Source organism: Gopherus evgoodei, chromosome 1 (genome assembly GCF_007399415.2).
Source record: "Gopherus evgoodei ecotype Sinaloan lineage chromosome 1, rGopEvg1_v1.p, whole genome shotgun sequence".
Taxonomy (NCBI): Eukaryota; Metazoa; Chordata; order Testudines; family Testudinidae; genus Gopherus; species Gopherus evgoodei.
In genome coordinates, this window is record NC_044322.1 from 41,191,125 (window position 1) to 41,298,123 (window position 106,999).

General features: G+C 43.3%; 1 protein-coding gene across 4 annotated transcripts; it reads right to left on the reverse strand.

Annotated features, from left to right (window-relative positions):
- Window positions 1-17,046: 17,046 nt before the first annotated feature.
- On the reverse strand, window positions 17,047-104,178 carry USP12 (ubiquitin specific peptidase 12). 4 transcript variants are annotated; one of them, XR_004000351.1, is made up of 8 exons: window positions 103,925-104,178; window positions 75,316-75,396; window positions 72,105-72,318; window positions 66,899-67,128; window positions 35,427-35,503; window positions 35,053-35,136; window positions 32,929-33,130; window positions 17,674-17,691 (listed from the first exon to the last, which is right to left on the reverse strand). XR_004000351.1 is itself a non-coding variant. In XM_030562467.1 (7 exons), exons 1-7 carry the CDS (start codon window positions 103,970-103,972, stop codon window positions 17,138-17,140), a joined length of 789 nt encoding a protein of 262 aa, XP_030418327.1. In that variant the 5' UTR covers window positions 103,973-104,178; the 3' UTR covers window positions 17,047-17,137. The 4 variants fall into 4 exon arrangements, 3 of the variants coding, with proteins under 3 accessions (XP_030418327.1, XP_030418336.1, XP_030418346.1); XM_030562467.1 differs by lacking the exons at window positions 17,674-17,691; window positions 32,929-33,130 and adding an exon at window positions 17,047-17,192; XM_030562476.1 differs by lacking the exon at window positions 32,929-33,130 and having other exon boundaries at window positions 17,616-17,691.
- Window positions 104,179-106,999: the final 2,821 nt, after the last annotated feature.

The following is a 106,999-nucleotide window of genomic DNA, read 5'->3' on the forward strand; positions in this document are numbered from 1 at the left end:
CAAAACGTCTGTTAGTCTATAAGGTGCCACAGGATTCTTTGCTGCTTTTACAGATCCAGACTAACACGGCTACCCCTCTGATACTATATTTTTGCAGTGTCCTCATTTTTAGGCAGTATATTTGGATCCAGCAGTGAAGAGAGACACAGCTATGTTTACATCAGCTCCCCCTATCATCTGTGATGCCTTTGTTCCTGTTTGTTGCCAGAATAACAAACAGAGGTGAGGCTGTGCACTGAGCACAGTGTGCCCAACAACTTAAAGGGACAGGACATTACATTAGGGCTCTAATGTTGATCCTGGGAGCCTTGCCCAAACCCTGAGAGAACTCACTGGGCAAAGCAGAGGTGTTGTCAGTATTAATATTTATATAAATACTGACTGCATAGCAGAAGGTGCTCACCACCTGTGCCTTGGCATGATATTAGCTCAGCCTCTGGGCATCCTGTCTGTGAGCTGGAACGTATGTCTGATGTTGATGCCACTCGTCTCCTTAAAGAAATTATTCCTACATGGCAATTCAAAATATCAATATCTATTAGATAGGACAAGTTGGGGGGCGGGGGAGGGGCCTGGCCCTTGCTAGTAATATTAGGGATATGCTTAATGCATTCTTTAAGACATAGACAAGCTACATCTAAAAAAAATTGAAGCTGGTGTTAATAAAGTTTATTGGGTCCTGACAGATAATTCTTAGTCGTGCCATGAATGCAGGGGACTGGACTAGATGACCTTTCGAGATCCCTTCCAGTTCTAAGATTCTGTGGTACAGGCACTAAACTCTAACTGGGGATATTTCAGTTGATGGTTGCTCTTTGTACCCATAAATTATTGCTTAATATCACCCAACTCTCACTGTGCTTCCCCCATCAGAGTACTAGGACCCCAATGCACTGGTAAAATGTATTCCAGAAGAGGAAGGATCTGAGGTAACAAGTCTTGCATGGACCCAGCAGGCTCTAAGTAACGACAGCTAAAGCCCAGCACTTAGATTTCAGAGAGGCCTTTAGCAAATGTTCCATTTGTTATCCTGTTGATCAATGCATAAGAGAACATTATAAAAAAGGAGTCCTCGTTAATGCACAAATACTGTTAGCTAAACATTTCTGGGGTCAGGGGTGATGATCCATCTGAAAAGGAGAAAAGGTTCTTGGATTTTTGCATAGAAGTGTTTGGCTCTTAAGAGGAACAGCAGTAATGTATTAACGTGTTGCAGTACAAGGGAGATTTCAACTTCTATTAGCAAAGCATACTGCACAAATATAGTTTCTTAATTACAGTAAGTATAATTAGCAACTGTGACAGCCCCAGAAGACCCGAGGAAGGGGTCTGTGTAGCTCAAAAGCTTGTCTCTTTCACCAACAGAAGTTGGTCCAATAAAATATTACCCTCACCTATCTTGCCTCTCAAAAACCCCAGAAAGTCAGATAGTTGTTGGATGAGCTGTTCATAACATTAACCAACCTTCCCCCATGCAAAATTGCTAAATGCACAAATACTATGTCACAACAAGAAACCTCAAGGATCAAAGCAGAGCAATGAATGAGTGCAATATAAAGAATGGCATATTCACTGATGGAGAATATGTATTAAATGGTGAAAGCAGCAAAGAATCCTGTGGCACATTATTGACTAACAGACGTATTGGAGCATGAGCTTTCATAGGTGAATATCCACTTCGTCAGATGCATCTTTGCTGCTTTTACAGATCCAAACTAACATGGCTACCCCTCTGATATTAAATGGTGGTATCAGTGGCACCTGCTGCACACCAATGGAATAGCAGAAAAACAGGCATAAGCTTTTATCCCATTTCTACAAAAACAATTTACAGCATAAATAATGGAATCAAAACAACTAGACAGAAATGCAACAACTTTTTGTATGTATTTGTATATATTTAGGCCAAATTCAAACAGGAGTGCAACTCATCTGACCAGTGGAGCTATTGGCATGCATACTTCAATTAGGGATGACAGACAACTATCTAAATTCATGGCAGCTTTTCTTCTGAACTGATTTAACATCTGAGATTTATAATAATCCTAGCACCATGGGATTGGGTTATTCAGAACTTTGTTCTGGAAATCATTCCCCACCTTGCTGTAGTAAAGCCCAAATTTGTCATCCTTCAGAGGGGGTCTTTGTAAGCCAATTGTTTTCTCAGAGACTTTCCCTTTGCTGGAAAGAATTTCCAAAATTGAGATTGGATAGTGCAGTGAGAATGACTTGATATCTACATCCTATCAATGATAGTTATCAAGAACATGTTTTCTCCCAAAGTCTTCAGTGAGGAAAAAAATTCCATTTCTTTTGATGCCTTTTGATGTGATTTTTTAAAAAATAAAGTGGCATTAATATTAGGATAATCCATTGCTGGGGCATCTTGGCACATGAACACAAGTTAACAGTACAGACTGCCCACACCAGAGAGCACAAAAGTTTCTTCAATTTGATAGGCTTCCCATTATTTCTGGAAGATTTGAGCAGTCCTCTCTCTCTCTAAATATAAAACTAGCTAAGATATTGAAAGCTTAGAAATGAGGATTATAAATGTTTACCACATATGGCTAAAACCAGTGTTTTGGTAGATCACATTCTCAATTTTGGAAATTCAGCCCTTATGGGAGACAGCACATTATTCATTGAAGTATAAAATTATCAAGTCACTGAATTTATATTTAGATTCTTCTAGATGATTCCTATTGTATTCCACTAAGGATTATATGCATGTGTCAGGCATCCAGAGCCAGAGCTTTTGAAGGTAGTAGCATCCGTTGGTCCGTGCATGCTCCTTTGTCATGCCTCATAGTTTCGTCCAAGGTGATAAAGGGTGGGTCGGACCAACTGTGTCCTCAGTTCCTTCTCATCACCTCACAGTCTGAGTTGGAGCCTCTTCATTTCTCTCATCTCTTGTGATGCACGTCTACAGACTGAGAAAAAAAGACTTTTATTCCTGTACATAGTTCATTTTTTGTAGTCATTTTAGTGTGAGCAGTGGTTTTTAGGATTTTGAGGACTTTGGGGTTTTGTTTTCACCAGTCAACCACCCTTCCACTACCCAGGCCTGGATATTGGATTATGCCGAAGATGCCAGGGTCCAAGATCTGTGTTTTCTGCCCTTACAATTTCTTGGTCAGTGACAACCACTAACACTGCCTTTACCGCTTGGAGGACACACGTCACATCTAGGTGCAGTATCTGTCTCTCCTTTGCTGCCTGTACAAGAGAAGACTGGGCTCTCTGCCTCAAGAAGCACATCGTGGAGGTTGCCATGGGGCTACAGTCGGATTCAGACTGGGGAACCAATCTCCCACCCCCCATATATCGGCTTCAGCAATCTACGAACATGTGTCCTACCACAGAGCTCCAGTCTAGTTCTGCTAGTACCAGCTCTATGGACCACGTATTGGGGCCTAGCTCTGAGGCAAGGAAGCATGCATGTAAGCATGGCACTAAGTCTTCCTCCAAGAAGGACACTGCACTATTCACAAGTTCCAGCCATGGAGAGGCGGTGAGTTCCAAGGCTCACAAGCATGACAAGAAACTGCACAGACCGTTGGTCTCATCCACCAAACCTCGTACTTCTTCCAGATTGGCATTGTCGAGATCCAAGGAACCTTCAGTTCCATGGCAGTCCCCCACTCTGACTCTGGTTCCAGATGAAACGTGTGCGCCACTGATGCTGAGGAGACTTGGATCAGCCCCTGAATGGCATGAACTGTTTGCTTTAGCTGAAGAGAGGTCTTCTTGCCTTCCGGCGCCATCACCTCCTCAGAGTGTGCATGCTCACGATGGACTTGCCTCCTTTGGGCCACATTCCACCCGCTCCTGAGCGCCTTCTATAGTTCCATCAGTTCCAATAGCACTGCCATTTGAATCAGCTTCTGATTTCTTGGATTCAAAGATTTGGACAGGGATCAAGGCCCATCCCTCCCATACCTCTAGTGTGAGTACCCCAATTCCCCATTGGCTCCATGGCAGTATCTGCCATTTACCCAGCTTCGGGGCCCTTGGTAGCCGGCTCCGTGAGGCCCTCCTAAACATCTGATGGAACCACTGGGATAGCTGTACTGGGGTTCATGGCTGCAGTACCCACCGTCAGAACCTTCTCACTCTGCCCATGAAGGATCTCTTTTCTCTCCTTCTCCATCATCCAGCAGGCGTTTGGTTTTGCCATTAGATGTCACACCACTGAACCCGACTCCAGTGGTACCGCTGGATCTGGAGTGATTCTCCTCTTCTTCCCTGGATTCCCCAGTGTCTTCAACTCCTCCCTCACCCCCAGATGACTTCTGACAATTTCAGGAACTGCTTCATAGGGTGGCCAGGGCCCTCAACATCCCACTAGAGGAAGTGCAAGATAAACAGCAGCAACTGCTCAACATCTTACACATTTTGGTACAAACCAGGGTGGCCTTACCAATAGATGAGGTCATCATTCAACCAGCTGGAACTGTTCAGCACACTCTGGCCACCTGCAAACCTACCCCCAAAGTGGTGGGAAAGTGGTACTATGTGCCTCTGAAGGGATCCGAGTTTCTTTTCTCCAACCCTCCACCCAACTCTCTTGTTATTCAAGCAGCAATTGAAAGGGCCTCACCAACAGCACCCACACTCCACCCTGGCAGATAAGGAGGGCAAAGCGCCTGGATATTTTGGACTGCAAGGTCTTTTCCTCTGCCAGCCTGCAATATTGTATTTCGAACTACATGGCTCTATTCATGAAATATAATTTCTTTATTTACACTAACAAGCTCTCCCCCAGCAGGATCAGGCCCAATTCCAGGCTATCCTAGAGAAAAGGAAATTGGTGTCAAGGACAAAGCTTCAGGCTGTGGGTGACACAGAGGACACCTCTTCGCATACAATGGCTACAGGGTCATCATGTGCAGAGAGTCCTGTTTACATTCCTCTGGCTTCCTGAAGGAAGTCCAGACCACCATAGAAGATCTTTCCTTCGATGGGTAAATCAGAAGACTGATGACTCCCTTCACCCCCTCTGGTGGCTGGGCATCTACACACTGGGGCCCAAGCACAAACTCTACTGTCCACCTTAGACCCAGCGGATGAAAACTTCCCAATTATTCCAACCACAGTCCTATGAGCTCCCTCGCAAACAGCAAAGGACCCAGTGACCCTGTCCCTCCAGTTCATTGTCAACACAATCTTCTGCATCTCACACTCAATCATCTCAGAAGTGCTATTTCTGAATACACTCAGAGCTTCCAACCACCATTACTCATGTTGTGCTCCTGGCCCACCCCCTTCAGCGGTTACCTAGCAGTCTTCTTGCCAGCTTGGAGTGCGATAATGTACATGTGTGTCCTTGATGTCATTGGACATGGTTATGTGATTGAGTTCAAAATGCTACCTGGTCCACATCCCCCGCTGACCCCCCTTCAAGGGATCACTCTCATAACAGTATCCTCATGCTAGAAGTGGACTCCCTACTGCTCAGGGCAGAGAGAGAACCTGTTCCCAGGAAGCAGGGTTCTATTCCACTTATTTCCTAGTCCCCAAGAAGAAACACGGGTGGCAACTGATCTAGACCTCTGTCGTCTCGACCGTTTCTTCTGCATGGTCACTTTGGCAGTTGTCATTCCTTTCCTAGAAAGAGGCATGTAGTTTATGGCTCTCAGTATGCAGGACGCTTACTTTCATGTGAACATCTATCCTGCTCCTCATGTATTCACCAAAGTTTTTTCGGTTGTGGCAGCCCACCTCTGCCATTGAGGGATCCTTATATTCCCTTATCTCGACAATTGACTGCTGGTGACACAATCAAGAAGGGAAGCTCAAGCCTTAAACTTCCATGCTGCTCATTCTCCTCTCAGCCCTGGGAGTGAGTGTAAACATCAAAAAATTGACTTTGGACCCCATGAAATCCGTAGAGTTCATTGGGGCACATATAAATGTGGTCTTGGCTTGTGCATACCTGCTGGGGAACAGGTTCCAGACCCTTGAGGACCTAATTTCCAGGGTGGCGTCCAATCCTTCTATCCTGGCCAGAACCTATCTTTGTCTTCTTGGGCACATGGCAGCTTGCACTTACGTGACTGTATTTGCTTATCTAAAGTTTCACAGCCTACAGCTATGGCTCCAGAGGGTCTATTCCCTTATGTACCATACTATGGCCCTTCTCCTCACTCTTCCCCATGAGGTTCTCTCCTCCCTTGAGTGATGCACGGATCCAGCTTGGGTGTGCACCAGGATACCGTGCCTCCTGTCTTCACCTTCCATGACAATTATCACGGACGCATTGCTTATCGGATGGGGGGTCCATATGGGTGAGCACACAATTCACACGTTCCTGCCACAAGTCCCGCACAAGTTCAGGCAGGGTTGCGCGATGGTTATTCTGATTGCCCCCTTCTGACCTTGACAGTTTTGGTTTCCCATGCTCTCCTGGAACTGTTCACACAACACGGCAGACAGATCCGGCATCCCAATCCGACTCTTCACCTCAGAGCTTGGTTTTTGGATGGGCATCTTTGTTAAAGTTCTTCAACAGTGCAGGATGTTCTCTTGAGCAGCCAGGAGTCCATGAGATGCTCCTATGGTTCCAAGTGGAAGCGTTTCACTTCTTGGTCCCAGCACAGGAGTCTTGCCCCTGAGGATGTGAACATCCCTCTTATTCTGGACTATCTCCTCTCTCTGAAGATGCCTGGCCTCACTCTCAGCTCCATCAAAGTGCACATGGCTGCTATCAGTGCCTTCCACCCTCCAGAGGAGGGGTACTTTTGTCTTTACCCATCCACTGACTTCTAGGTTTTTGTATAACTCTCAGTGTAATACAGATAGGGACCACACATTTCAAGGAACTTCCAGTTACAGGTAAGTAACCTCCCCTTCCCAGGCTCTGCTTAATTTTTCTATAACTATTTTTCAGTCAAATGTATATTACTTTCCACATAGGACCCTACAATGAAGAAAGGGAGGAGGATAGAAGTTTGGAAGCTACCATTTTTCATCTAATTTTTCTTCTGTTTGGTGAATTTATGGGAAGCTTAAGTGATGTGTACATATACACCAGTGGTCCCCAACCTTTTTCGTCTGGTGGGCGCCAATGAGCCACCGTGGCTGGCAGAAGAACATCCGCCAAAATGCCGCCAAGAAGTGGCAACATCAATAGGCGTCGCTGCCAAAATGCCACCGAGAAGCAGTGTCAGCCAGAAGCATCACTGCTGAAATGCCGCTAGTAGTCATGTTGTCCGACATTACATGGACATTTTGGGATTGTATTAATGTGGGAAGAATGCATTGCAAGTCAGTTGGAGTGCCCATAATTTTGAGATTAATGTGCATCCTGGCCTCCCAAAGAGATCACATGCTTTGTGCCATATGACTGCCCAGTAGGCTCCACAGTCTAAGAAAGATGTGTCTGGGATTATGGTTGCATCAAGTGTCAGTGAAATGAAAGGGATTCCATCACACACCTGTTCCAGGTTTGTCTCCCCTGCAAGGGAAGCCATGAAATTGGTAGGAATTGTCACCTTATCACATAGGTGAACATAATTTGTTGGGGAAGGGTCAACATGGTTTTTATAAAGGGAAATCATGCCTCACCAATCTACTAGAATTCTTTGAGGGAGTCAACATGCAAATGGACAAGGGGGATCCAGTGGATATAGTGTACTTAGATTTTCAGAAAGCTTTGACAATGTCCCTCACCAAAGACTCTTAAGCAAAGTAACCTGTTATGGGATAAAAGGGAAGGTCCTCTCATGGATTGGTAAAATCAGAAACAAAGGGTGCATCCACACTACCCACCGGATCGGCAGGTAGCGATCGATCAGGACAGATTTATTGCATCTCATCTAGACATGATAAATTGATCCCTGAACGTGCTCCCATCGACTCCGGAACAATACCAGGGCGAGAGGCGGAAGCAGAGTCGACAGGGGAGCTGCGGCCGCTGATCCCACGCCATGTGGACAGGAGGCAAGTAAAAATAAAATACGCCGACTTCAGCTACACATTTCCCGTAGCTGAAGTTGTGTATCTTACATCAATTCCCGTCTCCCCCCAGTGTAGACCAGCCTAAAGGGTAGGAATAAATGGTCAGTTTTCAGAATGGAGAGCAGTAGTGGTGTCCCCCAGGGTTCCGTACTAGAGTTGCCAACTGTCTGGTCACACAAACCCAAACACCCTTGTCCCTCCCTTCCCTGCCCCTTCTCAGAGGCCCCGCCCCACTCACTACATTCCTCCATCGCTCTCTCCCCCACCCCCACTCACTTTCACCAGGCAGGGGGTTGGGACACGGGAAGGGGTGTAGGCTCTGGGATAGGGCCAAGGGGTTCGGTGTGGGAAGGGGCTCCAGGCTGAGCCTGGAGCAGAGGGTTGGTGTGCAGGGTGGGATGCAAGCTCTGGGAGGGGGTTTGGGTGCTGGAAGGGGCTCAGGTTAGAGGGAAGAGCTTTTACCCAAGATGGCATCAGGGGAGGAGATCTAGGTCTATGATGTCAAGGGAGGCACTAGAGAGCTAGAAGCTGATTGGCTGAGAGGAGCTGACCTTGAGAGAGCAACCAGTACATAAGGCTGACAGCTGGCAGGCTGAGACTGTAGTGAGTTTTGGGAGTTTCTAAAAGAACAGGAGTAGCGAGACCCCTCAGCTATCTGGGCAGCAGCAACGGACACTACATCTACAGCTTGAAGAGACTGCAGCTGTGGAAGTAACACTCCAGAGATTAGACAGATCAGAAGGACCAGATTAGATGGTACAGAGGGAATTTGAACAGAAGTGTAAGTCTGATTGTTTCTACCTATTATTTAAAAGTGTATGGGTCTGTATGTAAATAAAGCTGGATGCCTGCATCTTGAGTGAGATCTCCCCTACCTGTTTTGCAACTGCTTGGCCAGCCCTTACAGGATGTTAAATGTTTAGTTTTAAGTGTTAATGTTAGTGTTAAAGTAAATGTTTTATTTTAGTCCGTGAAAGTGATGGTTTCTCATATGTGTATATAGCGTATGTATGCCACATTGTATTAAGTAAGGGGTTAGATTGTAACATAGACTAAAAGACTTTGTGTATAGGGATTCTTTATCTGCATGTTACGTTGAAATTACTGCATTTTCTGTTTGTATTAGCTAACTTATGCAGTCTGTCTCTTACTCTGTTGCACTACTTTAACTATACAATTCTTTAATGTAATTCTATTGCATTTTATTGTATTCTGTATTCTTTCTTGCTTTATTAAATACGTAACCACCTTTTAAAAAATTATTATTTTGTTTTTGAAGAATTACTGCTTGTGCATCTAACCCTTGAGTCAAAGGCTGTATCTGTGTCCTTTCAGGAGTTAGCAAGGCTAACATGCTCTGGGGAGCCCTCTGTGGGTCAGAGACAAGTTCCCTGGTAACATCCTGGCAATTCCTTTAGGGTGGACCACAACCTTGTTACCCCTTTGGTTAAAGTAGACAAATTTGTAGGTAACATAATTGGCATCTAAGGTAACATATTTGGCATCCCTGTATTTGTGGGCTTGAGGTGCTATTTTAAACCCTGAAGCTTGAAAGCTTTTTATTTCAAGGTCAAATAGGGTATAGCACCCCTTATGGGAGAAGAGGATGACTGACACCAAGCAGTAAGATTTTTTCTCTCTTCTTCCCCCCCTTTTTCTTTTTTCTGACAAATACACACATACACTCTCAATACACACAACTTCATTAAATACATATACCCGCTCGCATATCTGGCAGCTGTGTGCAGGTTCAAAAGGCAAGCAGGACCTGTCACTCAAGTGTGACCGGTGTTGTAATTCTACCCAGAATATTTTCATTACCTTGGTGGATTTGACATACACGCATGTGCATCTGGCAGCCTTTAGGCATGGCTGGATTCAATGTTTGTACACATACACACACCACATGTACACACATCTAGAAACCAGTTTTGTTTAAAGAGCTCTGAAGGTAAGTAACATCAAAGATAATTGTAATACGTGCCTTGTTAAAGGAATTACTGCTTAAACTGATAGTCTGAGTCTTGATCTTAAAAGAATTAGGAAGCCTGGACAAAACATTTAAGGGCTGATTGAAGGGTCAGTATAATCAGTAAATAATTCTGCAATGATAAGGTAAAGGGAGAGTGTTCAAGTGATCACAGCTATGGAAGGAGAGGATGATCATTAGAACAGTTTTGTTTTTTATTTATTTATTTTCTGCTCCTGGAGCAATCATTGGCAGATCCCAAGGGGAGGGGAACCTGACTGACAGGGAGGCAGGTTTTGAGGTTGGGCCCCCAGGAGGAAGCTGAAGGCCTCGGAAGTCAGGCTTTATCCCATAAACTAAGTATAGGACCTCCTTGCTAAGACCACTACAGTGTAAATACCTTACACTCTCCTCTATGGCCATGTCTATACTACTCGCCGGATCGGTGGGTAGTAATCAATCCCTAAATAGACACCTGTACTCCACCTCGGCAGGAGGAGTAAGCGGAGTCAACAGGGGAGCGCAGCGGTTGACTTGCCACCGTGAGGATGGTCAGGTAAGTCGAACTAAAATACTTTACCTTCAGTTGAGTATCTTAGAACGATCTCCCCAACTAGTGTAGACCAGCCGTATGGCGCATGGCTGCTTCCTTAAAGCAGGAAATTCTAGACATTTTTACAAGTTTCGAGAACGTTACAAAAGCACCAGAGACCATGTGACTCAACAGTAGGGATATACAAAGAATACAGTACTTACGTTCAGAGAACATATTTTATTATTTAATAGAAGTTTTTGCTCCAATATACAAAATAGAGGACTTGTTATCCCAATTAACATTTACATAGTTGCACAGAAATCATTTCCACCATTTACAAGTGAAGAGTCTTCTCACACTCACCACTGAAATTACAATCAAGAGAGAATCCTACAATACTTTTTATATTGTTCAGTTACATTTTGTATTTCCTCTGCCTATAGTTTCTGGTATTAATTTTATCAAGAATTTACTTACATTTTTCAGCTGCACTAGAAGTGAAATTAAATGCATCATTTGGAACCACTATCTCAAAAAACCTTATCCAAAATAAATAACCATTTTATAAAAATATGTCGCAGGAGTGAAGCAAAATATCCTGTGGCTACCAGTAAAACAAAAATGCTTTAAATTTTGTTACTGTATTAAAATGTGTTTAGCAACTAAGCTTGGCTTTTAACTACAAACATTTTTAAAAACTGTGAAATGACTGAGCAAACGTTTATCAGTTAACAAAAACTAATGTGACAATGGTTTTACAAAGCTGTACATTTAATGCAAGGGACTTCATCTTTCTGATATGTACTATGGTCCAACTGATTCACCCCTCACTCTTTTCCCACTGAAACCTGGAAAAACAGATTTAGGTTCTATATTAATTTGGTATAAACCCTTAAAAATATCCAATCCATTATATTTTTATGCCTCTCCCAAAATATGTTATGCTTTTCTTTGAAATGCTAGTAGTTTAGCCAAGCTACATAATTTATACAAAAGAATTTCAGCCAAGCCAAGGCTTCAGAAAATTTGCATTTATAAAAGCAACCTGTTATAATATGACAAGAATTTTCTTTCATATTTGTTAAATAGCCCAATTTACTTAGTGACCCTGTTCAAAATTTATTCAACTGAATGAATAGGTGAAGTCTTTTCCTGAGCTAAAAATACAAGTAAGTAAATATATTAGTTATAGCAGCAGACAGGAGACATTCTTTTTAAAGGTTTCAACAGTATCAATAAAATCACAAAAAATAAAAATCACAATCTGAAATGGGATGACAAGGACATCCAAGACTTGACAGCCATAATCTGAAATATGTATTCCATCATTTTCCAGAAATTACATTCAGCCACTGTCAGACAACAAAATGATGCATGGAAAAGTATCAGATCACAACATTTCACATATTTCTTATTACATCTATTACTTGGTGGTGCTATTATTTAAATCTTAATGCTGTTTCATAAACCCAAAGCAAAGTAAACTTTAATTTCAGAAAATTTCACCTCATAGGACTTGAAAAAAATCTCAATACACTGAATTCCCTTTACATTCCTAGATTATTTCATTTATTATCAACTTCATTTCATAGTTGGAAAGTTTTTTGAAAGTCACCCAGGCTGTTGGGAGTCTGAATGGAACAATTTTCTAGGAGGGAATATTTTGAAAACTGTTTATTTTGATCCAGGTTTTTCTAACAAATTATTTAGCGTATGGACCCTTAATGAATTAAAAACAGTAAGAACTGGGGTACACCACCACCATTTCATTATGATAAGCATTCTTACAATCATCATTCAGACAGCTACAGGAAACATTTTACAGCTTGGCTTTTTCAGCAGAGCAAAAACAGATTCATATTTTAATTTAATAATTAAACAATGTAAAACATTGAGTCAGATACCAGTTCCTCCTGAAAGAGAAAATTCCCTTCTGTTTTACCAATTTTTTAAAAAGACATTTTATGCATTTTATTTAGAATTTGTCTTTCCTAAAAAAAAGCCACTTAATGGAATAAGTAAATTAATTCAAATATATAAAATTATGTTCAAGATTTGTTATACTCAAAGACAATACATAGGACCCTAGTAGTTAGAGTAATTCATAAATAAAAATAAACTATTATTAAGAACCCCATCTTTCTCCATAGGGAGATTAAAAACCATAATTTTTACTGATTGTTCCCGACAGGATAGGTATATATTACTATAATGTAAGCTTCTTCAGAGAAGCAAAACATTCTTGGCCTCCCTGACACTAGTTTATCTTTTCAGTTAATCTGTTACAGTCAAGAAGGCAACTGTGTTGTCCCAAGTATATTTCTTGTTTATATATGAAAGAACTCAGGAAAAAAAAACAAACAAACCCTGCCCACCATATTCTTTCAGAATTGAATACAGGCAAATTACTGCACAAATAATTCTCTGTCTTTTCAAATAAGAAATCAGTATAAAATACCAGATTTATATTACTTCTGTTGCACTGCCAGATCGTTACAATTAGCCCTGAACCAAACCCCAATGAAATCAATGGAAGTCTTTCCATTGATTTTAAGGGGCTCTCATTCAGGACTTTAAAAAGAGAAAATGTGTTAACTGTTGGAAAGTTGCTCCTGCAAGAGTGGCTGGTATCTCTCCTTTCTCCTAGCAGTTGTAATAGAATTGTGTTGTCAGCATGATACCTGAGCAAATAAAATGAACTTGATATGAAGGGTTTAAAAAAAAATCCAAACTTTGCTTTGAGGTGTGCAAACTGCGCTACTGTCCCTGGAGCTCCCTGCATTCTTTTTTTTAAATCAGTGCTTGCTCCATTCCAACATAGCCAGAGAAGAAACGAGGCATAAAATCTCTCTTCACCACAGTTCCCATTCAATCCCGAGACTGATAGAAGAGAATGTAACCAGACTCAGAGTTCTTTGAAATGTCTGATGTCAACCCATAGAATTCTTCAATAGCTTGTGCATCTATTTTCTACAGAAAACAAAATACAAACACTAATTTTTAAAGGAAAAAATCTACTGTGATAAACGTATATTCTATTAAATTACACTTCGTGAAACAGTGACAAAATATTTTGGTCTCATCTGTTAATTACCTTTCTCCAGACAACCTAGGTTATAGAAGGGTTATAAGGCTTTTAGGGTTTTGTTGGTTTTTTTTTCAAATTCCAAATCTTCTTTCCTCCACAGCAGCCCATCTTGTGTTTAATTTAAGTAACTTGAACATCTAATACTAATAAATGGACTAACCATGAATACAAACATCTGATAAGTTTCCCACACAGAAAGGTGATTTACAATGGTAATACCAAGATTTTTTCTGATAAGGGACCAAAACTCAGCATAGGCTATGCACATATAAGAACTCAGAATCAGCACTGAACTTATAAGTAGGACTAATCAGAATGTAATAAAGTAGACCAACTTAGACAGTGATGGGGGATGAGCATTAAGAGGAGAAAAGGTCAACTCTCCTCTTTAAAAAATTATGAGCTACCAGGACCATAAAGGCTCTTTAAAAAATTATAAGATACCAGGACCATAAACACTTAAATTGGACGAGGAGCCTCTAGTTTGTGATACAGAGCAGGATGCCAAGAGCTGCCAGATGCTACCACCATCATGATGATTTTGGGGAAAACAACAGAAAATGCAGCCAAATTAAAGGCAATATGCCAAAAAGAATTCTTGATCCAGAACAAGCCACAGATATATTTCATACAGCAGGAATGTGGAAATAGGCACTCTTTTCCTCAGATCAATTAAATATAATCTAATCTTTTGTCTCCACTACTGTGATGACTAATTGGATCATTTCCATCTTGAAGCACCAAATAGAGCTACTTAAGATCAAGTACCAGCCAAACTTCTTTGGGAGTGCAAAGTCCAGTAAATTTCTGAAAAGCACTCTCGCTCAGGTTCTAGTGAGATAGATACCTTGATGTTTGAGAGGCCGCAAGACCGTCCTACCACCATCCACTTACTATTGGGGGAGTGAACCTTTAACTCTGTGGCGATATCTTAAAGTCCACTGAGTATCCTGTCAGGACAACTGAGACCACCCATCAATCATCATTGACACCCACGATCCCAAACAAAGAAGTCTTCAGTACCTGATTGGTTCCGGAAACTGAAAGGGAAGACCTGGCCTAGTCAAAAGTTTAGTTAAGCAGACTCACTATAGAGATATATATGACCATACTTTCCAATGTTTTGTGACCTCCACTTTGGCCCTGGCATCTCTCATATGAGAAGAGTGGTTTTGTTTTAGAGAGAGTTTTCCCTCCCTGCCAGGAAAAGGTGATGGTCAAAGGTGGCAAAAGCAGAAAAAGAGATCTGCCATTAATCATCATGCTTGATTCAGAGTTGCAGAGCCTCAGGTACTTCTCTGAAAGACTCTAATCTACCTGTGAGGTTGAGAGATATTATATTGAGAAGACTGTCATGGAGGATAGGCACGAAAACTTGGCTACTCTTTCAGGCAGAGTTACCTCTATCTAAGCTATCACTATTAGCTGTCTCCCCAGCACAGATTTTTCTTCTTTTGGTAAAAAAGCAATTCCTCTGGAAATTGATCCAAAAATATATACATTTTGAACAAACAGCTCTACTTTCTCCTCCTCCAATAAATATCTAAACATGACTGTACTCAAAGAACAAGGATTGCATCTCTCTAGTTTAGGAGAGAAAAGAAATATCTTCAGCTACATTTCCTATCTTCACAGTACAGCACATCATTCCTTTTAATCTTTAAGTGATCACAAATGGGGTGTGTTGGGATGGGGGGAGACTTTTGTTTAGAAGAAGTAAAAACACCAGGGTTACAGCAACACTTACCTCTACAATATCATCATCAAAGAGCAACCAAAAATCATGACTCTTCACTATTGCAATATAATGTCCTCGATTAGGGCCACTGTATTTAAAAACAAAAATAAAAAAAACCATTATGCATGTCTATTTTATTAAAAAGCTGCTTTTTTCCACAAAAAACAAAAACAAAACCAACAACATTTAGTAAAAATTAAGCTGATTATTTGTATTCCTATTTGTATATTCATTCCCCTTTATGTTACCAAGGACATTCACATGAAACAAGACATTAGTCATCGTGATGCCAAATACTATACTAAACAGAGGATTAAATGAGGAATAAGTAGGACAAGCAGTAACAACATACATGAGAGGTTGTTTCATGCTAAAGCTATTTACGGAACTAGGGACAAAAAATATATATAGAACATTTTTTATTTAAAAAAAAGGGGGAGGGGGATTGAATAGAAAAAAAAAATCAAACTTTCCACACCAAATTGGATTCTGGGTGAGACCAATACCAAGAAATTTCATGCCAAAAATGTAACTTTGAAGAATATTCTAAACCCATAACAATAGGGGAACTTGGAAGAGTCATTCCATCAGAATTATTGATCTGTCTCATGTATAATGCTGCCCCAAATTTTATGTGAGGCAACAGAAGGTCATGGATTTGACCAGCCAGGATCGATAGAGGTTCAACTCAAAATCTGTAACCTGAAGCACCCTAGCACAGCCAGGACTCAATTGTGTGCCTGTTCTCATAAGAAATTGCTTTCAAAGCAGATAGAGTTGGTTAAGATGAGTAATTTTATCCACAATGCAATATGAAAACACTTCATAGCAACAACTTGACTATACAATAAAATGCAGGTCACTTACAACAGTTCCACTGTGCAATACTTTGTAGATTAAGGCAGAGACCAAAAAAATCTTTTATCTCCTGAACACATACAGCAGAAGATTTTAAAAAAGGTCTTGCATCTCAGTCGGTCAGGCTTGGAACTGAATTTGAACTATGAATACTCTAACAGTCTCCTTTCTCATTTGTCTATTGCAAATCATCTGTAAGTCACACTGACTCATGAGATGAAAGCTCTGGGAAAGGGGACATCTAGAGGTCAATGAGTTGATGTTTGTAGACAAAAAGGTCCACCCAGGATTTTGTTACATTATTCTATCAGCAAAACAGCACACTCCCTCAGAGTCAGCTGGAAACTGGCAGGTCCCATTAACCACTTAAGCAGATTAATAAAGCAGGTGCAGCATTGCCTTGATTGAATAATGGCACCCCAACCTCCAACCACAGGAGGCAATATTATGGTAGATGTGTGATCAGTGTTCCATCTGGGGCTTCGATGCTTGAAAATTAAAATTAGAACACAAGTGCACAAACTTTAAGAATATACTTCTTAAACGTCCATCAACTCACATAATACTATGATCTTGAAAGCTTTAGAAGCGGAGAGAAGAGACAAAATCAGCCTATTTGAAAAAACGTACAAAACTGTTCCAGGAAAAATTCTGTTAAAATCTGAACGTACCTTTTGTTGAAGAACTTACTTAACAAATGTAAATACATTCTGCAATGTTACTTTCGGTGCTACATAATTTCTTAAAACACTTTAGAGATTACTTAAATTAAGTGATATTGGATTTGTGTCACAATGTTAATAATTTCATACGAGAACCCCAATGTGACAAACTTCATATTACCTCCCACAATGAACTACTACAGCAACAAGGTCGTACATTCTGTCAGGATTGGTGGCATCTCCCGAAGTATTAAAAAGTCTAAGCTCTAAGGGAAACACTACTCTATAAGAGAGTTTTGTATATCGATGTAGCTGATCCATGTATTTAAATCTCTTCAGATGGAGAGCTAGAATCATAGGCAGTTTTTTTTACTTTCATCCTGAAACAACAAAATGAAATATATCATCTCAGATTCCAAGATTTCAAAATTGTCAGAAATAAAAAAACAGTATTTTGAATACTATTAAAATATATTCAAGTATTAAAGATGCTCTGCTTGTCAGTTTCCTGACTTTTCTCTATTAAAACCATATGATCAGTGTGGTCTTTTCTTCAGCATGTCTTAATCCTGCAATACCTAACCAAAAAAACAAGTTATGGACAACTGCAGTAAATTAAACCTGGAGATTAACCCTAAAAGAGAACCGCAAATGTGTGTTTGAAAAACAAGTTAAATAAAAGGTTATGTGTCCTATGCCCCAAATAACGTAAGTAAAAGGGACATGCAGCACAGAAGTGAATCTAAATACACTTCCCCATATCCTTCCTATTTAGGTCCCTAAAAGCAAAACCCAACTCTCACCTTTTTGTGATACTTCTAGGCACAGACCAATTTGTTTTAGAACTACTGTGGAATCCAACTGGAACACAGAGTTATCCTTAAGGTAGAGGGAGTCAAGTCAAATGTTTTCATTTTAAAATATGTGGCTTAAACTTATTTTTATATCTGCAAAGGACACAAATATCAATATACCACTATTTAACTGATGTAACCCCACTCAAACAAGCCAACACTGACTCCAGAGAGTGCCATGATAGCATGATCTGGCTGTTTGGAGGACAAAAAACAAGGAAGCAGTAGATGGAAAATACAATCCTAGATTCACCGTGTTCAATACCCCCTTACCCTATTTGAGCCATTCAGGCCAGAATCTCACAAATAATCTGCAGTGACTACAAAACTTTATCAGCTGACCACAGAAAGAGCTAATACTTCTGCTTAATGTACAGTAAATGTATTCACTTAAATTACCTCATCCTCTCCCTCCCCACAAACATCCACTTGTGTGTATCATCCACCAACTGCATCTTGTCATAACCCAGGGGTCGGAAACCTTTCAGCAGTGGAGTGCTGAGTCTTTATGTACACTCTCATTTAAGGCTTTGCATGCCGGTAATACATTTGAATGTTTTTTAGAAGGTCTCTCTATAAGTCTATATAATATATAACCAAACTACTGTTATATGTAAAGTAAATAAGGTTTTCAAAATGTTTCAGAAGCTTTATTTAAAATTAAATTAAAAAATGCAGATCTTATTGGTTTAGTGTGATCTTTTGCTTGCTGAGTTTTCCAATGACTGGTGGCACATATTTGGATACTTTAAGCTGCACACAGGCTTCTGAGTGATCAGTTGTTAACTGGCTGGAACCCCAGATCGGCAGCTGAGGTGAGTGGAGCTGGCGGCTGGTAGGGCTGAGCAGGGCCGGAAGCCTGGACCCTGTCTGGCAGGGGGCCTAAGCTGAAACTCCAATCAGAAGCAAGGTGAGCGGGGCTGAGGCGGGGACCCCGGCTGGTAAGGGGCCAGCAGCCGGAACCCCAGAGCCCGCCCAGGGTCAGCCTGCCCCACTCTGGGGTTTCAGCTGCCAGCTCCTGCAAGCCAGGGTCTCAGCCCACTGCCAGCCTAGGGTTCTTTCACCCAGGCCAGCAGTGGGCGCTGAGTGGGACCAGCAGCAGGACCCCAGCGTGCCAAGGGGCCAGCAGCAGGAACCCCAGCGTGCCGAGTGGCTCAGCCTGCTCTGCGTGCCATCAAAAATCGGCACGCATGCCATAGGTTGCCAACTCCTGTCATAATCTATGCTATAAACTTGTTAAGGCAGAAATTGTCTTTTTATTGCTTATTAGTAGGGCTCCATGTCTGTCACGGAGATCACAGAAGTCACCGATTTCATAACTTTCTGCGACCTCCGTAACTCCTGCAGCGGCCAGTGTGGCTGACCCCAGGGCCCCCCAAGCAGCTTGCCCCAAGGCCAGCTGCTCAGGAGACCCCAGGGACAGCCAGACCCGCCACTGCTGGAGCAGCTCGGCAGCCAGTCGCAATGGCTGCTACTGGAGTGGCCCTAGAGCCAGCCACATTGCCCGCTGTTCAGGCAGCTGGTCTCGGGGCCCGCCCGAACAATGGCTGGTGCAGCTGGCCCCAGGGACTACCTGAGCAGAAGCAGCTGGGCAGCCCTGGGGGCGGCTAGAGCAGCCACTGATCGGCAGCCCCCAAGCAGTGGCTCCCTGCCCCGCAGCCCCGCACCCCACCCCCGAGCACTGGCTCCCTGCCCCATGGGCCCCAGCTAAGATTTAGTCAGGGGTACTTACAGTACATGTCAAGGACAGGTCATAGGCCATTAATTTTTGTTTATTGCCAGTGACCTGGCCACAACTTTTACTAAAAATACCTATGATTAAATCATAGCCTTACTTATTAGTACCGCGCCAGCCCAATGAGTCACGACTTTCGATTGGTGCCTCTTGGCATTACTGCAGTACAGATAAATCAATGCTGTGAACAGAAATAAAAAACAAAAGCCACCCAGGACTACAAAAAGAAAATTTTAGGAAGACAGCCCTTGTGTACCACAACAGTGGCTTTCAGCCTTTCCAGACTACTGTACCCCTTTCAGCAGTCTGATTTGTCTTGTGTACCCCCAGGTTTCACCTCAATTAAAAACTACTTGCTTACAAACTCAGACATAAAAATACAGAAGTGACACAGCACACTATTACTGAATAATTGCTTACTTTCTCCTTTTTACCATCACATTATAAAATAAATGAATTGGAATATAAATATTGTACTTAAATATAAGTGTATAGTCTGTAGAGCAGTATAAACAAGTCATTGCCTGTATGAACTTTAAGTTTGTACTGACTTTGCTAGTGCTTTTTATGTAGCCTGTTGTAAAACTAGGCATGTGTGTACCCCTGGTTGAGAACCACTTCACCACAATACTTAACTCCTGTTGTGCTAGAACTTCAAAAAAAAAAAAAAAAATTTAAAAGTACCAGAGAAACACCTAATGCTTTCTGCAAACCTATTCAGTGAACATTTTGAATCTGGCAAAAATAAAAGGAAAAGATCTGAATCACCTCTAAATCTCTGATGGTAAATCAGAACATTAACAGAACAAAGCTAAATTTAAAAAAAATGCATAAATAGTTTAGGAAAACACTCCAAAAGATGTAAATCAGAGTAAGTAGCGTCTTCAAACTTCCATCATCAAATGGTATCCTCCCCGAAGTAGAACATTCTACAGCAGCTCCACGGCAACTAACATACCACTATGTAAAAGTGCAATTAATACACCACTACATAAAAGTACAACACAAGCTCAGTACAACAAAAATATCCTGCCTCCTCCTCTTGTGAAAAGACATGAAGGGTCTCAACTCTCCCTAAAATTCAGCTGATCACAGAATTCAAAAGCAGCACATGGATCAAAAATGAACTGTGTAATTTCAAACAACCTCAAAAATTAATCTAGGGCAAAGATATGGAGAATGTTGACTGTTGATGCTGACTTGATCTTGGAGGGTTCATAGTCTTTGGGCTTTGATTCCTTTGGTAAGCATGTTTAATAGAAGTTATGAAAGCTGTAACAGCAACTAGGAGAGCACACATAATTGGGTTATTAGGCTGAAATCTAGTAGGCCCAAGAAATAATCCCAGGTGATAATTCTGCACTCTCATTCTGAAAAGACACACAAATATCCACAAGTGGATAGCACACAGCAGTTGTGCAAGAATGGAGTTTGTGGGGAGGCTTTAGTGGTCTAGCTGCTATGCAATAATTAGGTGGTTAAAATGTACATCTCTACCCCAATATAATGCTTTTGTGGGGAGCCAAAAATTCCTACCGTGTTATAGGTGAAACGCCGTTATATCAGGGTAGTGGTGGAAGGGCTGCAGGCATGATTTAAAATGCCCGGTGCTCCCTGCAGCAGCCCTGGGCCCTTTATATCGCTTGCCAAGCCCCACTCCACAGCCCCAGGGTAGCTGCAGCAGGGCTCTGGTGGTGATTTAAAGGGCCCGGTGCTCCCCACAGCAGCCGGAGCCCCACTGCTACCCCGCTATATGCGAACTTGTGTTCTATTAGGTCGCGTTATAGCGGGGTAGAGGTGTATTTATGTATAGGAATGATTAGGTGTGATGCAGTTAAGTAGTAGTAATAATTAGGGGCTTGGCTAGGGACACCCAAAAGGCCACATATGGATAATAGACTGGTATCAATCTTCTTATGGTCACAGAAGGTGGCCAATGTGGTTAGAATACCCAACAGGTTACAAAAAGTAAAGTATAAAGGGCTCTGGTTCTGTGTTCCCTGTGCGCTTGCATGGCTGTCCAGGAGCTGTTATACTTAAACAAAGCACATGAGATTTTTTATAGGGGAGAAGGCAACACGCCACATTTATTGAGAATACAGCAGTTAGCATATGCTTTTTAGTTACACACACATACCATGCACATAGTTTTGTCAGTTGATGTTTATAGTTACCAGTTTAGAGAGTTTGGATCAATCTAGTGGCCAGCCAGATTGTTCACAGAGGGGAGCCGGGCTTTGTTGGTTGTGATTTGATGCTTTTGGAATAGTGGCAATATGAACCCAAAGTTCCATGGCAAAGCACTTTGCTTATATAGGTTTTGTTGTTGAAGTTTATGGATTTTGCCATGTTAGTTTATGACCAGTTATTTTTTAATTGTGCTATTTTTTGATGTAAACATTTTAAAACATCTTTGAGAGGGTTATTTTGTTTTGGATTTGATTTAATTAATTGTTTTTAGGGGTGATAGCCTTTACCTTAGGGTTGTTAATTTGCCCTTTCTAAATTCTGGTTCGCGTTGATGGTTTTTGGGAATTAATAAGTTTTGATAAGTGGTTTTATTTTTTTTGTTTTGTTTTGTTTGGACCATTTGGTTACTAACGGCCTCTACATTTTAATTTTTGATGCATGCCTTTTTTATTTACACAAACAGTTTTTTATAGTGACCTTTGAGAATATAAACTGCAGTATTTTATATTGAGCGAAAGGACATTGTAAATTAAACCTTGCAAAGTTTTATAACCAAAACAATTTACATTGAGGTCCAGACCTTTAATGTTTTTTAATTTACTGAACATAGACACAATACAGGATTCTGTCTTTTACTAACTAAACCTTAAAACAAAGAACTAAAAGGGCCCAATTTGTAATGCATATGGGAGACAGAATCCCATAGTCCCAGAGGGTTTTTTTTTTGGCTATTTAAAAAGGGTAGCTGGCAGGATGAAATCAAATTATACATTAATTTTATAGTATAATTATAAAATTGTGCTCCTACAGAGCGACTCAAGTGCTGTGCATGTGATTAGCAGAGCTGGAATGGTGGCATGTGTTCAGGTGCCGCTCCCTCTGCTGCTCCGCAGTCATGTTGCTCCTGCTCTCTACCTTGGAGGCTCTGGCTAGCTGCTCCAGGGATCTTCCTGTGCAAAGCGGTGGGGGAGGGGAGTGCTGATGTCATGGTGTCTCCCTATCCACGCTTCCCCTCTGCCATGTACCCCATGTCTGCAAAGCAGGGGAGAGGGGACAGGGCTCAGGAGCAGGAGAGCTCAGCTGCTACAGTCTGAGCTTTCTGGTGTGCATGTATTAAAGAGACAGCACACGGTCTCTCAGACTGCCCCAGCAGCCAGCACATTCTGTGTGTGTGTGTGTCTCTCTCTCTCTCACTCACACAGTCTCTGTGTCTCTCTCATACACACAGAGTCTATTTCACACTCTCCTCCCAACACATACTCATGTTGTTGTTACTTCTTGGTAGTGCAATGCACATATATTATCTTTAATTTTATTCTTTCAAAGTTGTTTGGCTGGTCGATGCATTTCATAATTTTATTTCTCTCTTATGTTTAAATTTAATTCTTTGAGTAGTGAGCTCTAAAATGCCTGACCTGTCCTGGCTGGTGTAATTATCCCTATGGTAACTTAAAAATATATATATCTAGGTTTTTTGTTTCCACTGATGGAGCACATCTGCACATTACCTTGATATTGGTCCACATAACAAAATTCATTCTACACAGATGGAAAAAAATTAGAGGAAACATTGCTTTGGTTTCCTATTTTTAGTTTCACTGGGTCCTCAAGATGCTTAAATCAGATTCTCTTCTGATGGGCTCCACTTACTATTCCTTCTATCTTTGTTTCCAATGGTCTCTATAAAGCTGTAAGTATGCACAATGCACATTGTACTGGTCTTATACTTACGTATAATGGTTTTTCTATTATTTCAATTATAGCTGTCTGTATTAACTAAAGCTAAAGTTTATTTTTAGTAGCTGCCTGAAAAAGAATCTGAGACACATGCATGTTGCACCCAAGAAAAGACGGTTACTCACCTTTGTAACTGTTGTTCTTCGAGATGTGTTGCTCATATCCATTCCAGTTAGGTGTACGCGCCGCGCGTGCACATTCGTCGGAAAACTTTTACCCTAGCAACTCAGTGGGCCGGCAGGTCGCCCCCTAGAGTGGCGCCACCATGGCGCTCCATATATACTCCTGCCGGCCCACCCGCTCCTCAGTTCCTTCTTGCCGGCTACTCCGACAGTGGGGAAGGAGGGCGGGTGTGGAATGGATATGAGCAACACATCTCGAAGAACAACAGTTACAAAGGTGAGTAACCGTCTTTTCTTCTTCGAGTGATTGCTCATATCCATTCCAGTTAGGTGAATCCCAAGCCTTACAAAGGCGGTGGGGTCGGAGTGAAATGTGGCAGAATAAAACTGCTGAGCCAGAGGCTACAGCCTCTCTTGACTGCTGAACCAGGGCATACTGCGAAGCAAAGGTATGGACCGAGGACTAATGGAGCTTCGCGACAGATCTCGTGGGTAGAAACACGAGCCAGCAAGGTGGCAGATGAAGCCTGAGCCCTGGTAGAATGCACGTTGATGTGGCTTGGGGAAATATGAGCCAAATCATAACAAGTGGGGATGTCCGCCATCACCCCAGATGAGATCCTCTGAGAGGAGAACAAGCAAGCCCTCCCTTTGGCCCGCTACCGGGATAGAGCTGGGGCACCTTAGGAAATGGTTCTGTCAGCACAATATAATGCGAGCACTCCACAGATGTCCAAGGAGTGCAACGGTTGTGCCCATTGCGTTGAACTGTGGGTAACATGAAAAGCCAAAACCACCTTAGGGAGGAAAGCCGGGTTCGGTCATGACTGCACCTTGTCATTGTGAAACCTAGTGTACGGCGGAACCCCCGTAAGAGCTCTGATCTCAGAGACCCGTCTGGCCAAGACTAGGTTGAGGTCCCAGGTCGGGGCTGGGCGGCGCACCCGAGGGTGCAAGCGCTCCAAGCCCTTGAGGGACCTCGAACCCATAGAGCGTGAGAACACTGAACGTCCATCTCAGCCTGCTGGAAGGTAGAGATGGCTGCTGAGTGTATCCTCAGCGCTGATACCGCCAGGTCCTGCCGCTGAAGGCCAGAGGCAGGCCAAATAGAGGGGATCGAGACCTCAGCAGGAGCAAGATCGAGCGAATTGCAGCTGTAAAAGAAACGCTTCCACCTGGCCCGGTACGTCGACCAGGTGGAAGGCTGCCTGTCACCCCGACTCAGGAACGCAGCAGCCACCGTGAGGTGAAGAGGCTGCAGGTCCGAGTGACGAAGCCTGTCGTTGCCCTGAGTGATGAGGTCTGGGCTGACAGGCCGAGTAACGTGGTATGTCAGTGCTGCCTGGACCATTCTGGAGTGATCATGATGATGCACGCTCTGCCCCTGCGGAGTTTGAGCAGGACCTAATGAACCAGTGGGAACAGTGGGAAGGCATAATGCAGTTGGCCTTTCCATGGCATCAGGAATGCGTCCAAGATCGATTCCGAGGAGAGATCTTGGAAGGAGCAGAACACCTGGCATTTCCTGCTCTCGCGGTGAGCGAACAGGTCTGTGTGAGGAAACATCTCCACTTCCGGAAAGCGGGACGCCTCACATGGGGCAGAGTGATCACTCGTAAGGCAGGAAAGACCTGCTGAGGCAAAGAGTTAGGACGTTCCAAACGCCTGGGAGAAAGGACGTCGCCAGCTCCATCGAGTGGGCCATGCAAAAGACCCGGAAATGGATGGCCTCCTGACAAAAAGGGGGGGGAGGACTATGTCCCCCCTGAATACTTATGAAGCACCTGGTCGTTGTGTTGGCTGTAAACACCGAGATACAACGGCCTCGCAGCTGCCGCTGGAACCCCTGGCATGCCAGGCGGACTACTCTCATTTTTTGGGGCATTGATGAGGAATGCCAGCTCCCTAGAAGACCAAAGGCCTTAAGCTCAGAGGTGACCATGAGCACTCGAGCAGAGAGATGAGGCGTCCGCCGTCAGGGGCAGTGAGCTGGACTTGGAGAGGACGGAGGCGGAGCTTGGCGTGTTTGGTTACAAACTTGCGGGCAACCATGGACCCAGGAGACTGAGACAAGAACGAGCTGAGGTCGTTGGGAAAGCCTTCAGACCTCAGATGATTGTTGCCATCGCCTAAAATCTCAGTTGCGATAAGCAGGCTCCGGCTAGGTAGGAGACCAGGATAGCCCCTAGGGAGCCCAACCTCTGCGTGGGGACCAGAGTGGATTGCTCTATAATAAACAGCAGGCCTTGACCTGTGAATAAGACCGTGGCGATGCCCACGCGCTGAGTGGTTTGTGTCTCAGAGTCTCCGCGGATAAGCGAATCGTCCAGATACGGAAAAAACGCATATCCGACATCAGCGACGGTAGGCGGCGACTATGGCCGTAAACCGGGAGTATTGACTGTCGGCTATAGAGCGGAGGCATCTCCCGTGCGGAGGGAAGATGGCTTTGCGAAAGTACGCGTCCTTCATATCCAGGGCGGCACAGTAGCCCCCAGGAGGCAAGGATGGAATGATGGTTCCCAGGGATACCATGCAGAACTCCAACCTTATCCTAACCCGGTTGAGTCCGTGCAGGACCAAGAAGGTCTGAGACCTGTGTTCGAGTGGGGGACTAGGGCATAACGGGGGTAAAACCCCTTACCCCTTTTGTCCGCTGAAGTGGGACAGGGCTGGAGCAAATTAAAGGTGGTACCTATGCTCCATCGTGCGCAGGACCCAGCGATCTGAAAGTAACTGGGGCCATGCCAGGAGAAAGCGGGATCGGGATCCCGTCCTGCGACTGGTACACTGCCCTCAGGTGAACCTTGGAAGGTCCGTCTTTGGTCCCAGTGGTAATTGCGAGGGACCTTGACTTTGGCTCTTTAGGGGTCCTGACGTTCGTCTGCGACCACCTTGGCCCTGCCGTTTGCCAGAGTTCTGCCTCTGGCTAGGCACAGAGTATGGCGACTGGGGCCAGAAAGGCCTGCATTTGGTGGCTGGCGTATACATGCTGAGACGCATTAGGACCCTATTGCCCACCAGACTTCGCAGTCTGGGGCTGTCTCTGCCGCGAAGATGCCTTTACCAACAAAGGGTAAATCCTGAATGGCATACCGCAGCTCCGGCCGGAGGTTTAAAACCTGAAGCCATGAAATGCACCTCACGGCGACACTCAAGGCCAGAGTCCTGGCCGCAGAGTCTGCTGCGTCCAACGAGGCCTGGAGGGACGCTCTGGGAACCTTCTTTCCCCCGTCCTCCAAGACGGCAGCGAACTCCAGGTGGAAGTTTTGAGGGAGAAACTCCTTCACTCAGGTGCTATAATTATCGCAGCTAAGCAAGGCTTGTTGCTTTGCTACCCCGAGCTGCAGGGCCCCTGCAGAGTACACCTGGCGGCCAAGCCTGTTCATTCGCCAAGCCTCTTTCTGCTTCGGGGCTGGCGCCCGCTGGCCATCATATCAGGATCGTGGTCCTGAGCATAAAATCTGCGCATATGGGATGACACGGATGCGTGTCCGGACGGCCATGGAGGTATTAAAAGAAGGCACAGGCAGAGTCTCTGACTCACTCGGACCTTGCCCAACTCGGCACCGGGGACTGGCATCGGGAGGCGTATCGGTACCTGGAACGAGATCCAGACCCGCAACCAGAACGGCGTCGGGAGGTCGACCGAGATCTCGAGGCTCGGAGAAGGGCTACAGGAGTCAAGGTACCTGCCCCGGTGCCAGGGGTCGGAACGGTGCCGATAGCGGGTCGGCGAACGGGATACCGACCGGTGCAGCGAGTGTGACCAGTACCGAGGAAAACAGCACCGGGACTGCCAGTGGTGTCCGGCGTGCCGACAGGACTTGGAGTGTCTGCCGGACCGTGATCATGAACGGTGCCGCTCTGCTGTGCTGACAGGGGACAGTCCCCTGAAGAGACTGTATTACCCGTACCGGCGGTGCCCGGGTCAGGCAGCACTGACTCTGTCATGGCACTGAGAGCCCTCGCCGTTGGTAACATCTCCGGCGTGAAGGGAACAGCAGGCTCAACCACAGTGCGTACTGGGGAGCTGTCAGGCACCGGATTCGACGGCCCTCGTGGGACCGGGATCCACGGTACCGAGGTCATCAGAGCTTCGGTAGGTGTCGGTGCCGGCGATCCGAGTTAGATAAGCTGTCTGGCTGCGGTGCCGTCAGCACTGAAGCAGCGGGAGTAATACGCTCAACCACGGCGCGTGCCGGGGAGCCGTCGGGCACCGGATTCGATAGCCCTTGTGGGACTGGAATCGACGGTGCCAATGTTGTCGGTGCCTCAGAGGCGTCGGTGCCGGGCAATCCGACTTAGACTAGCCCTCTGGCTGCGGTGCCGTTGGCATGGAAGCAGCCGGAGCAGGAGCTCAACCACGGCGCGTGCCGGGGAGCCGTCAGGCACCAGATTCTACGGCCCTTGCGGGACCGGGATCGACGGTGCCGACGTCATCGGTGCCGCAGCAGGTGTCGGTGCCGGGCGATCCGACGTAGACGAGCTCTCTGGCTGCGGTGCCGTTGGCACGGAAGCAGCAGGAGCAGTAGCTCAACCACGGCGCGTGCCGGGGAGCCGTCAGGCACCGGATTCTACGGCCCTTGTGGGACCGGGATCGACGGTGCCGACGTCATCGGTGCCGCAGCAGGTGCCGGTGCCGGGCGATCCGACTTAGACGAGCCCTCTGGCTGCGGTGCCGCTGGCACGGAAGCAGCAGGAGCAATACGCTCAACCACGGCGCGTGCCTGGGAGCCGTCAGGCACCGGATTCTACGGCCCTTGTGGGACCGGGATCGACGGTGCCGACGTCATCGGTGCCGCAGCAGGTGTCGGCGCCGGGCGATCCGACTTAGACGAGCTCTCTGGCTGCGGTGCCGCTGGCACGGAAGCAGCAGGAGCAGTAGCTCAACCACGGCGCGCGCCGGGGTGCCGTCAGGCACCGGATTCTGTGGCCCTCGTGGGACTGGGATCGACGGTGCCGACGTCGTCGGTGCCGGGCGAACCATCTTAGACGAGCTCTCTAGCTGTGGTGCAGTTGGCACAGAAGCAGCAGGAGCAGTAAGCTCTACCACGGCGCGAGCCGGGGAGCTGCCAGGCACCGGATTCAGTGGTCCTGGGGGACTGGAATCGACGGTGCCGAAGTCATCGGTGCCTCTGCAGGTGTCGGTGCCGGGTAACGCAACTTAGGCGAGCTCTCTGGCTGCGATGCAGGTGGCACGGAAGCAGCGGGAGCAGGGGGCTCAACCACGGCGCGTGCCGGGGAGCTGCCAGGCACCAGCAGGAATCGTAGGCTCTCTCGACCTCGGAAGAAGGGAGCGGTGCCGAGTCGACATCGGTGCCGGCGACGGTCGGTGCCGAAAGGCCTTGGTAGTACCGGCGGGGTCCGGTGCCGAGGAGGCGCTTCTGCCCACCGCTTGAACATCGCTCGGCGCCCAAGGTGGAGGGGTAAGTGAAAGTCCCGCACCTTTTTGTTCTCGGCTTAAAAGCCTTGCAAATGGGGCACTTATCTGTCAAGTGTGATTCCCTGAGGCACTTCAAACAGGAGTCATGTAGATCTCTCTTCGGCCGCGGCTTCCGGCAGGCCGGGCCCCTTTTAAAACCCGGTGAGCCATGCATGGCTCCGGCACTGGCTCATGGAAGGGGCTACTTCCTGAACCCCGCTAACTAAACTAACCATGTTAGCAAAGAAAACACGTATAACCATACAAATATATATATATATAAAAGGGTTATAACTGCATAATTATATACGAGAAAACGAGTAGCTAGGGAAGTGGAGGTCAGCTAAGCCGCGCTCCACTGTTCCAACGACCGACACGGGCGGTAAGAAGGAACTGAGGAGCGGGTGGGCCGGCAGGAGTATATATGGAGCGCCATGGTGGCGCCACTCTAGAGGGCGACCTGCCGGCCCACTGAGTTGCTAGGGTAAAAGTTTTCCGACGAATGTGCACGCGCGGCGCGTACACCTAACTGGAATGGATATGAGCAATCACTCGAAGAAGAAATAATCTTATAATTGTTAAGGCTCAAAAAGTTTTTAGAAGTACGGATCAGGGTGGATGTTTAGCACTTTTACCAGGTACATATCAAATTCAGGAAATAAAATTAAAAATTCAGTCTTAACTTTGTTAGCTTTGTCTTCTTCAAATTTAGAACCATTCAGCATCCTCTCATACTTCTGCCTTCCTAATCTACATAAAATTATCAAGTGTCCTGCATCAAAAGACAAGAAACCAACTAGTTATTTGGCCTCCATAATCTCCTCTTAACTTGGCCAGATATTGGACCACTTCAGGAATATCCAAACTCTCATTTGTCTTAACTTAAACAAGTGCCCTTTTCTTATCTTAACCTTGTTCAGACACAGTTAAGATAGATCGCCACACATAGTATCTTGAACACAAACTTCTCCAAAGATCTTGCTGTCTTAAGTATTCTATTCCTTACTGAAACATGCACAAGTAATTAGGGTAGTTCTTGAGACTGCATCCACAGAAACTATCCTTAAAAGCAATCTTCTGACAAACATAATATATACAGGACACACAAAACCAGATAGACAAGGTATCCACAAACTTTCTTTGCAAGGAAAAATATCAGTTCACCCAAATCAAGCTTCTTTGAGAAAATAAATACTATGAACGCTCATAATTTTAGCTTTCATTTTTTACTGTGTCCATCTCTTCAAGTAGTATACAGGGCTAACTCAATAAACCACACTTTAAAACAAACAAAATGTAATTTTTGTGATAAACTGACGTGCCCACTTTTCAGAAACCCCTCACCAATTTTGTCAGCAGTCTCAATAGCACTCTCTCATATCTTTATCAGTAGTTATGCTTGATGGTGAAACTCATCCCAGGTAAATGGGAAGTGATACTGGTTGGTTGGGGGTGGGAGATATGGAAGATATGCCAAGAATATCACCGGTCCCCACAACTGAGGTATGTATCTGCATTTGTTGACTGGGTTCATTAGGACTCCCAGCTACTAGAGAAACAGATACCGGTTATACCTAGCTCAACTCTTTTATTCATCTAAACAGCCAGGAGGTTGCAAGAGTTACTTTCAGATGTGGGCCTTGCAGTGGACTGTCACTTTGAGATTAGATTATGGGGCTACCTCTTAAATTGCAGCAGGTTAGGAATCTGGTGGGCTTTTTATTAAGCAGTATTTCTTTTAGGAAGCGCATTAAACTAGTACTTGATTATCTGCACTGGCCATTAGTTTTCATGCTGATTTTAAGGTGTTGGCTTTGACCTATAAAGCCCCAAGTGACCTGGGTGCTTACCTATCTAAGGGATCACCTCTGTATATGTGACATAATGCTATACGTGTGATCATGGAAGGTGCCAGCTACAGCCTGTTTGTCATAAGAGATGGTGGCAGGGGCTGCCGTCAGCATCATAGGTCTTTGAAACTTGTCTCCACCTTTGGTCCATGACAGTCTGAGCTTATTAACCTTTCAGGCATTGTGCAAGGCTGACATTTTCACCTTGACCTGTAAGGAGATGGAAAATGGGCAAAGCTGGGAAAACAGAGAGGACTCTGGTGATGATTTTTTCAGTGGGACTTACTAGATTTTTGTTATATTTACATTATTGCTTGATGATGGTGTGATTACTGGAGTCCATTTTAAAATTCATAATAAACTGTAAAAGGTACTTAGAGCTTGGAATCAGTGCTCTTTTATTCAGTGTACCTATTGTGAACATTATAGTGAAACCCCTTTTCACAAGTGTTTTATTTTTTGGATGACTAAACTTATGTAAAGTTTTGAAAAATAATCAATTTTATCATAATTGTTTATACTGCATCCACTTCTGCATCTCTCCACTTTTTCTAACCCCCACTACTACTAGAAAGAGTATTGAGCGTCTTTGTGCATTATTCTCATTCTACTTATTCTTCATTTGAAGTCGCTGTGAAATTAATTGATTTCTGTGATAATTTTAATATCACAAAGATGATATCTTTTTAAAAACCTTTCACCCTAGAATCTCGGCACCCTCTAAACAAACATAAATTAGTATTAGTGGACTTCAGGAATGAGTTGAAGAGACTTGCCCAAAATGACATGTTAGACCTATGGTATAATCAGAAACAGCACCTTAGGCCATGTCTGCACTACAAACTTCTGTCGATTTAAGTTATGTTGGCATAAAGCTGCTGTAGTTAGTATATCGCCTGTGCGCAAGCATACTTGTCCTCTGTGTAGGCAGTGTGCATACTCATCAGGAGAACTTGTATCAATGCATAGTGCAGTGCACTATGGGCAGATACCCCAGCGCACAACCCATCACCATCTGGCACGCTGCCTTTTGGAAAGTTTTGCTAATGCACGGTGGGGCAGAAACAAGTTGTGCAGGGCTGACTGGGAGCAAGGGGTCAACACTCCCAGTGCAACTATTTCTATCCCATAAGGTCATCAGTCTGTCATCATTTTTGCACCTTTTTTTTCCACTATCCCACATAAATACGTTGCCTTCCTTGCTGTCCACCATCTCTGACAGAAGTATGGAGTTTGCACAGTTCTGCACTATTTTCATAAGCATTGCAAGCACAGGGCACAGAATCCTTCAGTAATTGCAGAGAAGCAAGAAGAACCAAAACAGTGGGAAACATGATTTCTTGGAGGACAGACTGCTTTGGGACGAAACGAGAACCAGTTCAAGGTTGTTGGTGGCATTCACGGAGCAGCTGCTGGTGGGGGAACACTGCTTCCTGTGCCTAAGAAATGGGCGCTGACTGGAGGAATCGCATCCTAATGCAGGCTTGGGATGATGAGCAGTGGCTGCAGAACTTTCAGATGCACAAAGCCACATTCCTGGATCTGTGTGTTAAGCTCACCCAAGCCCTCCAGCACACAGACACCAAAATGAGAGCTGCACTGACAGTGGCAAAGCAAGTGTTGATTGCATTGTGGAAACTTGCGATGCCAAATTGCTACCAGTCAGTTGGAAATCAATATGGCGTTGAAAAAAATCCACTGCAGATGCCATCATCATGCAAGTATACCGGGCCATTAATGGCCTCCTGCTATGCAGGACGGTTACTCTTGGCAATGTGGATGGACACAGTGGATGGATTTGCAGCAATGGAGTTCCCCAATGTGGAACCAACTGCAGTAGAGTGATAGACAGCATATATATCCCTATTTTGGCACCAGACCATCATGCTACAGAGTACATCAACAGAAAGGGCTCTTTTTCTGTGGTTATGCAAGCACTGATGAATCTCCAGGGACACTTCACTGACATCAGTGTTGTGGTGCATGACATCCATGTCTTTAAGTAGGAACGTCTTTCCCAACAGGAAGATTATCATTGGGAATCTTAAAATGTCAATATCGATCCCACATGCAGCTTAGTTGTAGCCGTGATGGTCCCAGGATATTAGAGAGACAAGATGAGTGAGGTAATATCTTTACTGGGCCAACTTCTATTGGTGAGAGAGAGACAAGCTTTCGATAGTGATCTGGACAACCCGCATACCTGTTGCTCTCCTGGCTCATGAAGCTGTACACTGGCCACATCGACAGCACCAATTCAACTACTGGCTCAGCAGGTGCAGACTGACAGTTGAATGTGCTTTTAGTAGACTGAAGGGACGTTGCCATTGTTTACTCACAAAATTAGACTTCAGTGAGAAAAATATCCCAATGGTTATAGTTTCCTGCTGCATCCTGCATAATATCTGTGAGGCAAAGGGAGAAAAGTTTCCACTAGGGTGGAGGGAAGAGGTGGGCAGCTGTCTCCTGAGTTTGAACAGCCAGACAGAAAGGCTATTAAAATAACTGAACGTGGAACTTGATGTGAGGGATCACGGGCTTCAAACCCAGGCCAACATGTCCCTAGGTAGTGCCAAAGTGATGACCAACATCCAGAAGCTCACCTGGTTAATCAGGAGAGGGTCCAGAAAAGGGTTAGCTTGCAGAGGGCCCTGCCCCCGAGCTTTCAAGGGGAAACACCCAGCCCCGTCTGGTTTAAATGTTCTGTATAAACCAGGAAGTAAAAAACAGGAAGTTGTCCGAGCAACTAGCTGCTACTATGGATCTCTCTTCCCTATCTAATTCCTGAGTCCTGCATTCCTGCTTGCTCCTGGTTTCTGTCCTCCTATCCCAGACTCCTGTTTACTTCTTGTTCCTGCTGTCCTGACCTACACACCAAGTCCCTGCTCCTCAAACTTACCTCTGACTCTGTCTCCAGCTCTGACCTCTGGCTCGCCACCTGACAATGTCTCTGACTCTGACCTTTGGTTTGGCACCTGACATTATCTTTGGTTTTGACCCGTGGCTTCAGCCAATAGGTCAGTCTAGGTCTGATCACTAGGCCTGACTGCCAATGCCCTGTTCATTGCACTATACAGCTTAGGGAAGCTTTGAAAAAATCACTGTAATAGTGAGCCACAGTAATGCATTTTTTTGTTCTGTGCTCTACCTGGATCTGCTGTTTTGTGGCCTATTAAGAATTACATGGTGTTTGATGTACATGTATGAATATAACACTGTCAATGCATCTATTGATTTTGCTTGAGAGTGATCCTGTGAGTTGTGTCTCACTGTGCAGTAACACAATTGGTTGCTTTCATAAGCAATAAGCACTCGCTAGCATATGTGACCTAATACAGATGAGTTATGTTTCACATAATGGAATTTTATTTTGAAAAAAAAATTCAGTAGGAGAAAAAACACACACACACAAAAAAAACAACAACCCACACCTATGCAAGAGAAATTAATAAAAAGCATTCTGAACATCTTTCCCAGACCTGATGAAGAGCTCTGTGTTGCTCAAAAACTTGTCTCTTTCACCAACGTAAGTTGGTCCAATACACATTACCTCACCTGCAGGGGGCTGGTTGTCTCCCTAATAAAAAACAAATCATTTTCAGTAAAAAACGTTCTTAAAGGTGAAAGAAAAATATTATAATGTTTGGCAAAAGGCAAGACATTTTTCTAAAACAGAAAAAATTTCAGTCTTCCAAGAAATTTTGTGCTACTTTTTGGAAGGACTATGTCAGGTAGTAGTTTAATATAATAACTTTTAAATTTTTAAGAAAAGAGAAAAAAGTAAAAATGGCGATATTGTTACAAGATTAATTCTGACTGGATGAAAGAAAAATACAGGTTTGTCAACTATTGCTATGAATCTCTCTTATGATAGAAGTTAAAAGCTATACAGTTAATCTGAATTATTCTATGTATGCTACCTCTACTAAGTAATGCCATTAATGTTTTCGATCTTACCATCTTATCTCAATTTAATATTATAGCTAAGAAAAATATATACAAGTTTAAAAAGTCATGCAAAAATGTATGATTGTTACTGTTTTACAGCTTGATTTTCACCCATCGCTTCTAGCTTGTTTTGTTCCTAAAAAACAAGCTATATTCTTTCCTTGAAATAAATCAAGATGATCAAGAGCCCAAACCAACCACTTATACGCATAAGAAACATTACTCATCTGAATATATCCATTGAACTCAAAGTAAGTGGAGTACAACTCAGTTAAGTTATTCATAACAAGCATCCACAGAACCAGACAAGGAAAAAAATTTTTTGAAAAAATTAATAAGTCCCAAAAATGGAAATACGTATTTTCTAAGTACACTATACCTTTTATGTGCTTCCTGTTTACTGCGACATTCTTCACAGTAATATTTATATTCACTGCATAAAGTTTCTGTATTGCTGAAACCTCTGAATATAACAGAAAGAAAAATGCAAGATGTAGAAACTACCTCTTGATTTTGAAATATATACTGATTTTTAAACAAAATAAAAATCACACCATTTTACATCACAAGTTTACATGGCTCATTTTAAATAAACAGGGACAATAAGCATGTAACAAACATTTGGACTATCAAATTTTCCTGAGCTATTTTGCTTTACTTCTACCATTTTCATCTTCATCAATTTATTATTAGTTAACATGGTGACAGATGAAAGACTCAAATAAATATATAAGCATTTGTTTGTGCATGTACCTTAAGCAGTGAGTAATTGATGTATTTTGCTCTACATCAACAGAAAGGTCTAAAAAATCTTCATCTTTGCTGCTTATCTGCAGGAAAAAAGACGGATTATTAAAACAAATCTGCAATAAACTATAACCAAAATTGATTGCACTGATTAACCTCACCATTACTGATATTTTCGACTGCTAGATCTTATCCCTGAACGAGAAGAAAATAGGATTCGTTCACCTCAATCTTTCTGATTTAAGTACATACTTATGTCCTTTTGAACTCTAAAATGTGGTAGACTTTTCCCTTTCTGACTTAGGATCAGAATAAAAGCTTGGAAAGTGGTACCCTGGTTAGGGGAAAGGAAGACAGGGATTTTGGCAAAAACTAAGATAAGTGCTGAAGGTCATCTTGTCACTAGGGAATAGCAAATATGGAGGACTAAGATGAACTACAAGAATTCTCATTTTCTTGGCCAACCTGATTGCTACCCAGAACTAATGTCAGAAGGCAGAATCAGAAATCCACCAAATGGAAAATCTTGAAGGGCAGTTTGCACAACCCTAAGGGGACTAAGTACAGTTGCCCTAGAACCAATGAGGGGCTATCTGAAACGCAGAGGAAAAGATTCCACTGGTACATCACCTATGCAAGACTGAAGATTCTGAAGTGCAGAGCCTTTAATGTAAAAGTGTCTTCAATGGAAAATCTTCTGTAGAAAATCTAATATGGGGGGGGATTCTGATTCTTCTTTCTAAAAAAAAGGCTTATCCTGTATCATGTGGAAAGTGCTACCTTTGCCTCATCGTACTACTTTCGTTTTCTCTTTTTTGTGGGTGCAGCGTGGTAAATAAGTTATTTATGCCTTCTCATAACACATGAACTAGGAGAAATTAATTGGCAGCAGGTTTAAAACAAACAAAAGGAAGTATTTCTTCACACAGCGCATAGTCAACCTATGTAACTCTTTGCCAAAGGATATTGTGAAGGCCAAGATTATAACAGGGTTCAAAAAAGAACTAGAGAAATTCATGGAGGATAGGTCCATCAATGGCTATTAGCCAGAATGGGCAGGGATGGTGTCTTTAGCTTCTGTTTGCCAGAAGCTTGGAATGAGTGACAGGGAAGGGATCACTTGATGATTACCTGTTCTCTTCATTCTCTCTGGTGGACCTGGCATTGGCCACTGTCGTAAGACAGGATACTGGGCTAGATGGACCTTTTGGTCTGACCCAGTATGGCCGTTCTTATGGTCAGGGCACCCAGAGAGGATTTACCACTTCAGGAGTGCCCTGTTGTGGACCAATTCAAGAGATTTAATACACTTGGGTTCTAGGCATTACTGGGCCCAAGATGGTTGTCAGCATGAGAGCAGAGGGATTTATACCCCTTGGGAAAGAATCAGCAGGTCTAGACAACACCTATGAGGGTGTATTTTCCTTGAATTAACCTTCTGAACACCAAGAAATGCTAACCCAACTGCACTGGGTGTTTTTGTGCTGTGCTGAGAAGGTATCCTTGTGTGCTAAGATGCTCATGTCCAATGCTATGTGTATTCTGGCTGGGACAAGAGGAGAAAAGGAGGGATAGTATCAGGCTGCCTCATCTCCTGCAGAATCAAGAAACCTTGAAGTATGTGGAGATGTAGATGAGAACCCTAACCCACATTGAAGCACATGTGAATAACAGTGAAGTGACAAAGGAGTGTGAATGGAATTGTCGAACAGATATATCCCTCCTTCAAATCCATAGGATCAGCCAAGGCATACTAGCCCAGACGTCCATGACTGTGAGGTGGTACACCTTCCATAAGGATAGGTTACTCACCACGTAGTAACTTCGGTTCAAGATGTGCTGTCTCTTTGTGTAGTGCATTTCTGGGTTGCACAGGTGGCTCCATACACCCAGGACTGGAGATTTTTCCTTAGCACTGTCTGCCTGATCCATATGCATGTGTCACCACTCTCCTTGCAATCTGCATTTAGGGAATAAAGGAGGCTGCCAAACCACCAGCAACTTAGTTCCTTCTCTACCGTCAGTCGCCAGAAGGGGAAACCAGGTAATGGGGAATTAGGGCAGGCAGTGCACTAGCCACAAGGACAACATCTTAAAGACCTGAAGTTATTACAAGGTAAGTAACCCCTCCTTCTCCAATTAATTTGTCTTATGTATAGTGCACTTCAGTTCATTCACAAGCAGTGTCTCTTTAAAGCAGGTGGGTGTCTGGTGTCCTGTAACAACAGATTGCAGAACTGCTCTACCTAACGCACCATCAGAAGCAGCTACTTGCACCAAGGAATAGTGTCTCGCAAAGATGTCTACAAAACTCCAATTTGCTGCTGTGCAGATGTCAGTAAGGGAGACAACTCTAAGGGACACTTCAGATGCTGCCTGAGCTCTAGTCAAGTGTGCTCTCACAATACCCTCAAGGGAGATGTTAATCTTGTAGCAGAGTAGAATGCACACTGAGATCTATTTCAACTATTTCTGGTACTAAATGGCCTCTCCTTTCATTTGTTCCACAAATGATACAGTCTATGACATTTGAAGCAATTTCATCCTTTGCAGGTAAAAAGTAAGAGCCTACACACATCCAGTTAAGTGCCATGCGACCTCTTCCCTGCTAGAAAGAGGTTTACTGTTAAAAACAGTAGCTAGATACTTCAGTTCATGTGAAACTCTGATATCACCTTAAGAATGAATTTCAGATGTAGTTTCATGGATACCTTGGCCTAGCGGAGAACTGTATGGAGGGAGGAGAAGGAAGGGGGAATAAACCATGAGCACTGCCTAGCTCTTAGACTTTGATTTAGATGATAGTGACCAAAAATGCTATCTTCATGGAGATATGTAGTAGACAGCACAATGCCAGGGGCTTGAACAAAGACTAAGTAAGGGTTGATAAAACAAGGTTCAAGCCCCAGGCTAGTACATGTTTTGCCACTGGAGGGAAGTCTAGACTTACATCTTTCAGGAAGTGGGCAGTGACTGGGTGGGAAAAGAGAGAATAAACGTACATCTACGCTGCACACTCTTCACAGTGGCATATAGAATACATACACTATGCCTCCCTAGCATGGGTATAAATAGCAAGGTAGATGGTGCTGCACTGCTTTGGAATGTAAAGATAGTCCCGAACCCTGAAGGTATGCACCCTATACAGCTTTCTACACGCTGAAGCAGTGGCTCCCATGTCTACACTGCTATTTTTTGCAGTATAGTTTCCTGCTGCCTCCTCATTGATAGAGCTTTTCCCCATCACATGAGAGTTGCCAAAGCTTGTCCCCATGGCAGGGAAACACTCGGGAAGCAAGGAGGCAGTGGGAAAAGGCTCCGCCAGCTCCTCACTCCTGGAGCTTTTCCCTGCTACCTCTCCTTTGCCAGAGTCTTTCACTGACGCAAGTAGCTACACAATACAGCGTGGATGCAGCCTGCTTTCTACTTGGGCATGTAGCTACACATACACAGCACACTGTCACCAGTGGTGTGCAGTGCAGACATAGCCTACCCTGAGAGACCCAAACAACAGCCCTAAAGATTTTAAGTAGAAGAGGTAGTTCACTATATGTGGATTCTTTGCTCAAAAGAAGGAAATTCCTTGTCTATTGTGCAAATCATCTCCATTTTTATTTGTAAAATTTCGCAGTAGAGTCCCTTTCTACTGCTGTTCAAAATGCCATGTACATCAGCTCAACAGGCCTTTCCTAACACTGACATCAAACCAAGTACCATCCCCTGAGGTGAAGCATAGCTGATTTGGGTTGGCAAGTCCACCCTTCCCCCTAGGTTAATATCCCGGGGAAGGCACTGAGGAGGTCAGGACAGTTGCAAAAGAATAGGGTACCAGAAATGATGGTCCCAATCTGATGCTATGAGGGCAACTTGCACCTTGTACATTCTGATTTTCTTCAACACTTAGGGTATGGCTACACTACGGGATTATTCCGATTTTACAGAAACCGGTATTTGGAAACAGATTGTATAAAGTTGAGTGCACGCAGCCACACTAAGCACATTAATTCGGTGGTGCGCATTCATGTACCGAGGCTAGCGTCGATTTCCAGAGCGTTGCACTGTGGGTAGATATCCCATAGCTCCCGCAGTCTCCCCCTCCCATTGGAATTCTGGGTTGAGATCCCAATGCATGATGAGGTAAAAAGTGTCGCGGGTGATTCTGGGTAAATGTCAGTCAATCCTCCTTCTGTGAAAGCAATGGCAGACAATCATTTCGCGCCCTTTTCCCCGGATTGCCCTGGCAGACGCCATAGCATGGCAACCATGGAGCCGTTCAGCCTTTTTTCACTGGTCACCATATGTCTACTGGATGCTGCTGACAGACGCGGTACTGCAGTGCTACACAGCAGTATCCCCTTGCCTCTGCAAGTTAGCAGAGACGGTTACCAGTCATATTGTACTGTCTGCTGCTTTGCAAGTTGGCAATGACGGTTACCAGTCATATTGTACCGTCTGCTGCTGTCATGGGTGCTCCTGGCTGGCTTCGGTGAGGTCGGCCAAGGGCACATGGACAAAAATGGGAATGACTCCCCAGGTCATTCCCTTCTTTAAGTTTTGTCTAATGGGGAGTTAATCCTGCCTAGAATATCAGGCAAGTCTACTAAAAAACCAGAGAGGCAAACAGCCGCTCATTGTCAAAGCCCCAGACATCCTGCAGAAATGATGAGCTGCATGCCATTCTAGGGGATGCCCCTGCAACAACCCCACCTGTTGCTTCCCTCCTCCCACACCCCTTCTGGGCTACTATGGCAGTTATCCCCACATTTGTGTGTTGAAGTAATAAAGAATGCATGAATAAGAAACAACACTGACTTTATTGAGATAAAACAGGGGAGAGTGCAGCCCCCAGCTGCTATGATATTTCAGGCAGGACTGAATCTTCAGGAGACAAAACTTAAAGAAGGGAATGACCGGGAGTCATTCCCATTTTTGCCCAGGCGCCCCTGGCTGACCTCACCGAGGCCAGCCAGGAGCACTCACGGGATGATGACGATGGATACCAGTCCTATTGTACTGTCTGCCATCCGCAAGGCAAGGCAAGGGGATGCTGCTGTGTAGCGCTGCAGCACCATGTCTGCAGCAGCATCCAGTAGACATACGGTGACATTGAAAAAAGGTGAGAAACAATTTTTTTCTTTTCTTTCATGGGGTGGGGGGGAGGAATTGACGACATATACCCTGAACCACCCGCGACGATGTTTTGGGCATTGGGAGCTCAGCCAAGAATGCAAATGGTTTTCAGAGACTGCAGGAACTGTGGGATAGCTAGAGTCCTCAGTTCCCCCTCTCTCCGTGAGCGTCCATTTGATTCTTTGGCTTCCCATTACGCTTGTCATGCAGCACTGTGCTGAGTCCTTGCTGTGGCCACTGTCTATTATAGCCTTGGAGATTTTTTCAAATGCTTTGGCATTTTGTCTTTTGGAACGGAGTTCTGATAAAATAGATTCATCTCTCCATACAGTTATCAGCTTCAGTATCTCCCATACAGTCTATGCTGGAGCTCTTTTTTGATTCTGGGACTGCATGGTCACCTGTGCTGATCGGCGCTCCATGCTGAGCAAACAGGAAATGAAATTCAAAAGTTCGCGGGGCTTTTCCTGTCTACCTGGCCAGTGCATCCGAATTCAGATTGCTGTCCAGAGCAGTCACAATAGTGCACTGCGGGATAGCTCCCAGAGGCCAATACCGTTGAATTGCAGCCACACTAATCCTAATCCAAAATGGCAATACCGATTTCAGCGCTACTCCCCTCGTCGGGGAGGAGTACAGATATCGGTATTAAGAGCCATTTATATTGATATAAAGGACTTCGTTGTGTGGATGGGTGCAGGGTTAATTTGGTTTAACGCTGCTACATTCACTATAAACTCATAGTGTTGACCAGGCCTTAAAGTAATAAGGAGGGGAATTGAGTGTTTCAGGACTCCTGACCATTACATGAGAAAATCATCACCCAAATCATCTGGCACTTGTTCACGTGGGACATGAAGAGATCTGTGGATGCAAGATCCCACACCCATAACATCTCCCAGAAAGTTGGATCATGCTGGTCCCATTCAAATTCTGTGGAGAAATGTCTGCTTATAGAATCTACCAGAATGTTCTGGATTCCTGGCAGGTGGACAGCAGTCAGGGTAATATACATGGGAATACTATAGTTCCAAGGGCAACAGATCCACCCATAGCTGAGGAGTGTGCTCCTCCTTGCTTGGTGATGTTATAGGTTGCCAACACATCCAATAACACATCCACTGCCCTAGCCCTTTAAATAGTTGCGGAAGCCCTGGGGAAGCGGCGTGGTGGTAGAAGCAACAGGAGCCCCGGACTTTTTACCCCACGGCTCCAGCAGTGGTGCTCTGGTGGTAATTTAAAGGGCCTGGGGCTCCAGTCCCTGCTGGGAGCCCCAGGCCCTTTAAATTGCCCCCTGGGGAAGCCGGGCCACTCCAGTACAGCACACTGGCTCTTGCTGGCATGCCATACTGGGGCTTGGGTGCGGGCCCTCTCAGGAGTGGGGCCCAAATTCAGGGGAATTGGTTGAATTTACCTAAAGCCGTGTCATAAACAGATAGCTAAGGGTTAATGTCTCTTTCACCTGAAACACCTGACCAGAGAACCAATCAGGAAACTGGATTTTTTCAACTTTGGGTGGAGGGAATTGTGTGTCTGAGTCTTTTGTCTGTCTGCCTGCTGTCTCTGAGCTTTGGAGAAGTAGTTCTATTTTCTAATCTTCTGTTTCTAAGTGTAAGGACAAAGAGATCAGATAGTAAGTTATATGGTTTCTTTTCTTTGGTATTTGCATGAATATAAGTGCTGGAGTGCTTTAATTTGTATTCTTTTTGAATAAGGCTGTTTATTCAATATTCTTTTAAGCAATTAGCCCTGTGTTGTATCATCTTATACAGAGAGAACGTTTGTATGTATTTTTCTTTCTTTTTTTATATAAAGCTTTCTTTTAAGACCTGTTGGAGTTTTCTTTACTTCAGGGAAATTAAGTCTGTACTCACCAGGGAATTGGTGGGAGGAAGAAATCAAGGGGAGATCTGTGTGTTGGATTGCTAGCCTGATTTTGCATTTCCTCTGGGTGAAGAGGAAAGTGCTTTTGTTCCAGGATTGGAAACGGAGAGGGCAAGTCCCTCGGTTTGGATTCACAGAGCTTGTGTCTGTGTATCTCTCCAGGAGCATCTGGAGGGGGGAAGGGAAAAAGGATTATTTCCCTTTGTTGTGAGACTCAAGGGATTTGGGTCTTGGGGTCCCCAGGGAAGGTTTTTCAGGGGGACCAGAGTGCCCCAAAACACTCTAATTTTTTGGGTGGTGGCAGCAAGTACCAGGTCCAAGCTGGTAACTAAGCTTGGAGGTTTTCATGCTAACCCCCATATTTTGGACGCTAAGGTCCAAAATCTGGGACTAAGGTTATGATATGGTGTAGCAGTGGTGGGATCTAGACAGAATCCAGAAGCCAGTAGGAATATTATATTTTTCTTTTCTCTGCTAAGGGCTTTTTAGCAGAGAGAAAGAGTTTGGTTTTAAAAGGGAACCAGAGAGAATTTTTTTTTTCTGCTCTCTCTGGCAGTGTGTGCCTTGCATGTTAAGCAAGAAGTCGTTAAGGGCTATCACCAGTCTTTTGTCATGCAATAGCCCTCCCATTAGGAGGCAAGTACCAGCACTTATATGCATGCAAATAAAGTGGTTTTTCTGGTTTCCCTTCATTGAACATTAGCTAGAGAGAGAAAGGGAAAAAAGCACTGTTGCTAGGCAGACTCCAGGAGGGAACAGAGCCTGCAGTTCAAAAGAGAAACACCGGAGGGCACCCCAACACAAGAAAACAGGAACCATGTCTACCAGGACAAAAATGGAGGCCGAAGACCAATTCAAAGAAGCTGAACACAGGCGAGAGATGGAAAAACACAAACAGGAACTAGAAATAAAACAAAAAGAGATGGAGATAAAAGAAAAGGAAGAAAACCTCAAACTGGCAGCCTTCCAAAGAGAACAGGCAGCCCAAGAGGCAGCACACAAAAGAAAACTAGAAGAAGAAGAGGTGGCCCACCGCCGAGAAATGGAAAAAACAACAAAAGAGAATGAAGAGAAGGAAAAACAGAGAAAACATGAACTGGAGTTGGCAAAAGCTGGGCTGCATGTGCCAGCCACCCCTAACAACCCGGCGCCAATTATTGCTCCACAGCACAGGAAATTTCCCACCTACAAGGCAGGTGATGACACCGAGGCCTTCTTGGAAAATTTTGAAAGAGCCTGTCTTGGGTACAGCATCCCCGAAGACCAGTACATGGTAGAATTAAGGCCACACCTCAGTGGACCTTTAGCAGAGGTGGCAGCTGAAATGCCTAAGCTGCAAATGAATGACTATAAACTTTTTCAAACCAAGGCCAGATACAGGATGGGGATAACCCCAGATCATGCCCGTCGGCGTTTCAGAACCCAAAAGTGGAAACCAGAGGTGTCATTTCCCAAACACGCCTACTACATTGCAAAAAACTATGAGGCCTGGTTAACAGGAAACAACATTCAAACCTTGGAAGAACTGAACCTCCTCATACAAATGGAGCAGTTCTTGGATGGTGTTCCTGAAGACATCACACGGTATATACAAGATAGAAATCCCAAAGATATCGCTGAGGCGGGGGAAATTGGAGCCAAATGGATGGAACTGGCAGAAAGCAAGAAAGCTACTGTCAAGGGGAACGATTACCCCAGGGGGCACACAGACCATAAACCCTACAACCGAGGACAGCCAAAGACCCCACATACCACCCAAGTAAAGCCACAGATACCCTACTCTTCAACCTCACCAGTCTCCAGTAACTCACCTCGGCCCAGTGACCCATCAGATGGAAGATGCTTTAAGTGTAATGAACTGGGACATATCAAGGCCAACTGTCCAAAGAACACCATGCGAGTGCAATTCATTACACCACCATCACACCAAAGATCCCCAAGCCCGGATGCCTCTCAAATACCCGTGGAGCGAAGGGAAAATTTGAGAGTGGGCGGAAAGAAGGTTACTGCGTGGAGAGACACGGGGGCACAAGTGTCAGCTATCCACCAATCCTTCGTTGACCCCAAATTCATCAACCCAAAGGCCAAAGTTACAATTTACCCCTTCATGTCACAAGCTGTAGACTTGCCTACAGCTCAACTGCCTGTCCAGTACAAAGGCTGGTCAGGAATGTGGACTTTTGCAGTCTATGACAATTATCCTATCCCCATGCTACTGGGGGAAGACTTGGCCAACCAGGTGAGGCGGGCCAAGAGAGTGGGAATAGTTACCCGTAGCCAAACCAGGCAAGCTTCCAGACCCATTCCTGTTCCTGAGCCGTCCACAGAGGCCCCGTCTGTGTTACCAGAGACCCAGACAGAGGTAGTGGACCCGGATTCCATGCCTACCACTGAAACAGCCACAGCATCTCCAGTCCCAGGCCCGGAACTGGAACAGCAACCAGCACCAGCAAGTGCAACCACATCTTCAACCTCAACGCCAGAGGGCGCCAGCGAGCCAGAACTGGCAGAAGCAAAACACAGCCATACCCAAAAGGCTCAGCCAGAGCCTGAAATACCCTCAGGTGCACCAGCGGAGAGCGGTTCACCAGCAACGGAAACAACCCCATCACCTACATCGCTTCCAGAGGGACCAAGCACAAGTCCACAGTCTGAGGAAGAACTGGTGACCCCAGCCTCAAGGGAACAGTTCCAGGCTGAGCAGGAAGTAGATGACAGCCTTCAGAAAGCGTGGGCGGCGGCACGGAGCACCCCACCGCCTCTCAGCTCTTCTAATCGATCCCGGTTTGTTATAGACCAAGGACTTTTATACAAGGAAATTCTTTCTGGTGGACACCGGGAAGAATGGCAGCCGCAAAAACAGTTGGTGGTTCCAACTAAGTACCGGGGGAAGCTCTTAAGCTTAGCCCATGATCATCCCAGTGGCCATGCTGGGGTGAACAGAACCAAGGACCGGTTGGGGAAGTCCTTCCACTGGGAGGGGATGGGCAAGGATGTTGCCAAGTATGTCCGGTCTTGTGAGGTATGCCAAAGAGTGGGTAAGCCTCAAGACCAGGTCAAGGCCCCTCTCCAGCCACTCCCCATAATTGAGGTCCCATTTCAGCGAGTAGCTGTGGATATTCTGGGCCCTTTCTCAAAAAAGACGCCCAGAGGAAAGCAGTACGTACTGACTTTAGTGGACTTTGCTACCCGATGGCCAGAAGCAGTAGCTCTAGGCAACACCAGGGCTAACACTGTGTGCCTGGCCCTAACAGACATCTTTGCCAGGGTAGGTTGGCCCTCTGACATCCTTACAGATTCAGGGTCTAATTTCCTGGCAGGGACCATGGAAAAACTGTGGGAAACTCATGGGGTGAACCACTTGGTTGCCACCCCGTACCACCATCAAACCAATGGCCTGGTGGAAAGGTTCAATGGAACTTTGGGGGCCATGATACGAAAATTCATCAACGAATTCTCCAATAATTGGGACCTAGTGTTGCAGCAGTTGCTGTTTGCCTACAGGGCTGTACCACATCCCAGTTTAGGGTTTTCACCATTTGAACTTGTGTATGGTCACGAGGTTAAGGGGCCTTTACAGTTGGTGAAGCAGCAATGGGAAGGGTTTACGCCTTCTCCAGGAACTAACATTCTGGACTTTGTAAGCAACCTACAAAGCACCCTCCAACACTCTTTAGCCCTTGCTAAAGAGAACCTAAAGGATGCTCAAGAAGAGCAAAAGGCCTGGTATGACAGACATGCCAGAGAACGTTCCTTCAAGGTAGGAGACCAGGTTATGGTCTTGAAGGCGCAACAGGCCCATAAGATGGAAGCATCATGGGAAGGGCCATTCACGGTCCAAGAGCGCCTGGGAGCTGTAAACTACCTCATAGCATTTCCCAATTCCTCACTAAAGCCTAAAGTGTACCATGTTAATTCTCTCAAGCCTTTCTATTCCAGAGATTTACAGGTTTGTCAGTTTACAGTCCAGGGAGATGATGCTGAGTGGCCTGACGGTGTCTACTATGACGGGAAAAAAGACGGTGGCGTGGAAGAGGTGAACCTCTCAACCACCCTGGAACGTCTGCAGCGGCAACAAATCAAGGAGCTGTGCACTAGCTTCGCCGCATTGTTCTCAGCCACCCCAGGACGGACTGAACGGGCATACCACTCCATTGATACAGGTAATGCTCACCCAATCAGAACCCCACCCTACCGGGTGTCTCCTCATGCCCAAGCTGCTATAGAACGGGAGATCCAGAACATGCTACAGATGGGTATAATCCGCCCATCTACCAGTGCATGGGCATCTCCAGTGGTTCTGGTACCCAAACCAGATGGGGAAATACGCTTTTGCGTGGACTACCGTAAGCTAAATGCGGTAACTCGTCCGGACAACTATCCAATGCCACGCACTGATGAGCTATTGGAGAAGTTGGGACGTGCCCAGTTCATCTCTACAATAGACTTAACCAAAGGGTACTGGCAAGTACCGCTAGATGAACCTGCCAAGGAGAGGTCAGCATTCGTCACCCATGCGGGGGTGTATGAATTCAATGTCCTTCCTTTCGGCCTTCGAAATGCACCCGCCACCTTCCAGAGGCTGGTAGATGGTCTACTAGCTGGACTGGGAGAATTTGCAGTTGCCTACCTCGATGATGTGGCCATTTTTTCCGACTCCTGGCCCGAACACCTACTCCACCTGGAAAAGGTCTTTGAGCGCATCAGGCAGGCAGGACTAACTGTTAAGGCCAAAAAGTGTCAAATAGGCCAAAACAGAGTGACTTACCTGGGGCACCAGGTGGGTCGAGGAACCATAAACCCCCTACAGGCCAAGGTGGATGCTATCCAAAAGTGGCCTGTCCCACGGTCCAAAAAGCAAGTCCAATCCTTCTTAGGCTTGGCCGGATACTACAGGCGATTTGTACCACACTACAGCCAAATCGCTGCCCCATTGACCGACCTGACCAAAAAGACCCAGCCAAATGCAGTTAAGTGGACTGATGAGTGTCAAAAGGCCTTTACCCAACTTAAGGCAACACTCATGTCTGACCCTGTACTCAGGGCCCCGGATTTTGACAAGCCATTCCTAGTAACCACAGATGCATCTGAGCGTGGTATAGGAGCAGTGCTCATGCAGGAAGCAACAGATCACAACTTCCATCCTGTCGTGTTCCTCAGCAAGAAACTGTCTGAGAGGGAAAGTCACTGGTCAGTCAGTGAAAAGGAATGCTATGCCATTGTGTACGCCCTGGAAAAGCTATGCCCATATGTTTGGGGACGGCGGTTCCAACTACAAACTGACCATGCTGCACTAAAGTGGCTTCATACTGCCAAGGGGAACAACAAGAAACTTCTTCGTTGGAGTTTAGCTCTTCAAGATTTTGATTTTGAAATTCAACACATCACAGGAGCTTCTAACAAAGTTGCTGATGCACTCTCCCGTGAGAGTTTCCCAGAATCCAGTAGTTAAAAAGTGTTCTTAAAATGTAAAAGTCTGTTAGTTATATACTTAGTGGTATATGTAAAGGTGCATGTGTTGTATTACCCTGGTTATTTTCAAGTTCTAGAAGGAAATTGCCGCCAGTGAGCTTCCCCACTGTCTGCAATTTGGGGGGCGTGTCATAAACAGATAGCTAAGGGTTAATGTCTCTTTCACCTGAAACACCTGACCAGAGAACCAATCAGGAAACCAGATTTTTTCAACTTTGGGTGGAGGGAATTGTGTGTCTGAGTCTTTTGTCTGTCTGCCTGCTGTCTCTGAGCTTTGGAGAAGTAGTTCTATTTTCTAATCTTCTGTTTCTAAGTGTAAGGACAAAGAGATCAGATAGTAAGTTATATGGTTTCTTTTCTTTGGTATTTGCATGAATATAAGTGCTGGAGTGCTTTAATTTGTATTCTTTTTGAATAAGGCTGTTTATTCAATATTCTTTTAAGCAATTAGCCCTGTGTTGTATCATCTTATACAGAGAGAACGTTTGTATGTATTTTTCTTTCTTTTTTTATATAAAGCTTTCTTTTAAGACCTGTTGGAGTTTTCTTTACTTCAGGGAAATTAAGTCTGTACTCACCAGGGAATTGGTGGGAGGAAGAAATCAAGGGGAGATCTGTGTGTTGGATTGCTAGCCTGATTTTGCATTCCCTCTGGGTGAAGAGGAAAGTGCTTTTGTTCTAGGATTGGAAACGGAGAGGGCAAGTCCCTCGGTTTGGATTCACAGAGCTTGTGTCTGTGTATCTCTCCAGGAGCATCTGGAGGGGGGAAGGGAAAAAGGATTATTTCCCTTTGTTGTGAGACTCAAGGGATTTGGGTCTTGGGGTCCCCAGGGAAGGTTTTTCAGGGGGACCAGAGTGCCCCAAAACACTCTAATTTTTTGGGTGGTGGCAGCAAGTACCAGGTCCAAGCTGGTAACTAAGCTTGGAGGTTTTCATGCTAACCCCCATATTTTGGACGCTAAGGTCCAAAATCTGGGACTAAGGTTATGATAAGCCGGCTCTGCCAACAAGTTGGGAGGTGGGAGGAAAAAAATAGGTACTCTGACCCTTTAACAGGTACAAAATGTCTGTTTTCAGCCCACAGGTACACTGGTGGGATCATGGCAAGCATCTGCCAAAGAGTTCTGGTAGGTTAGAGGATGGTCTTAACAGGGGCACAACTCATACTCATGCTATTCAAGAAGTCCGTCAGTTTGTGTGGTGCTTTCTGGACCTTTTCCATGGGGATTTGTAGCGACTCTGTTACCCTCTTAAGTAAGTCCTGGAAGGCCTTTGTGTAATCAGGATGTGGTGGTGAAGCTGGAATCACCCCCTTGTCTCAGGAACAGGACGATAAGGTCACTAGCACAGAATCCTCCTGGTCATGTTGCTCTTTTCTTATTTATGCTGCTATAATTGCATGTCTTCAGGAGGCTGACAAAGCTCTTCCTCTTCTCTCAGAATCCTGGATCTCCTTTATCCTCTTGTTAGATAAAAGACCTTACTGGGCAGTAGTTTCACAGATCTTCCAGGCCCCAATACTACCATTGTGGGGTCTCATATCTCCTTGGTGCAGGGCCTTGGTACAGTACGAGGTACCAGAAGGCATAGTGAGGTACTCTTTCACATAAAAGTAGTGAGGTACCTTGGAGACACCCGATGTTCTGTCTGGGCTCAATCCTCTCAAAGAACCCTTCAGAGCACAGTCCAGGAGTGGGTGTCTGTCATAGTTCTCTTATGACTCAGAAGTTGTGAAGCTCAGATCCAGTGTGAGCACCCTGTTGTTGACAGTACTGTGTTTCAACACCTACTTTTACATGAGGATGGAGAGGAATACTATAGGGATAATGATATCAGATCCCAAACTGTGATGCCAAAATGGCGTCTAGAAGGGAATGGAACATATATTCCGACAACACTGGAGTCGAGAAGCGAGCCAAAGTCAATGGAGTAATTTCCATAACTCAAGCTATTGAACTAGAGGGCATCAGATCTATGGATACCAAAGTGGGTTTTGGTGTCAAAGAACCACTCCCACTGCTGGAGGTACTGCTGTTTTTTCATTTGAGGAAGTCCCAGACTGGTCCTTCCTGGTACTGGATAGTCCCACTTCAGAGTACAAAGCTCCCAATGACTTGGTATGGGATGGAGACTTCTACCTCTTTTTAGAAGTCTTGGTCAGAGGATCTTCCCTCTTGTCCTTATGGTAGCATTTGTGTCTCTTTTCCCTCATCTGTCTTAGCTCTGTTCTCTAATGTCTCTTGGAGTCAGAAGGGAGACAGAGGTCTTGGAACTGTCCAGAACCGAATAAGAGGAGCCATTCCTACCCTTTTTTGGGGGGGGGGGAGGGGAGGGTGTCTCTCCAGTCAGAAATTGTTTCTGTCTTCATGGGCTCCTCCATGAGGAACATATGGGGTCAGAACTCCCTATACTGCTAAGTCCTACTTTGGAACAACCTGCATAAACTGCAGCCAGAAGGGACGTGGGTTACCCCCAGGCAGTACAGACAAGTGTCATGAAATCTGTGACCCAGAAAGGGTTTATGTCATTTAATGAAATTTTTGAAGCCAGGAATGATCCTTGACATACTCTCCTGCAACAGTTGGAAGACAGAAGTTTTTGTTTGTTTGTTTGTTGTTGCTGGGTTTTTTGGGAGCGGGGGGAGAGCGCGCTGAGAGGAGCTCAGCAGCAACTCCCTGCCCTGGAGTGTGTGTGTGGGGGCGTGTACTGAAAGTTAGGAGAGAGTTTCTCAGGTGCGGTTCCTTAACTATCTATTTAAAAGTTTACAGAAAGAAGCTGAAGTCAGTACAGATACTGAAGCTCCAACCAAGGAAAGAACTAAGATGGTGACAGTCTGACAGCTCCCCTTATCTCCTTGGTGAGGAGCATGAGGAGAGCAGGGACACACGTGCAGACCAGATGTAAAAAGTGCTAGGGAAAAAAATCTCCAGCCCTGGGTACATGCGTTACCCTGAAGTGCACTACACATAGGAACAGTCACTCAAAAAAAGAATCAGCCCTTCAGAGGACTCAGATACTGTCTGGTGAATAATGTCACATGGGTGCACAAAGCCACAAAGACTAACATTTGTAGAATCACTCCATATTTCTCAAAGGTTCGGCGGTCACAAAGTATATGGTTTATCTCTGTGCCAAGAAAGATTTTGCAGTTGTGGAGTCCACATAAGCTATAATCCTACCTTCTGTACTGGTACGAAAATGGACTTTTGTTTAGATGAAACCCAACAATCTACGAACAGAATGCACACCTTGAGAATCTATGACACACTTTGTGAGTAGCATGTTAGGTACAGGCATGCTTGGGAGTCTGAGAAAAGCAGTTATATTTTCAGTTCAGTAAAAACGTCTAGTTCCATACAAAGGCCAGATCTTGGTGTAATATTATTAGAAGTCTTCTCCTACTCCAGATTAGAAGTGTATCTGATGATCCATCTGCATCACTGAATATACCTGCAATCTATTGTTGACCTCCAAAGGATTCTGGATTTTTTTTTTTAAACCTTTCTGGGAAAAGAGGAACAGGAAATGCCACATTATTATAACTTCACAGTCCCAGAGACTACCTCAGCTAATGATCTCCTTGAAGCATCCCTACAGAAGCTTTGGTCCCTGTTGGTGAGTTTTCCCCACCTTTTAAGGAAGCTGATTGACTGGTTTTGTCTGTTACAACTGCAGAAATTGCTTCAGTCAGTGCCTTGCTCCACTGAGGTAGGCAAGCTTTTCCTCAGTGGAAGTAGGAAAAAAAACAAACCCTTAAAAGGCCCTCCAGGAAAGCACCATTGAAATTTCTGTTTTCAAAGCCTTCTCTCAAAGACAAACAACAAACAGACCTGGTCAGAAAGCTCACGTTCTATATGTTGCTTTTAAAGCAGGAATTCTAGAGAGGCAGAGGGGGAAAAACTAGAGAGAGCAGGAATATCCTGGATGTAACTGTTTTTCATCTGACCTGTCAGAGCAAGTGAGAAGGAGGAACCCAGTGTGTGTAGCATCACAAATTGAGCCACAGAATAGGGAGAAGCAACAGAGAGCCCTGTGGCACCTTTTAGACTAACAAATGTATTGGAGCATAAGCTTTCGTGGGTGAACACCCACTTCGTCAGATGCATAGGGAGATTTAGCATTTCTGTTATTTCAGATATCACAATAAAACTTGGTATACAAATCATCAGATAAGTTGAAAACATGTTTCCCATCAGGCAGGGTAAATTAGCTGTTTCTTTGGTGTCAAGAGAAAAAAGCTCCCATGCTTTCTGATCTTAAGTGCCAAATTAAACTGTCCAAAACAGGATCAACAACTCTTTTGACTAAATAGTAAATCAAACTAGACGCAACAACCTGAATAATTAATTGAGTTAATGAACAAACTTTTGTCTTAATTTTGAATTTCTTAAATAGTTATCACTTAAAAGTACTAAGTATTTTTGTTACAAATGCCAACCAAGATTGTGGCCCCCATTTTGTAGGTGCTGTACACACACACGAGACTGTCCCTCTCTAAAGAACTAACAATTCAAATAAACACCACAGTGCTGAAGAAAAGAAGTATTTTGCAGATGGGGAAGTGAGGCACAGAGAAATCAAGTGACTTGCCCAGTCACACACCAATTCAGTGGTAGAGCCAAGAACTGAAGCCAAGTATCTAAAGACTCAGTCCACTACCTTAACCACAAGACCATCCTTTCTCTCAAAACAATATTTTATTGTTTGACTGAAAAATCTGCTTTTAGAAACAGGTGGTTATTTATAGCAGTCTTGAACTCAGACAAAAACTAGCAAAAATGTAAAATCTATCAAACAAAGAAGGAAGACAAAAGCTTTATCTTAAAAAAAAATTTACCAAGTGCTCCGTGTAGCACAAAAGCTTGTGCCTTCCACCAATGGAAATTGGTCCAATAAAAGACATTACCTCACCTTTCGTCATGCCAATGAGAAATTAATAGCTCAGCAAGTCTAAAAATATTTTCAGTTTTGTTCCCAAAATGCTGCCCTAAACAGATAAATTTAAAACAGATCTGCCCATCCCAATAACCAAAACACAAAACTCTTGAATACTACATTAAAATCAACAAATTTTGCTTTTGACAAAGCTACCTTTTTACCAGAAAGAAGTCACGAGGGAAAAAATTAGTTCCAATACCCAGAAGTGAATTCAACATCTCTTATTACCCACCGTATATAATATATAACTGCTGAAAATCACGTGGTACATCCAAGTCAATTGAGCTGGAAGATATACTTGTGGATCAATTTTCAGAGTGGTAGCTGTGTTAGTCTGTATCAGCAAAAACAAAGAGGAGTCCTTGTGGCACCTTAGAGACTAACAAATTTATTTGGGCATAAGCTTTCAAGGACTACAACCCACTTCATCAGATGAATGAAGTGAAAAAATACAGGAGCAGGTATAAATACAGGAAAGCATGGGGGTTGCTTTACCAAGCATGAGATCAGTCTAATGAGAAATCAATTAACAGCAGGATACCAAGGGAGGAAAAAAATTTTTTGAAGTGATAAGAGAGTGGCCCATGATACCACATTCTACAGGCCATTACCCTCTGACCCCGCTGGGGATTACCAAAAGAAACTATATTATCTGCTCAAGAAACTCCCAAGGAAGCACAGGAACAAATCTACACTGACACACCTCTAGAGCCCCGACCTAGGGTATTCTACCTGCTACCCAAAATCCATAAACCTGGGAATCTTGGACACCGCATCATCTTAGGCATTGGCACCCTGGCAGCAGGATTATTTGGGGCTATGTAGACTCTCTCCTCAGGCCCTATGCTACCAGCAGTCCCAGCTATCTTCGAGACACCACTGATTTCCTGAGGAAACTACAAACACTATCCTAGCCACTATGGATGTAGAAGCCCTCTACACAAACATTCCACACAAAGATGGACTACAAGCCATCACGAATAGCATTCCCGATACCATCACGGCAAAGCTGATGGCTGAACTTTGTCTTCACCCAGATTTGGGGACAATGTATACCTACAAGTCAGCGGGACTGCTATGGGTACCTGCATGGCCCCTCAGTATGCCAACATTTTTATGGTTGATTTAGAACGCCTCATCAGCTCTCATCCCCTTACACCCTTACTCTACTTGCACTACATTGATGTCATCTTCATCATCTGTACCCATGGGAAGGAGGACCTTGAGGAATTCCACCAAAATTTCAACAGTTTCTACCCCCACCATCAACCTCAGCCTGGATCAGTCCACACAAGAGGTCCACTTCCTAGACACTACAGTGCTAATAAGCGATGGTCACATAATTACCACCCTATACTGGAAACCTACTGACCACTATACTTACCTACATGCTTCCAGCTTTCATCCAGACCACACACACACGATCCATTGTCCATAGCCAAGCTCTAAGATACAATCACATTTGCTCTGATCCCTCAAATAGAGACAAACACCTACAGAATCTTTATCAAGCATTCTTAAAACTGCAATACCCACCTGGTGAAGTGAAGAAACAGATTGACAGAGCCAGAAGGGTACCCAGAAGTCACCTACTACAAGATAGGCCCAACGAAGAAAGAGAACGCCACTAGATGTCACCTACAGCCCCCAACTAAAACTGCTCCAGTGCATCATCAAGGATCTACATCCTATCCTGAAGGACGATCCCTCACTCTCACAGACCTTGGGAGACAGGCCAGTCCTTGCCTACAGACAGCCTCCCAACCTAAAGCACATACTCACTAGCAACATCACACCACACAACAAAAACACCAACCCAGGAACCAAACCCCACTGCAAACTCTGTCCACATATCTATTCAAGGGACACCATCATAGGACCTAACCACATCAACCACACAATCTGGGGCTCATTCAGCTGCACATCTACCAATGTGATATATGCCACCATGTGCCAGCAATGTCCCTCTGCCATGTACATTGGCCAAACCAGATAGTCTCTACGCAAAAGAATAAATCGACACAAATCTGCCATCAGATATCATAACATTCAAAAACCAGTAGGAGAACACTTCAATCTCTCTGTTCACTCAATAGCAGACCTAAAAGAGGCAATTCTTCAACAAAAAAAAACTTCAAAAACAAACTCTAAAATGAAGCTGCAGAACTGGAATTAATTTGCAAACTGGATACCATCAGAATAGGCCTGAATGAAGACTGGGAATGGTTGTGTCATTACAAAACCTAAACTTAATTTCCCCAATACTAATTTCTCCCTACTGTTACTCACACCTTCTTGTCAACTGTCTGTAATGGGCAACTCTCTTACCACTTCAAAAGTTATTTTTCCTCCCTTAGTATCCTGCTGTTGATTGATTTATCTCGTTAGACTGACCTCACACTTGGTAAAGCAATCCCCATCTCTTTTCATGTATTTATACCTGCTCCTGTATTTTTCACATCATGCATCTGATGAAGTGGGTTCTAGCCCACGAAAGCTTATGCCCAAATAAATTTGTTAGTCTCTAAGGTACCATAAGGACTTCTTGTTGTTTTTGTGGATCAATAACTTCCTTTAAAAGAAATAAGGCAAAACACCCTAAAGTCAGGAATATGACTAGGATTGCTTCTACAACCCAGAAATCCCCCTCTGCTGCCCAAAAAGGCATTGTATGTTAACATTACTCTACAGCTATAACGAAGTTTTATCCAGAGCCCTAAAAAAGGTGACATTCTTCCACCACACATTTTCTACCTCTGTGCATTCCCTTCTACTTGCATAGTCTCCTATATATCTATGCATGGTACTTATTTGAGTGCCTAACAATCTAAGAAGAAATTACTTACCTGTGCAAGTAACCATGGTTCTTTGAGATGTGTATCCCCATGAGTGCTCCACTATAGGTGTTCTTGCATCCTTGCGCTGCTGATTGGAGAACTTCGACAGTAGTGTCCATTAAGCCTGCACTATCTGTCCTTGTGCCCTTCCACGAGGCTAGCTACTGTAGGCAGGCTAACCCCCCTTAGTTCCTTCTCTACCAAAGTCATTGACAAGAACTCTGAAGTAGAGGGGAGGGGCTAAGTTGTGGAGCACCTATAAGGACACACATCTCAAAGAACTATTGTTACTGCACAAGGTGAGTAAATTCTTCAAGTAGTGTCACTATAAGTGCTCCACTGTAGGTGACTCCTGAGCAGTATCTCTGCAGAAGGGCTTGGACTTTGGTCACTTACAGATCATTACTGTGGAGCTGAAAATGACATTGGATGGCGAGTCCCCAGTGATCGCAAAATGTTCTTCAAAGGAATGGACTGACGTCTATGTCACCCATCTACCGATCACTGAGATAGGGACATTTCTGAAGACGGCAATGGATGAGATTGATCTTGTGGAATGTGTACCAATAATATTTGGAGGCGTCATATTATGTACTTGGCAACATTGTTTAATGCAGTTTGAGACCCACTTGGAGAGCCTCTGGGCTGATATTGCTGAGCCTTTGGAACTTTCCACAATGAGGAGGAAAAACACAGGGACTTCTTAAAAACTAGAACAGGGGTCAGCAACCTTTCAGAAGCAGTGTGCCGAGTCTTCATTTATTCACTTTAATTTAAGGTTTCACGTGCCTGTAATACATTTTAATGTTTTTCAGGTCCCTCTGAGTCTATATATTATATAACCAAACTATTGTATTGTAAAATAAACAAGGTTTTCAAAATGTTTAAGCAGCTTCATTTAAAATTAAATTAAAATCTTGATTTTACGCCACCGGCTGCTCAGCCCACTACTGGTCTGAGGTTCTGCTCACCTAGACCAGCAGTGGGCTGAGCGGGACCTGCGGCCGGGACCCCGGCTGGCAAGGGTCCAGCAGCCAGAACTCCAGATCGGCAGCAGGCTGTGCAGCGCCAGTGGCCGGGACCCCAGATCAGCAGTGGCTGCCGCTCAGAGGTTCCATCCACTGGCTCCTGCAAGCCAGGATCCCAGTTGCTGGACCTGCTCAGCCTGCTGCCAGTCTAGGGTCCTGGCCCTGCCCACATACAGTGGGTAACTACCTTCTCCCTGGTTCTGGCCCATTCTCTTCCTCTCTCTCTGCACTGAGCTGAGGGAGGGAGTGAAGGAGCAGGCTGGGGGTTGGGGTGCAGGGTTTGACCAGGAGCTAGAATGAAGGAGGGGGCTCAGGGTTGGGGCAGGAGGTTTGGATGTAGAGCGCTTACCTGGGCAGCTCCCATTTTGTGCAAGGGGTGCAGGTGGGAATGTGGGGTGGGTGGGTTCAGGAGCTCCCATTTGGTGCTCAGGGGGGTGGGGAGGGTTCAAGAGTCAGGAGAGAGCGCTGGGGGCATGTGAGGGGGTGCAGGTGTCAGGGTGGGGATAGGAATGTGGAGGGTGCAAGAGTCAGGATGTGGGGGCTGCATGGGGTGTAGGGGAGCTGGGTATTTGTGGGGGTGCCAGAGTCAGGGCTGGGGTTGTGGGGTGGGGGGTGAAGGAGTCAAGCAGAGGGCTGGGTGTGTGTGAGGAGGGTACAGGCCTCAGGGCAGGAGCCTGGGGTGTGTGCGGGGCTGCAGGGCTCAGGGTACGGGCCTGGGGGCTGTGCGGGGCTGCAGGACCCAGGGCAGAGGACTGAGTGTGTGTGTAAGGGGGCAGAGCTGAGGGCTAGGGTGTATGGGCAGGAGTCGTGGGGTGCTCATGGCAGGGGGCAGGAAGCGATATGTCCCTATTCCATCAGCCCCCTTCCCTAAGTCCCTGCCCCGTTTCTACTCTGCCTCCTCTGGGAGCAGTGAGCACGCTGACTCCACTCCTCCCCGACCCACTCCCTCGCAAGGGCCATCAGCTGATCTGCCGGCAAGGAGGGAGGGACGGAGGGGAGAAGGAGGGGCAGGAATCCAGCTCACTGCAGGAAGAGGCTGAGGAGGCTAGCAGGACCAAGCTTCTGCCCGCTGTCCCTGTGGGAGGAGACAGGGAGCGGAGGGCAGAGAAGAGTGGGCCAGGCTGGGCTGGATTTTTAATGGCACGCTGCGGCCTGCCGGGACTCCAGCAGACAGCAGCATGCCATTAAAAAAAAAATCTGCTCACATGCCATCTTTGGCACACGTCATAGGTTGCCGATCCCTGAACTAGAAGGTAGAAGGCGAGGCTCTCCTGACATCTGGAGTGTGTAATATACCCTCCCTATTGTCTTGTTGAGGCTTGGGGTAGAAGATTGGAAGGTAAATCAATTAGTTCATGTGAAACAGGGAGGTTACTTTAGGCATGAATTTTTTATGTAGTCTGAGGTAACCGTGTCCCGAAAGAACATCGTGTAGGAAGGACATGTCATTAGGGCCACTTTTTCTCCTATTCTCCTTCCCCTATCAGGAAGGCTGTTTTCACTGACAGGTAAGTGAACAGGTGGCCATGGGTTTGAGGGGAGATCTGGTCAGTCCTTTCAGTACCAGGTTTAGGTCCCATGATGGGGAAGGAAGTCAGGGTTCTGAGAAGGTAATCATCCAGATAGGGGTAAATCATGATCCCGTGGGAGAGTTATGTGCACAGCCACTGAGAGAACCTTGGAGAACACTCTTGGGGTGGATGATAGCCTGAAGTGGAGTAATCTGTACTGGTCTTGTCCCATAGGTGCCAACTCCGTGGGCAACCCCCTATCAGCTCTCTTTTCTCCCTCCTCGCCCCAGCGCCTCCTATCCACCGTGATCAGGAAGAGGTTGGTGGGGGCAGGGGCTTGGGAAAAGGGGTCGAGTGGGGGCATGGTCTGGGGCAGAGTCAGGAATCAAGCACCTCTCAGCACACTGGAACATCAGTGCCTGTGTCCTGTTTTAGGATGAATCTGATAAATCATCTATGAGATGGTAGGATTAAGATATGAAAGTAGGAATCCTGAAGGTCAAGAGTTGAAAACAAGTCTCCCTGCTTCAATGCTGGAATGATCCTTGCTAGAGAGTGACCATCTTGAATTTGAGCTTTGACAAGCTTGTTGAGAGCTCTGAGGTCCTGAACAGTATTAGGAAATAGTGAGAGTAGAGCCTTTTGCCTTGTAGATGGTGAAGTACTGGTTCTATGGCTCACAACTGGAGGAGATGATTGACCTCTTGTTGTAGTAAACTCTTGTGAGAAGGATCCCTAAAGAGGGATAGGGAAAGCTGTTGTGGAGGGGCCAGGGAGGTAAAAGGGATCTCTAAGACCATTGATTCAAATGTTATGCATTCCCAGGTGCCGCAGAACATTGCTAGATGGTGGCCAAATGTGTGGATAGCAGTGGTCACCTGCAGCAGTTGGGAGATGGTCTTTCGATGCCTCGATCAACACATCAAAATTGGTGCTTGAAATTGACAGCTGGAATGAGGAAGACTGTAGGCCAGATGGTTTACACCTTGAGAATTTATTTTTCTCCCTCTCTGTAGCTTGTAGTAACACTGAGCTGGGTATTGCGAGGAGTGTAGTTTGAGCTGGGGTTGTGAACTAAATTTCCTCTCTTGTCCTGACGTGTAGATGCCCAATGAACAGAGAGTACCCCTAGAATCCTTCAGTGTGTGAAGAGAGGCATCCATCCAAAGGGAAGATCTTCAACGGTCGACTGTACTTCCTTTGAGAAGACCGACAGATGTAGCCATGATGCACATCACATAACCTCTGCCATGGAGACAGACCTTGCTGCTGTGTCAAGGGCAGATTGTAGTCTTGTCCTGGCCTCTGTCTCTCTTGGATAATGGCTTTAAATTGGTTGCAGTGAGACTCAGGTACTGTTAAATAAAATTGTTGTTTTGAATAGTTTATATAGTCGTATTTTGCCATCAGGACTTGGTAACTGGTGATTTGAAACTGAAGCATGGCCGAGGAGTACGCTTTCCTCCCAAAAAGGGACTGGAAGCATTTGGACCTATCATAAGAAATAGAATTCATCTGTTGTTGGTGGCCATGGGAATTAACAGCATCCACCATGATGGAGATGGGTGGAGGGTGGGAGGAAAGAAATTCAGTCTCTCTCGCTAGGACATAATATTTTTTGTCTGCCCACTTGAAGGTAGGTGCCACTGATGCTGGGGTCTGCCAAATGGTTTTTCTGGGGTCCAGAATAGTCTCTAATTAATTTTTGAGGATGAATGGAGTAGGTCAGAATCGATGACTGGTGTCCTAGACTTCTGGTGGTATTTGGAGAGTATATGTTGCTCTCTTTGCTAGGTCCTGGAAGAGGTGAAAATCACCAGCCAGAGATGGTGAGGGAGGTATGACGACCTCATCCAGGAAGAAGGATATAGTCCTCAAGGTCACCTCTTCCTCGACAAAACCTCCTTATGGTTCTTTCCCAAATTACTTCTGGAGGTTACGAAGCTCTGGACGCCACACTGGAAGGGGTGCATCTCAAGGGTTCTTGGGTTCTAAAAGCCTGAGAGGCATGGCAGCGATATGCAGTCCAACGGTCCCAGTATGGCCGCAGTGGTTGTGGTGGTGTCCCTGGTTGGCTATACCATGATGGCAGTGGTGGGGTCATCTGAGGGTATGCTCGGTGGCCCTGTTGGTATCGGGCACCATAGGGAGCTCAGGAGGAGTATTGATATCCTGCCTCCTCTGGTTCACTATCCAAGCCTGCACTAGAGAGCAGGGGAGCGTGACAGGGCAGCGGGGAAAACTCCCATGACAAATGAAGACTTGGTATGGAAATCCCAGTACCGAGGAGACTCTGGAACATCAGATACACAGGAGGTCCCTTGAGTGCCAGAATGCTAGCAGTACTGACCAACTCAGTGCCACTGTCGGTGCTAGGGAGGATGGAGATCTTGCCTGCACCGATCGTTCTGGTGTGGAATGGTACCGATGGAGAACAGCATACCAGCAGTGCCTTCTTACTGCAGTGCTTACTTCTGTCCTTGTCCCTCAGTGCCATTGACTTGGTGCCTGAGCTCACTGCATCCATAGGCTTGACAACAGTACCTATCAATATAGATATCTGTGAGCAGGGGTACCAGGCTTGGATTGTCTTGGTGCTGACGGTACTGAGGATACCAAGTATGCTAGAGATTGTTTGCAGTTATCTCGGGGCTCACTGTGGGAACTTCTTGATCTCTTTTTCGATGATTTATGAGAGGGGTCAGCACCTGGTTTCTCTGATCCACAGTTTTTAGATGTTTAAGATTGTGGGGAAGACTCATGTCTGCCTGATAACTCATGGCACTAGTCCAGAGAGGGTTGGAGGCCGCCTCCATTAAGATGATCTTCTGTCTCAGCTCCCTATCGTTGCGAGACCTGGGCCTCAGATGCCAGTAGAGACCACACTTTTGTTGAATGTGGCCTTCCCCAAGGCAGCACAGACTCAGAGTGAACAGAAAGAGGCTATCCCTGTTACATACAAGAAAGGCACTTCTTGAAGTCCAGTGAACTGGGCATACCCTGTTGGGGGAAGGGTCCCTAACGAAAAAAGGTGGGAATTTTTTTTTTCCAGGGAGAAAAGATAAGCTAAAAAGCGAAGAACTAAACTACAACTAAGTACTAGGAGATTAACTACAGAAATGCAAAACAAAAGCTGTGGTCATAATGCACTGCTAACAGCTCAGTCTCCAGCCAGGGAGAGTTGAGAAGGAACTGAAGGCAGTTAGCCTGTGTGCTGGCTAGCCTCTTGGCGGGGCAAGAGGACAGACAGCACATGTGTGGGCCTAACGGACACTGCTACCAAAGTTCTCAACCAGGGACGCACGATACTTACAATGGAGCACCCTTATAACAGCCTCGTGACATAGGAAAATACTTTTATCCCTATTCCAGAGATGGGAAATTGAGGAATGGAAACACTAAGTGACTTGCCCAATGTCATGCAGAAAGTCTGGGATGCAGCAGGGAACTGAATTTCATTCTTCCTACTCCCAGCCTAGCATACTAATAACTGGACCATACTTCTCATTTTGCCCTCATCACCATAGTATCCAAGTACTTTAAAAACATTAATGAATTTAACCTTATAGTACTCCTTCTGAGGACGGGAAGTATTATCCCCATTTTACAGAAGTAGAACCGAGACATAGAATAGATAAAGTTTTTGCCAAAGGTTTCACAGGGACTTTGTGGAAGGTCCAGCAATTGAAACCTAAACTCTGGAACACTAGCCTAATGTCTTAATCACAAGTTCATTCTTTTTCCTTTTCCTAAAATTTTTCCCATATCTTTTAACTATTTCAAGTATTAATCAGAAAACTTCAAACTATTTTCACTCAACCATATTCACTGAACTGAGACAATCTGGTAGATTGGCCATCACCCTTCCCTTATATCTTGAGAGAAATTCTGTATGATCCAAGAGTCAGTCAAATATTACTTTTATTTTCCAACAGCAACACATTCATAACATGAACACATATTACCAACATCCCCACTTTCTGAGCCAAAATCCTGATGAAATCTCTACTAATAGAAATATACAGATAACAGTTCTGTTACTGCATAGCAGGTCCCAGAAAACTTACCTTTGATTAAGAGCAGCCATGCCACTTCCTCGCAATCACCTTCCATTTGTACAACACAAAAGCCAATAAACAACTCAACATCTTCCTGAATGGACACAAACCAGCCCACGACCAAAGCATGTGTGTCTAGGACAGCAGTTTTCAAACTGTGGATCGGGACTAATAGATACTCAGCTGAATGAAGCCATGCATATAACAACAGGTACCAAGTAGGGCTGTCGATTAATCATAGATAACTCATGCGATTAACTCAAAAAAATTAATCATGATTAATCACAGTTTTAATCGCCCCTGTTAAATAGAATACCAATTGAAATTTATTAAATATCTTGGATATTTTTCTACATTTTCATATATATTGTATTCTGTGTTGTAATTGAAATCAAAGTGTATATTATTTTTATTATAAATATTTGCGCTGTAAAAATGATAAATCTCATACAAGTACCGTAGTGCAATCTCTTTGTCATGAAAGTGCAACTTACAAATGTAGTTTGTGTCTGTTACATAACTGCACTCAAAAACAAAACAATGTAAAACTTCAGAGCCTACAAGTGCTAAGGGAAATGAGTTTGTTTACATTTACAGGAGATAGTGTTGACCTCTTATTTACAATGTCACCAGAAAGTGAGAACAGGCAATTTGCACAGCACTTTTGTTGCTGGCATTGCAAGGTCTTTATGTGCCAGATATGCTAAATAATCATATGCCCCTTCATGCTTCGGCCACCATTCCAAAGGACATGCTTCCATGCTGATGCCGCGTGTTAAAAAAAATAATGCAATAATTAAATTTGTGACTGAACTCCTCAGGGGAGAACTGTATGATCCTTGCTCTGTTTTACCCGTGTTCTACCATATATTTCATGTTATAGAAGTCTCGCATGATGACCCAGCACGTTATTCATTTTAAGAACACTTTCACTGAAGATTTGACAAAATGCAAAGAAGATACCAGTGTGAGGCCTGGTCCACACTACAGCGTTAAATCGATTTAAACAGCGTTAAATCGATTTAACGCTGTACCCGTCCACACTACAAGGCACTTTAAATCGATTTTAAGGGCTCTTAAAATCGGTTTCTGTACTCCTCCCCAACGAGAGGAGTAACCCTAAAATCGATATTACTATATCGATTAGGGTTTAGTGTGGACGGAAATCGAAGTTATTGGTCTCATTCTTTTACTGAGCTACCCAGAGTGCACCGCTCCGGAAATCGATGGTAGCCTAGGACCATGGACGCACACCACCGAATTAATGTGCCCTAGTGTGGACGCGTAAAATCGATTTTATAAAACCAGTTTTATAAAACCGGTTTTAATAATTTCGATTTTATGCTGTAGTGTAGACGTGGCCTGAGACTTCTACAGAGAGCTACAGCACTCGACCCAAGGTTTAAGAATCTGAAGTGCCTTCCAAAATCTCAGAGGGATGAAGTGTGGAGCATGCTTTCAGAAGTCTTAAAAAAAAAACCAAACACTCTGATGTGAAAACTACACAACCTGAACCACCAAAAAAGAAAAATCAACCTTATGAAAATGAACATGCGTTGGTCTGCACTGCTTTGGACTGTTATAGAGCAGAACCTGTTATCGGCATGGAGGCATGTCCCCTGGAAAGGTGATTGAAGCATGAAAGGACATATGAATCTTTTGTACATCTGGCACATACATACCTTGCTATGCTGGCTACAACAGTGCCATGAGAATGCTTGTTCTCACTTTCAGGTGACACTGTAAACAAGAAGTGGGCAGCATTATCTCCTGCAAAAGTAAACAAACTTGTCTGAGCAACTGGCTAAACAAGAAGTAGGACTGAGTGGACTTGCGTGCTCTAAAATTTTACATTGTTTTATTTTTGAATGCATTATTTTGTACATAATTCTACATTTGTACATAATTCAACTTTCATGACAAAGAGATTATACTACAGTACTTGTATTAGGTGAATAAAAAAACTATTTCTTTTGTTTTTTTACAGGGAAAATACTTGAAATGAAAAATAATTATAAAGTGAGCACTGTACACTTTGTATTCTGTGTTGCAACTGAAATCAATATATTTGAAAATGTAGAAAGCATCCAAAAATATTTAAATAAATGGTATTCTATTATTGCTTAATTGCACAATTACTCTTTTGAATCACTTGACAGCCCGAGTACCAAGAGAATGATCAACCTGGCCTGGCAGCCAGTCCGGTCCAACATCATCATCTTGCAGAATCCGCTCCTTAAGGAGCAAAACAGGCCACATCTACCCCTGCTTACAGATTAGCTTAAACCACTGACCCATCATTTCAGCTCAGTTCCCCTAAGGAACCTTGATATCACCTCCAGGTGGCACTGTAGCTGGCAACAGCAAGCTTCAAACATTGACAGTGCCTATCTCATGACAGATCCAACAGTCCAGCCCCTAGTTTTGACATTCTATGCCATTTTTGGGTAAAGCTCAATCACTTGTAGAATGATCAGATATGCTGACCATGACCATGGTCTGACCTTAAGAGCCCCTCCATGCCAACTGGCAGAGACCCATTATTTTGTAATTCCTATCAGACCTGACACACTCACTCCACCTATCACATTGCTATAATTTATCTGAAAAGAGTACTGTGCAAAGCTGGTGACACATCAGTCATTAATATCATTACATGATGTATGTATACATGGAGTGTAAAGAGTTGTATGTGTACTGGAAATATGTTCCTAACATTTGTTTTGGGAGCAGAGTTGATAAACAAATTTGTCCTAGACAAAGAAATGTTGATTTGTCTGTTTACATGTGTCTCTAATGTAAATAGAGCATGGTGATGCCAGAGACATTACCAGCTCCTTAACATCGGAGGTTAACTTCCGTTATCAGGAGGATAAGTTGTCAGCACACCAGAAGACATACTGCAGGTCATCCTGACTCTTGAGACAAAGACAATGAACTTTGGGGAATATAAGGAGAAGCAAAAGAGCATTTTGTTATTCATCACTGGGGGGGAGGGAAAGAGGGAGAAAGAGGTCAGCGTTCTTTACATTCCATGAATGGTGGCTCCCCAACCATATAAGGTTGGTGATATTAAAAAGTAGCTGTAGGTGAGAAAACTGCCTCAGACAAGGATTGTAATCTGTTAAATTAAGTTTTAGTCACTAGAAAGCATGATTATATTTTTGTTTTATTTGTAACGATTTACTGTTTCTGTTATCTCTGCTTAGAACCAAATTAATTAGTAAAACTTATTCTTTATTATAAATTCATCTCAGTGCTGTTAAGTGAGGTGTGGATCCTCAGCTAAGCCAAAAGGCTTGTGTGTATTCCGTCTCTTTGGCGACACGGGCATCCAGTGGCTGGATGCTGCACAGAAACGCTTCTAGACAGTTAGGGAACTGAAGTACATCAAGGGTTAAGGTTAACCTGCAGAGCAAAGTTAGGACTGGCAGAGTGAGAAGGAGTTTATTTGGCGGGCTAACAGACTGGGGCAGCAGAGAGCACCAAAAATGTGTACACAGAGTATAGTACCAAAAATATATCTTTTGCTAAAGCAGAAGGGTGACAGTGGCTTACAGTTCCGATTGCCCTAAAAAAAAAAAAGTGTCAAAATGGGGTCTTTGTAACTCCTTCACTTTGTTGCTGTGGCCAATTAAAAGATGTAAGCCACATGCATCAGCAAGGGCTGCCTGGTTCCCTCATGGACTGGCATAATGCCCTCCCATCAGCTACTGAATGGTTAAGACATTTAAACTAACACATCTGACTTGATCATCTATGCAGATGCAATGTTTAAGTTATATATTTTACAGTCATCATCCTAATATCTTATTTTAAGTAGGGAACCTATTTTAAACTTGAGCTGATCCTCTAGACCAGAGCTGGAATAGTAAGCACTTACTATTAAGCAATAGTATCCTGGGGAGAAACCTGTCTCTATATTCAGGATTGACTATTTAAATAAATGAGGAAAAATAGATCAATTTTGACAACCAGCGACACAATGGAATTCTGTCATATTGATTTTAGCGCTGCTAAGCAAATTTAGCAAATTAAAAATTGACCAAGTTCACCTGGGAAGATGTATTTAATTATAGAACATAAATGTGTATGTTGAATGACAGCAATGTTTTAAATCTAAATCTGAAATAGGTTAGATTTAAGTTTACTATTAGAAGAAAAAGGATTAACAGTGAAAACAAAAAAAGGTGGATTTACGTATAACTATCTATATTCAGGCCCTTCCAAACTTTTAATCCTTATTTTTAAAACATTGTCTAAATTCTGAAGCTGATTATGAGGGCACAGTTCAAAAATCTAAATGCAGATTTTTCATGCAACAGTTTCCTCAGTACTCTTTCACTGACCAATAAGGGTTCCTTCCCATAACTCATTCAGTGATCACTCATTTAAAAAAAATTTAATCACTCACTAATATTTAGTGGATCATACAGAGTTACATTTAAAGCTTGCAAAAATAAACCAGTTAGTCTAGTACACTTACCATCTGCATGAATCTTGAAACTAAAGGAGTAAAAAAATCATAATTTAAATATGCAGTTCAAATTATTTTAAAGGAACATGGATTCCCGAAAGTATGAAATAATAACTTCTTCTATAAAACAGATACAGACTTACAGTTTCACAAGTAAGACATCTGGTTTCATTAGTTAATGTTCCCTGAAAGATCTCATGAACCCAGGTTGGGTCTGGTGTGCTGTTATTGTTTTCATTGTCGATACTGCCATTAGGTAGACGGCCATTTTGTTTGTCCTGCTTTCTCTCTTCTTGTAAAATATCAGCAATTGTGTTTAAAAGATAGTTTAAGAACTCATGCGCATCCTGCTGCATGTAGTTGTCAAAGAGCTCTAAAACATGAAGATAAAATAAAATAACCAACTAATTAAAATTTAGAATAAAAAGTCCAATATAAAACTTTTAAAATGTAAGTTAAAATATGGCATTAGCAGAACTTATTTCATAGACATATGCAATCAATTTTAATCTTAAAAAACAGTGAAAACAATAAAATTAAAAAAACTTTGGCAGAACAAGGTACTGTATAGATATTTGGATAAATAATACAGATAAGGGATTCTAAGCAGAAGTTTATGATGTAAACACATATGGGAAGAGAAAAGTATACTTATGGAAAAGGCATTAAGTCTAATACAATGCCTTGAAATAGAGGTAAATATTGATTAGGATGCTTTCTCAAAATCTCGCCCTCCCCATATGTACTTGTTACAAACCAAATAAGGTAAAATTGCATTAAAATGATTGCAGAGTACAATCTATTAAATCTAAAGAAGAAGACACCATATACTATAGTTCAATGCCACCATTTACATTCAAACAAGTCCTAAGATGTTAGGCAAAAGTCGACATTGGTCTATGTCAGGAATCATGCATGACTAAGTACTTCTATAACATTACTTATAAAACCTATATTCCACAAACTTGAAGTCTGGGGATGAGAAAGTGCAGTGGTGTATAAGAACAGTCTTTTTATCCCATGTGCTTAGAAACTACCTAGAGTGAACAGGCTCAAAAGAAAGCCTTAAAGAAGAGGTTTATGCATAGGATGGTTCAGTCAAGCAGACACACAGCTTTCAACAGAGAAACGTTTTCTGACTCTGCCTTCATCAAAGGAAGAATATGACCACTATGGCCTCACAGGCCAAGTCTACGGAAGTGCGAGGTTTTTGTTTTTAATTACCATCACTGCACTATCACAAGTGCAGCTCCATAGGTGCTAGCAATGATGAAAACACTAGTCTAAAAAAGGCCCCTACAGATGTCAGTATTTTTAATGAGTATCATCTAACTGTTGAAAGCCATTTTAAAAATGGTGGTAGCTGCAGGTCCCTTGCCTACATATGGCTAAAAGGACTTAGCCTAAGACTCAAAGTGGACAGGAGCAGTGACAGGCAATCACCAAACTTGTTCTCCCTTTTTGAGGAGTTGACTCAAAGGAATTGCACATTCTCCTTAATTACCAACTCAAAAAATATTCTATGTCTGCATAACTAATCATGTAATTCCTCCAATGGGGCTCTATATATTGGTTATATAGCAGAAATTGTGTTTATATCTAACAAATTACAAGTTGCAACTTGTTCTTAGTCCAAGAATATACAGCAAATGTTAGCCCATAAGTGAAAGAATGGTACCATAAATAGAAAGACTAATAGAAATAGGTCATCAGTTTAATATGGTGCTAGCAAAAGGATATTCACAGAAGCTTACATGTCTGGAGAGTATATTTAAAGTTACATGGAAACTTGGCGAGTCTATTTTAGGGAGTCTGAAAAGAAAACAAACATTTGTCTTAAGAGTTGCTAGAATAGGGAAAAATTGCTAGTTTGATTCTAGATCACTAAGAGGGTCTCAGTAAAAAGTGTCACAGATCATCTACAAACCAAGCAGCTTCCAGGCCAAGACACCACTATACTTTTGGGAGTTGAAAATAAACTAACTAGATCCCAGATCAAACCAGCCAAAATGTCTCTATTTAATTGAATATTTAAATTGAGGTGGCATAACAAATAGGGCAAGTTTCCTGAAGGTAAACGGCTTGTGTCAGAGGTTCTGAGCAGTATTGCATCCAGATTCCAGTGTGGTGCATGTCCGATCAACAGTCTGATATTAAGCACAGTGGATCTAATCCCACAGATGTCCTTGCCATTATTTATTTCAAGGATCAGGAGTGATTGGAACAAAAGGAAACAGAACACCTCCACTTGGTTAATGAGAAACTGCAAACTTGAAGCATGTCAGGTTTTAAACTCTTCTCATTACCATATACTGTTTAGTATGCATTTTAATGCAAGAATAGAGTCTACAAATGATATAGAGGTAGAAGATTCTGAGCACAGAAAGAGTCTTGATCTGAGAGCTGTGAGGATATAAAAGCCTTTATGAGTGATTGGTCTTACTTGATGAGAGAAGAATCCAGATTGGGTTTTCCTTTCTGTGTCTCCTCTTTCATGTATGTTTGGATTGATAAATAATACACCTATTATTCCTAGGAAACTTATTTTTATAAAAAATTCTCCATTGTAGCTATCAAGAAAGTTATTCATGGACGTACTTTTTAAAAAAGTTAATTCGTCAGAGTGGTTAATACTTCAGTGTACGTAACCACCACCAAGAATCGACCATCTGGCAATTCAGCAATTGTCTCCTATAAGTCTATACCAGGGGTGGCCAAACTTACTGAACCTCTGAGCTGCATACAACAATCTTCAGAAGTTAGAGAGCCGGGGCACACCTGCCAGGGCTCGGGGCTTCAGTGGGAGCTTGACTGAAGCCCCAAGTTCCAACAGACACCTCTCATGAAATACAGAATCTTTTTTACTTCCAAATCCCCATTTGAATAAATCCCAAAGTCAGCAGTGATTAGAAGTTGACATGTTTGATGAGTGATGTTATAGTATTTTAAGTGTACATATCACAAAACACCATTATCATCATCACCTTTGCTGGCAGTCTCAGCAGAAGTGCCAAGAGCTAAATGGCACGGAGATTGAACTATTCTCTCACCTCTACAAACAGTCACTCATCATCAGATTTAAGACTCACTGGTGTGTAGCTTAAGAAAGCTTGCACAATACTACTACCCATGCTATAACTGCTCTATTGAAAAGAGATTATCTTCCAGATCTGAAAAATTTAGCATTTTTCATGAGCAGTAAATTCACTTAAGGCTAGAAATAAATTGTTATGCTATCCTAGAGTAGTTTGAGTTTATTATGCAGTCTTCATAATATTTGAATATGTGAAAAACATCTGGAAATATGGCCAAGGATGGATTATACGGATATGAAAATTTCTACGATATGAAAATGTTGTCATATTTAACTTGCATAAACCAAGCAGGGAAGTTTTTATTGAAAGATTACCTGCAATTAATTTAAATAAAATGTACAATTTACAAGCATTATGTTATATTTCTTCTAAATCAAGTAGCAGATCTATTAAAGGCTTTAATTATATTTTAATACAGTACATAGACTTATTTCATAAACCATACTAATCAACAAGCATTACAAATACCAAATAGGAAGTGTTAAATATCTGAAATTATGCATTTCCACAACACTAGGATAAAGTGTTACTGATTTTTAAAGAAGAGTATATTAATCCTAAATAGAAATCTTAAATCCTAAGTATTATATAAACATGAACTAAACCCAATTTAAGCTATAATCTTCCAGTCAAAGCCTGAACATGGAAAGACAGACCTTCAGGGCTCATTTCGCACTTTAATTATTTCATTTAATTATTAACACTCTTACTAATAAGTGCTAACATTCTGGAACAACTAAAGGTTTCAAATTATTTGATTTTAACATGTGAAATAAGACATGAGAACGGTCATTCGGGGTCAGATCAAAGGCCCATCTAGCCTAGTATCCTGTCTTCTGACAGTGACCAATGCCATATGCTTCAGAGGGAATGAACAGAACAGGTAATCAAGTGATTCATCCTGTCACCCATCCCCAGCTTCTGGTAAAAGAAACTATGCCTCTGCCCAGTTTCAAACCAGGGCCCTTTTGCATGTTAGCCCAACATGATAAGCACTACACATAAATGCAGATGAGAGATAAACATAGCACAAAAGTTTTTAAAACAGTGATTTTTGACAAAAATCTACAAATTCCACACTGGCAAAACTGCCTCCAATATTTGCTAAGCACTGACTGAGGTCAGTTCTATATGAGATGGGAGAGAAGAAAAAAGGGGAAAAAAAGAAAAAAGACATGGACCTTGCTTCAGAAAGGACAAAGTATTTCTCAAATGCGGCCACCAGGGGCTTTTCTTTTGCCCACAGGCTTCTGGGCAGTGATGGGGGGAGGGACAAAGCAGCGGCCCCTCCCCTGGGGCTGCCAGGAGCAGTTGGGCTCTGACCCCCTCAGGATCCACAAACACTGGAAAAGCAGACAGCCATTGTGAGTTCTCCACTTTCCTGGGGGTGGTAGGGCTGAAGCTGGAAGCCTGAGCACTGGGTTGGTGGGAGCAGGCTCCATCCCCTGATTACAGGGCTCTGGGCTCACAACTCTCCGCCCGCCACCACACCTTCAGGCTTGAAGTGGTTTCCATTATATACAGGATTTCAGTGGTTCTCAGCACCCCCACTATAAAAGTTGTTCCAGTCCCCCTGCCCACTGCCTCCCTCCCACCTCCCCATCCACGGTCTAATTTGTCCCTTGGCCTGACAGGGATGAGTAAGTCTGCTGTGAAAAGTGATATTTGTATGTTTGTTAATGTCACTTTTCACTGCCTCCCAGCTAGCTACCAAGTCTGCTGCTGTAAAAAGTGATATTAACAAGCATACAAATATCACTTTTCACAGAAGCAGATTTATTAGCTAGCAAATCGAAAAAAAGACAAAAACAACCAAAAAGGCAAAAGAAACAAAACAACAAGAAGAAAAACACCTTATTTGTGTTTCTATTCTGTTTAGGTCCAGTAAAGAATAGAGACAACTGTACATTATTTTTATTATTGAGTCCGGAAAAAAAAAAAAAAGCCCCCACATAAATAAATTAGTATGATTTGGTCATGTATATGTGCATACTTATTTGTTTTTCCTAAAGTTAATTAAGTATTTTAGGGAAAAAAATGTCATAGCTGCCACTGCAGTCTGAGGCTACCAAAAAAAAGTGTTGTGAGAACCCCAGCGTATGCGTCTTTTCTGTCTTTTACAGCACCAAGCACGCTTGTTGTACTTAGCAAAAATATTTTACATTAAAAAAATATTTCAACCTTTCAATTTCAGTATTAGGTCACAATTGATGTAATTAGTATACGCAGAACAAAAGAAAAATTAAGAAGGTACCATTTTCTTTTCGTAATCTTGTTATAAACTTCTTGGGAGGTATTACTCCGACTTTTTTCTTCTGTGTAGCTATGCTGTGGAAGAGATCAGCTAAGCATGTAAGGAGGTTCTCTTTTTTTCTCGGTTGACTCTTGTATGCAAGGACTTTTTCTCGAAATGGTCGACAAAAATAAAGTGCCTGAAGAACTGAATTGCAGTAGCACGTGTTCCCAAACTATAAAATAAGAAAAAAAATTATCGTGTATTGTATTTCTACAGTGATGCAAGATTAAAAAAACTAAATATAAACATACAAGCAAGGGCAAATTTTCTGGAAGGCATTTCTTGTTGATTTTCAGATAGTAAAAAATCTCAGGCAGCAAGATAAATAATGGGGAGCACTCCAGATAATTTTAACTGATACATACCTCAATTATTACAAACACGAAGACACAATCTAGTATGTGTTATTAATGCTTTTCAGTGCTGTGGAACTGTAAAGTATTTAATAAGTGCTCAGTATTTACCTAGTGCCAAAAATGTACACAGCACAGTATAAAGAGTAAACTGAAAAAATGAGATTCTCTGCCACACTCACTCAAAACACCACTCAGTACAAGAAAGAAAGAACAGAGTGTAATGTAGTGTTTATGGCTGGAATTCTTCATGGTACAGGTAGGTGGGTCTTCAAGAAAAATGCATGGTCCCGGGCAAGTCTCTCCATCTGTAAAACGGAAACATCATATATCTGCCACACATGGATTCTGTGAAATGTAGTTAATATTTGTACAGCATTTTAAAAATGCAAAATACTATTTTCATCATATAAATTGCAAAATCATAGAAATGTAAGGCTGGAAGGGTCCTCAAGAGGCCATCAAGGTCATCTTCCCGAGCTGAAGCAGGACCATGAATACCTAAGAATACCCCTGATAGGTGTTGTCTAACATGCTCTTAAAAACTTCCAGTGAGAAGGATTCCACAAGCTGTCTCGGCAACCTATTCCAGTACTTAACTATCCTTATCATTAGAAAGGCTTTTCTAATATCTAACCTAAACCACCTTTGCTGCACATTAAGCCAGATATTTCTTGTCCTACCTTCTGTGGACATAGAGAACAACCGATCATCATCATTATAGAAGCCCTTACCCTAACTGAAGATTTATCAGCAACCCCCACCTACCTCCTTTTTCTAAAGACTAAATGTACTCTATTTTTTAAAATCTTTTCTCATAGGTCATGCTTTCAAAACCTTTTATCATTTTTGTTGCTCTCCTCTGGACTCTTTTCAGTTAGTTCATCTCTTTCCTAAAGTGTAGTACCCAACACTGGATGTACTATTCCAGTTGAGGTCTTACCAGTGCCAAGTACAGCACAATAATCACCTCCTATGTCTTATATACAATACTACCGCTAATACATCACAGAATATTAGCCTTTTTTTCCCCCAACGGCATCATATTAATTATTCATATTCTATTTGTGATCCACAATAACCCCTAGACCCTTTTCTGCAGCGCTACTGCCTAGCCAGCTATTCCCCATTTTGTATTTGTGCATTTGAATACTTTGCATGTTTTTATTGAATTTCATCTTGTTTATTTCAGACAAATTCTCTGAATTATCAGATTCTTTGGAATTCTAATCCTGTCCTCTGTAATGCTTGTGACCTCTCTCAGCTTCATGTCATCTACAAATTTTATAAACATATTTTCCACTCCATTATCAAAGTAATTAATGAAAATGTTAAGTATTGGTGCATGTTGGTAGTTTCAAACTATAGGGATGTACTATGATAAAGCCACTAATACAAACAGTTATCTGGGGACAAGTTGAGCATGTTCTCAACCCAGAATGGTCTAACAGTTCCTTACTCATTGCTTTGGGAGTATGGGAAAAGCGATTCCTTTGGCAGCTCTCATTTGGGACTGCATAACCAACAAAACCACCATATACAATGCAGTCAGAAAATTGTAGACCAAAAGACAGACATCTGGTTTCCATATTTTCAGTTGATTTCAAGTACATTAATAGAATACATATTTATTGCTAAATGCTTTAAAGAGTCACGGTTCCTACAATTTAGAATATAGGTAATCAGGATGAACAGAGGATGAGAACAAAAACAAAACCAACCCAATTCCCTATCCCGCAAAAAAGTCCTGTCCCCATCCCAAAAATTATTCTCCAGGAAAGGCTGCTTTCAGTAGCTCAAAGTTTTTAATATTACATGAAAGATACTGATCACTTTATAAACAAGAATATCCAAAACAACTGAATTTTTGTTTAAATATGAAATGAACATTTTTAATTAATCAGTGAATTTCAAATATACTTTTCAAAATTTCCTACAGAAATCAGAGCAACAAAATGTAGACAAAAGGTTTCACAATTTCCAGATTGAAAAAGTACACAGACTGGCGACATATTAATTGGGAGAGTAAAACACGCAGAAGGAAGAGAACCAAAATGCATAGTGAGCAGGAGACATTAAAGCTATGGGCCAAACTGAAAGAGATGGAATTCAATATAAATCAATGTAAAATTATGTAGCTCATGCAGAACCAAGCAGCATTTGGTGCTCTGGTGCACCCAAGGTGAAGGTGCTATATTATATTACTGGTTGTCTTTACAATACTCTCATCACCAAGAAACAAAATTTAAAAACTGTTACATCACTTCAGGCAGTGCTACATAAGTTCTTCTAATGGGATGCAATTTTCACAATTTGCCAACTGTCAATTACGTAATTAAATTTTATTATTGAATAGAATATCCAGAAATTTTCCAGTCTTCCTCTCTTTTTTGGGCTGAATATATTTTGAAAGTTTCAAGAAAAACTGCAACTTTTATTTAGGCATTTCCACACTTCTGAGTGCTTTAACACAGCAACTATAGCGGTAAGACTTTTTGTATGTAATTATTTATATAGACTGTGATAACAACCACAGCATGCTATGTACTTTTCTGCTTTAGAGTACAGTAATCTGAAAAAGTAAAAGGTTAAAGATGAGTAAAACACAAGAAACATGAGAAATAGTTCTATATTTATTCTAACATATATACATATTGTACCTTTATGAGATGCTTAACTTTTAACATTAAGTTTACAGCAAGTCAGATTTCAATAATTTTTTCCACTGACATTATATTAGTGTCGTACGCAATTTGCTCCACTTTAGTTCTATCACTTAGTATTTCAAAGCAATCAAATTATCAACTGAAACTTACGTTAACTAAACCAAAATAGTGCTCATTGACTGGAAACTGTTCCGGACCAATCTCTTTCTCTAAAGTTGAGGCATTGGCGCCCTGGAAAATAAAACAATGAAATCTTAATATTCACAGGTTTTATGGTTCTATCTATTTATTTATAGTTCTATCTACGTCCACAGTGTAAACATGTAGTGTAACTAAAGAAGGAAAAAAATAATTAAATGGCAGTTTCTACCAGAATATAAGGCCAGTTCTGCAACGGTCAATATGACTAACTTCACGCACAAATGGACAGTTACGCATCTAACTGGCAGAGTATGCACAAATGAGGCATGCAAATACATACCCACAGTTCTGAAAATCTGCCTCAAAATGTCTAATATGAACAACAGTCACTTGTTTAAAAAGAAAAACAGGTGTTCAATTGCTTTTGAAGTAGGATGTATTTATGTAGAGGACAATTAACCTCTATGCTTGGAATTAACTGCCTATATTCCACAGTGCACATTTATTCTACCAAAATTAAGTAATTGTTTACGGCAATTTTAAACCAAACACATTGAACATACCGGAAAAGCATGTCTGACTGAGTTTGAACTTTCTGATCCATCAAAATAAATATAATTAATTAATTAAAGTTTTGGTCAGAATTTGGTACTTATTCCTAGGCAATCCATAACCTGGGGCTGATCCAACCAAAACAGGCATGCACAGCTTTCAGGCCATAAATGCTCTGGACATCCTAGACTCTGTAACAACAGTTACGCCTTAGTCAAGTGAAGAAAGGCAAAGAAATGCAAAAAATTAATCTGACTGTAAATCTGCAGAACAATGGATTAGGTGTCTGCTCTGCCTCCTTCCCAGGGGGTGGTTTTTAAGACCCAGCCCAGTTATTATATACAGCAATTAAAATCTTGGCAATGATTAGAGCGAGAACTAACAGAGCATGCTTAGCTAGTCCTAATTAGACAGCAATACAGAAAAAAGTAGCCATTTTAATTGTTGGTGTTTTTTCTGGCTGACACCTCCAGAATGGAACTTAGTCAGGGAGAAGAATTAAATTGCCATCTCCCCTCCCTCCGCCCAGCTCTTAAAGGAGGCAGAATATCTAGCAAGTATTCCTCAGACTACACCCCATTAATATTTTTAAAACTCTCAAAATATAACATCACCTAACCTCTCTTGCACCAAGACAGACAGGATTATGTTAAATCATTTTACAATCCCTTAAAAGATATCTTTATTTCTGTGTATGTTCTGGTTAATTCATCTTTATATAATATTTACTGACCTGCAAAAGTCACATGTATTTTTGCATAACTATAAATAAAGCACACCAAAACAATAGACATCAGTTTTTTTCTGAGCAACATTTGCACGCATCAAAATGCCTGGAATGTACTATTATACCAGGATTACATTTTACAGAAGTTAGGGAATGCAGATTATCTGCAAGGAGCAAAGAGGATTGTTTGTTTTATTAATATTAATATTATAGTTCTGCAATCTTCAAACTGGTTTTCTATAAAGTTATATCATCTTGGCCTAATGATCACCATCTCAGCACTAACATGTGGGAGACATTATGGTACAATATGAAGCAGTAAAGGCTGGAACTGCTGCAAACTTTGTAAAATAAGGACAGAATATAATAATGTTGCTTATTTTGATGTTTTGGTGATGTTTTCATCTGACACACTTTTCTACTGGACTGTCACTCTACTGCTTCCCTCACCTCCAATACACCAGTTCCTGTCAACAAAGGAAGTTAGGTTGGTTTAGCATGATTTGTTCTTAACAAAGCTATTTTGGTTATCACTTATCACCTTATCCTCTAGGTCAGCGGTTCTCAAACTTTTGTACTGGTGACCCCTTTCACATAGCAAGCCTCTGAGTGCAATCTCCTTATAAATTAAAAATACTTCTTTATATTTTTAACATTATAAATGCTGGATGCAAAGTGCAGTTTGGGGTGGAGGCTGACAGATCGTGACCCCCAAGAAGTCCTGACTACCAGTTTGAGAACCTCTGCTCTAGGTGCTTACAATTTAATAATTTGTTTCAGTATCTTTCTGGGTATTGAAGTTATGAAGATTGTGCTTTAATGACCCGAGTCTTCCTTTTTCCCTTCTTTAAAGATTATAAGCAGAACTCTGCTATACTTAAGGTTAAGACCAACTTCCTGTTTAAAGCTTGACTGTTCCAAGTGTTCTAAAATCCTTACGGTTATTCGGACTGCCTTGAAATCTATGTGCCTCAGTGGGTTCAGTGTAGGCTCAGTAACACAAATTTGGGGCCATTTGGATAAACTCTCTTTTTGGGAGAGTTGTTTCTTAAAATTGACCTATTCTGACACACAGAGAACAAACCAGTACTCAGATCATCACATCAGGATCTCTGAAGCTCAAAGGTTACCCTAACAGAGTGCATGGCACCCCCCCCCCCCCCCGCCCTTCTGGGGAAATCAAATTGGAATGTTATTTAAAAAAGAGTTTGCTTCTCCAGATAGGCCCACTCCAAGCAGTGGATTACACTGTGCACAGGTAGAGTGAGCAGCTAACAATCTGAAAAACTCTCTCTACATCACAGAACCTGTGTGGCTCTGATAGTATGTTACAGTCATCAAATCTGAACACAGGCACTGAGAGTATAAATCCAAAGTAGAGCAGAAATCTGAAATTGAAAGAAGGGATAACGCTGATGTAATCTGGCTCTGTAAAAGGGTTATTTTCATTCTGGGGAAATGTAATCAGAGTACAACAAAAATTTCAGAAGGCACTGAAACTACTTTTTGAAAAGAAAAACTATGAAAGCAAATGCTTGCTAGGAGGGCAGGATGACCGGGATGAAAGTAGATGGGAATAAGGGGAGAGGACCTGGAGGAGGGGGCTAGGGGATGGAGGCTAGTGGGGGGGCACTGGGAAGGAGATATGGGGGTGAGTGACGGGGGACTGGAGAAGAATAGGGATAGGAGTGCCTTTCACTCTACATTCCCCTCCTGAGTATGCTACAATATGGTAGCCCCCAGCTCATCTACAGGGACCTAATCCCCCGCTTCTCTTTCTGGGGAGGGTCTGAGCAACTTGAGACCATTACTCCTTGTTCTGTCATCTGCCACCACTGAGAACAGTCTAGATCCATCCTCTTTGGAACCCACTTTCAGGTAGTTAAAAGCAGCAATCAAATCTCCCCTCATTCTTCTCTTCTGCAGACTAAATAATCCCAGTTCCCTCAGCCTCTCCTCATAAATCATGTGCTTCAGACCCCTAATCATTTTTGTTGCCCTCTGCTGGATGCTTTCCAATTTTTCCACATCCCTAAATCATTTTTGCTGCCCTCTTCTGAACTTTTTCCAATTCCAATATATCTTTTTTGAGATGAGGCGCACACAGTATTCAAGATGCGGGTGTTCCATTGATTTATATAGAAGCAATATGATATTTTATGTCTTACTATCTATCTCTTTCTTAATGATGTCCAACATTCTGTTCATTTTTCTGACTGCTGCTGCACACTGAGTGGATTTTTTTTTTAGGGAACTATCTGCAATGACTCCAAGATCTCTTTCTTGAGTGGTAACAGCTAATTTAGATCCTATCATTTTATACTGAATTTCATCTACCATTTTGTTGCCCCATTACCTAGTTTTGAGAGATACTTTTGTAGCTCTACGCAGTCTGCCTGAGACTTAATTATTTGAGTAGTTTTGTATCATCTGCAAATTTTGCCACCTCACTGTTTACCCCTTTTTCTATATTATTTATGGATATGTTGAATTAAGAACCCAGGGGACACCACTATTTATCCTTCTCCATTCTGAAAACTGACTGTTTATTCCTATCCTTCGCTTCCGATCTTTTACCAGTTACCAATCCCTGAACGGACCTTCCCTTTTATCCCATGACAGCTTACTTTGCTTAAGAGCCTTTGGTGAGGGACCTTGTCAAAGTCTTTTTGAAAATCTAAGTACACTATGGCCACTGGATCCCCCTTGTCCACATGCTTGTTGACCCCCCTCAAAGAATTCTAGTAGATTGGTGATGCATGATTTCCCTTTACAAAAACCATGTTGACTCTTCCCTAACAAATTGTGTTCATCTATGTGTCTGACAATTTTGTTCTTTACTACAGTTTCAACCAGTTTGCCCAAAACTCATAGACTCATAGGTCAGAAGGGACCAATCTGATCATCTAGTCTGACCTCCTGCACAAGGCAGGCCACGCTTACTGGCCTATAATTGTCTGGATCATCTCTGGAGCCCTTTTTAAAAATTGGTGTCACATTAGCTATCCTCCCATCATTTGGTACAGAAGCTGATTTAAATAATAGGTTATAGTTAGTAGTTTTGCAATTTCACATTTGAGTTCTTTCAGAACTCTTGGGTGACTACCATCTGGCCCTGGTGACTTATTACTTCTAAAACCTCCTCTAATGACACCTCAATCAGGGACAGTTCCTCAGATTTGTCACCTAAAAAGAATGGCTCAAGTTTGGGAATTTTCCTCACATCCTCAGCCGTGAAGACCGAGGCAAAGAATTGATTTAGTTTCTCTGCAATAGCCTTATCGTCCTTGAGTGTTCCTTTAGCATCTCCTTTAGCATTTCCACTGGTTTAGCAAGCTTTCTGCTTCTGATGTACTTTAAAAAAAATTGCTATTACTTTTTTGGCCTTTCTAATTATATTTTTACACTTCATTTGCCAGAGTTTATACTCCTATTTTCCTCACTAGGATTTAACTTCTTTTTAAAGGATGCCTTTTTGCCTCTCACTGCTTCTTTTACTTTGTTGTTTAGCCATGGTGGCACTTTTTTGGTTCTCTATGCTTTTTTAATTCGGGGTATACATTTAAGTTGAGCCTCTATTATGGTGTCTTTAAAAAGTTTCCATGCAGCTTTTGCAGGGATTTCACTTTTTGCGCTGCACCTTTTAATTTCTATTTCACTATCTTCTTCATTTTTCATAGAATCATAGAATATCAGAGGTGGAAGGGACCTCAGGAGGTCATCTAGTCCAACCCCCCGCTCAAATCAAGACCAATTCCCAGACAGATTTTTACCCCAGATCCCTAAATGGCCACCCGCAAAGACTGAACTCACAACCATGGGTTTAGCAGGCCAACGCTCAAACCACTGAGCTATCCCTTCCCCCGATTTTTGTGTAGTCCCCCTTTCTGAAATTAAATGCTACAGTGTTGGGATGCTGTGGTGTTTTCTCCACCACAGGGATGTTAAATTTAATTATATTATGGTAACTATTACCAAGTGGTCCAGCTATATGCACCTCTTGGACCAGATCCTATGTTCCACTTAGGACTAAATCAAGAATTGCCTCTCCTCTTGTGGGTGCCAGGACTAGCTGCTCCAAGAAGCAGCCATTTAAGATGTCAAGAAACTTTATCTTTGCATCCCATCCTGAGGTGACATGTACCCAGTCAATATGGGAATAATTGAAATCCCCCACTATTATTGAGTTTTTTATTTTAATAGTCTCTCTAATCTCCTTGAGCATTTCATAGACACTGTCACCATGCTGGTCAGGTGGTCGGTAATATATCCCTACTGCTATATTCTTATTATTAGAGCACCAAATTACTATCAATAGAGATTCTATAGTACAGTTTGGTTGATAAAAGATTTTTACTTCATTTGATTCTATGCTTTCTTTCACACATAGTGCCACTCCCTCACCAGCAAGACCTGTTCTGTCCTTCCGATATATTTTGTACCCTGGTATTACTGTGTCCCACTGATTATCCTCATTCGGCCAAAATTCTGTGATGCCTATTATATCAATATCCTCATTTAATAGGAGGCACTCTAGCTCACTCATCTTATTATTTAGACTTGTAGCACTGGTATATAAGCACTTAAAAAAATTGTCACTTTTTAGCAGTCTGTCATTACATGATGTAATTGAATGGGACTTTTTTTTTCATTTGACTGTTTCTCATCAGATCTCACCTGTATTTTATCATCTACCATCCTCTCCTCACTAGGACATAAAGAATCTCCATTAATAGATCCTCCCCTAAGGGATGACTCTATCCAAATTACGTGCTCTTTCGCATATGTCGGCTTTCCCCCAGCTCTTAGTTTAAAAACTGCTCTATGACCTTTTTAATTTTAAGTGCCAGTAATCCATTTTGGTTTAGGTGGAGCCCTTCCTTCCTGTACAGGCTCCCTCTTTTCCAAAAGTTTCACCAGTTCCCAATAAATCTAAACCCCTCCTCCCTACACCTTCATCTCATCCATGCATTAAGACCCTGCAGTTCTGCCTGTCTAACTGGTTCTGCGCATAGAACGGGAAGCATTTCAGAGAAAGCTGCCATGGAGGTCCTGGACCTTTATCTCTTACTTCGCAGCCTAAATTTGGCCTCCAGCCTAAGTTAAGTTCTTTGAGATCTACTGATGAAAGCATTATATAAAAGCTAGAATTACCTAGTCACAATAACGTTTCAACTATAAATCTAGATGAGAACTGCAACTACCTAAATGGCCAATAACTCCTACCAACATTTATCTTCCTGTTAAAAAAAAATAGGAAATTCAATTTTATTAATGCAGAGATAAGTAAAGGACAGCTGCTACCTGCACCTGCCTTATACTCAAACACTTAACCTACTTCCCAGAGTACTCCACCAGTAAATTTAACAACTATTTCATACCCTTTTACAACCCCTTAAATACTTACACACTGGATACTGCCTAAACCTATACTTTCCCTCTATCCATAATTAAATCCACAGGGTGCCCTCATATTATACCTCACTACTGACAACACTCATGGCAAGAAGACCCCAGTGCCCTGCTTCTGACACAATCTATACCAGTCTGGATCATTTTGATCCAGACTGGAACTTCAAGGTATATATGCACCACTTTCCTTTGATCACTCACAGGAATTCAGACCAAGATGTCCTCGTATCACAAAATACACCCTCTACCAACCTGCCCCCACCTACTGACTCCATGATTCAGTAAATCTACACTAAGACCCTGAAAGCAGCTAGCGCACATGCAGATAGTTCCTAGTGACTACTGTCAGCTCCAGGAAGCAGAATTAAGGTTGTGTGTGTGTATACACCTTAACTCTGTATTCCTGGTTTTCAGAAATTTGAGTTTTGCTGAACATACTGTTCTGGAAGGGCATGAGCTACCACCGGACAACCTTAACTCTGTGTTAAAGAATTTTTTGCCATTTATAGGTACTATGTTTGCCCTTCTTCAGTTGTCATAAACAGATAACTAAGGGTTAATGTCTCTTTCACCTATAAAAGGGTTAACAAACAGTGACCTAAAACATCTGACCAGAGGACCAATCAGAAAACAGGATTTTTCAAATCTGGGTGGAGGGAAGTTTTGGGTGTGAGTTTTTTGTCTTTGTCTTGTGTCTGTGCCCTCCTGGCTCTGAGAGTGATTTTTCTATCTCCTGCCTTTCTAATCTTCTGTTTCCAAGTTGTAAGTACAAGGATAGTAAGACAATAGGTTTATATTGTTTTCTTTTGTATTTACATGTGTGTAGTTGCTGGAATGGTTAAATTGTATTCTTTTTGGATAAGGCTGTTTATTCATTTTTTTCCTTTAAGCAATTGACCCTGTATATTGTCATCTTATTACAGAGACTATTTTTAATGTCCTTTTTCTTTCTTTTTATATAAAGCTTTCTTTTTAAGACCTGTTGGAGTTTTTCTTTAGTGGGGACTCCAGGGAATTGAGTCTGCAGCTCACCAGGGAATTGGTGGAAGGAAGAAGTCAGGGGGAAAATCTCTTTGTGTTAGATTTACTAGCCTGACTTTGCATACCCTCTGGGTGAAGGGGGGGGGAGAGAGAGATTAGACCTCTCGGTACTTGTGTTTTCCAGGACTGGAAACGGGGAGGGTGGAGTCCCTCTGTTTAGATTCACGGAGCTTGCTTCTGTATCTCTCTCCAGGAACCCAGGGAGGGAACACCTGGAGGGGAGGAGGGGGAAGGGAAATGGTTTATTCCCCTTTGTTGTGAGACTCAAGGAATCTGAGTCTTGGGGTCCCCCAGGGAAGGTTTTGGGGAGACCACAGTGAGCTAGGCACTGTATAAATCCCTGGCTGGTGGCAGCGTTATCAGGTCCAAGCTGGCAACTAAGCTTGGAGGTTTTCATGCTAACACCCATATTTTGGACGCTAAGGTCCAGATCTGGGAAAAATGTTATGACATCAGTCCTCTGAGATGTCACTCAGCTTCTATGAGTTCTCAAAGATAATCGCCAATGTTTCAGGATACTAGGCTACCTTTATGGCTGTTCCTATGTTCAGTGTTGTGTGTTTGGAGGGAGGCGTTTATTTTACAGCATGAGTCTTGTGGTATTTGGTGTCTTCCCTAGATCCCCACCTTCTAGAGCCATGTGAAAATGTAAGAGTCTCCTTTTTTCCACTGGAGATGGGACACTGGATGGGGAGGGTTCTGGATTACTACAGTGAATTCTTTCCCAGGTGTGGTGTCTGCATGGTGGAGCGCGCCAACCAGCTTAGGGTTTAACTGAAGGAATTTCCCCCCAGGTCAGATATACAGAGACCTGGGGGGTGGGGAGGGTTCGCCTTCCTATGCAGCATGGGGCACGAGTCACTTGCTGGTTTAAAGTAGAGTAAAGGGTGGATTCTCTGAAACTAAGTCTTTAAACCATGATTTCAAGGCTTCAGTAACTCAGCCAGATGTTAGGAATCTATTACAACAGTGGGTGGGTGAGGTTCTGTGGCCTGCAGTGTGCAGGAGGTCAGACATGGCGATCACAATGGTCCCTTCTGGGCTTAAAGTCTGAATCTATAAGCCTGAATCTATTAGTCTTCAGAGGTTGCTTTGGCTAGTTCCTCAAGTCCTCTGGTCTGATTTCATCAAGCCATGTTGATTTGAATACACCTAAAGGTGTGTCCACACTGCAATGCCCAGGCTCAGACTCAGTTTAAGCCCAAATCCCCCTTCTGTCCGCACAAAAAGTCTGCCTGGGTCCAAGCCTGACAGCCACTCTGACTCAGGTAAAAACTCTATCATTTTGCAGTGGGGACGCAGCTTGTGTTAGGATCCCTAGACTCGTGTCCTGAAAGTTCACAAATGTTATTCCACAAACCTATGGGCCCGTGTTTCTTAGCCTTTCTATCCCAAGACTAGCCAATCAACTCCCAGGTAATGGAATCAATCCCCCTGGTTCAAGTACAGCTATTTAGTACTTAACCTTTCCATTTTATTCTGACTGCTAAACTGGAAACAGAGTGAACCGTCTCCTGCATTAGTTATGGACAGTGAGTAGTCATCCTTTGCCAAGAGCGCTGCTACCTGGTCACAAGACAGAGTCAGATACTGGAAGTCTCTGGTGAGAGATGAGCAAGATGTTTGACTTCAGTAAGAGTGCCAGAAATGACAATGTGCACCAAGAAACAATCCAAGAAGCTGTCAGTGTTAGGGATTCAACAGACTAGTGACCAATGCAGAAAGTGGATCAAGTAGCTCAAGATGGAGTATCAGAAAGCCAGAGATGAGAACCACACCTCTGGGAACTCCTCATCATCCTGTCTCTTTTAAGAGGACTTTGACCCAAATAAATAAAGTTTATGCCTAAATAAATCTGTTAATCTTGAAGAGAGAAGTAGCACTGGAGCCTGACAAGTTTCCACTTTCATTTCTGTTACTGATACAGGAAAAAAAGAGATTTCCAGCTGATGATCCAATGCAATTATTATTACAAGCCATGGGCAACAGTGTTTATCCATTCATGGCAGAATGCATGCCAGCACCTCAGCATCTCCCATCCCCACCACATGGAATTCAAAACGGATACTGGGAAGTGCTAACAACAGTTAAATGAACAAACTCTCACACACTTACAAAGATGTGGTGTTGTGCTAAAAGAATGACTTTACATTGCGTTCCCTGACAATATGCCGCACAATACAAAATCAGCCACACCAGATGGTACTGAATTGCCAGTGAATAGATATGGGGGGAGGAGGGGGGAAAGAAGAGAGGAGGGAATAATCCATGGGTGATGAATTAACTGTTCAAATACACCAGGGGATTGTATGAAGTCCAGAAATGTGGTGGGGATGGGGAAGTGCTTTTCATTTCTTTGTTATAGAAATATGCCTTAGAGGGGGCAGGGAGGAAATTAGGTGATATATGCCAAATTATGAGTCCTAGCAGTCCCTGTGTTGCGTATACAGTCCATGTATTGCTAGATTAGTAGTCCATATCGTCAGGCGCTATTTGCATGTCATCCATAAACAGATGTAGTCCATGCAGTTTATGTTGTAAACCACAGCTGCCCAAAGGTAACACATGAATGCAGAGAGCTTTCAGCAGCTTATAGGGAGACAATAATCCCCGTGTGTCATAAACAGATAGTTAAGAGTTAATAGACAGGAGTACTTCATGTCTCTTTTGCCTGTAAAGGGTTAAAAAGTTCAGTGAGCCTGGCTGTCACCTGACCAGAGGACTACTCAGGGGATAGGATACTTTCAAATCTTGAGGGAGGAAAGTTTTTGTGTGTGCTGTTAGTTTTTGGTGGTTGTTCACTCTGGGGGCTCAGAGGGACCAGATGTGCAAGCAGGTTTCTCTTGAATCTCTTTGATACAGTCTCTTATATGTCCAGAATAGTGAGTACTAGGTAGATAAGGCGACTTAGGCTTATGTTTGTTTTCTTTATTTGCAAATGTGTATTTGGCTGGAAGGATTTTAATTTGTACTTGTATACTTAGGCTACGAGGGTATTCCCAGTGTCTATAGCCGAAAGACACTAACATATTCCATCTTAAATTTACAAAGATAATTTTTACTGTTTTTTTCTTTCTTTCTTTAATTAAAAGCTTTTCTTGTTTAAGAACCTGATTGTTTTTTTATTCTGGTGAGACCCCAGGGGACTGGGTCTGGATCCACCAGGGAATTGGTGGGGAGAAAGGAGGAAAGGGGGAGAGAAAGGTTAAATTTCTCTCTGTGTGAGGATTACTTTCTCTCTCAGGGAGAGTCTGGGAGGGGGAGAGAGAAGGAGGGGGGAAGGTGAATTTTCCTCTCTGTTTTAAGATGCAAGGAGTTTGAATCACAGTGATCTTCCAGGGTAACCCAGGGAGGGGAAGTCTGGGAGAGGCAACGGTGAAGGAAAGGGTTTACTTTCCTTGTGTTAAGATCCAGAGCGATTGGGTCTTGGGGGTCCCTGGGCAAGGTTTTTTTTTTGGGGGGGGGGGGGGGCGGGGGGACCAGAGTGTACCAGGCACTGGAATTCCTGGTTGGTGGCAGCGCTACAAGTACTAAGCTAGTAATTGAGCTTAGAGGAATTCATGCTGGTACCCCATCTTTGGGACGCTAAGGTTCAGAGTGAGAAATTATACCATGACACCGTGGAAGCTAGCGCTGCATCCTGTTGATTTCCCCAGGTGACAATAGCTGCAAATTTTTCCTGTAGTGGGAACTCAAACACACATCTGGCTTGCCGCCAGTAGCTTGGAACAGAATATCCCTTTGCCATTCAGGAATCTCCAGAATTGTTATGTCCTCCCAAATGCCTAAAAGGATAATAAAACCATAGGTAGTAAACTTTGGAAAGTGGCACTCAACCCCCCAAAGCTAAAGTGGACTGCAATGTTTAACAATATATCACTAAATGAATTTTGTAAATTTCACTTTATCATTATGTGTGAAAACTTTACACTCTGCTTAACTCTAAGTGGTGTCCAAGCAACCTTTGGGAACTAAAAAACTGTTGGTCTCAGATATAGTGAAGCATAATTATTCAAAATATCATGTTCTGGCCTTGAGATGCTAAAGAAATTTCTGCAGCTGATATAATAAAACTTTTCTGAAATACTGAGACAGTGTACTGTTTCATTTCTATTTTCAGGCCCTTCTACCTCTGCACGCCAACTACAATTAAGCAGGAGCCTGGTGGGGAAGAATCATGCTGTCATGATGCAGTAAAACACTGTGAAGAGCACAGCAAGCCACAATAATGCAGACAGCATTGATAACACTTGAATCCAAACGGTTCTGTAAATAGCACCAGCAAGATTTTACACATTCAGACACCATTCTGTACCTATTGAGAGTGTAATTAAACCTTCCTTTGCCAGGGCCTCTGAAATCAGGGTACAATTTCATAACACAAGGGTGGGGGTCTCCTAGAATAAAAGTGGGGACAGTTACTCCATTTATGATGATGTCATTTGATGAGAACAGAGTACCAGTCTGTTCACGAAGGAAAACTCCCAATTAGCGGAAAAATCTATCGTCATGCACTTTTCTAGTAGTCCATGCTGGCATCCACGAATCAGCCTCTGTGGTTAACAAGGGCCAGCAAAACAACGGAGTAGTAGCCTTTGTGGTTTATGCACTCGTGTGCTCCCTGAAGAAGGACAAGTTTTGGGTACAAGTGCAGTTGGGAAACCCTGTTCTCTCAAAACCAGAAAGTATGGCAAGGACATTTTTTATGTTCACCATGTCTGAGCAAATCACATGCCTGATTGTGGTGGTGGAGGTTTCACTCGAATTGCCAACACTGAACTGGTTAGCAATGGACGTGTAGAAGTCAGAAGCTTCCAGATAGTTATACAACCTGATTCTGGACCAGCATGGCCATCCTCTCTCACACTGGAAGTTCATGGGAAGCTGCTCACAAAGCTCCAGAAACATCACTTTCTTCATGCAAAACTTCTGGAGCCACTGCTGATCATCCCAGGTCCACCTGACGATATGATCCCATCAGCAGCTATACTGAGAGTTGTGAGCAGCATTAGCCAGTTGGCATCTGCCATCTCCTCCTCTGCTGAGAGGTGCATTCAGTAGGTCAGAAAATGCCACCAAAACATTCACCAGCATTTGATGGATGCTCTGCCTGTTTCTGGAAATGGGAGTGAAAGAACATGCAGAACAAGTTCTTCAAATAGTGCCTCATCCATGTTGTTGGCTCCGGTTGCCGAGAGCATGCAGACCCAAAAGATGTCTTGGTTGGATGTGTTGGTGGGCTAAAACAACTTCCAATATGGTTCTGAAGGATGGACAGTCAAGCTTTCCCACAATGCACCAGGAACCAAGGACTAGAGTAGCTACAGCTAAGGAGTGAGCTAGGAAGCCTGGGATATGCTGGTTTCACTCAGGTCTGCATAGTGCAGTGTGGATGCATGAAGGCAGGTGTGAGACCCATGTCCGAGACCCAGGTCCAGAAATTGTAAACCCAGGGTCATAAATCAGGGTGGATACTCAAGTGCAGACTTATAAACATCAGGTCTCCGGATTTGGCTTACATTGCCGTGTAGACATACCCTAACTGCTAAATATTCTTTAAACTCTTCTTTCCCTAGTCAAGCCTATATTCCTTCCCCCTTGTTGCTAATATTATACGTGTTAAGCATCTGGTCACAGACAAACTTTTTAGTTAAAACAAAAAAAGGTATTAACAACTTCAGCTCCTAACCTCAAAGTAAAAGCACAAGGCATTCCTGACCATCTAGCCTTAACCATTTGCTGTAGTGTTATTACCTTTGGAGTTTTTGGCTAGCCATTCTTCAAACTCCTCTTTGGCTTTTCTTATTATACACTTGCACTTAATATGGCTGTGTTTATGCTCCTTTCTATTTGCCTTACTAGGATTTGACTTCCAGTAAATTACCCACAATGTGCAGCAAGGAAAATAATCCCAGAATACACAGAGAATTTCACACAGTTTCCAGTTGCTTACAAAACTGTTTGCTAAAGAGCAGAAATATACTGGAGATCAGAACTTCTTGATTCTATCACTAGCTCTAAGAATGTAGCTTCATTGCAGAATTAGCCTATGTTGCTCTTACTCCGGTTTTGCCTGAGGCCCCCTTCCATGCACACACAAAAACCTCTCACATGAGTTAAGTAATCCATTCAGCCCAGGTTAGCTGGCACTGCTTGGGGGTGTGGGTTACAGGCCAGGTTATGCATTCACTTGGGCTAGTAATCTGCCTACTTGGCAGCAAGGATGCCAGTTAAATCATTTAAGTTAAATGCCTTCTCACAATTACCCACAGACAAGCAAAAGGACTAACAAGTTCTCCCACAATTCACTGGGAAAGACTCACAGAGCAGCTCAGCTTTCTACAACACAAACGAATCCCAGGATATGCCCCCCAGAAGTCCAAACAACACACACAGAAGAGTGCAACACCAGTGAGGACACAGTAATTAGGGCAGAGCTTTACAGTGTGGCCACTGACACCTGGGCTAGGCTAACATAGGTGCCAATAACCTGGGAACTCTGAAGTTAATACATATCCTTAGACATAGGATGACCAAAGCATATTCAATTGGAAAGGCAGTGTGGTTGGGTTTTATAACTGACACTGCTTGTAGAGACCTTATGAAACCTTTTTTAATGTACTTGTAAAACAGGGTGGCAGTTCACACAGGATGACAGCTTTCTAGGGTCCACAGACTTTGTCAGTAAGAGGGATAACAAAGTGAATGGAAATATAAGACAGTTAATAGAGGTCAGATTTGAATTTATGGTCTCTTCTACCCCAGCTCTTTCCCAACTTCCTCCTAAGCTACAGGATCTTTTAGGGGAGTGAAGAGTTAGTGAGAGACACACACACAGCTTCCCTAAACAGCTATCTTATATCATCACTATTAAATACAACATTTTCAATCTTGGTACATTTCTTTTCCATTATGGGGAAAGAGTGACAAATCATTACACAGACCAACACTACCGATAAATACATGATCAGTTATAAATAACTAATCTTGTGGCAAATATCAGAGGAGTAGCCGTGTTAGTCTGGATCTGTAAAAGCGGCAAAGAGTTCTGCAGCACCTTATAGACTAACAAACGTATTGGAGCATGAGCTTTCGTGGGCAAATACCCACTTTGTCGGATGCAATCTTGTGGTAATCAGCACACAAGCAGCAAAGCACAGATCCTGAATGCTCGCTACAGGGGTCTGAAAAAAGGGGAGAAGATTGTGGAGGGAAAAGAAAAAAAACATCAAAAAAGGGGAGATTTTAGAAGTCTTATTATAGAATTATAAAAATGTATGGCTGGAAGGTACCACAAGAGGCCAAGACTAACAGGGTTCAAGAACTAGAAAAATTCATGGAAGACAGGTCCATCAATGGCTATTAGCCAGGATGGGTAGGGATGGTGTCCCTATCCTCTGTTTGCCAGAAGCTGGGAATGAGCGACAGGGGATGGATCACTTGATCATTACCTGTTCTGTTCATTCCCTCTGGGGCACCTGGCATTGGCCACTCTTGGAAGACACGATACCAGGCTAGATGGACCTTTTGTCTGACCCAATATTGCCGCTCTTATGGTCTCATATGTCATCAAATCCAGTTCCTTGCACTCATAGACTCATAGACTCTAGGACTGGAAGGGACCTCGAGAGGTCATCGAGTCCAGTCCCCTGCCCTCATGGCAGGACCAAATACTGTCTAGACCATCCCTAACAGACATTTATCTAACCTACTCTTAAATATCTCCAGCGATGGAGATTCCACAACCTCCCTAGGCAATTTATTCCAGTGTTTAACTACCCTGACAGTTAGGAACTTTTTCCTAATGTGCAACCTAAATCTCCCTTGCTGCAGTTTAAGCCCATTGCTTCTTGTTCTATCATTGGAGGCTAAGGTGAACAAGTTTGCTCCCTCCTCCTGACGACACCCTTTTAGATACCTGAAAACTGCTATCAGGTCCCCTCTCAGTCTTCTCTTTTCCAAACTAAACAAACCCAATTCCTTCAGCCTTCCTTCATAGGTCATGTTCTCAAGACCTTTAATCATTCTTGTTGCTCTTCTCTGGACCCTCTCCAATTTCTCCACATCTTTCTTGAAATGCGGTGCCCAGAACTGGACACAATACTCCAGTTGAGGTCTAACCAGCGCAGAGTAAAGCGGAAGAATGACTTCTCGTGTCTTGTTTACAACACACCTGTTAATGAATCCCAGAATCATGTTTGCTTTTTTTGCAACAGTATCACACTGTTGACTCATATTAAGCTTGTGGTCTACTATGACCCCTAGATCTCTTTCTACCATACTCCTTCCTAGACAATCTCTTCCCATTCTGTATGTGTGAAACTGATTGTTCCTTCCTAGGTGGAGCACTTTGCATTTATCTTTATTGAACTTCATCCTGTTTACCTCAGACCACTTCTCCAATTTGTCCAGATCATTTTGAATTTTGACCCTGTCCTCCAAAGCAGTTGCAATCCCTCCCAGTTTGGTATCGTCCGCAAACTTAATAAGCGTACTTTCTATGCCAACATCTAAATCCTTGATGAAGATATTGAACAGAACCTGTCCCAAAACAGACCCCTGTGGAACCCCACTTGTTATACCTTTCCAGCAGGATTGAGAGCCATTAACAACTACTCTCTGAGTACGGTTATCCAGCCAGTTATGCACCCACCTTATAGTAGCCCCATCTAAATTGTATTTGCCTAGTTTATCTATAAGAATATCATGCGAGACTATCAAATGCCTTACTAAAGTCTAGGTATATCACATCCACCGCTTCTCCCTTATCCACAAGGCTCGTTATCCTATCAAAGAACGCTATCAGATTAGTTTGACACGATTTGTTCTTTACAAATCCATGCTGGCTATTCCCTGTCACCTTACCACCTTCCAAGTGTTTGCAGATGATTTCTTTGATTACCTGCTCCATTATCTTCCCTGGCACAGAAGTTAAACTAACTGGTCTGTAGTTTCCTGGGTTGTTTTTATTTCCCTTTTTATAGATGGGCACTATATTTGCCCCCTTCCAGTCTTTTGGAATCTCCCCCGTCTCCCATGATTTCCCAAAGATAATAGCTAGAGGCTCAGATACTCTTCTATTAACTCCTTGAGTATTCTAGGATGCATTTCATCAGGCCCTGGTGACTTGCAGGCATCTAACTTTTCTAAGTGATTTTTTACTTGCTCTTTTTTTATTTTATCTTCTAAACCTACCCTCTTCCTGTAAGCATTCACTATACTAGACATTCCTTCAGACTTCTCAGTGAAGACTGAAACAAAGAAGTCATTAAGCATCTCTGCCATTTCCAAGTCTCCCGTTACTGTTTCCCCCTACACATTGAGCAGGGGGCCTATCCTGTCCTTAGTCTTCCTCTTCCACTGAAGCAGGACACTTAAACCTAGATCAGTGGTTCCCAAACTGAGGTTTGCGAACCCCTGGAGATTCACAGAACGTTACAGGGGGTTTGCCAGAAAAATTTCTCTAACAGTGGCCAGAGAACCCTGGGCATTGGAGGCAGCAGGTGGGACCTGGTTGCAGGGCAGATAGCCTGAGCCCCAGGGAGAGCAGGAAGGGCAGTTTGGGCCGGCAGCCCGAGCCCTGCCCTGTCAGCCGAGGAGCCAGCAGCCCGAACCGCAGCGCTCTGTGCGGGGCTGGCAGCCCGAGCCCCAGGGAGAGCGGGGCTGGGCAGTTGGGGCTGGCAGCCCAAGCCTTGGTGGTCAGCGGGACCTGCAGCACAAGCTCAGTGGAGCTCAGTTGACCAGGGAGGTCAACAGGGTCCAGCAGCAGGAGCCGGCAGCCCAAACCCAAGTGCAGGGCCAGTAGCCTGAGCCCTCTGATGGGCAGGGCGGCAGCTGAGACTCCCAGGCCTGCAGGTGGCAGCCCGGACCCATGTCCTTGTCAGACAGGGGAAGTTGTTATGGCGGGCAGAGTGAGCAGGGGCCACGTTGTACGTGGAAGGTGGTCCAAGCTAATTTGTCCCTCGCAGGACACCCTCGTAGGGACAGACCTCAAGGTGGAAGAAAATCTGTTTGTGAGCCAAACCTGCCGGAAGCACGTTGTAGCCCGTGTAGCAGTGTTAAGGTGCCTCAGAATTGTCACTCTCTCTGGGTTGCTGTTTTGCTTCAGTGATACTTGAGTGAATCTTCTCATTTTCTAGTTTGTTTGGTTGTTAGTCTCTCTTTGTTGTTTTTATTAGAACTTTTGTACACAAGTTCAATGGATAAGTGGTTGAAAAAGGAAAGTGTAAAGACGCAAGAATCAGCTAGTGTTTCCTCAAGTCCACATTGTGGAAAAACTAAGTCTAATTATCATGATGGTCCTGGAAAGTCACTTACAAGGAAAATAAAATATGACTATGATTACATAAAATATGGCTTTACATGCATTGGTGATTAAGAACATCCAAAACCACTGTGCGTGATTTGTGATGATGTTATAGCAAACAGCAGCCTCAAATCTTCTCTTCTTCGGCGCCATTTAGAAACCAGGCATCCTGCACACCTCAAGAAACATGCTGATTTTTTCAAGCAAAAATTAGCTGAGAGGAAAAGTGACATTACCAGTTTTATATCCAAAGCAAGTACTGATAATGAAAATGCACTTGAAGCATCATACCGCGTGAGCTACCGCGTAGCAAAAGCATCCAAAGCCCATACCATAGCAGAGAGCTTGGTTGGTCCATATATAAAATAAGTAGTTTATTGCATGCTTGGAGAAAAGGCTGCAAAAAGGACTGACATGGTACCTTTGTCCAATAATACATTGTCATGAAGAATTAATCACATGTCAAATTGTAACACAGAGACCACAATTGTACAGAAAGTGAAAAATAGTTCATATTATGCTATACAGTTGGATGAATCAACTGATGTAGCTAATCTAGCTATTTTGCTACTGTTTGTATGTTATGTGAATGAAGGTCTGGATGAAGACAACTTGTTGTTTTGCCGACCATTGGAAGAACATACAACTGGAGAAGATATCTTCAATCTGACTAATGCATATTTTCAAGAAAAGGAAATAGATTGGTCTCGTTGCCTAGGCATTTGCACTGATGGAGCCACATCAATGACGGGGAAGTATACTGGATTTGCAGCTCAAACAAAAAAGGCTGCATCAAAAGTCTCTTGGACTCATTGCAGCATCCACAGACAAGCCCTTGCAACAAAATGCATGCCTGAGGGACTGAAGGAAGTGCTGGACAATGCAGTGAAAATGGTGAATTTCATAAAATCACAGCCAACAAATTCCAGAATATTTCACATACTTTGTGAAGAAATGGGTAGTATACACAATTGTCTGTTGACCCATACTGAAGTTGGATGGCTCTCACGGGGCAAAACCCTTGTGCACTTGTTTGAGCTTAGAACGGAAATCCTAGTTTTTTTCAACAGCCACTCTTTCCACCTTGCCAGCTGTATGGAAAATAATGTCTGGCTCCAGAACCTGGCTTATTTAGCAGATATTTTCTCAAGAATTAATGACCTAAATTTATCTCTTCAAGGTCTCAATGTAACAGTTTTCCATGCACAAGAGTGAGCTGAATCCATGATAAAGAAGTTGCAGTTCTGGGAAAGTTGTTTGGAAACCAATCAAACTGAATGTTTCTGTAATCTTCATGACTTCCTGGCAGAACATAAACTTCAGTTCGATCAGTGCACTAAAACCAATATAATTGCACAACTAAAAGGACTTTGCACAACTTTCAGGGAATACTTTCCAGCTATGTCAGACAACAATGACTGGATTTACAACCCTTTTGATGATACCACTTTCTCAACACAGATATTGAACACTGAGAAAAAGAAATTGATTGAGATCTCCTGTGATTACAAATTGAAAAGGAATTTCAGAAACCTGTCATTGATCAACTTTTGGCTGAGTTTAAGAAATTGAGTACCCCCTTTTGGCAGAAAAAGCTGCTGCAGTTTTGTTACAATTTTCAACAACATACTTATGCGAGAAAGCGTTTTCCTCATATGCACATCTGAAAACCAAATACAGAAACAGACTTGATGCCGAACCAGACCTGAAACTTTATCTTTCTCCAGTGGTTCCAGACTTCCAAGAGCTATGCATATCAAAGCAAGTGCATCCATCACACTGAGGAAATTTAAACTTAAATCCCTGGAAATATTCACTTTTAGGAGGGGGTTCATGAGATTTCATAATTCAGTGAAAGGGGTTTGCGGTCTGTTAAAGTTTGGGAACCACTGACCTAGACTATCCATGACTGGTGTTTTATCTAACCCAGGGGTCGGCAACCTTTCAGAAGTGGTGTGCCGAGTCTTCATTTATTCACTCTAATTTAAGGTTCTGCATGCCGGTAATACATTTTAATGCTTTTAGAAAGTCTCTTTCTATAAGTCTACAATATATAATTAAACTATTGCTGTATGTAAAGTAAATAAGGTTTTTAAAATGTTTAAGAAGCTTCATTTAAAATTAAATTAAAATGCAGAGCCCCCCAGACCAGTGGCCAGGACCTGGGCAGTGTGAGTGCCACTGAAAAGCAGCTCACGTGCCGCAGGTTGCCTACCCTTGATCTAACCTGTAATTAAAATCCTTCATTCATAGGGATTCCATCACCTCCCTTGGAAGTCTATGCCAGTGATTAACTAACTTTAAAGTTACAATGCTTTTCCTAATATCTAACCTAAATCTTCCTTGCTGCAGTTTATGTCCATTACTTCTTATCCTATCTTCAATGGACATGGAGAACAACTAACCACTGTGCTCTTTCAAACAGCTGTTAACATATTTGAAGACTTGTCAGGTCCCCCTTTCAGTCTTCTTTTCTCAAGAATAAACATGTTCAGTTTTTTTTAAACCTTTCCTCATAGATTAGGTTTTCTAAACCTAATACTTTTGTTGCTTTCCTCTCAATTCTCTCAAAGAGCAATCAATGGGACACAATCATTCCGGGGTACAAACTATATCGGAAGGACAGAACAGGTTGTGCAGGGGGAGGAGTGGCACTATATATGAAAGAAAAATCTTTAGCGAATCCACATATTCCATAGAATCGCTATGGATAGAAATTTCATGCTCTAATAAAAATATAACATTAGGGATCTATTATCGACCACCTGACCAGGACAGTAATAGTGATGATGAAATGCTAAGGGAAATTAGAGAGGCTATCAAAATTAAGAACCCAATAATAGTGGGGAACTTCAATTACCCCATATTGACTGGGAACATTTCACTTCAGGATGAAATGCAGAGATAAAATTTCTCGATACTTTAAATGACTGGTTCATGGAGCAGCTGGTACGGGAACCCACAAGGGGAGAGGCAACTCTAGATTTAATCCTGAGTGGAGTGCAGGAGCTGGTCCAAGAGGTAACTATAGCAGAACCGCCTGGAAATAGTGACCATAATACAATAGCATTCAACATCCCTGTGGGCGGAAGAACACCTCAACAGTCCAACACTGTGGATTTAATTTCAAAAGAGGGAACTACACAAAAATGAGGAGGTTAGTTAAACAAAAGTTAAAAGGTACAGCGACTAAAGTGAAATCCCTGCAAGTTGCATGGGCCCTTTTTAAAGACATCATAATAGAGGCTCAACTTCAATGTATACTCCAAATTAAGAAACACAGTAAAAGAACTAAAAAAGAGCCACCGTGGCTTAACCATGTAAAAGAAGCAGTGAGAGATAAAAAGACTTCCTTTAAAAAATGGAAGTCAAATCCTAGTGAAGCAAATAGAAAGGAGCACAAACACTGCCAGCTTAAGTGCAAGAGTGTAATAAGAAAAGTCAAAGAGGAGTTTGAAGACCAGCTAGCCAAAAACTCCAAAGGTAATAACAAAATGTTTTTAAAGTACTTCAGAAGCAGGAAGTCTGCTAAACAACCAGTGGGGCCCCTTGATGATCGAGATACAAAAGGAGCACTTAAAGACGATAAAGTCATTGTGGAGAAACTAAATGGATTCTTTGCTTCAGTCTTCATGGCTGACGATGTTAGGGAGATTCCCAAACCTGAGCCAGCTTTTGTGGGTGACAAATCTGAGGAACTGTCACAGACTGAAGTATCACTAGAGGAGGTTTTGGAATTAATTGATAAACTTAACATTAACAAGTCACCGGGACCAGATGGCATTCACCCAAGAGTTCTGAAAGAACTCAAACGTGAAGTTGCAGAACTATTAACTAAGAATTGTAACCTGTCCTTTAAATTGGATTCGGTACCCAATGACTGGAAGTTAGCTAATGTAACGCCAATATTTAAAAAGGGCTCGAGAGGTGATCCCAGCAATTACAGACCGGTAAGTCTAAAGTCAGTACCGGGCAAATTAGTCGAAACAATAGTTAAGAATAAAATTGTCAGACACACAGAAAAACAAACTGTTGAGCAATAGTCAACATGGTTTCTGTAAAGGGAAATCATGTCTTACCAATCGATTTGAGTTCTTTGAAGGGGTCAACAAACATGTGGACAAGGGGGATCCAGTGGACATAGTGTACTTAGATTTCCAGAAAGCCTTTCACAAGGTCCCTCACCAAAGGCTCTTACGTAAATTAAGCTGTCATGGGATAAAAGGGAAGGTCCTTCCATGGATTGAGAACTGGTTAAAAGACCGGGAACAAAGGGTAGGAATTAATGGTAAATTCTCAGAATGGAGAGGGGTATCTAGTGGTGTTCCCCAAGGGTCAGTCCTAGGACCAATCCTATTCAATTTATTCATAAATGATCTGGAGAAAGGGGTAAACAGTGAGGTGGCAAAGTTTGCAAATGATACTAAACTGCTCAAGATAGTTAAGACCAAAGCAGATTGTGAAGAACTTCAAAAAGATCTCACAAAACTAAGTGATTGGGCAACAAAATGGCAAATGAAATTTAATGTGGATAAATGTAAAGTAATGCACATTGGAAAAAATAACCCCAACTATACATACAATATGATGGGGGCTAATTTAGCTACAATGAGTCAGGAAAAAGATCTTGGCGTCACCGTGGATAGTTCTCTGAAGATGTCCAAGCAGTGCGCAGAGGCAGTCAAAAAAGCAAACAGGATGTTAGGAATCATTAAAAAGGGGACAGAGAATAAGACTGAGAATATCTTACTGCCTTTATATAAATCAATGGTATGCCCACATCTCGAATACTATGTACAGATGTGGTCTCCTCACCTCATAAAAGATATTCTAGCACTAGAAAAGGTTCAGAAAATGGCAACTAAAATGATTAGGGGTTTGGAGAGGGTCCCATATGAGGAAAGATTAAAGCGGCTAGGCCTCTTCAGCTTGGAAAAGAGGAGACTAAGGGGGGATATGATATAGGTATATAAAATCATGAGTGATGTGGAGAAAGTGGATAAGGAAAAGTTATTTACTTATTCCCATAATACAAGAACTAAGGGTCACCAAATGAAATTAATAGGTAGCAGGTTTAAAACAAATAAAAGGAAGTTCTGCTTCACACAGCGCACAGTCAACTTGTGGAACTCCTTACCTCAGGAGGTTGTGAAGGCTGGGACTATAACAATGTTTAAAAGGGAACTGGATAAATTCATGGTGGCTAAGTCATAGATGGCTATTAGCCAGGAAGGGTAAAGAATGGTGTCCCTAGCCTCTGTTCATCAGAGGATGGAGATGGATGGCATGAGAGAGACCACTTGATCATTGCCTGTTAGCTTCACTCCCTCTGGGTCAACTGGCATTGGCCACTGTCAGTAGACAGATACTGGGCTAGATGGACCTTTGGTCTGACCCGGTACGGCCGTTCTTATATTCTTATATAAATGTATCCCCATCTTTCCTAAAGCATGGAGCCCAGAGCTGGACACAGTACTCCAACTGAGGCCTCACCAATGGCGAGCAGAGCAGGACAATTACCTCCCATGTCTTATATATAACATTCATGTTGATACACCCCAGAATATTAGCCTTTTTCACAGCTGCATCATGCTGTTGACTCTCAATCAATTTGTGTTCCACTATAACCCCCATATCCTTCCCAGCAGTACTATCACCTAACCAGCATTCCCCATTTTGTTAGGAAGGAAGAAGCAAATGGACAGCTACGTGTTGTACTTGTCCTTACTAAATTTCATCTTGTTGATTTCAGACCAATTCGCCAATGTCATTCTGAATTCTAATCCTTTCTTCCAAAATCCATGCGACCCCACCCAGCATGGTATCATCCACAAATTTTATAGTCATACTCTCCACTCCATTATTCAAGTAATTAGTGAATCTACTGAACAGTACCTATGAACTTTTTGCTGCCAACTGGTAGACGGCACAGAGATACATAGGAGAACTGGAATTCTTTGGGTTCACCAAAAGGCGTCATGTAAGGTCTCTTATGATATGTAGATAGGGAAAATGTGCAAGAAGTATACATGCTGAAAATTATATTATGTAGACCTTATAAAGACAGGGAACACTACTTTTGGGTGCCTTGAGACCAACTTGTCCAGACAGGAGGTGGAAGACACGTATCTCCCTCGTGGACCGTTGTGTATTGTGTTTCTTATTACAGAAACCTATTAGCATACTGAGTTAAACGCTAATGAAGAGCCTGCGGAGACTTCAAAAGGAAACTAACAGGAAGAGGTAAACAGCGGGCTTGGGAGGAGAAGAATCTGCTTTCATGTGAAGATAAAAGATCTGGTCTATCTGGGGTGCAGGATAGCCCTGGCATCCTTCAACCTACAAAGACAAATGCCAGCAGCTTTGATCTTATCAAAGGGGGTTCTCTGCCATCCTGGTTGAAAATGCTGAGGAAAGGACATAAGGTAAGCTATCTTGTTGGAGACAGGAATGTCTTGCGAGTTAAACTGCAACTCTAGAAAGAGTGTTATGATTTTGGTTTATATGTAATCATTTGTTTCCAATATTCTTACTTTCTATCATCTAAATCTCTGTTCTTTGGTAATAGATATATTTATATTGAAAACAAGAATAAGTTTAAATGTTTGTTAAGAAAAGTGTCAATCCTGAATTAAAACTAATAAACTTGTGTGTACTACTCCTTTGAGAGTAGCAAATCTGAGACTTCTGAGAGTATTCAATGGACCAGGGGCTGGGTGCTCAAAAGGGATGCTTGGTGTGCCTATCGTTAACCTTCACAGACAGAGCAAGGTCTGCTGAGGCCTGGAAGTTAGTGCTCATGTTGCTAGACGATGTTGGAGTCAAGGAGCTGATCCATAGCAGGCACAGACAAGACTTCCTCATGCTAAGGGCAGGTGGAAGGGAGGTGCCTCACAATTCTGGATGCTCTTGGGAAGCATCACAGTACCACACTCAGGGCTGACCCCTATTGGACCCCATTAGATAAGCCCTCCCAATTATACAACAAACCATTGATAACTACTCTTTGAGTACAATCTTTCAACCACTTGTGCACCCACTTTACAGTAATTTTATCTAGACCAGATCACTCTAGTCATCTTATGAGAATGTCATGTGGAACTGTGTCAAAAGCCTTACTAAAATCAAGATATATCATGTCTATTGCTTTCCCCCATCCACTAGGTTTGTGACCCTGTTCTTGACAAATCCATATTGACTATTCCTTATAATCCTATTATCCTCTAGCTGCTTCCAAACTGATTAATATTTATTCCAGTATCTTTCCAAGTACTGAAGTTAAGTTGACTGATTTTTGATTCCGCAGGTCCTCTTTCTCCCCCTTTTTAAATATAGGTAGTAGGTTTGCCCTTTTCCAGTCCTCTGGGACCTCACCTGTCCTCTGAGTTCTCAAAGATAATCATTAACAGTTCCAAAATTACTTTGGCTAGCTCCTTAAGTACTCTAGAGTAGTGGTTCTCAAACTAGGGCCACCGCTTATTCGGGGAAAGCCCCTGACGAGCCGGGCCGGTTTGTTTACTTGCCACATCTGCAAGTTCGTCCAATCGCAGCTCCCACTGGCCGCAGTTCGCTGCTCTGCCTCCAGCTTTCATCCAGATCACATCACACAACCCATTGCCTACAGCCAAGCTCTAAGATACAACTGCATTTGCTCCAATCTGTCAGACAGAGACAAACACCTACAGGATCTCTATCAATCGCTCTTAAAACTACAATACCCACCTGGTGAAGCGAAGAATCGGACTGACAGAGCCAGAAGGGTACCCAGAAGTCACCTACTACAAGACAGGCCCAACAAAGAAAGTAATAGAACACCGTCATCTACAGCCCCCAACTAAAACCTCTCCAGCGCATCATCAAGGATCTACAACCTATCCTGAAGGATGATCCCTCACTCTCACAGACCGTGGGAGACAGGCCAGTCCTCACTTACAGACAGTACCCCAACCTGAAGCAAATACACACCAGGACCTACACACCACACAACAAAAACACTAACCCAGGAATCAAATCCTGCAACAAATCCGGGGGCCAACTCTGTCTGCATATCTTTTCAGGGGATAGCATCATAGAATCTAACCACACCAGCCACACCATCAGGGCCTCATTCACCTGCACATGTACAAATGTGATATATGCCATAATGTGCCAGTAATGCACTTCTGCCACCTATATTGTCCAAACTGAACAGTCTCTACACAAAAGAATAAATGGACACAAATCTGACATCAGGAATTATAACATTCAAAAACCAGTAGGAGAACACTTCAATCTCCCTGGTCACTCAATAACAGATTTAAAAGTGGCAATTCTTCAACAAAAAAACTTGTATGTTCCACTCCATATATTCGATGAAGTGGGGTTTAGCCCATGAAAGCTTATGCCCAAATAAAATCTGTTAGTCTCTAAGGTGCCACAAAGACTCCCCGTCGTTTTTCTTATTCTTCCTATTTTACCTCCACATTGGAATAGTTTGCAACTATGCCTTCACTACTGTCCCACTGAGAAACAGCCAGCTCTCCTTAATTTCTTTATCCCTTATTCTCTCTGTATCAACCCAATTTTCATCAAGCAACATGAGAGAGTCAAATTGTAAATGTAAATTTTGAATACTTTTAAATCTTTATTTTCTAAGAAAATTAAACCACCACTTAAACTAAGAACTTTTATCTCAGCATTATCACTATACTGTTGAGACTAGCTTCAGCACGTGTGCATTAATTTACACTATGATTGTAAATAAGATCCTAGATTACCAGTAAATTTAAACACAGCAGGTTTAAAACGTGTATCTTCATCTAGCTGTTCTATCCCAAGATCCTAATAAAGCACAGACATTTCGAAATTCATTTTAAATTTTATAACAGCTTTATCCCAAAGCACAAGTTAATAACCGTAAGACTGAACATAATATGTACCTGATGCAAAAATGTCTTAGTTATGTATAGACACATATTTTAGTTCATCACGAGATTTAACTGAAATAAAATGGGTTAAGTGACAACACAGAATGTAGAGTCCTCTCCTACATCACTTGTTGAGATCCAACCCATACCTGATAACTGTTCACTAGCTTACCTGAAAGAACATTGAGTGCTCTCTCATACCACAAACATCTGTCACTACAGTAAACTAGCAACCATTACTGGCAATTTCAGCTGACATAGCTATAGAAAGTAATTTATTTAGAATAGTTTGGGCCTCCTTTGAAACTTTTGCTTGATATATTAAGACAATAATACAGAAATTCATAAAAACTGCAGAACAGTCTCCCATGGGAAGTGGAGGAAGCCCCACTGCTTGAGAAGTTTAGAACTAGATAGAGAAAAGAGCCTAGAGAAAGTACTGTAGGGAATGATCCAATAGGTCTCTCCTGACTTCTGCTATCTCTAACTTCTAAATTCACATTTTCGTGCTCTCAGAAGAAGATGTGTACATAGCTCCTTCATTCATATTACAGTTTTACAGAAGAGTGGAGTGCAAGATTCCCTACAATGGTCTGCCAATGTGCCTCATCTCTGAGGAGATACTGTTTCTACAGGTTAGAAGATAGCTTGGTCTCAAAGTTCAGCACTCTCAAAGAGCACTAAATTCATAATTTTTTTTTAGTCAGAGATAGAAAAGTTCTATTACACCAATTAGTGTGCTCATAACTCTTTCTTCACAAATAATTATGGATGAAGTCCAATTAAAAACCAACACTGAAAGATGTATTCCCATCAGGACTTGAACCAATGCAAACAGTTCAGACTACATACCAGAACGTGTGCCATATTGCACAAGATTAACTACACTGGATGCTAATGCTAATACAGCTTTTAAGGGTAACCAAGGATGCACCAGATTGCCTGTGTGACATGACTGCCAAGCCCGCACAACATTAGTGAGGCACTATGTACTAACTACTGCTGACAAAAAATTATGATGTGGAGTTAGGGGTAAAAAATCAAGATCTCTAGAAATCCTATACTCAATAAAAACCAGCTTGAGCAAATATTTTAAAGCATCTGCAAGATTTTCAGTACAATTTTGATAAAGACTGCTCTCTACTGGTTAACTAATGATTCCCAGTTTCCTGTGTGGTTAGTAAATCAAGTTTCACCACATGTCCATATTATGCTTCCCCACCCCCATTGCCATTAGTGCTTGCCTCAATGCTGCATTCTCTAAAGCCGATTAACTACACCCAGTTTTTGATTCCCTCCCACGGCGACTGGCACACTCTTCTACATGAACACACAAAACCCAGGCAGAGAGGAAGCACCGCTCCGAGGAGCCTGGTTTGCGAACCCCACGTAACCCGTGTCACCTGTCTGCAAGGGAAGGAAGCGCCCTCACGCCCTTTCCCAACACGCGCGCGCGCGATGCTGCAGGACCCCCGCAGCGCACGCGCTACCTTCCGTCCCAATTCCAAACCCACCCCCCGATTCAGTGCCTGGCTCACACCCCACCCCCGAAGCATGCACAGGTGCCCCAGAACCCGCCCCCTCGGGCCCGCCTCGCCAGCAGGCTCCCCCTCACACCCAGCCCCCTTATATCACCTCCCTCCCCCGCGGGTGCCCGGCCGCCCCCTCACTCACCATGGTACAGATAGAGGCGATTTTGGAGACCGTCATGAGGAGTTCCATCCGCTCAGCGCCATCTTCCGCCCACTCACAGCGCCGAGCCGGGGAGGGGGCAGCCCCCACCAGCCGCAGCAGCGGGACACGTACCCCGCGCGCCAGACCCTCCGCCCCAACCGCCGGGCGCGCGGCTCTAAGCGAGGCAGAGTCTAGAGCGCGAGACCCTCACACCCCTTCCCGCCCCGCGCGCGGGCACAGATCGCGAGCCCACCCCGCCTTACGCCGGCTCCCTCTGGGCCCTAGCGCCGCCCAACGCCTGCCCTCTGCTTCCTCTCGGGCCTTTGCGCCGCCCACTCTAAGCGGCTCCCAGCACCGGGCTGTAGCACCGCCCCACATTGGCTCCTCCGGGGTGTAGCGGCGCCACGTGGGCTCTCAAGGGGCCCTAGCTCCAGTGTGCCATTCAGCCCCCTCCCCAAAAGCCCAGCTGCCCCTGCCGGCCTGGGCCCCTCCACCGCCCACATCTGGAGGGGACAGGCCCAAGTACAGGGTGGCAGCACATTATGTGGCAGCAGTGGCCTGCCACGCCTGGCCGAAGTCAAGCACCAGCATCCAGAAAGCATATGCCTGGCTTACAAAGCAGGAGCCCATGGAGCCTCACCAGTGGCAGGCTCTTTCTGTTTGCTGCCCTTTCCTTGCTTGGGGATGTGGGGGGCAGAAACTTACTTCTTCTCACAGGGGAGAGTGGTAGGCAAACCCTGGCGTCCAGGAGCCCCGGCATTGAGAACAACACCCCAAAGTGCATACAGTCAGGCGAGCTGGGAAGTCAGTGCCATGGCCCTGCCCTGCCACTATTAAACACTCACAAAGCTCCAGAACTGGTAAAACATTGTATTGCCATTCACAAACAGGAGCCTGATTTGCCACTGTGTTACTTCTGCTTTAAACAGCTGTAATGCCATTGATGTGGGTGGGATTACACCTGCATAGTGTAATCCACACACCTCCTGGGTGTGGGGTTCTGTCCCATCTAGTGGCTCTAAGGCCTGGTCTACACTGGGGGGAGGAAGGGGGGGGGGGGAGGGATTGATTTAAGTTATGCAACTTCAGCTATGTGAATAACATAGTTGAGGTCAGTGTACTTAGATCTCACCGCAGTAACAGCCAGTTGGCTTTTAGCTCATGCAGTAGAGCAAGGATGGCCAAACTGTGGCTCTTCAGAAGTTAAATATGCGGCTCCTTGTATAGGCACCGACTCTGAGGCTGAAGCTACAGAGGCCAACTTTCCAATGCGCCGGGGGGGTGCTCACTGCTCAACCCCTGGCTCTTCCACAGGCCTTACCCCCAGTCCACCCCTTCCTGCCCCCTCCCCTGAGCCTGCAGTGCCCTCACTCCTCTCCCTCCCCCCTAGCTTCCTGCACACCACGAAACAGCTGATTGGGAGGTGTGGGGAGGCATTGACCGGTGGTGCTGATGGTGGATGGGAACACTGGGGGCAGGGTGGGGAGGGTTGAACTAGCTGACCTCCTGAGGTGTCTCAACCCTGATATTATACGATGGGGGGCTGCTGACATATTACAGTGGCTCGTTGGCAATGTACATTGGTAAATTCTGGCTCCTTCGGCTCAGGTTGGCCACCCCTGCGGTAGAGGTTTATGCACTAAGCTCCAGAGATCCCTGGTTTGATCCTTTTTCATTTGCAGACCTCTACAAAATTTCAAATGGAGGTGCAGGCTCTTTTGGAAACCTCAGGCATAGTCTGCAGGCCCCCTGGGGTCCCTGGACCACTGGCTGAAAACTGCTACACTGGAGTAACACAGGGTAGATCAGCCCCTCTTGTGTTCATTCACAGACATGTATCTGTATGAATTTTCAAACCACCACCACCTCTCCTGGAGGTAGAGCTGCCAATTTCGGTTGGCTGTATTCCTGAAAATTTCATCACATGACATAATCTTCAATTCCTGGAGACTTCAGGCCAATCCTGGAGGATTGGCACCCCTACTTGGAGGTGGAGTCTGCATCTCTGCAGAGCAAAAAGCCTGAGGCAGATGATGCTGCAACAAGCCTCAAGGCCTGATCCAGACACTGATATCAGCATTAAAAAAGTCATTTATCTGTGTCATAAACAGATAGCTAAGGGTTAATGTCTCTTTCACCTGAAGCACCTGACCAGAGGACCAATCAGGAAACCGGATTTTTTTCAACTCTGGGTGGAGGGAAGTTTGTGTCTGAGGTTTTTGTTTTCTGTCTGCCTGCTTTCTCTGAGCTTTGGAGAAGTAGTTTCTGCTTTCTACTCTTCTGTCTCTAAGTGTAAGGACAAAGAGATCAGATAGTAAGTTATATGGTTTCTTTTCTTTGGTATTTGCATGAATATAAGTGCTGGAGTGCTTTGATTTGTATTCTTTTTGAATAAGGCTGTTTATTCATATTTCTTTTAAGCAATTACCCCTGTATTTTGTCACCTTAATACAGAGAGACCATTTTAAGACCTGTTGGAGTTTTTCTTTACTTCAGGGAAATTGAGTCTGTACTCACCAGGGAATTGGTGGGAGGAAGAAATCAGGGGGAGATCTGTGTGTGTTGGATTTGCTAGCCTGATTTTGCATTCCCTCTGGGTGAAGAGGAAAGTGCTTTTGTTTCCAGGACTGGGAATGGAGAGGGGGAGTCACTCTGTTTGGATTCACAGAGTTTGTGTCTGTGTATCTCTCCAGGAGCACCTGGAGGGGGGAAGGGAAAAAGGATTATTTCCCTTTGTTGTGAGACTCAAGGGATTTGGGTCTTGGGGTCCCCAGGGAAGGTTTTTCAGGGGGACCAGAGTGCCCCAAAACCCTCTAATTTTTTGGGTGGTGGCAGCAAGTACCAGGTCCAAGCTGGTAACTAAGCTTGGAGGTTTTCATGCTAACCCCCATATTTTGGAAGCTAAGGTCCAGATCTGGGACTAAAGTTATGACAATCTGGACACAGGAGAACCACAGACTAATTGTACATTATGTGAAAAAGTATTTCTTTTGATCAGTTTTGAATTTGCCATTCATGCTGAGGGAATTGATTGATGGTTGCGATGATAAAAAGACAAGGGGAGAAGGGATTTTT

Coding starts and splice junctions, on each gene's coding strand:
- USP12 (XM_030562467.1), bottom strand. CDS start 103,972: ATGGAACTCCTCATGACGGTCTCCAAAATCGCCTCTATCTGTACCATG. Junction 35,137..35,426: donor TCAATTACTCACTGCTTAAG/GTACATGCACAA, acceptor TGTTATATTCAG/AGGTTTCAGCAATACAGAAA. Junction 17,193..35,052: donor AAACAGGAAGCACATAAAAG/GTATAGTGTACT, acceptor TTGTTGTTTCAG/GATGAAAGTAAAAAAAACTG.